The sequence below is a fragment of the Rosa chinensis genome, chromosome 6 (genome assembly GCF_002994745.2).
Source record: "Rosa chinensis cultivar Old Blush chromosome 6, RchiOBHm-V2, whole genome shotgun sequence".
In the NCBI taxonomy this organism is placed as follows: Eukaryota; Viridiplantae; Streptophyta; class Magnoliopsida; order Rosales; family Rosaceae; genus Rosa; species Rosa chinensis.
Window position 1 is genome coordinate 24,947,619 of NC_037093.1, and position 114,110 is coordinate 25,061,728.

At 37.2% G+C, this 114,110-nt stretch overlaps 6 protein-coding genes, 1 long non-coding RNA gene and 1 pseudogene across 12 annotated transcripts; 3 read left to right on the forward strand and 5 right to left on the reverse strand.

Moving 5' to 3' along the window:
• The first annotated feature begins 13,332 nt into the window (after positions 1–13,332).
• LOC112171110 (protein FAR1-RELATED SEQUENCE 5-like) lies at positions 13,333–19,706 on the forward strand. The gene is made up of 4 exons (XM_040508106.1): positions 13,333–13,393; positions 13,538–13,638; positions 14,920–17,637; positions 19,324–19,706. The coding sequence occupies exon 3, from the start codon at positions 14,930–14,932 to the stop codon at positions 17,621–17,623; it is 2,694 nt and encodes an 897-aa protein (XP_040364040.1). The 5' UTR covers positions 13,333–13,393; positions 13,538–13,638; positions 14,920–14,929; the 3' UTR covers positions 17,624–17,637; positions 19,324–19,706.
• Positions 19,707–20,058: 352 nt separating this feature from the next.
• Positions 20,059–30,764, reverse strand: LOC112168724. Of its 4 annotated transcripts, XM_040507691.1 has the most exons (11): positions 30,493–30,764; positions 27,892–28,249; positions 27,655–27,816; positions 27,383–27,567; positions 26,675–26,759; positions 26,518–26,589; positions 26,332–26,442; positions 26,108–26,248; positions 25,960–26,010; positions 20,575–20,766; positions 20,059–20,484 (listed from the first exon to the last, which is right to left on the reverse strand). In XM_040507691.1, exons 2-11 carry the CDS (start codon positions 28,204–28,206, stop codon positions 20,248–20,250), a joined length of 1,551 nt encoding a protein of 516 aa, XP_040363625.1. In that variant the 5' UTR covers positions 28,207–28,249; positions 30,493–30,764; the 3' UTR covers positions 20,059–20,247. The 4 variants fall into 4 exon arrangements, with proteins under 4 accessions (XP_040363625.1, XP_040363623.1, XP_040363622.1 ...); XM_040507689.1 differs by having other exon boundaries at positions 27,655–28,213; positions 30,493–30,762; XM_040507688.1 differs by having other exon boundaries at positions 27,655–28,249; positions 30,493–30,762.
• Positions 30,765–46,736: 15,972 nt separating this feature from the next.
• LOC112171111 lies at positions 46,737–48,425 on the reverse strand (annotated as a pseudogene).
• Positions 48,426–49,458: 1,033 nt separating this feature from the next.
• Positions 49,459–50,067, forward strand: LOC112171112. The gene has a single exon (XM_024308345.1). It carries the CDS (start codon positions 49,459–49,461, stop codon positions 50,065–50,067), a length of 609 nt encoding a protein of 202 aa, XP_024164113.1.
• Positions 50,068–50,732: 665 nt separating this feature from the next.
• LOC112172404 (ubiquitin recognition factor in ER-associated degradation protein 1) lies at positions 50,733–57,858 on the reverse strand. The gene is made up of 10 exons (XM_024309732.2): positions 57,694–57,858; positions 57,274–57,325; positions 56,751–56,828; positions 56,339–56,363; positions 56,200–56,232; positions 55,977–56,098; positions 55,722–55,852; positions 52,069–52,292; positions 51,194–51,447; positions 50,733–51,089 (listed from the first exon to the last, which is right to left on the reverse strand). The coding sequence occupies exons 2-10, from the start codon at positions 57,274–57,276 to the stop codon at positions 50,988–50,990; spliced, it is 972 nt and encodes a 323-aa protein (XP_024165500.1). The 5' UTR covers positions 57,277–57,325; positions 57,694–57,858; the 3' UTR covers positions 50,733–50,987.
• Positions 57,859–67,970: 10,112 nt separating this feature from the next.
• Positions 67,971–71,718, reverse strand: LOC112172350. Its single transcript, XR_002925273.2, has 2 exons — positions 71,585–71,718; positions 67,971–68,495 (listed from the first exon to the last, which is right to left on the reverse strand). It is a non-coding gene; the product is annotated as an uncharacterized LOC112172350 (long non-coding RNA).
• Positions 71,719–71,987: 269 nt separating this feature from the next.
• On the forward strand, positions 71,988–75,447 carry LOC112172349 (RNA-directed DNA methylation 4). Of its 3 annotated transcripts, none has more exons than XM_024309649.2 (11): positions 71,988–72,129; positions 72,251–72,520; positions 72,600–72,680; positions 72,803–72,900; positions 73,013–73,087; positions 73,169–73,210; positions 74,017–74,165; positions 74,251–74,363; positions 74,596–74,683; positions 74,761–74,831; positions 74,913–75,447. In XM_024309649.2, the coding sequence occupies exons 2-11, from the start codon at positions 72,421–72,423 to the stop codon at positions 75,128–75,130; spliced, it is 1,035 nt and encodes a 344-aa protein (XP_024165417.1). In that variant the 5' UTR covers positions 71,988–72,129; positions 72,251–72,420; the 3' UTR covers positions 75,131–75,447. The 3 variants fall into 3 exon arrangements, with proteins under 3 accessions (XP_024165417.1, XP_024165418.1, XP_040364860.1); XM_024309650.2 differs by having other exon boundaries at positions 72,806–72,900; XM_040508926.1 differs by having other exon boundaries at positions 71,993–72,117; positions 72,295–72,520.
• A 17,412-nt stretch (positions 75,448–92,859) lies between these two features.
• On the reverse strand, positions 92,860–95,846 carry LOC112174208 (arginine decarboxylase). Its single transcript, XM_024311944.2, has one exon. The coding sequence runs from the start codon at positions 95,346–95,348 to the stop codon at positions 93,177–93,179; it is 2,172 nt and encodes a 723-aa protein (XP_024167712.1). The 5' UTR covers positions 95,349–95,846; the 3' UTR covers positions 92,860–93,176.
• Positions 95,847–114,110: the final 18,264 nt, after the last annotated feature.

The following is a 114,110-nucleotide window of genomic DNA, read 5'->3' on the forward strand; positions in this document are numbered from 1 at the left end:
TACTTTGAAAAATTCGGCTATAAAATAAAGAAACGGCAAATTATAAAATTCGATACATACATGTGTAAAACGAAATGTAATGAAAAATACAAATGTAAAAAAGCGGATTGATATGTGTTATTTTTAATACTAATACGTAGTTATATATATGACTTCTAAGACATAAATTTTGAAGAAAAATCAAGGTGAATCATAACTTTTTTCTAATATTACCATTTGGATATACAAAACTTCAATAGATCTAAGTTATTTAATATAAGAAAATTGTAAATAATACTAGGGGCCGTGACTAGTTACCTAAATTAGACCCAACAGGAACCCAAACACTCCACCAAGAGATATTTGTGCCCACTTACCCAAACTAACAGTGCAACAACGATTCTGGGCTCTAAAAACAAACAAATTACAAACTGTGCCACTACCCCCTACCGACTAACAGCACGACTCGATTCACTTTACCTTTACAGTTTTCTCTTTCTCTCAAAAGTCAAAACCGTTTCAAACTCTCCCTCCATCTCTCTCTCTCTCTCTCTCTCTCTCTCTCTCTCTCTCTCTCTCTCTCTCTGGGTAAACGACCACGATACTCACTGAATACCGGAGATTAAGATTCAAGGTCTGGCACTGGTTGTATTTTCTCCGACTTTGAAAATATTGAAAGAGCTAAAAATTGAATTTTCAATCCGTTTTTCAAAATTTCAAGTTTTCTGCAAAATTGATTACATAAATCTTCGATTTAAACGTATTAATAGCTTAAATTTGGTTCATATCTGTGAAATAGACTTTGCATGTGTGAAAATCTGTGAAATCTAGGGTTTCTGGTTCATACGTTTGAAATACTGTTGTGAATGTTGTTTTTTTATTATAAACTGTTAATTAGTGAAAATGAAGACTCATTGAAAGCCTATTGTGGAGTCGAAACCCAAAAAAAAAAAAAGGTTATTGCCCCCAATAGACATATTATTGGGGGCAATAATCACTGCACTATTTATTAAAGTACACTAATCTGTTATTGATTGAAAATGGAGTGTATTTTTGATGGTCTATTAGGGGGAAATAGATAGATTATTGCCCCCCAATAATTTCTTAACTGTGGTTCATTAATCACTGAAATTAGGGCTTTGAAATGTCTTATGTTGTTTTGAGTTTACTAAAGTACAATAATCTATGAATGATAGAAAGTGGTGATTTTTTTGCTAGTCTATTAGGGGGCAATAGACAGATTAGCCCCCAATTATGTCTTAACTGTGGTTCATTAATCACTGAAATTAGGGCTTTGAAAAGTCTTTTGTTGCTTTGTATTTATTAAAGTACACTAATCTGTTATTGATTGAAAATGGAGTTTATTTGGTGGTCTATTGGGGGGCAATAGACAGATTATTGCCCCTCAACAATGTCTTTATTGGGGATCAATAATGTTAGAAAATTTGATTTTGAAAGTCTAAGATGGTTTATTGAGGGGAAATATACAGAAATAATCATTTTGGTTTTGTTTGTGGCAGAATGGCAAGACCAAGATTCAACCTGTTGAGTGATTTCAAAGAGGAGCCAAGCAAGGAAGATGGGGATAGCATGAGGAAAAGAATTCTAAAGAAAATCATGACTCTTGATGGAGATTGGAGAAAGTGAAGACTGAAATCCTGAACATGATATCTAACTTCAAATGTACTGTAAAGTAGGATCTTTATTTTTGTACATACATGACATCTGCCGACCATAATCAGCACTCACACCAGACCATATCACTTTGTCGGATTGGTCAAGGTGTGATCTTTGGAAACACATCAAGATAACCTTCACCGACAAACCAGTTTCAGGCCAAAACATGCCTCAACGCGCCAACACGCGCCACCCAAAGTCATCTCGGCAAAAAGAACCAAAACTCATCAGACTGAAACATATAAGTCCCACATCGAAAACAAGTGTGAGGCAACTCACTAAATCACCTTTAAGAGGTCCACTTCTCTATCTTCACTAATTACGCATTTAATAGCTATCAACTGCTACTTTGTCAATATAAATACATTGTCTAACTTTAGCATCGAAAGAGCGAAGACCGCCAACCGCGATCTCCCCTCTTGATGCCATTGTATTTCTCTTAATAGATAGTGGGATTTCACAATAACTCATCATATATCGGAATATAACGGAAACCGACACCTAGTGGCGGTATTTTGAGCATTAACAATTTTGAAAGTAGGAATTTAACTTGAGGATTCCAAAAGTAGAGATTGTACATTCTTGTATTGAACTTATTTTCCAATTATGGTGAAATGACATGATTTGGATGATATGATATACTTATGTTGCCTTCAAATTATTACACGTTCTTTTCAAAAAGTTGCTGATAGATTCATTCCCCAAAATAATCAGGTTTATTGGGGGCTCATAAAAAGTTTATTGGCCCCCAATAATCTTTATAAAGATGGTTAGAAGTAACTCATTTGAGTTTTAAATTAGTTTGCAAAAGTATAGATATTCAAATTCAATATTTGGTGAATTTAAGTCCCCAAACAATCAGGTTTATTTGGGGGGGGGGGGGGGGGGGGGGCAATAGAGATTTTATTGACTCCCAATAAACCTCTTATAAGCAGTCAGTGCAAACTCAATCTTGTTCAAAATTTAATCCATTTCTCAAAAAGTAATAGAAATCAAAGTAAAAGTCAATATCAATCAATCTCAAGAGAAAAATATTTCAATGAGCCTGAATATAAACAATTATTGCCCCCCCCCCCCCCAAAAAAAAACTGTACAATATGATGAATATATAAACTCCACTCATCAAACAAATACGACTTGTGAACTTCAGTCTTAAATGCCTCACCCAAATAATCATCTTCATCAAAGAACCCCCAAACAACTATCCACTGAACACTTTTTGTTGCAACTTCCACCAATCTTTGAAATAGAAATCTCAACACAATCTAACTTCTATACCCTAGCACCACATAACAGTATCTGGAAATCACGATCGAAATGAAGAAAACAAACTTCACAACCAGGAAGTAAATACTGAAGCTCATTAACATCACTTGACAAAAACTGGAACCTATGAAAAATGTCTTCATACAAGTCAGAATAGGTCATACATTGATTCAGAGGAATCAAATAACCTTTGCCAGAATAAATGCACCTAGCAAACCAAAGCATGACCCATATTCCTGCAAAAAATAACAAAACAAAGCTATTATTTCCCCCTATAGAGAGATTATTGCCCCCCCCCCCCCCCCCCAATATACGGATTATTGCGCCCCAATAACATAGTCAGAACTATCAAATCATTAGAAGCAATAACAAATTACTCTTAAACACAAAGGCAAAGATCATTGAACAACAACTAAGAATGTATTCAAAACAATTAAGACACATTATTCCCCCCAATAGATAGATTATTGCCCCCTAATAATGTATTCAAAACAACCAAAACACTTCAGAAACTGTAACAAATTGCTCTGAACACAAAGGAAAAGATCACTAAACAATAATTATAGAGACTGAATTAACAATTAAGACACATTATTCCCCCCAATAGATAGATTATTGCCCCCTAATAATGTATTCAAAACAACCAAAACACTTCAGAAACTGTAACAAATTGCTCTGAACACAAAGGAAAAGATCACTAAACAATAATTATAGAGACTGAATTAACAATTAAGACACATTATTGCCCCCCAATAATATAGTCAGAACTACAAAAACATTTCAAAAATAGTAACAAATTGCTCTGAACAGCAATCATTGACACTCAATATTATTTCTCAGCAATAAAAGAACTAATAGTTCATCAAAACTAGAAAATATGAAATCGAAGTGTTTCAGAACAAACAAAATCAACAAATACATAACTGCACAACGAAACGATTCAAGGATCAAAGCCAAAAAAAATCAGTTCAAACTTAACATGAAGCTTAGAATCACCAAAATCAGTTTGAAATTAAAATAGCAATTCAAAACTAACACAATGTACACAGAAACACCTAGAAATTCAAATCAAATAGATTAAACTGAGCAAAATCAAACAATTAGATATCAATGAAGAAAAGAATCGAACTTCGATGAAGGAGGAACACAAACAAGAGCTCGATCTAGATCCATGGTGATAATCACAGCACGTCTCTTCTCTAGAAATAGCACATCTTCTCTGAGTCAAAATAGCAGAGCGTCTCTCTCTAGAAATCACACAGCTCCTCTCTCTCTCTCTCTCTCTCTCTCTCTCTCTAAAATGGCAGAGCTTCTCTCTCTAAATGAGGTTCTGTTACGATTTGAAGCCTTGATAGTTAAAAAAGGGCAAAGCAGTTCAAAAATTTGAAGAAAACAGGCCCACGGAGAAAGAGTTGAGTAAGTGGGGTTAAAAATGTAGCTTAACTTGTTGTTTAAGTAGTCAATCTCTTAGAGTGTTTGGGTAAGTGAGGTGAATGATCATTTCCCCATAATACTATTGGTTGTATACTTTTTTGGAAAAATGTCCATTTACGCAAATTTGAGCTACACTAACCTCATTTACCCAAACATCTTATAGGATTGCCCACTTACCCAACAAATTACATTTTTTTTTTTTCCATAATACCCAATTAAGTTTTTTTTTTTATTGTTTTTTGTTGATTTTTGGGACAAGTTTTCCCTCGCTCTCTTTATCACAAAGAGAGAGAGAGAGAGAGACTTCGTTGGCCTCCGATCATCGGTCGCGGGACTCCATTCATCAGTCACCAGCTGCCAGAATCTGGTCCTTGGAGTCTGGCGTCCGATTTTATTGCCTCCCAATAATACCCAATAAACTTTTTATTGCCCCACAATAAAAATTTATTGGATTTTATTGAGGGGTAATAAAAGTCTCTGGCGACCTCTTTTGGAACCCCCGGACAGGTGATCGGAGACCGGCGTTCTGTTTTATTACCCCCCCCCCCCCCCAATAATACACGATAATTTTATTTATTTATTAGGGGATACTAAAAGTCTGCGGCAACCTCCGATCGGAGTTCGGCAAAATCTCCAATGACTTTTTAATTATTTGAAGGGCAAACATGTCTTTTTACATTTAAATGGGGTACATGGGCACACAAATTTTTTAGTGAAGTAGGCATTTGTTGGGCCCAAATTGGGGAAATGGTCAAGAGCCCTAATTTTTTAATATAAAAGTTTAAAATTCAAAATTAATTTTAAACTTGACCTTTTTTAATTAAAAATATATATATATATATTTTATTTTTATGTTTGTCGTTTTTTTTCGATTGAAAAATTTGGAAATAATATGTATTCGCGAATAATTTTGTTGAGTTCAAAAAAAGACTAATTTTTCTGAATCTTTGAGAACAATTCGGAAAACACATGTTTATTTTTTTTAAAATTCGTTAGTTCGCGAATTAACTAACTAAGATTGAAAATCACTCCATAATTCATAAGGTAAAATGTAATTAATCTATGGTTTACATCGTTGGTGATGTTTGGTAGTTTTTTTTTTGGGTGATGTTTGGTAGTTGACATTATTAATTATTAATATGTATTGCATACAACGAACTATATCCACGTGCCTCCTCAGTTTGATTTTTGGTGCCATTTGTTAATTAGCTTAGTTCTGCATTAATTCAATTTTTCTTTCTTGTACGTGAAGCAAGCTCCCTGCAAAGTGATAGGCCGATGGCAATATGGATATGTACATGTAAGAGAGAACTTTGATACTCGCTGTTCTGATTTGGCTAAAATAAGTGGTGTATGGATGGACCTGACAGAGTTCAATTGCTATGGAATTAATTACGAGGCGCGAGAGAGAAGTCAGAAATTGCCAAGTACACAGGCTAGCAACAGTGTGTGTGAATGTGAAGTGCATCCCATGTTTGAGAAACTTTGCATGCCTAGAGTTTATAAGAATTTCGACACCTCGAGCTTTGTTGATAGGTTTGTAACAGAGTGGAATTCGAAGGTTCTACTGCAATGACCAGTGACTAGTCACCCAATTGAAACAATTACGAGTTGTATGCTTCTTTCCTATTTGTGTTGGTTATTTTTTTATTTATGAAAATAGGTCAAAGATTAGATAGATTCAGCAAGCAGTACAAAAACGAAACACTCCTAAGGGATGGACGGAAAGAATCGTTCTGTAGAGAACCCTAAAACCTATTCTGAAAATTAGAATAAGACCCAGGATGCCCTTAGTACACCCCACCTTTTAGAAGTTCACGCACTATTATTTCAAACAAAAACCTAAAAACTCCAAACCAAGTAAATTAAAATGATCCTCAGAGCAACTGATTTTTGCAATCTAGGAAAAATTAAGCAATAATGGAAGTAAAGGGTGAGTCCTCACCCTCCACCTCCAATTCTAGAACAACCCAGACCCTAGAAAGTAGAGCCTAGCCCACAATCCCAAGATAATCTCAGATGGCCCAAAAGCTGAGATCTGCTATGGGCACCCCATAGCCCCCTCTACAGGATTCCAGGCCACCACCGTACCACCCCTAGTCCGCATCGTTGTCATTCGGCTTCTCAGGCCACTGACGAGGAAGCCACCACGACCATCCTTGTCCGCCGACTTGTAAGGCCAGACAACTCCTCCAGCAAAAGCGTAGCGACCCGATTACCTTCAACTGCACCCGGAACTCTTGGCTTCGTGACCACACAACCGGGACAGAATGGTGGCGTCAACAGCCTCCCTGCAATCCGATCAAGATTACGATCATCACCAGCAGATCGATCCGCTCGCGACTTAACCAACTGCGGCCAAAGTTCCATGACTTCCTCGGCCCGTGAAACTGCAGCCAGACCAACTCAGTGAAATGCTGATCCGGCAAAGGCTAAGCTGCCTAAACCGGATCCAATGTCTGCCATCCACCGTGAGAAATAGCAGGTGAAGCCCACTCTTCCCCAGCAGCAAAACGAAGGGTCCCCGACCCAACAAACAATGTACACACCGCCTCCATCACCAAGCATGGTACTCACAGAGATTAGGACCAGGCCAACAATGGCGAGATCCATAGGTTTTGAAAGTTTTGTTATGAATAGAACGTCAACGAGAAACCCTAGCAGAGCAGCTAGGTCAAATATGTTGAATTCGTATTTTGTCTTATTGTTTGAGTTGGTGTATGATTCTTACTATAAACTAATTTGTGAAATCTATCATGACATATTTTATTTGACTGATTTTGTGGAGATAGACTTTACATAGGAACCTTTAGAATGAACTAGGTACCAAGCCCGCGTGATGCTGCGGGTATGTTTGTTATATGTTTGAATTTTATCATTCATATGACTGAGCTTAATGAAATAGCAATTACAAACATTAGATACATTATATAACAGAAAATGATATTGTTTTACAGGTTCTAAAAAAAGATATGCTATCCAAAAAAGTTTTTTATGTTCAAATTGCAAAAAATGGTTGGTCTTAGCAAAAATAGTCTATGTTTTCAGTTCAAACCAACTATTTTGCATTAATTCTCGCATATATCCTCAGTTTGTTCGATCATATCTGATGCATCTTTTGTGATAAGCAATAGCTCGTTTGTCATCTCATTTGCATGGCTGCCACAAAAAATTAGAAATAAGCCAAGTCCAATATCATAAGTAGAGTAATAGTGAATAAATGATAACATAGTTGATGCAATGTGTGATTTCTGAAGCTGCAGATAGCATATATATGATTTATAATCAGATCAAACAATAAAAATATAGATTTTATGTTAATTATGCATGCAAAGAACAAAATGACTTGGTTATATAATTAATCATGATTATTGTATTAACTTGATGCAATGTGCGTCAAGAACCTACTTTACTGTATTAGCTTCTAAATTGATATAGAAGCTAGATTGGATTCGGATTTGTACCAATAGATAAAGAAACACTGCTATTAAATTGTATCAACTCACAAATATGAAACTACTGATTCATTTCTCACATATATCAGAATGCAATATACATGTCATCATTCTATTGGAGTGAAGGATCAAATGTATATACAAATAACTGATTTGAAATGCCATATTGACATATAAGAATGAATGTGGTCAAAGATTTGATGAGCTCTGTCTACATTAAGAATTTGATGCAAGGTATTACGAAAATCAAACAGATAAAGTTGTATTATGAATTCAGTCCTTTGGCATATCATTTACCGCATTGTGTTTCTTTGCCATGGCAAACTGATAACTGCAATGCAAAAAAAACAAACTTAGAGAGAGATGCATGGGTGATCATACTTCAAATCTTAGCAGGAGGTACAAAAGTTTTTTTTTTCTTCTCAAAATAAAAAATCCAGTGAAAGATGCATCGCTGATCTTACTTAATAAAAGTGATGATTCCGCGTTTGCAAATTAATATATATGTCAAGCTTGTTTGCTGATTAAATCAAAGCAGATCATCCATGCAAACTTGAAGAGAGGTTTTGAGTCAGGAATAACGAATGTACTTTCCAAAGTGACCCAAAAAGGTGAATAAGAGAAAGTTGAGTAGGCCTTAGGATCAACTAAAGCAAGTCACACATGGTCATATTCTGGAAATACAGAAGTCCAGTTTAGGTGAGTGAGCTACACTAAGTCCAGAGGTTAAGCCAAAAGATTTGACAAATTCTAACATAGTAAACTACTTAACTAATTTAAGAAGCATTGAGAGCAACCAATATTGTAGTTCATATGTGCATATATGGTTATATACATATACATGCATTGAAGTACCAATACATGTACAAAGGTAACACGTGTGTGCTTATGTTTGAAGTTTCTGTTTCAAACTTACTATTTGGATGAAACATTCAAGAAACAAGGCGTACTGTTGGTCTCTTATTTGGTTAGTCCTCAATAAATTGAAGTGTCAACTTGACGTACCTGAGACACAATAATAGCTAATTAAGAGACTAAGCTTATTGGAAAGAAGAACAATCTATCCACAATTCAAGGAAGAGGATTCTATGCACCGTCCGTGCACTTGCACTGACGAATATTTTAATATTAAAAAATAATCTCAGCCATTCATTTATAGGCTCGGTTATTTATGTAATCTGAGTCATCCATGTAAACAAAGTTTTTGTTAACAGATGTTTTTTTTTTTTTTTGAAAGGGTTAACAGATGTTAACTTTGCTGAGATTGAATCAAAAAAAAAAAAAAGGTAAAGAAGGTAAAATTTATCAAAAGGGTTTAAAACCATGGAAAGTTTCAAGCCAAAACCAACAGAGAGGAGAGAGAGAGGGAGTAGAACAGTCGACCGGCGATCTCAAATATGTTTTGGGAATGGACGAATTGCTCTGTTTCTTGTTTCAATTTCAAAACCCCAACACTTCAAATTCACAGAGAGAGTGAATTATGGCAGGATTGCTATCATGGGCCGCAGACTTAGTCGGAGCCGGCGGCGGTCAAGGCGACGATGACAAGAATCCCAATCCAATCCCACTGATATTCAGATCGGAGCAGCTTTTAACTTGTCCCGTGGACCTTCAAGTTGAAGGAAGACGTCGAAGAAGAGAGGAACAATAAACAAACATGAATTCTGGGTTTTCTGGGTATTTCTGGGCGTGGTGGAATCTGATAATGAGAGAGCTGACACTTATATATAGAAAGGAAGCAATATTTCTCGCTAGCAGCAATTGGTACAGCGGTAGAGGCACATAATTATGCACTCTCTGATGCGGGTTCGAACCACCACAACGTCAGAGTGTTTTTTTTCATGTTTTCATTTTATTCTATATTTCTCGCGTTTTCACCTTCTTCTTTCTTCGTCTTATTATTATTATTTTTTCAAAATTACAATATTTTAAAAAGACCTCCAAATACATATATAAACAAACTACATTAAATAGTTTTTCAATTTTCTTAATTGTGTTTTGTGTTCATCTTTTTTTTTTTAATAACTACGATACTTAGACTTCGAATTACATAAATAAACAAACTATATTAATTACAAAAATATGAAGTAAAAATATTTTCATTGGACATTTTATTTAACTTTGAATATCATTTTCCCTTTGTAGGTTCGGGCTGCTTCCACCTTAAACTCTATGTTTGTTGTTTTTTTCCGTTAATAAAGAATTACTGAAATAAAATTTTATTGTTTCAATCATTAAAAAGAAAGAATTATATAACCGCATTACTTGCTCGACCTCTTCTTAACAAAAAAAAAAATTAAAAAAAAATCGTTCTTTAGAAATCTATGTTGCTTCAATAAAATTTTGGTTACGGGCATTTTAGTTTAATTAATATAATATAGTTGACAAATGTGGATCGACATCTAAGCAAATTTTTTTACCTTAGCCATTTTATCCCGTAGTGATCACATCCAACGGTCAAGTCGTGAATGCTGCTCTTGATGACTTGTGTGAAACTGTTAGAACTAGGAATATAGTTGTTACTTCCTAATTGTTTTCTTTGTCTTTGTTCTTTGGGCCTTTTGGCCCCCATATATCCAAAAAAAATTAGCAAATTTCTTTTCTGTTCACGTTGTTTATCTTGGAAGATATACGTTTGTATATAAGTAGTAAAAAAGTCTGACCACACTAGTAGGCATGTAGAGATTTCGTGCGATTTGAAACATCGATAATGACATAAAAGAGATTTGTCATTGTTTATATATTCAGCACATAGTAATATGCACCATGTGAAACAATTAGCCATGTTTGTCATCATTTAGGCCTTGATTGAGATAGTGAACCGTTGATTACGGTTATTTAACCAAAAAAAAAAACTTTTTCTTTCTAAAATATTAACAAAACATTGAGAAAACAATTTTCAAAAAAGTTTGCGACCACAAGTTTTAATGTCGAAGCTTCCACTATTATTGTACAAAATTTCAACCTAGGAGCTCATTTGAATTAAATTGCTTGTTAAAAATTCTAATGAATAAATACAAGGGTATAAATTAATGAATAGTAGGTTCGTTCTAAAAAAAAAAGAGTATAGTAGGTTGGATCGAGTCAAATAGAGAACGAACGTGGCTAAGATTTTTACCATATGCATGTAAAATCCCGATCAATCATCATATCCAACGGTCAATTTGACCAGTCTCTTTCTTGTTCACCATGTTCATTTTGAAAGGCATACATTTCTATTTAACCAATGAAGAAGTTAGACAATCCTACTAGAAATATCAATATTTAGTCGATATGAGAAATGAAAAATGAAAATCGGTGGATTCAACTTTGTCCGTGTATCCTCCATGCAGTAATATCACTACTATGCTTAGTGTGAAAAAGATTGGCCTTGTACATTGTCATTTCGGCCACGATCAAGGCGGTCAACTTTCATTCAAGTTATTATAAAAATATCATTTTTTTTCAAAAATGCTGATAACGGCTGTGTTATGACTCTGATTTTCAAGAGGTACACGACCACACTCTCATACGGATGAGCTCAATCAACCAGCGTAAAAATGTTCAGTCTAGCATCTGCTCTCTTTTAAACTAGTCTTCGAAAAATATAATGAATAAATATAAGTGTATAAATGTAGATTAAATTGGCCATATAGATAAAGATTGAAATGAATATGACAGTAGGTCAGAATTTTACCATGTTCATATAATATCCAAAGCTTGGATCCAATGGTCGGTTTGACCGTATTTATGATCAAAGACCGTTTTGATATTTAACAGTATACAATTATTTATAACCAATGAATAAGTCAGACAAAATAACCAATTATTTTTTATTTTTTTGATGACCTAGCCGTCTCTCTGCTAGGGTTGAGAAACCTCTCCTTTACAGCGGCGGCTTCTTCGACTTTCTTTATTGCTTGCCAATAGAGGCCATGGCCATTCTCTGGCTGATTCTTCTCTTCTTTGTTGCTTTTGGTGACGATGTTCTTGTGGTAGTTTCGAGTTTTGGTGGCGAGGGTGATGTCGATCTTGATGACTTTGCTTTGTGGGTCAACCGGCTGTCTCGATCGAGGCCGAGTGAAGATGGTGAGATCTGGTTTGGTGGTGATGAGGGATCTACCCTTGATCACCATCAAATCTGGTTTGATGGTCCCGTTGACACTGATGATGGATCTGGTCTTGATCCGTCGATTGATGGTAGTGGTAGCGTCCAAAGCGGCGGCCAACTTGATTATGTTGGAGGTGGTAAGGCTTGGTGGCAGGGCTATGTGCATCCAAATGAGGAATCTAGGCGAGCTGCTAGCTTCATCCTCTGCTCCAGTTTCTCGTTGTCTTCCGACGTTGGTAATGGAGTAGTGGGCTGCCTTTGCTTCAAGACGGTGGAGTATCAGGTCTTCGATGGTGGAGGTGGTACTTTGGCTGGAGGCGGCGATGGTTTATGTTCGGAATCTGATCCCTTTAGGGTGGCGATCCACGAGGGTGGCGGCGACAGCTTGGACGGCTGTGACGGAGTGCTTGGGGTTCCCTTAGCAATTTCGCCCTATTGGGCCAGCTAGGCCTGGGGCTGTTTGGAGGGTTTGTGGTATGGCTGGAATTGGGTGGGCTGGGTCCTACAACTTCCGGCTTGGACTCTGTCTGCTAGGGATTGGGGCTGGATTACCCTATTGCTAGGGGATTGGATGTTGTGGGTCTCTATGGCCCATAGTGCCGTTTAATTTTTGTTTAGGTCGCAAAAACCAGTGCCTTAGTTGGAACCATTTTATGTAAGTTTCGAGGTGTCTAGGTTTTTGTTAGAATAAAAGTGCGTGAATTTACCAAAAGGTAGGTGTACTAGGGGTTTCTGGGATTTTATTATGCTAGAATAGGGTTCATGAGGTTCTAAAGAACGATTCTTTCTGTCGACCCCATAGGGGTGTTTCGTTTCTGTACTGCTTGCTCAATATTAATGAAATGGCTGACCTATTACCATAAAAAAAGTTAATAGACACATCTTTATTTTGTGATTTTGCAAAAAATCTAAAATTATAAATAATAAATTCAACCTCATATATATATATATATATATATATATATATATATGAATATATATTAGTCATATAGTGTAGTGTGAAAAAAAGAAGAACAAGAGATTAACCTTATGAGATGTCAATTAAGACGATTATCTTCAAATTAAAATAACTATACAGAATATTCAGAACTTAGAATTAAGACGAAAATTTTCTACTCAAAAGCTTGTCATGAACATGATATGTATTTTTATATTTTATATATATATATATATATATATATATGTGTGTGTGTATTTTATGACCATGAGATGTCAGGTTTAGGGTCGTGCTGTTGGGGTTAGAGTATTAGGCGGGATTGAAAAAAAAAAAAGGCGGGATATTCAAATTTTTCATATACGGACAAGAAAGAGAATATATGCAACGACATCGTTTTGAGGGTGGTCGGAATATTTAACTCTACTCTTGCTGGGTTGTTTGTTGGTCCCGAAATATAGAAATAGAATTCGAGAAGTCCAAAAGTCCCACCGTCTTCACAGGAAAAGGAGCGAAGGAGGAGCTATCACCGGCACCCCTCCTCCTCAGTTCGAGCTGGTAGACTTCTTCTCCTATTTGCGAGAGTTTCACTTGCTCAGATTTGTTGTTTTTGGTGAATTTCATTCCCTTTATTTAATTGGTTTTGTTTGCCTCAAGCACTGAATTTTCACACTGTATGCATCTTATTGTTTGGGTTCACAGGTTCTTTGCATATTACTCAGAGGCTTGACAGAACAATTGAGATTTCAAACCGCTGAGCTTCTCTCTATTTTGCATCAATATCAGAAAGTTACTTTCTTTTGGTAAGAACATCTAGTTTTAGTTAAACTTCTGTTCTTAAATCCTTTCAAGGTTGTTGTGGATACACTTTTGATTATTACTTAGATTTGGTAACTCCATTAGGATGAATAGAACTGGAAAAGATCAAATTTCAAATACTGCACACCATGTGCTTGATGATATGCCTCAAAGACAACAACCAAGCTGAACCAGTGGGCTATTCTATTATTTTCGAAAAACCTATACTTCTTTTTTTAATCTCAGTTTTTGATACCTTAAAGTAGACTCTTCAATGATCATTCTGAACTCGGTTTCATGAAAAACGGAATTAAAATGAGATAATTATGCTATTTTGAAGTTTGTATACTGTTTCCTGATTTCTGCAGAAATCAGCATTTTATGTTACTTTGTATTCTTGTTTGACCATTCTTTAGAACTGCGAATGACATGAACTTTTGCGAAATAATAGATTTACATGTCTACGTCAAATCTGGAGAGTTGTGCTTCAAATCACTGAAAGAATAGTTGTTGGTGAATTTTACTTTCTTCTTACCAGTTTTTTGAAAAATTTGGGGGTACTCTTGCAGCAACCTTGTTACAAAACAATTGATTTGAAAAATTTTCACACTTTTGTCATTCCTTAAACTTTAGTACATTAAGTTAGACATTTAAAGCATGCTTTGAAACTTAATCTTTAGTTCAACAAGCTTGTCCTGATTGAAAAGTAACAGCAAACTGTTTAGCTTTGAATGTACGTATTCTGTGCAAATCTGTTTGAAAGGCTCATTTGGTTTTGGGAAGTTAAACTTAGAAATCTGTTTGAAAGGATCATTTGGTCTCTTATAAACATCTAGAACATCCATCTAATGAGTCACTCTTAGTACTCTTTTTTGAGCCATGTAAACAATATAACCATGTCACTTTAAACTCCTATTGTGTTCAGCTTTGTGTCCTTTTATTTTTTATTTCTGTGTTGTTAGTTAGTCGATCATTTTATCCTTTCTGTTGGACTGATATGTCTTGTTGCTTGGAAAGTGTCCTCAAAGCGTACATGTGATTCTCAGATTTTAGACCATTTAATTGTCAATTATTGTGATATTCTTCAACAGCAGGTTATATTTACTAAATTTGGATTTGAACTTATTTATTATTGTGATATTCTTCAACACCAGGTTATAACTATCTTTTCTTTTGTCATCAACTTCAATATAATTGCTAAGGTTAAAGTGTGGACATGGATATGTGGTTCTGTTGAATAGTTTGTTATTATTTAATTAGACACTAACACATGGTTTGCGTACCAGGTTTTAGTTGATGGAGAGTGGATTGCGATATTCTGAACATAAGTACTACGATTCTCTCATGGATCTGAACAGTGAGGAAGGATCTATCAATGGAAGTTCAGATGCAGATATGGAAAACACAGATTTTACAAAAGAGGAAGATATGCAGGATTTCACATTATTCAGGGGGAAGCCATATCAGGATTTGACATTAGATGATTTGAAGGAAGTTGAGTTTAATACGATTGAGGAGGTCGACAGATTCTACAATTACTATTCATTGGCAAAGGGGTTCAGTATGAGGAAGTATAAGCAGGACAAGAACCGTGCAGGTACACTGATCATTCGAAGGCAGCTTGTGTGTTCGAGGCAAGGACAGAGAAAACAGTCAGGCCCGAATAGTGGTAAGCAGGATAGTTGGAAGGACTCCTTTGTTAAGGATTGTCGACATAGATCAGATGGGAAGAAAGACATCATGGGCCAGCACCCTCATAAAAAACCAAGGACAAAGAATCGCCGAATAACCAGATGTAACTGTCCAGCAAGTTTAACAGTTAGGCTGTGCACCAAAAGAGGGGTCTACTATGCCTCAGAATTCTCCACTGAGCACAACCATGCATTGACTAGACCTGAGCACCGTCATTTTTTAAGATCGCAGCGGCATGTTAGTGACTACAACCTTGCTCAAGTTAATACATTGAGGAAGGTTTCAGTGAGAACTTGCCGTGCATATGAATTCCTCGTACACCAAGCCGGGGGCTATGAGTTTGTTGGATTTCAACCGAGGGACCTGTACAATAAAATGCAGGGTGAACGGAGAGAAATCATGATGGATGGGGATGCACAGTCTTCAATAACGTGGATGAATTTGAAAGCATTGCGGGACCCCCATTTTTATTGCATATTCAGTGTTGATGAAGAGGGGAGGCTTGCAAATATGTTTTGGCGAGATGGGCAGTCTTTAACCGATTACAATGCTTTTGGAGATGTTTTGATTTTCGATAGCACTTACAAGACCAACATATATGGAAGACCCTTGGCTGTATTTGTTGGGTGTAACAACCACAGAGCAACCGTTCTTTTTGGTTGTGCACTATTAGTTGATGAAACTGAGGAAACTTACCATTGGGCCATCACAGCATTTCTCACCTCTATGTACGGCAAAAAACCAGTTTCTGTAATCACTGATAGTGATGAAGCTATGCGTAATGCAGTGACTAATCTCATACCGGAGGCAAGACACCGTCTTTGTGCATGGCATATTGGGAGAAACGTGTGTCAGCATTTGAAAAACCCAAAAACCCAGACAGATTTCTTTCATTTGATATTTGCTGGTCTTACTGTTGAGCAATGGGAATCTGCATGGCAGTATTTTGTGGCGATGAATCGGCTTGAGAACAACACATGGGTGGCTGGTATGTACAACAAACGTCATAGATGGGGGGAAGCCTTTTTTCGAGACCATTTTTTTGCGGGAATTTGCAGCACCCAACGATGTGAGGGGATGCACAAAAATCTGAAAGGAGGTATTGGCCGTTGTATGAGGTTGTACGAGGTGTTACCTAGGATGGAAAAAACAGTTCAGCGGATCAGACAACAGGTTCTATATGATGATTATCGCTCGGAGAACTGTGAACCAGTGTATGTAAGTCACATGCGTGGTTTGCAAGAGGACATTGGGAGAAGATTCACCCATGACATCTTTCTCTTAATCAAGGATCAGATTCGATATGAGTCCAAGTTCATTCTTGACCCAAATAGACTTGTTGATCCACACACTCATTCCGTGTTGATATCATTGAGTCAATATGGAAAGCCTCAGCGGAGATGGACTGTGTTGTACCAGCCTGATGAGAACAATCCTTCTTTTGTTTGTTCTTGCAAACTATTCGAGTCTGATGGAATTCCTTGTTGTCACATTTTTGCTGTCATAAAAAATGAGCAGATTACAACATTACCAGAATCCTTGGTGAACAAGAGGTGGACTAAAGAGGCCATGGTTAGGAAGACCTTGTCAACTTTTAAGGAGGTTCCTGACAAATATGTGCAGATTGCACGGTATGGTGAATTGATGTCCCAATGTGCTAAATTCTGCCATCGTGCATCCTATAGCGATGAGGGCTATGATGAGATGAGGGAAGCTTTGAATCTTCTCACCATCCGCTCAGAAGAGTATAGTGCAGGAATCCTAGACAACCTGGAGGATGAGCACTTTGAGGGTCTGCATCCCAATGTCATCAAGGACCCAGTCGTGTGTAGGACAAAAGGATCAAAACACACTAATGCGGAATGCAGGGAACATTTTAGTTCCAATGATCAACCCAAAGTAGGTGGAAAATGCACAAAATGTCAACAACGGGGACACAACAAGCGAACTTGTGGGAGGGAAAACAAATTGGGTGCTTCTGATGCCAAGAGTCCCACACCAACTAAGGTTGTATCTGTTACATGTAGTGAAGGTTTAGAGGATGATGTTTATGATGATGGCACAAGTGACGTCAATTTTGATGAATTCAAAGACGGCGAATTCACTAAAAGACAGTCCTCGAATTTGATGCGTCACGTGGAAGAAGTTCGCCCATTCGAGTTTTTTGCTGGGTATGATATAAGTGAAAATGAAGGTTCTAATACAAACTGTACCAGAGTTCCCAATTTCTTTCAACATTTCAGGCCCTTCCCCAACGATGAGGGCTACGACGGTGCGTCACACAGTGATGACAATTAATATTTTGACTCCAGGTACCAGTTCAGTTCTAATAAGTAAATGTATGATAATTATTGCTGCAATTATCAAATTTTTTGATACGTAATTGTTATAGTTGCGGTGTTATGACTTTTGTATCAGCTCTGTTTAAACTTGTTCACTAGAGTGGTAGTTTCATTTCAGGTGGTGTGTTGGGTAGCTAGGGTATTTTTGCGTTTTGGTTTGCACTGTATCTATCGTCTTTGTCTGTTTTGCTATAATGCCTTTCTTTTGATGGTTGAGTTAATTTTTTTAGTCTTATTGATTTCTGAATTTAAAATAGAACTCCGGAATTGCTTTTGGTTGCCTTAGTAAATTGATGTATGTTTCTTTACACTTATTGTTTGTGTTTACAGTTCAAATTTGATTTGATATATGTTTCTTTACACTTGTTGTTTGTGTTTACACTAGTTTTTTTTTTTTTGTCTGCGGTAGTTAGTCTACAGATTGTAAACATTGCGTAGCTTTAGCAATTGGCAAATTCCATCAATTACCTGCATCAACGTTGTTTTCTTTTTTATATTACTTTGAGTTTTTAAAAGGCATTGACGTTTGGTTATTCTAAATGAGTATGAAAAGAAAGTTTTTCTAGTCTCAAGTAGCTTTCTTCATTGAAAAAACCGTTAGTTATTCTATCTGTGATTACTTGAGTTTATATGTGATATCTGGAATTGTGCTTTTTATTGATTTAGTACTGTTTCCATCGTTGTTTCTGGAATTAGTCTTGTGAATGTGAGGTTTCCTATCAATATCAATGCTTTATGAGATTATGATTTGGGTGGATAGTTTGATTCCTTCTTCTTCTTTTTTTTTTTCCATCTCTAAGTTTCACATATGTTTATTTGTAGCTAGTAAGAGCAAGCATTTGCTCATTGAACCTGCTTCATTTCTCCAGGCACCTATTCTTGAGATGTTTAGGTTTCTGCTAAATCACATCCATTTTGCAAATGGCAACTTTAGGTGAGCACCAGAGGATAAAAGAAACGTACTTTTCTTTTTAAGCCAGAGCGATTGAATGAACACTCTCTATTTGTTTAAAAGAATTATTTTGGTTCTGCTGGATTCAGTGCTACATGCACTTGAAGGCTTCATGTTTTCAGCTTGGACCCCAAAAATAAGTCTGTTTACTTGCAAAACAGTTTTGAAATTCGTAGATTATAACATTAACATTAAATTGTGTATGAGGTTCGCAATAAGAAACTTTGATGTTTGTTTTTGATCGAAAGCAAATTCATGTTTAAAATGTGTGGTTTACATTCATTCAAGTATTCAACGAAAATTCATTTTTATCAACTATTTCATTATGTGTTGCTGTCATTGAATAGGAAAAATTATGTAATTGTGTTCTTGAAAATTTTCAAGATGTAGTATAAGCCTCTTATTCCTCTTGTTTAAAATTAGCTTTTGATGCTCTTATTGCTTCACTTTATTGCTGCAGCTGAGGCTCACTACTTTCAATTGTTTTCATTCTCTATCTACATTTAGTTGTATCAATTTTCTGAATTCAAGTGTCATCCATATTATCTCTTCATTGGTGTTTGAAATAACTGGCCATATAAATATGAAAATATGGTTTTCTGTTAAATTACATTTTTCTCTTTTTGTGGTCCGATATTTTGAGCAAGTGTGGTGTGAAATTTTGGGACGATTTTTCTCATATGACAGATTATACTTTTCTGCAGGTTGCTTTCCAAAGTACAGGAAATGGTTCGGTCAGGATTGACAAAGTGTTTAGGGATGAGTCTTTGAAAAATCTATAATTGTCAGTTGTTTTGGTGGACATGAAGGAAAATGTTCCAGTAAATGAACAGTATGGATGTGTAGTTCTAGGATACTTTATGTTCAGGACAATGGGTTTTATGGAAATAACAATGACCTTTCGAGTTCAGACTGCTGTTGTTTTTGTATGTTACCTCATGGAGGATTCATTTCAAAACTTCCCACTAATGTTACCTTATGGATAGTAGGTTTAATGTGTTTCCATTCAATACTATTGCTCTTGTGTTTATGATTTATGGTTGTCATATTTTCAGTTCTATATCTATTTAATAGAAAATTTGTTGAACAATAATATGGCAACAGTAGAAACTAGGGAGTAAGGAATAATAAAGCTCTGCAATCAATGAGATACTATGTTGTGTTATTTCTGGTTCTCTGTTTCAATAAAGCTTGTTTCTTTTTTTCTGGTTTTTTTTTTTCCTTTTTTTTTTTCATCAAATCATCACTTCAAAATTGTGCACTATTAGGATAGTAGTTTGCGCTTTCTGATAGTTTGGAGAAGAATGAGGTTATTTCAATTCAAGCAGCTAAGAAAATCCAGGGTGAAGAAGTTCCAAAGTTAGAAAATGCAATACATTCAATTCAGCGTACAGATCAAGTAACTTCCCTCCTATATTGAAACATGCAACCTCCATAATTTGAATATAAGACAGTTTGATAATCCACATTTCACATATAATCAGCCCCCTTACATAGACTAGGCCAAATTTGACCGACGATATGACTAGTTTTAGGCACTAACATCTCCGTGTTAGATTGGTGTCTTGACAAAAATATAATTCCGTGAATTCACAAAATACATGTCGGCAGTGGGCAACACTAACTGATCATTTCATTCGGACTGTCGGAGTGACCATTTTCTCTTGATTAGGCTTGGTACCACTGGGGTTGGAATCCTCAGAGACATCTATGACTGCAGATCCTATATGCCCTGGCTTTCCTTGCACAGTTCCCCTCCAAAGAGCCAATGCATGGTCCACCTTTACATGCAAATCAGGTACATCATTTCTTTGATGAAGAAGACACTCCAACACCAAACTTGCACGCTCACCATCAGAATCATACTGCAAAATATTTTTGGTACATGAGCATGCTAAAAAATGCATAACATGAATTTGCACACAAAGTTCATTTGTGTTAAGTAATTCCATTACCTTGGCAGCCCAATCAGTACCATAATGCTGCATATTTCTTATCACAAACACTCCGCAGTCTGTAGTATTTCGTTGGATTGGACCAAATGAAGACATATCAAAAGGGAGAGTACCTAATGATACATGTGGATTTAAATCCTCCGCTATGTCTCTCACAAATACACGGTCCAACATGTTCATCTGCATGCAAACATTGATAATTAAGTTTTCATCTAAGTTGAGACATCACATAAAGGGTGATAAAGCCAATTTGCGAGAGAAATGGCTAACATACCGCCAGACGTGCAGCTTGTATCCTTGACATTGTCTTTCCATTAGCTGGATAGCTATCCAGGATCTCTGCATGTCTATCACGCACATGTACTACCAACAAATACCAGTGTCCATGTCTCTTATTTGTCCCTTCTTCATGCATAGGTATGAAAATCTGTTTGAGCAGTACCATGTTATTGTCAGCGGCCATAACCCAAATTTCTGTTTCAGTTATTAGATAAATTCTATAATTGAAAACTAATTTTATACAAACAAAATTCCAATACCCTTCTACAGGCAGATAGCCGCCCATCAAATCTCTTCAATGCACAGACAGACCTGATGCGTTCAACATGTTCAGTCACAGACATTTTGACATCCTTCTTAATCAAGTTGCTCTACAATGAAAATTGAAGTTAGCGTTTTTACGTCCACACAAATCACTTATAATCATATTATACTAATATTACAGAGCGAAATAGGTAGAAAATTTTCGTTACTGACCGCAAAAAAAGTGGGAAGATACCAATCCTCCTTTCCTGGTTCATTCATGTACATGGCAAAAATATTTATCACCTGCAATACATGAGTAGATGTTACTACAAGAGAGTTGAAATCATCAAAGCTTCTTACTTCATTAACGACATTATCCATATGTATTCATTCAGCAAAAAGAATATCCATGAACTTTAGGTGCTTCTTATATACCAAATCTCATTGTTGTATAACAAAAGCAGCAATTATTTATCTACAATAAGTTAAACTAGTTATAGTAAATCCCAGGTACACATATTGTGTTACTATTACTTACCATATTGCAAACTAGTTGCCTTGGACCGAGAGATTGTAGGTCAGTTCTTGTAAGGTTCATTCCTCCAATATTCGCCACAACCACACTGAAAAAAAAATGCAAAACATAGTGAAAAGTACTACAAAAAAATTTGTTTATCATTGATTGAATACTCGAGAAGTAATAGGATCCTTCTATCCATATATTCCAAAGTTCCAAACCTTCTTCAAGCAGTGACGTTTTCCTATTATTCATATGAGTATTTGTGCATGCCAATTAAAGATCAAACCATGAAATGCTTCCTTAGTAATAAGCACCATATTACGATGCTTTAGTTATCCCTAAACTTGTTATAGCATTTATTTGGTTGAAGTGAGTTACCTTGAGAACGGATCTGTTGGTGGAGTAGGCCAAAATATAAAACTCAGTAGTTCAACTTCAAATTTGGGCCTACTCTTGTGGACAGAGAATGGGCCTGCATGAATGGTTTCACTCTTTTTGTGCTTGCTGAACTTTCCACGGCATTTATCCACCTTGTTTGAGCCTTTACGTGTGCGAGTTTTGAATAGAGCACGCACAATATGTATTGGCGCCGGAGTTGATCTTTTCTGCTTCTTCTCCTTTCTACTCATACGTGCAACCATAGGTGGTCCTCCAGGGCTAACCGAACAATCAGACACCGCACAATCCTGGTCTATTAGATTTTTCTCCTTCTCGGCCTGCACATTTAGCATGGAATTAACTGAGAAAGTGTCTATCCTAAGTAATTTGCGATTTCATATTTTTGGTAGATGCTTGTAAGGTCTGCTCTATTGTCCTACGTGATTGGTGTTTATTCTTTATATGTACGTACTTGTAAAAGAATCTAGTATACCACAAACCTGATGGTAGGCTGCAACACCCGGGTTAGCATTATTGGAGTGAGGAAACTTCAATGATGATGTGTCATCTGAAATGACATAAACAGATTGCAATTTCTTCCCACTATTGCTTTGTGCGTTATTACTCTTCAACTCAGTGTTTCCCCTTTCTGTCCATGTCGTGTGCAAAGGTCGCCTTTCATTTGTTTCAGGGTTGTACTGTTTAACAACCTCTTTTACAATGGTAGGTACCAGGTCCTTCAAGGACTGTTGTATCCCCTCAATCTGCATTGACATACCTTCTTGCACTCTCACTATCTGACTTACGTTGTCCTTCAAAACATCTACATCTTCCTTAACACAATCCATGTCTGAGCAAACTGCTTTCATCTTATCATAAGCACTTGCATTAGTAGATTTCCACTCTTGATCTTCCTGAGGCACTTTAAAATTGCACCAAGAATCCTTACGTTCAACCTCCCAAACCCTCTTGTTGTCCGTACTAACACCTCCTTGCTGCCCAATCCACTCAACCAACTCAGAAGCCATATCAACTTCCCACCATATAAGTGGAGTTATGCTCTTGTCAACCAAACCCAAACTTGTACCAACAACATCAAAGTAGAATAGTTGGAGAAACAAAAAACACACACTTATTCTCCCATTATCTCCTGGCTTCATGCTAAGCACGGCATCTTGTAGTTTACTGCAGCAATATGTGGCCCAATTAAGTCCCCTAATTGACTCGGCCTTCATGAGCGGCACTAGCAACATGTGGTCAACAATGTTTCCCTCGGTTGGACACAGCAGCCCCGACATTGCATACATGACAAACGCGACTTTGAAAATACCATCTACTTCCCTCCTATTCAACACAATGTCCTTCAATGAGTTCATAGTAATGTTCCCATCATTTCCGTCTAACTCTTTCTTGAGCACGGCAATCACTGATTCGTTAACTCCTCCACTAAAATCTACATCAACTCCTCCATCTTTGACTCCCATGATGCGCTCAAAATCTGATGCCGTAATACAGAAAGTCCTGCCATGTATAACAACTGTTTGATTCAAGGGTTCAAGGTTGTTTAGCATCATGTGGCATACATCTTCATACAAGTTGGGGCAGCCTATTGTTTGAAGTGGACCGAAGCCCATATCCCTTATAGCAGAAATTTTCTCCAATGGCAGACTCACAATTGTTTTGGAGAAGTCAGCAGGTGCATCAAACCATATCCCCCTTTCATTTGATATATGGCCCTTCATATTTTCCAGTACACCTAGATGGCCACCAGCCCTTGCACTCATTGGCGTCTTTTTCTTCTGCATTCCATAAATATAAAAGGTCAATGAATGGTAGATAATAGTATTGGTATTCTACATCTGGTATTCTATACCTTATCGTCTAAAATTTTGATAAATTCATGTCAAGGACAACTAACCCAATTATGACTTCATGAGATGAATAGAACTTGAATAAAGAAAGAATGCACATATATCAACCGAGACTCATATATAAACCCAGACATGTAGCATTGAGCAAATTCCACATACAAAAGAAAAAAAACGTCGATATAGATCAGATTTTCATACCAAGATAAAAGAAAGTTGGAATCTGGATGTCAAACGTTAAGTCATCTCTACAGTTCCAACTTATAGGAGAAGGCTTAATCAAATTCAGATGTATAAAAGGCTGAAGTGCTAAACGACCCAATTCAAATTCCAATATGCCATCTCCATGATAGACCCTGGGAAACTGGAAGAGGCAGCAAACGCTTCGTTTGCCCAACTCAAAAACCCAGACGCCATCTCCTATCAGTTCTCTCCTTTTTCTTTCTTTTTCTCTCGCGTGCTCAACATTAATTGCAGCAAGTGGGTTGCATTACTTGCATGGCTTCCATTACTTGCATGGCTTGCATCTGTGTGAAAAAGTAACAATATTTAATTTTGTATTTTTCTTATTTCAAAAAAAAAAAAAACTCTGTAATTTTCTTTACCTGGTGACTCAAAAGGAAAAGTAACAGTTTTACTATCAAACTGATTGACAGTAATTATATTTTTTTAACAGCCAACCACAATGACCATTTGATTCCATATATCTATCCAACACGCGTCCCAGAAAACTTGTTAATTAACATTTGTTTAATTTAAGAAACAGCCTCACAACAGGCTTCAAAAAGAACTCATGCTGACTATTACAAATGCCTAAACACTTATCATAAACTAGAAGTTTAGAACAATACTACAGACCATACGAAGACTAGAAGAAATCTGGAAATTTAAGAAGATGAGGTGCAAGCCATTTCCCTAATATCCATGTCCATGTCCTTCCAAGTCTCGCTCTCCATCGAACTCAAGCTCCTTTCAGAAGATGAGGTGCAAGCCATTTCCCTACTATATCAAACATAATAATCAATTTATAAATACTCCACGGTTTCATACAATCATAATCATTTTTTACATAACCACAGTTTCACTAGTGTAGTATTGTATAAATGGTTAGATATGGAAGACAATGAAAACTAAGCATTCTGCATCCGCAGATTTTTGTTTCTTTGATTCGTTAATCATTAACAAAACATTATCCCCATTATCCCAAGTGCAGGACCTACTCGACTACTCCACCACAAGATAGAAGCTAATATGAATATTTGATATTACTCATATTAGTGTACATTTATAGTATTACAGCCTAAACCTCAATTGGTATCTTTGAGAAAAGTTACCACACTAATATTATGCTTCAATTATTTAAACCTTCGAATCGAATGAAAACGATATTCAAACAATCATGAATTGAAACTATAACATTTCATTCAATTTGAATCAGATAATCAACAGAAACGGGGAATAATAGTCAGCAGTTCTGTTTGGCATAACATTAGCGTCAACTGCTCCATATCCATTAAGCACATAGATTATACTATTTGGCATAACATTAGTCCCGACAGAGTAATATTTTCAGTTAATGGTTGGAACTGAAGTACCTAGTGATTCAAGCATCGCATGCAGACCTTCTCTTGCGGTGGCTCCGACACTTTCTTCCAGTGGGGGACATGCCATTGTTGTTTGACATAAGTTTGTCACAGCCAATTGTAGGATCATTTGACGAGGAAAGGGGCTTGGTAGATGTAGACAAACCTTGCCCACTATCCTTGCGCCTTTTTAGACCAATGGCTGCTGCACTTACCGATTTAAGTAGTTCATTCTTTGGATGATTGACAATCTCAAGCGCAAGGATAGTCCGCTGATCACAAGAATTAAACTGATCACATGGGCAACTTTAAGATGAGTAAGGCAGAATAACCATACTGCTTATAAATTGGTGATGAATGTATTTATATGAAAGAGACGTACCCCTTCAAACCATTTTTCACCATAACACTGCATGTGTCTTATGATGTAGATGCCACTGTCATAGTTATTGTCATTAGTTGGATTATTCTGGGCAATTTTCACACGAAATGAAGGAAAGTGGTAGTAAACATCATCGGACTTTGTCATTTCATTTTCAAAAATTGTCTGCAGTAGCAACATCTGCACTTGTAACAAACATACTTTTTGTAATAACTGTCTGAATCATATAAAGAACAAACAGAAAATAAAGGGGACAGATTTTCAATGAATGGCATACCGCAACTCTTGCCTTCTCAAATCTTCGAGCTGATGATACAATATCTGGTAGGCTGTCCCACATCTCGGCAGATTTTCTATCGAGTTTCATAACCAACATAAACCAGTGATCCTCGATTTCATCGTGAAGGGGAATGAATATCTGCACATGCAGCTGGGATCATAGATATACAGTGCAGAAACTAAACCAAAAAAAAGACATCTAGAATAGCTTTGTTAGCTTGCCTTAGAGCACCGCTTCAAGCAGCGATGAAACCTCTGTAGCCCACAAAGGTGTATGGTTGACGCCACCAATGCATGTGAATTCGATGAAACATGATTTGAGTAGGCTTGTTCCTATTCAAAATACACAGAAGTCATTAATAGTTGATTTGTATCATGGTATGTCGAAAAGTAAGTGTTTCAATATACCCCAAAACAGGTGGGGAAGAACCATGACTTTGAGTCCTCCTCATACAGGTACGCAGCCGATATGTCTATGACCTGAAAAATTTAAAATCACATGAGTTTACCATATGAATGCTACCGAGAGCACAGCCTAATTGTTACAACAGCATCAATGAAATACCTTGCGCAAAAGTGGAAATGTTGGTCTAAGACATTGCAATTCACCATAAGACACACCAATATCTCCATATCGGGCTACTTCTTCCCTGCATACAAAAATATAGACCAAATCACTATACCTCACACGCAACTTTATATAACATTTGCCATCCACGTCTTACATGCATCTTTTCAATCAAAGTGAAAACCTTGTTCAAAGAGAAATCTATAACAAGTTTGGATTTCAAAATAAGGTTACTTTCCTTTCCATCCATTGTCATTTTGACTCCTATTCCATAAATCGACCAATATAATATCAGGACTTCAAGCACATGTTCGTGACAAAGCTAGCAACTCCAATAAGTGGCTCAGATAACTTTCCTTGCATATATTATCTGTAGGCTGATCACACTTTATTCTAGCACATGATTCCGCTTGAGGCAGCAGTCACTTATTTGGACACGTTACTTTCTCAAGATTAAATATACATGTAAGATGAAACAATAATATGCAGATCTAATCTAAGTCAATGTCAGGACAAAAATACATGTACTTTAAGTAGAGGCAATAGCCAATTTCCATTTCTCCTAAAAAAATAAAAAATAGTATTTCAAAAGAAAAAGAAATAGAGTTGGAAATTGGAGGTTTTTGGGTAAATACATGTTTATTAACAGAATTTTTTGTTGTTGTTTTGTTTAATTTTACTTGTTATAGTTAACATTTACATTACCTGGGATCATCTACTCCGTTGTCTCCCTTGTCAAATAGGAATTTCAATATCTTTGAGTCCTTCTTTGAAAGATTTCTCATTGACGGAAATCTGTCGTTTTTGTTTTTAACCTTCGAGTCGTTGAACCCCATCAAAGTTTTATTGTCGGCCAATTCTGTCACCTTCTCATCTGCCATATGATCAACCTGTGCAGATACAATCAAATGATAACACAAGGTTACTACTTCAAAATTGTTCTGCCAAACAATTAAAATTTGCCTCCTATTAGTTACCTTCTCGTGTGGAGCTTTGTCAGAAATTTTCATCTGCAGAAGGCCATCAGTAGCTATTGGGGTGCATGGACATAACTTTCTCGGTTCTTTCTCCTTAGTGATGTCTGTCCACGAATTATGGCCATCTATGTCCTCCTTGGATTCTAGTACCTTTTCCCCTACCTGAGGCACAGTGTTCGAACTTGTTGTCTTCAGAACTTTAATAACATCGGCAACAATAGATTCCATAGCACCAACCTTCATATCAGATAAGGACTGTTCAATTTCGCAGATTTTCTTTCTCATAGTCTCCATGTTGGGCTCCAAACACCGCAAAATTGAACAAAGCTTCCTAATATCATATTTCACACAAGCTACTTCAGACTTCACCAGCGAAATACCTTCAATCAGTGTACAGTGCAATCCGATCCTACCATCAACCCATTTAGCAGTCTCTACTTTATTGGTATAATACCGTTCTGTCAGATTAGTTGATCTATTCGGGCTTTGTGTGAATTTGCTTCTCTTCTTACAGTTGCCATCATTGTCCATAAAACCCTTGCTCCACCCCATCGGCAAACTGCCCAAATGTCTGTAAATCAGTTCCTCTAAACACCTACGCATGTATCATTATGTGTTAACAAAGCACAATACCGTGCCAAAAACATCGATGACGGTCGGTAAATCCACAAGAAAAAAAATTAAATGATGCACTATGAACAAATTTCATCCACCTTTTTTTATTATTATAACAAAAAAAAAAAATTGTTTCAACAATTGAATGATGTACTAAACATTCGTATTGTTTGAATATATTATGGGTGTTGCCGAACTAGACTCTACTCATCTACCTAGACTCTTGCTTAATAAATACAATTGGCAGCCAACAAGTCATTCCACTAAAGGCAAACTTCAAAGTAAAAACTGTATATATAACAACCAATTTCAGCAGCAACTACTCTAATCAACACATCAAGTATACAAAAAACACAAAAGAGAAAAGTTGCAAGCATCAAAGGACTACTCTAATCAACCCATGCAAGCATCAAAGGACTGCCAATGTACCCTAGCTAGTAAAACTTGCTCAGAATTTATGTTTCTGCCAAATGTGTTTTATTATGACTCTGGCACTTAAAAGCCGTCTTGCCAAGGCAACTCCAGCATTAACAGAGACTCTTTTTTTTTTTTTTTTGAGAATAATACATTAACAGAGAACTTACCAAACTAGCAAACACAAAATTACAAAGTATTTCAAAGGGAAATAGTTATAGTTTAGGCACACCAAAGCTTACTCCAGAAATCAAGCCATGTATAATTTCATTACCTTGGGACCAAATCATGCAAAATACGATTAATCTACATGAGAGGATGGCCATGAAAAACTGAACAAGGAAAAAAAAGAGAGCTTGTTGGTTTTTTCTGTTGTGAGATAATGACCCAGCACCAGCAACCATCACAAAAAGAAAATTCTTGCCCAGTTTTATTAGCACAAATTAGGGCAGCATTTAGACCAATATATATATATATATATATATATATATATATATATATATATATAAACAGAAGACTTGTTCATGGATTTTTGAATAAGTTGAATCAACACGCACACATGTAAATATATATATATATATATATATATATATATATATATATAAACAGAAGACTTGTTCATGGATTTTTGAATAAGTTGAATCAACACGCACACATGTAAAAATCTAACATGGGAAATAAACATCAGAAATCAGAAGCATTGAAATAGATAGAAAGAGACAGACTCCGAGAAATACGCTAACAAAAAATTCAGAAGATTGAGGCAATGAGGCGTCCTCCTACAATCTCTTGGACTCAGGACCACGCCATATTAGACCTATCTACAAGAGAGAATACCAAGCTTCACTCCAAGAATCCAAGAGTGAATTATCATATTATAATTCAAACCGTTGACATGCAATCCTAATACATTTTATTTTTAGGGAGTTATCAACTTCAAATACAAATGATGACCACAGCAAGAAACAAGGGCCAAAGAAATATTACAAAAGGGTTTCATAGTTTAGAAATAAAAGTGCTCTGTGTTCTGAAATATATGCATTCACTCAATCACAATCCAAAAACTCTAGACTCTGAACCCCATAAGATAAAGCATGTGACCAGAGGACCAAGCACAAGCACATACAGATTATGTGACAAGAACCTTCATTCACACAAGAGATGGCGAAATCACTCAAAATATGCACACCTTAGTAATGCAATAGACAATCATTACAAGTGAAACTTGTTGATTTGCACCTTCAGTAAGGTGGAAACTCTCAATGTAATTTGGGCTGAGATTAAACAATACAAGAAAATGATAGAATTGATGAAGATGCTACGCTCATCAATATCAGTTTATGTTTTGCTATCAGTCTGACAAAATGGTGGAGATACTGACTGGAAGGATCAGACTTGAGTGATGCAGGCCTGGCCGCACCGGTTGTCTCACAATATGCAGACCATTCTAATGGGTCAAAGAACCTATTTTTAAGGGTATAAGTTGAGCGCTAAAGAGGAAACTTTATATGATGAAAGGGAAACTATAAGAATCTAATATGTTTGACAGCATAACCTTCCTTTCAGCATGTCGTGAGGGTACAAAATTCTTGCCCAGTTTTATTCGTGGGCGGCAAAGGATGTTGTTTCATTTCAACCAATTTATTTATATATTAGAGAAAAGATCAATCTGAAATAGAGAGAAAGAGAGACGCTCCAAGAAATACGCTACCAAAAAATTCAGAAGATTGATGCATCCTCCCACAATCTCTCCGCCCTTAAGGAATACAAACACAAACATATAACTTCTTTTGGCTAAGCAATCGTTACCTCAAGCTGCTCCGATGAATTGGCGACCAAATCCACTCGCTTAATCACCTTCGCAAGGCTCTCGTGGATACAATTCAAATTCTAATTACAAACAGAATTGAACTTGGGCTGCAGGAACCAGAATGAACCAGCTATAATCGATCAATGGTGCCGACGATTCAAATAAAGGTTGCCACTCAATATCGTCTTCAAATCGATTTTTTTGTCCGCCTTACTGCCACTCAGATTTCAGAGAACAGAAGTCGGCTGCAACTCAAAACCACCTTCGAGGTTCAAGCCTCTTCGTTTACTCCCACGTGCATCGCGTGTGGTTATGTGGTAAAATTTTCTTTTTACTGCCTTTCACATTTTTTTGGACAAAGTTCATTTGCTGATCGAAACATTGACTAACCTTGTTGTCTAACGGAAGAAACCTAGTTTAACAGACACGTGACTAGCATGCTGTCAGTGCCCATGCACTGACAGTGCATCGAATCCACTCCCACAATTCAAATATAAAATTCTTCTTAGATTGTAAGAGAAAGAGAAGAGAAATTCACCTCCATCCCACGATACGTCATCGGGCCTGCAATTCAACTGTACGTCATCGGGCCTGCAATTCAACTCATCAATTGCATAGAGCCATTTATCAAATCATTGCAATTGATGTTCGATCCTGCTGCAACCTCTTGAAATCACTCATCAGTCTCTTCCTTGCAGGAGTCGACATCCTCACCGCCTACATATGTGGCCAGAAAAAATAAAAACTCAGAGACAGTCTAATACAGTTCAGTACATTTGTGCATAAATCAAAACATGCATGCACCTAAATAGAGACGATTGATGACTTCTAGCAACATAATTGAAATAGAAGAGAACCCAGTTTAAGCTTAACCTATAATGAACCAATACATACATATATGAAAAACCTAGAACAATTTTAGTTGCATCAAAGACTTCATGACTGGTAATAGAAAATAAATTTTGTATGAACAGTATATCCCACCCCTTCATACGGGGTCGTCTTGGGTAGCTTGATGTTTGTCATACCCTTATTTTTTTTTTTTTTTTTTTTTACTTTTAGTAAATTAATATAATGGAAACCTACTGAACTGGTCAACAGGTTACCTAATTAAATATCAACATGTGTCATTTTTAAAAATAAAATTTACCATATTAACAACACACTCTTTCTTGATATGTAACATTGTTAAAAATCATGTAACAAGTATTGTCAAAATAATAAATTACACATAGTTGAACTACAATTAAGACTTATCACAATAGTTGTTGTGGTTATTGTAATTGAGTGGTCAAAGATGTAAATATCATATTTGGACAACTTTTATCAAATTTAGAATCTTGATTATCAAATGGAGAAGCTTCTTACAATACTGAGTTGTTACATATCTTTTGGTCTAATTTTAATTTTACCATGTTCACAACACAAACATTGTTGGAATTGTAAAATTGTGGGTAATCTTGTAAATGGTATAGTTTTTGAAGTAATTACTACAATCAGAACAAAAGTTACTGCTTTTACACCAATAGTTGCAAGTTATGGTAAAATATGTAGTCATTGAGTAATTATTCCATTAATGATAAAAATATAAAGATTTACCACTTTGACAACAAATTTGTTGTTGCACTTGTTAAATTGTCCATAAATTAATACATTAGTTTATGTTGAGTAATTACTATAAATAGGACAAAAGTTACCGCTTTTACATCAATTGTTGTGATTGTGGTAAAATGTGTAGTCATTGTAGTAATCATTTCATTAATGATAAAAACATAAAGATTTACCACTCTCTGACAACAAATTTGTTGTCATACTTGTTAAATTGTCTATAAATTAGTACATTAGTTTAGGTGAAGTAATTACTACAAATAGAACAAAAGTTACGCTTTTACATCAAGTGTTGTGGGTTGTGATAAAATGTGTAGTCATTGTAGTAATAATTTCACTAATGATAAAAACATAAAAATTCATACATGTTCTATTTTATATAATATTTACCACTTTGAGGACACATGTGGTAATTAGAAAAAAAAATCCGCATTAAAGTAAATAAGGTTTTCGTTAGAGAAAAATAGGTTCTCATTTGAGTAATTAAGTCCTAAAAGTGGTAATTGTAATATGTTCTCATTAGAGTAAAGTAGATTCTCATTTGAGTAAATAAGTCCTAAAGTAGGTTCTCATTTGACTACATTTAAAACAAATATTATTTATTTTTACACTAATTATTGTCGTTGTCGTAAAATTCATGTAAAAAGAATTATATTTAGTTAAGGAAACTACTAATGATATAATTATATATTGGTAATAAAGATTACTTAACTAATACTAATTTTGCGAACTTAGGTTAGAAGGTTTTTGTTTTTAATAAGGAAAAAACGTAATTTTCAATTGTGTAATTGTCCATTAATAACAAGCATTAATTCACTAATAATAAAATTAATTAGTAATATAGACTATTTAACTAAAAGTAATTCGGTGAACCTAGGATAGAAGGTTCTTTTAATTTTTTTTTGAAAAAGGAAAATTCATAATTGTCAATTGTCAATTGATAATCAAACATTAATTGACTTTATTGTTTTCACCATCTTTATATCTTTATTGTTTTTAATTCAATTAGTAGTTTGTGTTACCAAAAAATTAGAAAGGCTAAGGACTAAACAAGTTACCAATTTGTTAAATATTTTGAACCATTTGATATATTACTAATCCAATGGTCCAAAATATTTAACAAAATGAGGGTATGGCAAACATCAAGGTACCCAAGAATTCTCCCCCTTCATACTGGCTCCCTGGAGGTTTTGAAGTCGACAATAGCCATTTGTATTCATGAATCTTGTCAACCTGAAGTCAAGATTACATGAACCATAAAAAACTCCCACTGAGAATGATCTCTGCAAGAGAAGTGAAGACAATCAATCAAATTAGTAAAGTGGTTTGATCAAATACGTTATGTGAAAACAACAAAGTTTTATGTAAATATGGTCTGATAGAGGGTAGAGAGCACTTGTCTAATTTACTTTGCATTATTCTGTACCAAGGTCCTACATAGATGAAGAAAACGATAATCAAGAAATTAATTATACCCAAATTTAGAGGGAAATCATTTGAAATAATCTCAAATAGCTTAAGCTAATATAAAATCAAGAAAGCAAAAGTACCAGCTGACCAGAAAATAACAGAGATTAAGGTCTAACCCAAAATTTAACACAATTCAAACACCAAAACAAACATCTAGAGAAAAGAAAAACAACAATTCAGCTCAACATTCCTCAATGAGTTTGTTCGGATACTTGATCCTCATTGAAAATATTGAAGGTCCAAAATCAATAACAATCTCAGCAACCCCTGCATCACTCAAATCCCTAATCAAAAACCCAACAAATACCCCTTAAATCGAAGATATAACCGAATTACTATAACATAAGTTGGAAGTCAAAAATAAAAAAACAATAGTATAACAATAATCTAAAAATCTTATTCGATAGAATTCGTAAGTGGTAAGCAAACAATCAAGAAAAAATAAAACACAATTCCTACGAAAAAAATCCAACCCCAAGGATGAATAGAATACAATTAACCATATATCAAAACATAACTCGACGTTCTTGCATGCCTCGAAAGTCATATATTATTGAGTCGATGGTAAATTTTTCTGCAATTTCTTTCTCAATGTACATCAGTAACGAGTCTGTAAGGAAGTCATTCTCCATTCGGTTACGAAACCTTGTTTTGACTATATGCATAACAGAAAATGATCGATCTGTAGTTGTTGTAGACACTGGAAGAGTAAGCACAAGCACAATCACTCTATAAACAAGTGGATACCTTGTTGATCTTTTAGTTCTTACTAACCACTGAAATAAATCAGAAATAGTTGAAATAGTTTTAAACTCTTGATCTTTAACCACATCATACTCAAAAAATTCAAGTTGTTTCTTGAGTTGCAACTTCTCATGCTCTGCAAAGTCATGTGGATAGAATTTTTCTACCAACTGACATATGGCATCAATCTTGAAACAATTGCTTATTTCAGTTGGATCCAAAGGTGAACTAAGAGTAAGTAGCTCTATAGCATGCTCATTAAACCGGTAATTTAATTCTTGCAATTGAGAATCTATGGCAACATAAAATATATCTACCTTGAAATAATGTTGAACTGTCCAGTCATCTTGTTGGTGACGAGCTCGATCTCCTCTTCCAACATAATGAGCATTCATATCTGCGATATCTATGTTACGTGCCTCACAAAAAGAATTTATCTTGGCAAATAAAGTATCCCATCCATCATCTCTCAACTTTTGAATGAATGCTTTAGTAAAGGACACAAGACTCATGGCATTCAAAATATCTTGAGATTGACTATGCAAAGCTAGACAAAGTTCATTAGTATTCTCTATAATTTCTTCCATGAGATGTAAGATGAAGACAAATTGATACGATGTCATTGACTCATAAGCTGAATCTGCATCTTCTGCTTGAGGACTCTTCCCTTCCTCAATTATGTTCATAAGAACCTGACAAGTTGGGCTAAATCTTTGTCTCAAACTAGAAATAGATCTTAAGTGCGAACTCCAATGAGTATCTCCAGCACACTTCAAGGTTCCAATTTGGTTAAGTCCACTTCCGGTCTCGAGTTCATCGATTAAAGTCAAATATGCAATCTCTTCTGCTTAAGCACCTTGAAATTCATCATTACGCTTGCATGAAGCACCGAGAATATTGACAATAAAAGTCAATTTAGTAAAAATAATTTGAATAGGAATAACTTCTCTCGATGTTGCTACTAAAGCCAATTGCAATCTATGTGCTAGACAATGAACATAGTAAGCATACAGACAATCCTTCAAAATCAAAGCTTGTAGCCCATTCCACTCACCTCGCATATTACTTGCACCATCGTATCCTTGGTCTCGAATATTTTGGATATCTAAATTGTGATTTGATAAGACTGAATATATTTCCTTTTGCAATGTCGGTGCCTTGGTGTCTGAGACATGAACAAGTCCGAAAAAACGCTCCTGAATAAAACCATCTTTATCAACAAATCTCAATACTATAGTCATTTGCTCTTTCTTTGACTCATCACGAGCTTCATCAACAATTACACAAAATTTTGAACCATCAATTTCTTCCTGAATGGCCTTTTTACTATTACTGAAAATGCTTGTAACATTTGTTTTTGAATCTTTGGCGACGTGTAAGAAGCATTTCTTGGAGCATTTTGTAATATAACTTCAGCAACTTTTTCATTATATGAAGCCAACAATTCTAAGAGTTTCACAAAATTACCAGGATTGATTGAATCAACGCTTTCATCATGACCTCTAAAAGCACAACCTTGAAATTCAAGCCATCGAACTGCTTCAATTGAAGTTTTGACTCATAGACTGTTGTTTGCAATTTTTTTTTAAGTATAATTTTCAACAGCATTCTATATATGTTGGGGTTGCTTCATCAAGTCGACACAAGCTCTTACAACATTCTTATGAAAAGAGTCAAAATATTTACCCATATGACTCAGAAAAGCACAACCCGGCCTTTCCATCTCTTACTTTCTTCCAACTTTGAAATCCCTGAATAGTGAACGCTTTATGGCCAGAATGACAGGTGGGCTTATTAAAAAGAAAACATGGTAGACAAAAAGCTTTATCTTCAGTCAGAGAATATTCTAACCATGAAGAAAATAGTGCAAACCACGAAGATTGAAAGGTACGGTTGCGCTTTCCTTTTCGTGGATATGATGAAAGTAAAGGCTGGTATGGACCAAATTTAATATAAGCACGTCGGACTTCATCTTGCAGATTAGGATGATATTCCCAAATTTGCGAACGTTTTCCCGAATCACGTTCTAGTGAATCAATTTGAATTTCATTGATTTCAGTTCTTGGAAATTTAGCACGATTTTTAACCTCTTGAGTCTCAACATCAGATTGTGGTAAGGTAACACTACATTCGGAATTTTCGGGCGTTTTTCTTTTAGTAAACCATTTATCAAGTGTCTTTTGTGTGAATGACTTTTTCATCTACAAATAAAAAAATATTGCATATTAACAATGGGTATACAAATAAAATCAATCGAACAGAAGCATAAAAAAATGAAAAAAAAATATAATACAGCGCCAAAAAAAAAAAGTAGAAGAAGGGTGTCACACCTTTCACAATTCAATTGCTGCATATTAGAGAGAGAAAATAGGTGACGGATTAGAAAGAGGGATTTTTTTCGATGACAGTAGAAAGAGGGATTGCAAGCCTCAACTTATAGAGATAGCTATCTAAATCCTAATCATACAAGAATACTTATTTATTACTATATTGACTTTCTTCTCTTATTTTATTAGTGCTTTATAAACTAATATTATTGTTTTTATTTGTTTAAATATAAACCTGACAATTACGTGGGTGGGTTTAGAGAGTGGGAGGGTTAGTAACTTAGTATATTATATATTTATGTATAATTGGAGGAGGTCCAATTGCCGAAACACACACATAAAGCCTTAGTTTAATTAATAATAATACATAGTTATATGTATCTGCTGAAAAACCTTTTTTTTTTTTTTTTTTTTGGGGGGGGGGGGGGGGGGGGAGGGGTTGGGACCCCGTCAGAATGACAGGTCCGCCCCTGGGTGCACCGTTTTTCTCCTCGATGAAGCTCAATCACCACATGCAGAGAACATGAGACCCAGAACCAATTCTCTACAACTCTCTCCCTCCCACTCTTTCTGCGAAGCATATAACCCCTCTCTCTCTCTCTGCAGCAAGGAAACGAAGACAGGCGAAAATCAGGCGGTGCCTCAACAGATCAACAGGTGTCAGTGGCATTTTAGTAAAACACCGGACAGAACGGGGCAAAAACGTCTAGCCACTATTCATTTCCTTTGTCCTCATCCGGTTTGGATTTTAGAGAGCCACTTTAGAAATGAGTTTTTCTATTGGAACCTCCAAATTTACTCACTTGACCTCTATGCTTTTTACACCTCTTACCAAATTTTCAAATACTAAATTTACTCACTAAACCTCACTAAAATTCCTCAAATAACCTCACTCATATAATTTGCAAACAAATTATTATCTTTAAAATAAAAAATTTAGTCATTTCAATGATTTAATCACTCTATAAATCTTAACTAAATATACATTTCTTAATCAAACTTGAGTTTCAAAAATTAATGTCTAATCAATAAGAAAATGCCATGAACTATTATGTTTTTTTTTTTTTAATTTCTATTTTAGCTGTGCAAAAAAAATGAAGAAATCATTTGTTTTTATTCTCAAAAAAAAAAATCATTCGTTTTTTAATGTTTTTTTTTCTGTATGTTTTGTACCACATGATTAATTATTTAAATATTTATATATATATATATATATATTTTTTTTGCATATATAATGGATTGACTTAAATTTAGGTCATAAATCATAAGAGAATTTATTTTGTTTTCCCTCACCAATGCGTTCAACATATACATCTCATACATTTTTATGTCACATGATCTTAATCATATTTTTAATTCTTATTAAATATATATGAATGCTTTAATGAGTATGTAGTGAAATTGAAAAATGAAAATAATAAGGAATACAATCTAATATTATTGAATTGGAAAGTCTACATAAAATAAATATAATATTTTTTTGGTATAATTATTGTCCTTAATAGTCATTTTATAGTAAGTTATATATGTCATTTAATAATTCATAATAGAGTGAGGTCAAGTGAGGAGATTTGGAGGTCCTAATAGAAACTCTCATATATATGTCTGTATCAGTGTTATCTATTTTAGCTAGTTTTGAATTTATATAATTTTTTAAATGAAGATTAAATAGTTTAAATATATTTATAAATTACATAAAATAACTTAAAATGAATGTTTTTAAATATAGAGAGCCTCATCTCGCTCTCTATTTTTAGGAGCGAGATAGCTAAAAGTTATAATGGAAAGCCCTTTAGAGCATCTTTAGCAGACTCTCTATTTTGGCTCCTTAGCTATTTTAGAGAGCATGTTTAGCTTTTTATTTATTTTAGCAGCTGCACCAGACTCCTAAGTGACTCTTTATTATAACTTTTAGCTATGTCGCTCCTAAATACAGAGAGAGCAAGATGAGGCTCTCTATAATTTAAATATTCCGTTTGAGTAACTTTATGTAATTTATAAACACATTTAAACTATTTAATATTCTTTAAAAAAAAAATATATAAATTCAAAATTAGCTAAACTAGAGAGCACTGATACAGACATCTTTCTAAAATGGCTAGCCAAAATGACTTTTTAGTTTTTTTAGCTAAAATTTGACTCAAAAATAGCTAGTATTGCTAAAGATGCTCTTAGGAGTCTGGTGTAGCTGCTAAAATAGAAGAAAAAAAACTAAATTAACATGCTCTCCAAAATAGCTAAGAAGCCAAAATAGAGAGTCTGCTAAAGATGCTCTTGGCTACGTTGGCTAAAATTTGACTCAAAAATTGCTAGCATTGCTAAAAATGCTCTTAGTATAGTTAGAATGACATTAATCATACATAGAATTAAATTTTGAGGTAACCAAGAATTAAGTTTTTCTTTCTCAAAACATTCATAATGGCCTATACACAAACAAACACATGCGCGTATTTTAAAAACCCGCCTAGCCCCCCCCCCCCCCCCCCCCCCAAAAAAAAAATACACACACACTATATCGGTGGAGAATGAGCAAAGTAGTTAACTAGTTATTATTTATTTTATTTTATTTTTGAATCAAGGCAGAAGCCAATATATTGATCACAATCCAGAATGATCATTACATACCTTCCTACTAACAATTAGGTGTAGGCAAGAAGGGCACTCATTTGACATTTAAATACATCGAAATAGCATGAATCTTCTTTCAATACTACTCCAGAAGATTTGCTAGAAGCACGAAAAGTGCATAGCTCCCTAAGAACTTAGGGAATTTATTGAAAGTAATCAAAGCTACTAACATAATATAAGCCCAAAACAACTAGGCCCAATTAACAAGCCCAAAAGAGAGCAGCCCAAGGTCAGTTGCATCCAAACCCTAGCAAGATGGTCCAAACCCGGCTAGGACGCCATCTCCTTCGCACAATGGTACCTCCATCAAGCGCAGCCGCACCGCCGCACCCAATTTGACAAAAGCAACGACCCATCAAGAGCAACCATCATCGGAAAACCAAAGCAAAATCAAGCAAAACTACTTGAAATCACCCAGATTACCCGATTGATGTAGCCGGAAGCCCCGTCACCCCGTTGCCTAGCCTACTCCGTCATAAACAGCCGTAGACCCGACAGCCACCACCATGCTTCAAAGATGTCGCAGCCAAAACCGCTGCCGAAACCAACCGCCCAAACATCAAGAAGAAACCTTCCAAGAAAATTGCCCCCCGAGCAATAGCATCACCCAAGAAAACTAGTTATATAACTATCAAAGAATCAACTAAAATTAAGTTGCTAAAAATATAATTTTTTACTATATATGTGTACCAAACATGCATCCATTACATATAATATATTAGGAGAAAAACTTTGGCATGCGCAGCAACTCTTCCTCATAATGCATCGTCCACTAGCTAAGCTTCAAGATTCCTACTCCTAGTCAGAAAGAAGACTTAATGTGAGAAAAATAAGAGGTTTGTATTACTTAAATAAGATTATCAATGTACTACCTCAAGCCTCATTTGGCATTACATGCAAAAAAAGCCTTCCAATTAATCAGCTCGATCTTGACCATGGTCTTGCAACGCTGCAATAATTTCCTTTTCGTTTTAGATATTATATTTTTAATGTGTCTTTCGTCAAACTGGAAAGAATCGCATCTTTTCGGAATATGAGAGTTTATCATTATTGAGTGAAAAGCAATCGGAAAGTTAGTTCAAATTCAGATTTTTCATGGACTTGATGATCGAGAGAAATTATTACATGGTCCTTAATCATAGTACACGTGATGGTCCGAGGTGATATTATTAGATCATGTGACTCATAGTGATTTCTGATTTGTCTCTTAAATTAATTTTTTTTCTTTTTTTTACTCCCTGCATGGTCTCCACCACATTCAAATGATATTATTAGTTGAGATCACCACATGGTACTCCGGAACCTCCTAATAATTCTCCGATGATCGAACTAAAGGTTCACATTTTTTCCAGTTTACTTTTTCTAAGTTCAAATCAATCTATGATATTTGAAGCAAAAGGTACGTGGTTATCGACGTAGTGGAAAGGGGAGGTGATCGATTACCAGTGGGTTTATATTAAGTCTATAATGTAGAGATTAGTGCGAGTAGAAAAGAAGTAGTATCTACTTGTAATAAAGGCACTATTGGAGATTGATTTAAACTGCATTTTACATTCGTTCGATCACAAATCTATATATAGTTGCACTGCTTTCAATGATAGCTAAGATACAAGTACCTTTTGAAGTTCGGACTGTTAGATATGGAATCCAAAATATCGAATACGTACGTGTACGTTGTGCACAACGAGAGATATTTCCCGCACAATTTTCAGAATTAATATAATGGATGTTTTTACAGTAGAGGTCTCAAGTCAAATTGTTTATTTCTGCACATATAGCAAAGGGATTAGGGGCTATAGGTTTTATATTTTGCTCTAAAAGGTTTAACTTAACTCTCAAGGCAAAGTAGCTAGCATGCACATTTGTTTTGGTTTAAAAATTTATGTCGCATGCCTACGTGTGAGCCTATATATTACCTTAATTTATGGCATAAAATGAAAGCTTATCTATTGGTGATTATAAAATCCCTATGTATGCTGTCATGCAATATTGCCAATATATAATGAATTTCAATGGCAAGGTCTCAAGGAGGTTATATATATGAATGAATCTAGCTGGTCCAGAATATATCAACTATATAAAGTGGCAGGTTTGTGCTGTGCAGTGATATATATGAACATAATATTTGTACAAAAAGTGAGATTTAATATTCGCTAGGAGAATGAATAGTAATCAACCTCCCATTTATTAGGTGGCTAGAGCTTGCAAACCTTAACGGGCTTAACCTATAGCTACAATTGCTAAAACGATTTCGTTGGAACATTGGTTTTTTGTATAGCGTAACAGTTCGCTTGGAAATCATGAGTAACCTCCAATACATATTATAGTAACAGTGCTTTCAATGATTGCTAAGGTAACCCAAAATACAGATCGATTTTCAATCCAAAACATGTTGAGAATATATACATCCCACATGGAAAAAATGAGACTTTGCCTATAGATTTATAAGGGTTTGGACCACTCCATCTATTGCCAATTGGTTTTGGATGTGAACCTCAGACTACTTTATCATGGTATCAGAGCAGGGGCGTGTTGAGAATATATACATCCCACATGGGAAAAATGAGACCTTGCCCGACTACTTTATCATGGTATCAACGCAGGGGCGTGTTGAGAATATATACATCCCATATGGGAAAAATGGGACCTTGCCTATGGGTTTATAATTACTTAAGTTCGAATGTAAAGCTTCATTGTGTAATATTCTGTTTAATATATAATTTTTTACTATTGGTTCATATATTCTGCAGATTACACAGTACATATTATGCATTTCTCATTTCATTTTAAAAGTTCATTGCATATAGTTTATTTTCAAGAATATGTTTAAAAGTATGCGTACGTACGCCACCAAATGTCAGGTACTAAAATATGTTTAGATTATGGCATAAGCCTAAGCTGTCCAAGCCGCAAATTATGAAACCCTATATGATTATAATGGAATTAATAATAATTAACCAAAGGTATATAAAAGGCTCTTTTTAGCTTGATTATTAGGTCTGTTGAATCATGATTTAAAAAACATAGAACATTAATTATTCCACTATCCAGAAGAACTGGAAAAGTAAAGATTAGCTGATGATCAGTAGGAGGAGATCTGGGCGTCTAACATTCTGTAAAGCGTATATTTTTTTGCACTACCTTTTTTCTTCATAGGGTTTCACCAAATCACTAACCGGAAAATTAATGATGCTTGGGTACAGCTAATTAACAGCGGGTATATACTATGGTAAAAGATTTGATCAACCGTAGAATATATATATATATATATATATATATATATATATAAATATAGAGGGCTTCCACTAAGGGATTTCTTTTTTTAGTCTTTTATAGGGATAGGCATTATACCAACTTTTAGATCATATTTTCACATCTTAACCGTTCAGTTTTTAGGTCTTAATGTATAGATCACTTCTGCAAATTTTCAGCCAAATTGGTGATCGTTAAGGTATCCAAAACTGAAATTTACACGAACGGACCGAATCTGTCGAACCGGAACCGTTCGTGTTTATAATAGTAAATTGCAGTTTTGGATGCCTTAACGATCATTAAATTGGCTGAAAATTTTCATAAGTGATCTATACATTAGGACCTAAAAACTGAACAATTAAGATGTGAAAATATGATCTAAAAGTTTGTATAATACATATCTCTATAAAACACCAAAAATAGGAATCCCTCACTAGAAGGGCCCTATATATATATATACACATACACTCAGAAATAAAAACTTTTTATATTGGGTATTATCATGCATATATTACAAAAGAATAATTTTAATAATCAATGATGTATAATCATGTAGAACATCATCGAACTTTAGAACTGAGATATATGTTTTTTTTTTTTTTTTTGTCAAACGACGATAACTTTTATTACAAAGAAACAATTACAAGGAGATCCCAACAAGGCCTCTCATGGAAAACGATAACATACAACAAAGACCCAAGAAACCCAAACAAATAGAAGAGAGACAGACACAATGGGCCCAGACTCATGGCTAACCCAAACTCGTGGTCAGCTAAACTGCAACCAGCAACCATCAACGAGATGAACAGAGAAACCGCGCGCAACCAGCAACAAAATCCACCCCCATGATCAATGAAGAGACCCAAGACGATTCTGATGTACCCAGCCACCAAATTTTCAGATGACAACACTCACATCAGCTCCAACACGTCGAACAACTTCTGCTAAAAAGCAACTGTAGAGACCGGTTGAAATGAAAAGGTGAGATCCCTCGAGGGACCAAAGAGACAGGCATCGAAAGGGTACACAATCTCTTGTTGCATCACCAAGTGCACTTGTGGGCAGACTCCACTTTGAACAAAGCTGCTTCCAGGAGCAAATTAAGAAACACTCAAGGTTTCTAGAGAGAAAACCCACACGTACTGAAGATCGATTCTTAACGTACTAAAATTTAACTTCATAAGATTCCAAAAACAGCAAATGAATCAGATATATATATAGTTAGCTAGGCACACAGATAAGACATATTTGTTTATGTAGATATCTATATTCGCATGCATGCAGCTACAGTCGTTGCAGAAGTAGATTGAAGCTGCTCGCTAGTATTCTGCACTGTTTATTTATGAATCTCGCAGGGGCCGCTGTGGCCACCCACTGGGTTGTTAGTGCATGAAGAGGACGAGGAAGGCGGAGCTGGTCCTTTTTGCAGCGGAACTTTGGATTTCACACTCTTCTCCGCCTCCTTTAAGGCCCTATAAGCTAAGACAGGTTTTGTGTTGGCACTCATCAGAATCAACAACAAAATAAGGACCATGCTCATGCAAGAAATCTTGGAGAAACTTGTTGCTCTGATAGTTGCCATTGATGAATAGGAAATAGGGATTGGATGGTAAAGAAGGCTAGGGTAGTAACTGGGAATTAGGTATTTTAATCAAGTCGTATAGACGTTTTGAAGCTTAGAGAGATCGAACCAAGCGAGTTAGTTCAAAGCAAGAGTACTGGTTAATTAACCCAACTCTAGTGATGCTATTTATAGATGGAAAAACTCATATAAAAATTTATTTCTTAAAATTAACTAGCTAGGACTATGTGGAAAACCACTATATGCTAACTAGGAACTTTCCTGTGTCTAAGTAAGTGCCCTATATGAATATTCATCAAAAACCCATCATGAGATTAGGGTTTGCGCCATTTTTGATGAAGGGGGATATATTTGAGTATTTGACCCTCCTAATGTATTGGAGATGCTTACATCTACGAATAATGACTGGCAGCAAGTGAGTAACTCATCTCTTATTTCCGTTCCTCATTACTTTTTTATCGTTATCTCGTACAATTATTTACATATTTATTTATTGTAATATCCAAATAGACAATTGTGATTATAAGTTGGATGAACTCTATATGGTTTAAGATTCTTTTGTTCACATTATATAGAAAACCCGTAGTTCTAAGCATGCCCATTTCATTTCTATTACTTAATGCGGAAAATCGATGTGTTTATGCTTTTGGTTGTTCATCACCACAAAATTTTCATATAGGGTTTAAACAAATTATATATATAGGGATTACCTCGATTTTAGTCAATAATTTTAATCAATAATTTTTTTTGTACAGACGCTCAATGCTTCTCTCTCTGTCTTTGCTTCTACATGTTAGATCTGTGGAACAATATCTCCGGTCTCCACCACACATTGTCGCAATTTGGCTCTTATCGATGATAAACAAATTAAGAAAATCTGGGACAGCAGCATGGAAAGTAAGTTTCTAAGAGATTTCTTTTCAATCTCTTACAGCAGCACGGAAAGTAAGTTTCTAAGAGATTTCTTTTCAATCACTTACAGCAGCATGGAAAGTTTCTAAGAGATTTCTTTTCAATCTCTTAAAGAAAAGAAATGAAGCAACAAGCGACAAAGTCACAAAACAGACTATTGTGTTACCACTTAACTAGCCACGCGCACTTTTCCTCTTCGCCGGGAAATTACCAAAAATTAAGCATGATATGGAAAGGATAAAAGCATGGTTCAAGTTACCGAAGTTTATGAAGTCAAGATATAATGGAGAAGAGTCACTTTTCTACTTTTTCTTTCCATACTTGTTCAAAGGTTCTCTTAACCCAATCTGTGAATTGATATGATGGCTACAATTTTTGATTTCTATCCTTTGGCTATGAATGCCAATCAGTAAGTCACGGTATAAAAAATTACATAAACTTAAAGAGCAAAAAAAAAGGAAATGACCACGTGCCATCTCTTTTTATCTTCTTCTTCTTCTCTGTCTCTATCTCTCTCTCTGCTCTTTCCGGCCTTCTCTTCGATGGCCACGACGACCACAACTACCTTGCGTATTTCCTCTCTTAATTACTCTATAATCATTTCGTCCTTTGCTTGTCACCCAAATTTAAAAAGCTAGTTCTCACTTTCTGTCTTGAAGCTATTTCCCTCACACATGAACTTCCTCCTTTTATCTAAATTTATTTGCAGGTTGCCATTTTTCAACCTAAGGGCTCTGAATTTGGGGCTTATGCTGCAACATATCAAATTTGTTGCCCTCGTTACAAAATGGGATTTTATCTCGACATGCAGACTGATTTTCCATGCCGAGTTCAGTCACTGTGATTTCAATTCAGATCAGTATAGATCTGATATCCACTTGATTTATTTCTTTTGCTGGTTTGTTATTTGGCTGTTTCTTTATCTTTTGATTTTATTTTTCTGGGCATGAAAGACGCATATTGGTGAGATACCATCTTTACCTTTTGTTTTGCATACTAGTGATTAGTTGTCCTAGCATATATATAAAGATATGAAACTTCAATTTTATAGGTGGCGGTTCACTATATATAAGAAACAGCTATTGAAAATATGGGAACTAGCACGAGGTAATCCCTATATATATAATTTGTTTATGCTCGAAAACACACTCAAAGCCCGCCGGAAAAGCAAGCCTCCTCTGGTTGAATCAGCTTAGTTGCCGATCAAAACAACGCTCGCCGCCTCTTGTCGAGCCTTCGCTCGTTGCTCACTGCCGCACACCAGCGTCCAATACGGCAATACCCGGCCGCTGCCCAAGATACGAATGCAGAAACCAAAACAGGAGTTCCAAACTTAGCACGAGGACCGATCTCACTTGAGACTGAGATCCTTGCTACCGGTAAACCTCACCGCAATGCCGGAAACGCACCCAAGCAGACAATGAACCAGAGTTCGCAGCTGCCCTGCTACCAAAACTCTAGGGTTTCGGTATGCTTAGCTCCGAAAGGTCAGGAGCGACTTTTTCATGTTGGTGATAGTAATCACCTTGTGTGTTCCAACAAAAGAAAAAAAAAACGAAGGGTGCAAGTACTCATGAACAATGATATATTATCACAACGAAATTACAATAGGTGAAAAGCCTAAATGCAGACAAATTTAAAATACAAATTAAATGTAAAAATATAAAAACAATACCAAATTAAAACCGCGGGAAACCGTATAGTCTTTAACAGATATACATTACACACTATAAATAGTCGAATACTCAAGCAACTCCGGAAACCCATCATTCATTTTTACGGTTAGGAAGGCAAGCAACTCCGGCTCCTTCCCATTCTCCCTCTTCTCCGGCCGGCACAACCTTAAACCTCTTCAAAACCTCAGCCACCACCCTTTTCATCTGCAAAAACGACATCTCCTTCCCCAAACAGATCCTCGGCCCCGCCTGAAACATTGGGTAGCTAAACGAGTCCCTCGCCATGAACCTCCGCTTCTCCGTCGCCACATCACGCTCAACCACCTCTTGGGTCGGACCTCGGCCCAATCCCTGCCCCATATCTACTCCATCCGCCCCATCGCGTACATGTGGTATATCACTGTCATCCTCTTCTTCACTTTAGTCCCGTCCGGCAAAATGTCGTCGTTGATCGCCTCCTTTCTCTCCATCGAAACCAGCGGGTACAGCCTCATGCTCTCGCAGAGCGCCGCTTGTGTGTACACCATGTCCTTATCTGGTTATCTTCGTCATATCCGGCTCCGCTCTCCATTTTCTGATCTCCTTGAGAATTTCGCTTTCGACGTTTGGGTGGTTTGAGATTAGTCAGAAGAACAGGTTAGAGCAGCCGAGGTCGTATCCTATCCGGCGAGGATGAAGCTGATGATGATGTCGGTGACAAATTTCTCGTCGGAGTAGCCGGAGTTCAAGAACCGAGACAGCAGATCGTGAGATCTAGAGTCTTCTTCTCGTCCAGTTCGCGCTTCTTTTGCCTGACGATGGTGTTCTCAAACTCTCGGACGTTGGAGACCACACGGCGGAGATGGCTTTCCGACCCGATTCTGAAAGATCGCTTGATCTTCCACATCGAGCGCATGGAACTGAACCTGTCGCCGCTGATCTGGACCTCATCGTCGAACGCCATCGCGAATTTAGCTTGAGGCAGAGAAGGAAGGAGATACTCCGAGTCATACCCGAACCCTACCTGGCAAATGTTGTCGAAGGCGAACCGCAGGAGAATGTCTTGGAAATCGAGAACGGTTCGATCGCTGGAAGATTTGGATAGAATGGGGATCATCTGATTGTATAGCTCAATGTCCACCACCTCTTCCACGAATTTCCTGAGCGACTTTGTGTTGAATTCGCGGCTGGAAAGCTGCCGCTGGAATTTCCAGTTGTCACCTTCGGCGTTGAAAATGCCGTCACCGAGGAGGTCTTGGAGAGTTGTACGGAAGGATTCGCCCTTTTGGTAGATGTGGAACTTTGTCTTGAGGATATGCTGGACCACGGCCGGGTTGGCAGTGACGACGAAGTGGCGGCCCAGAGAATGGTGGCAAGAAACCAAACCTCCTCTTCTCGCTTAACGTTTCTTGGTCCATTTTTATGTCATTAAGGAGGAGGATTCCATAAATGTGAACCGCCTACACTGGCAGCCTAGTGAGTGGCACCGCCATTACATCGTCAACACCATCCTATTTGTCGTCAAAGTACCAAAAATTGTACTAAAGAAGAGGAACTTGATGTAACTACTCGTTGAGATATATATATACTGAATTGGAGCCAATGAAATCTTTTCTTTTCTTCACCCTTTGTAACACTAATGATGTACAGCTTTCAGATATGAAATCCCCGCTCGTTCCCTAAGTTTGTTCATTTTCAACGTATATTATCTTGAAGTCATTTTCTGAAAAACCAAAGGGCCTTTGCCCACCCATAGCCTTAATATCTTAATTAACAACTTTCCTATTGCTCTTAGGTAACCCGAAGTAACTTTATCTCCTTTTTTCTCTTTTCTTCTGCTCAATGGGATTAATCAGGCCTTTCCCCGTGTTACTATAGTTCAGTCCCTTCTTCTTCTACATAAATAAAAAGAAACAATGTCCAGTCGATCACTTCATTGATACTTGAAAGCTAGCTAGTATGCAGCTCTCTGTCATGACTTCAATAATTTCTGATTCTCTTCATATAAACTATCCTGTAACTGTATTTCTCATTCTTATAGTCCTCTCGCAAAACCTGGACTCGCCTCTGCCATAGATATCCTCGTGATTATGCTCATATACTCTGCACCATTTTGCTTGATGCCATTGATGATCCCCTTGACTCAATTGTAACATTCACACGCATTTATTTTGGTACCCAATACTACTCTGTGTATATGATTTAATAGTCATCATTGATCCGTATTGTTCAAGGAAGCTGATTACACTGATCACTGATGCAAGAGCTACACACCAAAGCAACATTTCCCCTGGTAAGAATTAGTGCCATGAGGCCGAAAAGCTATGTGATTCAGTTCTCGGTTGAACAAAGAAATGGGGTTTTGCAGCGGGGACTGTGCTATTTGCCTGATGGAGTTCGAGAAAGAAGACAGGTGCACTTTGCTAGATAAATGTGGACACACATTTCACCATGTATGCCTCCAAAAGTGCACAGCTATCTCAGCCCAATGTCCACTTTGTCGCCAAAGTATCAAAGATTGTACAAAAGAATAAGGAACTCGATGTAGGCAGGCATGTATTGAATGATTTTCAATAAATTTGTCTTTTACTTATCTATAGTGGAACTGGATTTCTTCAACGGATTAGAATTCATGTTCTTGTATATAATTTAGGGAATTTACAAACAAAACATACGGTTTTTTCTTTTCCTTACCTCAATGGGATTGCTCCTCTATATAAAGGAAACAAGGCTACTCCATATAACTTATTTAAAACTTTAAAGCTAGCCACTAAGCAACTCTGTATCATGAATCCTGTGGTTTCTGCACTGATTTTATTGGTTCCCACCGGCGTAGTCCTCTGGGTCATAGTTGGCGTACTCGAAGAGAAAATCAGAGACGCCAGACCTGGATTCGCCCCCGCCATAGATATCGCCGTGAGTATACTCACGATACTAGTTATTTTTCTTTTCCGCACCATTGCGCTTGGTACCATTTCCATTGTTGAACCCTCCCTCGATTACAGGGTCGTAACAGGCCTCGGCTATGGATTTTATATCCCAATGTTACCCTGGGTATATGACATAATAACCACCGTTGGCTCATGTTGTTCAAGAACAATGGTTAAACTGATGCACAATGCTACTTTTCTTATGGTGACAATCGGTGCCAAGAGCCCTGAAGGCTATGCGATTTTCAATTATCAAGTGGACCAAGAAAAGGGGTTTTGCAGAGGCGAGTGTGCCATTTGCTTGATGGAGTACGAGACAAAAGACAAGTGTGCATTGTTAGATAAATGTGGACATACGTTTCACCACAAATGTCTATATGAGAATTTGGCTATGTCTACCCGATGTCCGCTTTGTCGTCAAAGTATCAAAGATAGTAAGGAAGTCCATGCAGCTGCCAGTCAATAACTTTAGGGTTCTTGAAGCGAGAAACCAACATAACATCCTCCTACTCATAAAGGTCGTCACCTGGAAGCAGATCCACTGGTGACAACACACCCTTATCATGAATTGCAAGGGAGGTAGGAAGAAAAGGAAGTGAAGGGTGGGATAAGTGACGAGGAAGATAACGGAATTATTAGCCACTTTCATGGCAGGGGATTGGCAGCGGTCGAAAAAGGCTTAAGCCTTAAACTCTACTATGTATTTGTTCCGTTCTTGGAATTTTGTCTAGCCACTTTCAATAGTGTTTAGATCTTCACATGCGACCTACAAAGATGAATAAGTATACCACATAGATGTTAATTAATAACTTTAGGGTTCTTGAAGCCACATCTAGATCGGTTATTAAATTTCGACATCATTTAATGAAAGTTTATGATTTGTTTGATTAATAAAATGGTTATGATAGTTTAGCTAGATCGGTTATTAAATTTCGACACCAAAAATACGATTCGCCTAACACTACAAAACTAGAAGGACGGTTGCAAAATAAAACGTCAATGAGAAACCGTCACTCGGAAGGACATAGTTTATGGCCACATCAATTTTTCTTATTCTCATCAAATACCAAGTTCAACCAAGTTAAATTGCTGGAACTCTATCAGATGCAGTTATGACGGAGCTCAGTATTACGGTACACCAGAATGAGCTCAAACAGCTCAAGTTCAACACTGTAATAATGACATAGGCAAAGGATCCAGGGTGCCAAAAGGAAAACAGATGCTTCACAAACATAAGTTGTATTTCTATCCTCAGTTTCAGCAAGTGTAGTGTTTCATTCAATATTACAACATTTGAGATCAGTTTAGAATCTTCTACTATCTGCACCAGAGGTCAGATAGCAGGAGCAACATAAGTTAAAAAGAGACGGTGATTTCAGAGTTCAATCAACCCCTAAGCGAGTACTTTTTCCCGGTAAATGGCTGGAACTTGGGATCTTCTTTCTTTTCAGGTTGCTGCTCTTGTTTAGCGTCTTTTGTAGCTTCCTTCTGAACAGAAGAAAAAAGAAAGTACAATTAATATTATGGTCAACCTTAGAACAATTTGGTAATGTATTCCAAACTTGTAGGAAACCATGAAACAAAGAGTGTACCTTTGGTGTCTCCTTTGGAATACGGCTGGCATTTGCTCCAAAAACAAGCTTTCCCTGAGCCTGACGATTGGCAGTTTGTGAACTAGATCCTGCAGAAGGTGGTGCAGTTCCATTGGTGGCCACAGGTTTCTTGTCTTTGGACCCTGATGAGGAAGCTGATGCTGGCTCATACTTCAAAGGCTTACCATCCAAGCGCCTTCCAGCTCCAGTAAAAGGGTTGAATTTTGGTTCAGTCGCAGCAGGGTCCTCTTCAACTGCAAGAAAACAGAAACTCATATAACTTCCTAGATTTCTTTTTCTTTTTTTTTCTTTTTTTTTTTGGAAAATGGGACCTGACTGTTAAAATAGTATTGACTATTAGAATTCAACATTAGTCATATACCAGTGTGATTTGAAAAAACATTAGTCATATATCTGAGCATTTTACACCAACTAAAATCTACGGTGAAATTAATTGTGCCGAGATTTTTATTTTCAGTAATTACACTGTAACAGTTGCCAACAGTAAGAAAATTGGATTCCCAGGAATCTGAATAGACTTTATACATCACATTATAGCAAATTCAAAGATCAGAAAGCCAAGATCAACGAATTCCTGTTAAGATATTCCAATCAACACCTGTGTGTGGCCTCTAGAGGTATATGCGTCAACAAATTTGCATAATGAAAAATGTTAGAGCACCCTTTTCAATTATGCAGCTCGCATACTAAAACAAACTATATATGACCACACTCTGAAAGAGAACACAAAGAAAAATGGAAGGAAAAAGCCACGCAGAGAAAACAAGGAAATCCATTGAACTGTAAGTCACTAAGTGAAGAAAGAAAACGGCAAACAGGACCAGCGATGGCAATGAGGATAGAGAAATCTGTACCTTGAGCTGTTGCCTTGTTAAGAGGAACAGGTGCCACAGGCCTTTCAGGTTCCTTGTAATCAAGAGGAGGTGCAAAGTCCACCTCACAGTCTGTCTCAATTATACTTATTGCATTAGAAGGCTTTGATTCAATGATATCTATATAATACTTCTTGTTGTTGTATGCTACCATAATACTATCCCCAATGGTCAAGCAGGAAAAATTCCTTAGTGTCGTCTCCAAGCTGTTCGACAAAAAATAAATCGATATGTCAAATCACAGACATAGCAGGATATTCAAAAGATGCAAATAATTAACATGTAAAAATTAAAAAATAAAAACAGACGCATGCATAGCCCGTGCTGATGAAAAAAAAAATTATATATTTTGGTTTGGCTGAGATGTGGAAGATAATTTCTGCAACAATAGAAGGTATAATTGGATAGGAAGAAAAGGTGGCTCAGTTTTTAAAGAGCAAGTAACTGAAACACCTACCAAAAAGAGGGCAGAAAAGAAGAAAAACAAACAATACCAGCACTTTTCTCTTCTTTAGTTCTTTTTCATTTTCTGTTAGAAAACAAACTTTCATGGCTAGAGGACTCTCTATCGTCCCCATCGTCCTAACAGCCGATCACACAATTAGAGCTACGAACATTTTGATTCTTGGGCAACAGAATCCCAGGGTGGCAAGGACTTCGACTGCCTTGTATCGGGTGAAGAGAAGGGGGTGGTAGGCTTAGTAGGGCTCGAACCTACAATATAACAGTTATGAGCGGTACGTTTCAACCAATTAAACTATAAGCCCCTACGGATCTATACATGCAATTCGCTCACTTCGGGAAGAGCGGGCGGAAATAAAGAGGAGGCCTTTGCTCTACAAAAAGTCCCTAGAAAAACAAGAGAACTCTACAGAAGATACCAAGGCACAACAGCATTCCAATCATAAGATATTGCATGACACAATGATCCCTAAACTCAGAAGATACTTGTGCCCAAGGCAGCCTCAAAAACTAACTCGTCCCACTAAAGATCTACCTTTTTCATACCTTGCTCCCTCAAAAATTCTTGTATTCCCCTCCACCCACGCTAACCATCAGATTAACAACACAGCACGTCTCCCTAGCACCACAACCCTCTTATTTCTACCAAAGAACATATAGGTTTTATTCAATACTAGGCAAGACAAGAACTGGATTGTACCAGCTCACTTGGATCTCACAAAACAATATTCTCTGAACTTTCAGCATCCAGTTTGCACATGGCTCACCAAAGATGAGTGACAGCAAGAAGGTCGTCTCCTCAGAACCATATTACAACTTGCCAAATTAAAATAGGGAGACTGAAAAGGGAAAAAGTCCATTAGCTTTTTGAATAAGATGTTATGAGAAAGCTCCTGAAGACTCCCTCAATAATTTTCCATCCTGCCTATTAGGAACCAATTTAAACTTTTGCAAAGCAGCCAATACTCTGCGAATTCCCCCACCTCCTGATCATTTAGTTTCTACGAAACCCAAAGTTCCAACTGAAGATAGAAAAAGGATATGCACGCAACCTTGCAGTAGAGATATCATGTCTGTATAAACAGGGAAATACTGTACAAAAAGCTCTCTCACTCACTCCATTTCCCCCTCTAACTGATAATAAGCAAAAGAAAAAATACCTTGGGACGTACATATTGACATGCAACCCATATTCACTTCTCACAACAGCACTAGAAAGCGCCTCACTTTCCTGATGAATCCTCCCACATTGTCCTAGTAAAAGCTTCAATTCTCCTTGACCAATTTCAGACACCATATTCCCCATTTTCCTTCACTCATGAAACCAATTCCCATCTGACCAAGTAACTCTTCTTCCTTCCAACAGCCTTCCACCGAAAATTCCTCGTCAAATATTAACTTACCAATTCCCATCTGACCAAGTAACTCTTCTTCCTTCCAACAGCCTACCATTGAAAATTCCTCGTCAAATATTAACTTCTGGCCACACTAATACGGATCCCAAAGAGTGAAATAGTAAATATGCATGTTGCATACAAGTTATTGGATAAGAGTTACTCTTCCCACTATAGATATAAAGGCTTTGCTTCAGCTGCATAATAGTTTCTCCGCATTTTCTAAAACCGGATCTCAAAAACTGATCGCCTCAAACTAACCACCAATAGGCAGCCCCAAATACACCATAGGCCAATGGGAACAACCTCACAGTTGGATTAAGAAACGATCATAGAAACAAAAAGACTAAAAGGGGGACCGATCTGAAAGATCTATTTATTTTTTTTAACAAGATACATTTTACTGAAAAAAAAATAGAAAAAAAAATAAAAGGAGAACAATTACAAACAAGCGGACAGAAAATCCACCAAAAGAAGCTCCAAAAATACCAACACCAACTAGAGAAGAACAAAACATGTAATTAACTAACAGGGGCAGACCAATCTAAGTACCAAAAAAATAAACAAACAATTTTTAAACACTGAAGAAATAGATATTCATGGGGAAGACCAAAAACAAAGTCCACCCCACAAACTGTCAAAATCTTCCCCTCCCAAATTCTCAATTCTTGTTCTTCTTCTCCATCCAGAGAACCTAAATTACCGCCATAGTAGCACACCTACCCAGAAGGCCAGAACCAAACCCTTCTTTCTTCCTCCAAACAAACTGAACCTTTCACCCAGCCGGGTTAAATGATTAGCTGGATTAACCCAGGTCACATTACTATCCTTAAACACCCTTTTCCAGACAGCTGAAGCAATCAGATGATGTAAAAACATATGGTTTGCGCTCTCTGCATCTCTGTGCATAATACACCAGTGAGGGGAGCAACTAGCAAAGGGTCTTCTCCATTGAACCAAATCACAAGTATTTACCTTCCCATTTGCAATAATCGAATCTGGGGATAGAGAAAGTATCTGTAACAAATTCAAATCTGGAATTGGAGAATGAGGGTCAAGAGAAGCTGAGAAGAAACTCGGAAGACAGAGGGACATTTGATGTAAACCTCTCTTCAGAATGCTAAGCTTAGACTAGGTTCACAGGAGGTTCAATTTAAACTACATTTAATCAGTTCTTATATCGAAGCTCTTAATTGTGTTATGCCTTCCATTTCCTTAATTTCTGAATTTCAAGCATGGCATTCTCCATCTATAAAAGACTTGGATTGGTGGGTTGTGATACATTTGTTGACTTGTGATTCCCCATAAATGAAAAATAAATAGACGTGATAATATTAAAACTATAAAAGATAAAGACCTAGTTCCTGGACATAACCAAGGAGGAGGAACCATCAGTATTATTTAGAGAGACCAATAACACACCATGATGACAAAGAAGCACATAAAATCGATAAGTATACAACATTTGAGTCAAAATGTATCACCTCCTAGGTTACTGTCCTCAAAGTAACGGCTCATATCAATTCATTCCTATACTACTCCTTTATGGACATAATAAAAATAACAACCCATGGTAGTTAACCTAATTAAAGAAAGGCAAAATTAATCCCAAGTTCTATACATGTCTGTTGTCTAGGATCTCCCTAAATAGTTAAGTTGTCACAAGTACAAGCACAGTGTGGGCATTTACCTTTCACAAGAACCACTTTTTTTCAAGACACAATTATTAACAAATAAGTAAAAACATTTAAAAAAAAAAAAAAAAACATGTTTACTTACATAGCTTTTGGATTTGAGATGTCTAAAAAGTCCTTTGTATGGGGTTGAAGTTTAACATATGTTCCCTTTGGAAGAGTCACATTTTTCAGTCGCACAATGTCCCCCTCTTGCAAGAGCATATTCTCCATCATCTAAGTGAAAATAATTAAGAAGGAAACAACATGAATTGAAGATCATAATACAATTTTGGCTGCCAGAAAAATTCACAGTAACTTGCCCAAATTATACGAGTCATCTCACACACTGAAGTCTTACCCAATAAGGCATGTAGATCATGCCTTCTTCTGCGATGAACTCCAACACCCCACAATGAGAGACCCGCTCAGCAGCGTCATTACGAAGCTCAAACAACATTGGATAATCAATGTGTAGCGATGCTGCATGATTTTGATCGATATAAGTAATTCCAGATCAGAATGATAGGTAATACAAATTAATCAATAAGTAAAACACCATAATAAAGGAGTAAGCGACTAACCAAGGCGGTCAAGGGCTGAGGGAGGCATTATAACTGGAAAAAAGAAAAACACAACAATAAAGCAAATCAGGACTACATATTGTCAGATACTAGTAAGAACTATCTAACCGAAAATAGTGATAAGAAGTTAAAGACTTACTTTTATCACCACTTTCAAGTTGTGGCTGCAAAATTGATTACGGAAATAAACATCAGAACAAAGGAACAATTGAAAAGAAAAACTCTAGATTTCAAATGCTGTTACATGAATGGGATTCAGCTTCCTAAAGAAGTGGGAGGGGATTACCCAAAAAAAAAAAAAACAAAAGTGGGAGGGGGGAAGTTTCTCCTCTTTTCAAATCCAGAATAAAAGTTTGCCAAGTATTTCTCTACACAATCAAAAAAGGGAAAGCATTATGGAGAGGGGAGTGTGCCTGAGGTTTTTTAGAAGACAATAGAAACCCAAAAATGAAGGACATAAACATTATTCTCAAAGTGCTCAATCACACATATAATCTGGGAAAAATATGAAGGAAAAAAAAAAAGTAATCAAATACGAAAGCATTTCCAACCTTTTCAATAAATGATGCAGGATAACATCGATATGTCTGCTCGAATGACGTCCCATGATACCCATATCCATCAAAATACTGCAACATGACAAACTTTTATTAAACTTCAAGTTAATCAAAAAATTTCATGGGATTCAAAGGAAGACAGATGAATAAAAAGCTGTCCTCACAAAGACCAAGCAATATGAATGGTAGCAGTTATCATCCTGTTTTGACAAATTAAAGCTAAAGCTTGTATAAAGACAAGTGAATAGAAACACCGTCCTCAGGTGATAAACACAAGCACCAAACACCTAAATGGTAGCAGCTTACTTTGACAAACAAAAATTCAAAAGCAAACTTGTATAGCACATATTTTCATCTGCCAATAACACGCATCATCAATAACTAGTAACATCTCCAATTGCATGGAAAATGCAGAGTAGATTGTAAGCTAGAAGAGCTATTTGTCAAAACTAGTATCTGGAATCAGTAAAGTAGAAAAAGTAAAACCTTTTACATTTCGATTGAAATGAATTCATACCATTTTCACTGCTGATAGATTTGCACACCAGTAAATAACCTCCAAAGGCTCCCTACAAAAAAATGCAAAGATAGCACAATAATGAAATACTTATCACTCTAAAAAGCAACTACTGCCCAAACTGAAATAAGAAATAGTAAAAAGTTTTCAACTTTTTATTGAATTTTCACTTGTTCTTGTCATTGTAGTCTGAGTAAATCAAAAAAGAACAATCACATTCATAAAATTAACAGAAGAATACAGAAAATTAATCAATGGCATAACCCTAAAGAAAAGAATAACCTTGACTTCAATTTCAAAACTGACCCAATACAATTTCAAAAAGCAAAGAGGAAATATTGATCGCAAGGCAATGGGCAAAAGAGCCCAAATTGGATGGATCTAAGAAAGCGTAGAAACTGAGAGTCGGAATTGCAATACCTTTAGGGCAGAGAGAGAGAGAGAGAGAGAGAATGTTTGATCAGAGCTCTGAGAAGAGGGAAAGGATGTTGGTATTTGGTATTTGTATGTGATTATTAGAGAACCTATTGCGCACGAAATGGCTAAGATGCGCCTCTGCGTTCTGTGCACGCCATATAGGAACAATTTACAAATATGCACCAAACCTTCTTTTCTTTTCTTTTCTTTTTTGCTTTTGTCTCTCTCTATCTCTCACTCTCCAACGTCTTGTCTTGCCAGCCTCGGATGTAAATCCAACGGTGAAATTATCTTAAGTTGAGTTGTTTTATTTTTCACCATTACATCTATATCTACCGGCAATTGAGCATAATTTTCATAGTCAGTTATTAATCAGGTAACCACCACTGTATTATTATTATTACATATCGGATTTTGTAAGAGTGGCGCTATTAACACTCTATAGTGATATAGTCTCTACTTTTGTTCATCCTACAAATACTTTTTGGTTCTAAAGTATCTTACTTTCATCCTTATTGTATTAATTGATTCTAGGATGGTGGTACTCTTTTTTACTTGCTCTGATTGAGCAGGATTTTTAACGAGGCCACCTTAAGTTCCCAAGGCTGTATTGACCATGGAAGCCATTGTAATGAGGACCACTAAAATGAGGACTAGTTGAGGACTTTTGTGTTAAACCCACTTTTCGATCACATTTCCACAAATTAACCGTTAGATGTTTAGATATTTATGTGCAGATCATTTATGCAATTTTCAACCAAATTGAAAATTGTTAAGACATTCATAACTGTGATTTAATAGTTATGAACATGAACGGTTCATATTTGACAGATTTGGTTCGTCCATTATTTGATTTAGTTTGGTACCTTAATGATTAGCAATTTAGAAGAAAATTTTAAGAAGTGATCTACTCATGCATCCATAAACATCTAACAGTTGATTTGTCATAATGCAACCAAAAAGTGGGTCTCTTAAACCGTTGATTAGAAAGTCTTCAACTAGTCCTCATTTTAGTGGCTCTCGTATTAACCATGTGCTATTTTTCAACCAAATTGAAAATTGTTAAGACATTCATAACTGTGGTTTAACAATTATAAACATGAACGGTTCATATTTGACAGATTCGGTTCGTCCATTGATTTGGGCCCAGTTTTGGATTGATTTTGGAGCTGCTTTTGGGGTTGCTTCTGCTTTTGGGCTTACGGTATGGTGTTTGGTAAATTCTCTAGAAGTTGCTTTTGGTCCAAATAGCTTCTCCTGGAAGCTAAAATGAGAAGCAACTAAGGCCCCGTTTGGGATTGCTTCGCTTTTAAAAAAATCAGTTTTTGTTCAAAATTATAGATTTTATTGTGTTTGGTAAATAAATAAAAAGCAGCTTTAATTGAAACTTGAAAGTTATAGGTCGCTGGCAGTAGATTTTAGAAGCAGCCTAAAGGTTGCTTTTAGAAGCTATTGTGGATCAAAACACATTCTGCAGTTGTTTTATGTACTTACAGCACTTTTTAAAATATTATTTACCAAACACGAAACTATTTAAATTCACAGCTGATTCTTCTCACAACACAACAGCAGCAATTTTTTTTAAAAGTCACAGCAATCTCAAACTAGCCCTATGGAAAACACGGAGTGAACAGTGCATCTTTAATGAAATTTACCAAATTACCTATTCTATCCTCATCATTTTCTAACAATTACGTTGAGCTAGATAGGGTTACTTAGGCTATGTTTGGTATGGCTAGGCTTTTCAGAAAAGCTAGCTTCTGCTTATTTCTGAGAATAAGTGGCTGAAAAGCAAAGTAGCTTAATGTTTGGTAAACTGTCTTTTTATAAGAGCTGTCAGTGGCAAAAGCAGTGGCAAAGTGTTTGGTAAACTCAAACTGGCTTGTGCTTTTTGTTTGTGGAATTACCAAATTGGACATGAGAGATTATTTGGTAATACAATGTTGTTCAAATGCTCTTTTTATTATTTTTTATCTTTATTATGTCCTTATTAATTTTTGTTAACTTTAAATTTTTATAAATCATGGTGACCATATGATTAATATTGGACAATTTTAAAAATAACTTATACAAATATAGTAGTAATATTAATAACAATTGGTTTCTGGTTTGCATCAAGTAACCACAAAAAATATCATAACATATTCAAATGTCCACGTTATTACGCGCACTCATCAAACTTTGAGTAATGCTATTTCTTATTGTTTCTATTTCTTGTGCACCATGAGCATGATATTCTTCTTCTACATCATCATCCATCTCTATCTCACCACTTGACCCATCACCTTCTCTTTCTTGACTGCGGACAAAATGTCTATCACAATGTGCATGTCTTCGTATATAGCAATGATAATCTTCATTTGCTTCTTAAATGAATAACCTTGCATATCCTTTAAAATCTTCCACTTTTTTTTTCAAACTCCAAATGTGCGAAACTAAAAAACATTTTATGGAATAAGTAGTCTCGTGAACATTAAGAAATGATATTCAAGCTTGGGGACAATGAGCGTGATTAAAAACGGTTCCTCCCTAAACCCTAGTTCTTCTCGCAAGATCCAATAAGCTGAATCATAGACTTTGAACTGAGTATATCCAGAATTCATCTCTTTGAATGTTTTATCTTTTTTTTTTAGGGGAAAGGAAGATATATTCCTGTGATCGAAAAGATCATACGACCGTACAAGGTCATTCTAGGAGATCTGAAGATCACCCATTACATTTGTTTGGACCCAAAATGAGCATTTTGGCCTGACAAGGCACGTCTTGGAGAAATTGAGTCAATGTCAGTGGCTCAAGCTATATATTGTCGACAAATTTGAAATATATATTTAGAGGCTAAATAGAGCCTACTATGGAAGCATGGAAATGAAAAGTCAACTTTAGCACATTTTCCTACTTCGGCTAGGAGAAACCGAGCTAAACAAGGAAGGAGGGGCGGCAGACTAACCAAACGAAATCTAAATGAGCTAAAACTTTCTAGATTAAATTTAGACAGCCCAAGGATCATTTCTTATGAAGAGTGCTAGAGCTATTTTTGAGTGGAAGGTTTTCAAACAATCAGTCCAATTTTCTACAGAAGCAAAACTGGAAAACTGGACCTGTAAGAGGTCCAGCAGCATTTCCGACCCAACCACTATACGAAAAGCTCTGAAATTTTACCAGGATGATCTACACTCATAGTGGAACATTTGTTATGAAGAAGTCACGGTCAAAATCTGAATTCTTGATGGAGATATAATTGAAGGAATAAAGGAGCCAAAAGTGCTTCCTTATCTCCAAAATTCATCATTCCTTATGTCCAATTATGCTTCCTTATCTCCTTATCTCCGAAATTCATCATTCCTTATCTCCAATTATGCTTTCTTATCTCCAAAACTCATCATTCCTTATCTCTACTATCATTTGTTTAAGAATAAACACTTTGGCATGGTAGCCTATAAATAGAGGTTATAATGAAACACTTAGACACACAATTCACAACAACAATCTCTAAGATTATCCAAGCCTCTCTAGAGCAACCCTCTCCTTCTCTTACCGGTAGTCACGCTCCAGTCATAGTCTCCTCAAGAGCCGACTGTTAGTGCCACCAAACCTTCCAGCCAAGCTAAAGTCACGCTTTAGCAAGTTCTCCTCACTTCCTAGTAGTTCTCGCTCTGCTCGATCTACAACATCAAGTATCGATTGTGATTTTGAAGAACCTCAGCAAAAGTCCTCGCCACGAGGCACAAAGAATCCCACGACGAGGTTGGTGCTCTCTTCGTCTACAATCGCTTGAAAGAAGTCAGGTCAAGGGACACCCCCGACAACCGCACCCGAACGGTGCTGGCACACCCTCTCAAGAAAAGAGACTGTTGACCAGCTCAAGGAAAACTGGAGCCAAACAACATTCACTGCTCCACTAACCGTAGTCAGGCACACTTCCTAAAGGAAGATGCAAAAACTAAAATCCTAAAAAGGAAAATGCGAAACACTAAAAACCAAAAGGAAAATACAAAAAAACAACTAACAACTAACAGACCCTAGTTCTCCGCAACTAACCAAAAGGAAAATTTATTCCTACATAACCCTAGTTCTCCGCATCTGCCTTGACTGGCTTGGGCCCTAAGACCTCTTGGTGTACCCTTCCACCAGACCCTGCAGTGAATAGCTTCAAAATAGGATTGTGTTAAGTCCAGCCCCAAACGAGCTCACCAAGGCCCAACTGCGAATCCAGCCCAAGTCAGAGAGAAGAGGAAAAGTGGGCTTGACCCAACAGGCCCAACCCACTCCCACTGCCCTCATCCCTACACCTAAACCAGTTCACGCCGGAACCCTAGCAAGACTGTCAGAACTGTTTCCGCCACTGGTTCAGTCCGGCGGCCTCCCCAGATACTGACCCACGACATCCATCCCGTCCGCCCAAAGCTTGCCTCTGTCGACGCTACAGCCGCCTGATCCACTCACGATCCAATTGTCTCCTTCGGTTACCCAATCAGCCCACGTCAAGCCTCACCGCTCAATCAGCAGAGAACTGGAGACCTCGGCCGCCCTGCAACTCGAAGCCCAAATCCACAACTGGCGCCGCAGATCCAGACCCGACCCACCGTGCCTTCAAACCCGACACTGGAAGAACCCATGTCGCTCCACACGCCTGACGTACACTAGACAAGATCGACGTCGAAAGACGTCCTCTAGCAGGCAATGATCGAAACCGACGCCGCCGCTCTACTACACGAAACCCTAGGTTTCAGTATGCGGAGCTCCGAGTTTTCGGGAGTTAGCTTATCTGGCTCGAACTCTTTGGTAAGGCAAAGATTCTTTGAATGTTTCATCTTAAGCTGTCTTCTAAGAGTAAAATTATGTCTAATGCCAAGTAACAAAATTAATCCAATCAAATTTCAATAGTGGTTGCCTCAAAGATTTCTTCTTAATCACCTGTGGATGACTAGATTGTGATCTGACCCATTGTTAGAAATCTAGCTTAACGAAACCTTAAGGTCAGGGTTGATATATGAAAGATTGAGATTGTGCGGAAGAATGTTAACAGTATCACGAAAGAATGTTAACAATATCATTAATAGTTTCCGTAACAATGTTACAACAAAATTTCTTGGAGAAAAAGCATTTATCAACAGATTTTCTGGCAATAATTTACAAATTCATCTAGGCGTTCCATGTGAAATAGATTACAACAGGAGCATCAAACACTGCTTACAGAACATACTTGGTCTTTTGGTCAATAGTTTTACATGCTCAGTTTTGTCACCAGTGAACTATATCTAACAAAAGCTCCTACTTCTCGTAGCATCTCGGTCTTCAAGGCCTCTCAAGAATGATCTAGTTGCAAGGTGCTCTGACACGCTAAAAGTAGCACGCAATTTATGTAAGACCTCGGAAATTTGTTATTAATTCCTAAATGTTTCCTGGGATTAATAAAGTGTTCGTTGGTACGATTTCGTGGTTCGAGGGTGGAGTGAGATTATTTTCGGACGAACAATTATTCGAAGTGCACGTTTTAGGGGGGTTATGAAGTTTGACTTTTTATAACACGAATATTGTAGAGCGCGTCGATACGAGTTCGTGGACATGTGGAACGCAAGAATCGGAGTTCTATGAGAAAGTTATGAGCGATTGAAATTTGGGGAAATTTCTATAAATATAAGAAAATTCCGGATTTTTTCATAAATCCCAAAAGTTTCGAAAATCCCATTTTCCTCCCCAAATTCTCTCCGTTCTCTCTCCTCAGACCTGAGGGGTCGCGCTCTACCTGACCCGACGCCAGCGGTGCCGTCGTGCGTCCTCCGGCCACGACCCGACGCTTCCCTCGTTTGCCGCGAGCCTCCCAGACGCCCCATGGCATCGCCTTGTTCAGTCGCAGCCTCCAGGGCTGGATCGAAGCCCTCCACCGAGCCCCAAACCTGACCCGGTCGGAACTCCTCCACGCCGGCGTTGCACGGGCCGATCCTCCCCAGTTTTGAGTAGTTCTCTTCCTCCTGATCATCCCCATATAAGGCTTGCATCACGATTTGGGGTGTAGAGTGCTAGATCAAGGTTTGACTTTTTTGATGGCCCTGATTCAATCTGGAATCTGATCAGACACACGAGATTAATCTAACTTCCAAGCTTGATCTAGGACGATCTAAACCGAATCTTGCTTAGCTCCAGGTATGAAAGTTGATCACTCCTTCATTTTGAACAAGTTTGTAGTTGGTCACTTTGCCATCGGAGGTGGTTGACTCGGCGTTGACCGCCGCCGTTGACCGCCTACTGACCCGTCGTTTGTGGCAGCGCGTGGTGGAGCGTCGGTCATCCAAAATGTGTTCTGTTTTCAGTTTATGCATCTACGCATCGATACGGTCGTTTTGATATATTATAAGGTTATTTTGGAAAAAGTTGATGCATGCTAGATTTACGGTTTTACGCGTTATCTTCGGTTTGCGATCCGTGAGGATCCGACCGTCAGATTTACTTCAAATTGTGATATGTTGATCGTAGAGCTATTCTGATAACTTTGTGTGGTCACGGATGAGGATTCGACCGTGGGATCATTGTTTAAGTGCGTTTTATGAATTGTACGCTAAGTTATTTATCGTATTTGATTAGGTGCTTGACGGATTGAGTTGGTGAATGTTGTGATTTGGTGATTATTGGGCTGTTAGAGAAGATGCAGCGGGACTTTAGAGGTGAGTAAATCTCACGGTGTTTCGGTTAATAAAGTAGTTATGTTTTAATTTAATATATTTAATTGTTAGCATGAAAAATAGTATTTATCAAAATAAATTATTTGTTTTAAAATATATGAACTTGATCGATAACGGTTCATGGGTAAGTTAAAACAATGTTTTGATATAAAATGATTTTCGAGAAGTATAATTTATAAAACTATAGTTGGTATTAGTGGTCATTCCTGCATGAATGACTACGTATATATATATATTTACGTGAAATATATATATATGGATGGCGTGACATTGTGATGTGCGTATGAACTGTGAATTATTCAGAATGTGGTTTGTGCGTTTACTCTTTGTGGAAATACGTTATATCATGGGATTGTGATTTGTCGTGTTGAATGAGAAAACGAGTCGGGGTAACATTTTGAGTCATGTGAGATTCTTTGTAAATGTTTTCTGATATTTGGATCTGGAGTCACTGTGGGTGACCGTTTTCTGATCTTCGGATCTGGTGTTTATTGGGAGTTGATGGGTGATCATCTACTCTAGTTGAAGTTGATGGGTGATCATCGACTATCGACTTTAGTTTGGTGTTGATGGGTGATCATCGACTCTAGTGTGAGTTGTTGACCTGTGTGGTGACCAAAGTGGCAATAGTTTATATAGTAGTACCAAAGTGGCGACCAAAGTAGCGATACATTATATAGTAGTACCAAAGTGGTGACCAAAGTGGCGATGATTGATGTTTGAGATTGTTGATGTGGTGTTTGGTGTTATTAATAGATGAATGGTATTGGCTTTTAGTTTATTTCTATTATGGACTTGCTTGTCTTCTTTCGTAATCTCCTGAACTAAATTATATGCAGGGATTACTGTTTTCAAAATTGATTGTTTTTAATGTAATCTCCTGAACTAAACAATATGCAGGGATTACTATAACTTGTATTGATTGTTTTTAATGTAATCTCCTGAACTAATCTATACGCAGGGATTACTATGAATTGTTTGATGTGCTTTTGATGTGATCTCCTGAACTAATTCACATGCAGGGATTACTTTCTGTTTGATTTTGAATTATACTTGCTTTACATTTTCGAGAAGTAGTTGTTGGGATTTCAATGTTTTTGGAAGGTCACTGAGGTGATAATGATTCGGTTGAGATAAAAGGAGCATGATTTTGGATTACTGGAGTATTGATTGTCAGTTGGATAGTTATGAAATTAAATACATGAGTCGAGAGTCAGAGCATGTTGATATGATATGATATAAACTTCATGTTTGGTTGTGTTTGTGGAGTTAAATGTTATTGCTTTAATTCAACTCACGAATTGAGAAATTATAAGCATGCGTGACATGAGTCACTTTATTTGAGTTTACTCATACGGGCTTAAAAGCTTACCGGGTTTGTTTTGTTCATTCCCGGTGCACTATTCTATGGTGTAGGGGGTTTTTGTGCAGGTTAGAATATCGATTAATCGTCGTCGAAGCTGAGGTTTTGTTGCTGTTGTAGCTTGGACATAGTATGGTATCTTGGTTATAGTCTTCCGCTGTGTTGTAAGTGTAGAGGGTGCGTTTACTTATTGAATTATTATTCGGTTTAATTTGTAAACTATCTGTAATGTAATATATGACTCTAAAGAACGAGTCGGTATTGACATTGTGAGTTCAGTTTGTTTTGTTGCTTAATTTAAATGAAAAATTTTCTATGTGTGTTTTCTTGTGTTTGTTCTCGCGTTTCGGATTTAAATTTATTTATTAAAAATTCAGGGCGTGACAATTTAACCCTGTAAAATGTCATCGTTAGTATATGGTAAATAGGGATCGTTCTATCCAGGGATTGATGGTACACCTGTAATTGTGTAAACAAATAAAGAAATTAAACAATAAGAAGTATTATTTACAAAAATAAAACAAAGAAAAGAAATATATACAAGTAAACACAAATAAAGGGGTTTTATTATTATAAGATTGAAAATTAAAATAAAGAAAATGTAAAAACATATATACAAGGGTGGAACGTAAGAAACAAAGATCAAAACTACATCCATATGCAAGAAATCTAGTTACAATTCTAATAATTGGTTATCTATGATACGAGAATATATCAACCAAGAAACAAAGATCAAAGCAACCAATGTCCCTTATTTTACTTCCCTTTACACAATTGATCAAGCAAAGCACCTAACCAATATATTTCGAAAACAGGTTTCACCCAATCAAAGCAACCATGCACACTCAAGTTTCAAATCATTAAGAGCAAGTGAAAGTTTGGTCAATAATTATATTAATCCTAGTACACAAAGCATGTCTATTCAATAACACAAACCAATTGATTTCGACTTTTGTCCAAAGCCTTTACTACTTATTCGAATTAGGATCACAAAGCATGAACCTAATTACTAGCTCCAATTATATGCAATCATTCTAGGTTGCGCACCAAAGAACAAAAACATATAAAAGTTTTCCATAAAACAAAATCAATCGATCATCTCACATAAGCAACATAGAAACCAACCAAAGAAATTACAACTTTATTTCAAAACATAGAGATGAGGCTTTAAACTTTGCCCTTAATATTATTTGTTTAACTATAATTCATAGTTCTACAAATCCAAACAAAGAAAACCAAAAGAGGTTACAAGGAAAAAGATTGAATTACACCGTGAATGGAGTGGATGATGAAGAACTTGAGACGTTGATCTTGAATGTAAGGTTTCACTATCACGGCACAAGGTGGAACGATGGCGGCTAGGATTGCTCATGGCTTCTTCTCCTCTTTGCTTGAAAATGCAGAACTAGAAGACTAGAGAATAAAAAGGAAAATGGAGAGACAAAGAAGATGAAAATTGGATGAAGGAAGAGATGGCAAGGGAAACCGAATTGGACACAAGTTGTTCTTTAAAAATCAAATCCATTACAGATTCGGAAAACTGCCAGTGCAGATCAGTCAACTTCAACGGAGTGTCAAAAATCGCTCAGAGAATTATGATCTTTATATGGTTGGAAAGCCACGGATGTCTAGTTTCCAGAACTTTTTACAGCTCGTCGATATCTATTTTCTAGAAGAAGTTATGACCGTTTTAGTGCACTGAGGTCAAGTCTGCCGGAAATCTGTTTTTTTTCTTCAAAGTAACTCAATTTGGTTTCTACATCATCTATCTTAGTTTGTTTTCAAACTTGGGTACCATTTGGAAAGAACATTCAGACTGTTATAGTATAAATATATTATAGTATAATGGCTATATCATGTAATAGTACTTGAGTGTATAGACATAGTACTTGAGTGTATAAACATAGGTATGAAGACTTGTGTGGCATAAAGCTTGTAAGGAGGCAACAAGCATGACAATTATCACCATTGCAGCAGCCATTTGATGATCATGGTTACCAAATTGGTTTTCTCTTAGAGCATTCACACTACAATGTATTCCTATAAATACTAAATACCCTCTTTTTGGTATTTATAGGAATACATTGTAGTGTGAATGCTCTAAGAGAAAACCAATTTGGTAACCATGATCATCAAATGGCTGCTGCAATGGTGATAATTGTCATGCTTGTTGCCTCCTTACAAGCTTTATGCCACACAAGTCTTCATACCTATGTTTATACACTCAAGTACTATGTCTATACACTCAAGTACTATTACATGATATAGCCATTATACTATAATATATTTATACTATAACAGTCTGAATGTTCTTTCCAAATGGTACCCAAGTTTGAAAACAAACTAAGATAGATGATGTAGAAACCAAATTGAGTTACTTTGAAAAAAAAAAACAGATTTCCGGCAGACTTGACCTCAGTGCACTAAAACGGTCATAATTTCTTCTAGAAAATAGATATCGACGAGCTGTAAAAAGTTCTGGAAACTAGACATCCGTGGCTTTCCAACCATATAAAGATCATAATTCTCTGAGCGATTTTTGACACTCCGTTGAAGTTGACTGATCTGCACTGGCAATTTTCCGAATCTGTAATGGATTTGATTTTTATAGAACAACTTGTGTCCAATTCGGTTTCCCTTGCCATCACATGCCTCCACATGTCTTCCACGCCTTGTTTTAAGTAGAAACGTCAAGAATCTTCATTTCTTTCCATTTTCTTGCTTCCTACAACTCATTTTCTTCGTTTGTAGCTCAAATGTACCTAAAGACATTAAACTAAGTTAATATGATTAAGTTAAAGGAAATAACATAGCAAAATGTGAGTAGAAAACCACATAAAACGTCGCATATAATGCTCCTATCATGCTCCAACACATATGTCATGAAAGATGCCAAGATTAGGCCTCCACAACCATTAAACCTAACCTGTCAAAGATTATATAAATCTGTCAGTTCTTGCTCCTTAAAGTGTATATGAGCCCACAAAACTGGATAATGCACTTCAGGTCTTTACATCAGAGGATGGAACATGAGTACAAAATTGGCTCATGAATGAAGACTGTTAAAGACTACAATGATAGATACAACTTTAAGAGCTGGTACCATGAGTGATAAGGTTACGCTATTAAGTCACATGAATTTAATGTATCAATCCCATTGACATATGCTTAAAATCATTTCAAAAGGATCAATATTGCAACTGCAACTCAAATTTTCCGTAGGGTAAACCAACAATATTCTTAGCACCGACATCAATAATTTGGTCGAGCAAATTACCTTAAAAATAGAGCAGTGATACCAAAAAGACATGGCAAAGATGGAACAAACCCACCAAACTCAACTATGGAAACTAGTTTCAGCATCCAACAAATATAGACAAGATGACCAACTCCAAGTATAATCAACAAAGAATTAACAGAGTAAAAGAAATGGTCTTGCATAATACAACAATTCAAAATAAATACAAACACTTCAGTAAGGATGTAATCAGAAACCAAGAGTTCCAAGAGTATTAACATAGAAAGCATGCAGCTATGTGGATTTGAAGAAAGCAATGTTACCTGCTACCAGCTTTAGAAAACCCCAATTAAACCCATGATAAAGTGAAAAACCATCAATCTAACAAATGTTAGTTACAATGTTTGTCACTAACCAATTTAGAAATGTTCCTACACTACCCAACTCTTTCCCAAAAACTTGTTCTATTCTAAGCAAATGGCAGCTGTTACATACAATACATACATCTCCTAAATCTTTCCTCAGAACCTGTATGAAACAGCAAATAGGTAAATTACAAAAAGCCTAAGCCTTCAATTGGGCAATCTAAGATAGTGATCCAACCTAATTTGTGCACAAGTTGACATACTAAACCAGAAAAATGCTCAAATTGATGGAAACAAAGATACACAAAACTAGAGTCCAAAAACGTGAATTAAGAAAGTGAAGCAATGAACCCCTAGTATCATCATTGCTAACCTGCATTTATGGCTTTCTGCATCGAACATGTATATATCACAACAAATGAAGCAAGAACACACGAACAAAAGACAAAACAAAACTGCTCAGAAACAAATGATCAGTATAGAATCCCTATGTTACTCCTTCATTTTGATAGTTACAGCTTTGTTTAAAAGTATATAAAAAAAACTTTCATTTTGTTGGAAAGTTAAGAATCCCTATGTTCAGTTTGTGAACAAGTTTGAATAAAGGAAACTATTGAAATCAAATGAAACAAACAGAAACATAGTGACAATTGAAGAATTTCCTGATGCAGACCCTCAAATTCGAAAAATCATAACTTACTCTACAAAACTCCTTTTTTATGATATTTTAATTCTGAATAGATCTTTAAGATGTCTACTGAAACTTTCATGAAGACACCAACTTCAAATACCCAGCCAAAATGTACAGTTTTTAGTAAAAAAGCAACTGGGTCAAAAACAACAGATTGCAGACCTCTGTTTTTGGCCTCAAAATTAACCACTGCCTCTTAAATGAAATAGTACGAAACTAAACAGATATCAAGCTTACATTATAAGCTTTCAACACATGCAAATGGTTTCTGTAATGAGGGTCTAGATCAAAGGATATGGTTGCTCGAAGTTAACTAAACGATTATAATGCAGAAACTTGTTCTAGCTTTCTCCAATGCCTACAAACTAATGTTTGAGGTTACTGCTCAGTCTAAGGTTGTTAAACTGATGCATATAGGTTCTTTGATCAATGAAATCTCTTGTGGTGAAGTCAAAATAAGAATTCCAACCCAAATAGCAACCTAACAATTTGCTCAGGACACCCACTTTTAGAAAGCTAAGTTTCTTATCATCTTAATTTGTTTCTATGCTTGCATTATGTTTGAAAATCATTTAGGTTACTAACTGTGCAGAAGCTTAAACCAATTTAGACAAGCCATACATTTATGGCTTTCTGCATCGAACATGTATATATCACAACAAATGAAGCAAGAACACACAAACAAAATAGTTAGAAGATATCTCATAAACTTAATCTGAACAAAATAGTCTCTGTAAATTCTGTTGTACTTTTCAACAAACCAAAACAAAGCCCTCCACTTCAGAAACTTTCTCCCCTTTTGCCTTTCCACAAATCTGATCAAAACCAGCAAAACCAAACTCTCAAATGTTCACTTTTGCTTCTGAAATCAATCTAGCATAGATCAGTGGCTCATATAACAAGTTTCCATTTCTATGAACATCTCAGAGCATAATGTCCACCAATAAATATAGTTACTCAATACTTCTTGGTCCTTAAGAATCTGATATCATTTAGACATAACCATGTGATCCTTCAAAACTCAAATGCCTATGTCTACAGCCAAACCCCACAGAACTTCCTCCTTACGTACAACTGTTTTGATATTCTAGTACATAATAACTTACGAAGCAACTTTCCACCTATATATAATTATATACTAGTAAATATACATATTATCCCAAGTAGAAATCAAGCCATGATCAGAATGTTCATTAAATATTTCCTTCCGAGTCATTTTGGAATTTCAACCTCAGAACACAACCGAATTCAAACATTACTCTTTACTTGCCCAGAACACAACATAATTCAATCTGAAAGTTCCATTGCTGACACATGTTCAACTTCTACTGATTCAAAAGGGGATCAACAACAATCAACACAAGTACATATATATATGCTACAAATCACCAAAACAAAATCAATCAAAACAAAATCAATTTCAATTGCACATCACAACACCCAGTACATATATATATGCTACAAATCACAATCTCTACCACTCATATTCAAAACCCATCACGAAATTGATCTCAAGTATTCATCAAACTTTGAAACTGAAATAGATTAAAAACGAACCTGAATCAAATTGCCAAGCAGCCTTGCTTGCTTGCTTGAGGCTTCGATTTCCAACCCGAAATCTTGATGAGAAGCTACGTGAGGTGGCGTCAGAGGGATCGAGATCGATGCGGCGTCTGTGATGAGGGAGAGAGAGAGAGAGAGAGATGCAGCAGCGCAGGGATATCAAAAGGGTCTGAGGGCAACGAGTAATAGCTTCAACCAAGAAAGGGTAAAGACCGGTATTATACAAGTTTCATTAATCTACAGTCAATAAGTTTTAAGTTATACGTTATAAGCCTTAGCGTATCCATTCTCTCTTCCCAGCCTCCTCTGCCGTTAAAAACATAGCCCCGACTCCCGAGAGCTTTCTGGGTTTTCCGGCCGACTTCTCGGCGACCGACGGTAGCGGCGACTTCCTCTCAACGTCAGAAACGTATCTGTGGTTTCAGATAGGCCCAACAACCAAGCATGAGAGAGAATCGAAGGTTTGAAGTTCTTTGGGGTTTCCGGTGAGTTGCCATGTTTTCCGGCGACCTTTGGTTTCAACTCAGGTTTCAAAGTTGGTCAGTTCGTCGAGCTCTACCTCTCTGTATAATTAAATTTGAGTTTTGATTAAGGTTTGAAGAATTGGGATATTTTGAAGTTTTTGTTATATGTGATGATTTTGGGTTTCGATCAACTTAGAGAGAGCGAGAGATGAAGGCTAGGACCTCCTTTCAATTCTTCAGCTCAATTTAGGCGGGTCTGGTCCTGGGCCTGCTTAAAACAAATTTCAACCCGACCCGGCCCTTTTCATAGCGGCATAAAAGCGTTGAGAAAGCCCCTCGATCACGCGCCACATATTCTGGATTGGAATGGCGGTGGTGGGCGAAAGCTCTTCGGCTCCGCCAGAACAGAAGCCGGTGATCGTTAGGGTCAAGCGCAAAGCCAACCAGTCTCCAATCGACGCTTTCTGTGAGTAGAAGAAAGAAACTTGCTCCAATTTTGAACACAAATATGACTCAACTTAGCTGACACTGGTTGTGAAATGCAGGGCTTGAAATCAATGAGAGGCCACCCAAGCGTCCACTTTTGGATTTGGCCAACCTTTCACTCTCTGATTCATCTCCAAAAGGTACTAATTATTGCTCCTACTCCCAATCTTTATTAGCATTTTGAGCTCTACCAAAGTTTTTTCTATGATTATCTTCTTTGAATTGGTTTACAGCTTGTAATCTAAAGCTTGTATTTTCACAGCAGCAGCAGAAGAATTGAAGGCGAAGAAGATTTTCGTGCAGCATGTAGAGACTATAAGCCGCTTTGACACCACTTTTGACATTGTCAAATCATTTGTGGTGAGTCCATCTGTTAATTCTTTACCGGAATTATTCTTGCTTTGGTAAACTGTTCGACTTAAGCATGTATTTACCAACTAGGATTAAGAGGTTGGTTAAAATGTCCATTTAGGAACCTACTACGGATCAAGTGTCTGAAAGTAAAACAAAGAGTGAAGAACGGAGACACTCTTTAAAAAAGGACAATGTAAGCTCTCTCTCTTTTCTTCTCTTCATCTTAATCGCTTCTAGTTTCCATTTACTGCCCTAATTATATTTATATTCTCAGAAACAAGAGCAGATTTTGTCTAAAGCCAGACAGACGCAACAGGTACGCCACATAGTATATATTTTTTTGTTGTATTGATTAACCTACAAAGTCTAGGATGTGTTATCTCTTTTACATGTGCATTCAGTTGTATCCTTTGTTCTTCCATCTCTTGGAGTGAAAACAATGCTTTGAATTTTTATTACTCTGACTTTATTTATTCAGTTTTCACATATCAATGCTACATGTTCTTTTTGTTTTGTTCCTTGTTAATTTGCTCCTCTCAGTCTTATGCTTATGATAGGTATCATTGTCGTTTCAAGTCAAGAACATGAAACACTAAATTGTAAATTCTATGCTAGTTTCCTTGTTTTTTTGGTTTTTTTTTTATTTGATCTTCTCCATAATCATGGATTGCTTTTGGAAGTGTATTTTATTTCTAAACAATTATTTATGGCAGATTTAAATCCCAAACCCTCTTTGAAGTTATATGCATCATATCACATTATGTTGATGTTAGGTTAGCTACCAAATTTCTAAGGATTGCTCCGAGTGATAGATTCTTTGTCACTTATACTAAGTTACTAACTTATTAGTCAGTTACATTCAGAAGATCTAAATTCCTCATGCAGCCCTCTATCATTTTAAGTCATCTAATAATGGATAATTACATAATGCCAGATTAGTAAAAATCACATAATCCGATCTCTTTGACAAACATAATTCGACAGGAAGCTTCTGAGAGTGATTATTATTTAAAATTAAACTGCATCTGTTTGATGATCTTGGTTTTTTTTTTATTAATATGCACTTGGTCGATTCCGTAATTCCCTCTTGGACGCGGTCTCATTGCGGTTCCTTTCTGCTAGGTTGTAGCAAAAAATGCCCGTTTTGAACAAATATGGAGGAGCCGAAAGGGAAAGACAGAAGAATCCGATAAATTACAGGAAATGTGTCATTTCTATGATGTTCTTCGTGTTGATGCCGATGAAAGATCTAATGAACTGAAACAACAAGAGTAAGTTCCGTAATCATGATTTCTCTTGCCCAATTGTATTTCGTACAGTATTGTTGAAAATAATACTCTCAATGGTCTAATGCAGAGAGTTATCTTTGGAGGACCAGAGGATTTTGCAGAGTTACTTGCCTCTACTCAGAGAATTCATCCCTAGTGCGGCTTTAGAGGTTGAATCAGATTTGCATGCTCAAAAACAAGGTTGGTATATTTAAATGGATAAAAGTGGTCATCCTTTATTCGATGGTTAAATTAATTAGAGCCATCAGTAAAAGAAATGGGATCTAGACTTGCATTTGCTGCTTGTGGAGATAGCATATTTATCCTCTTTTTTTTTTTTGGTTAGTCTATGGTGTATAAATTTTTTTTTTATACTGGGATTTCCTTGTTTTCTGAAGTACTGTTTGATGGGTTCCTCTTATGTGTTGTGTAGAATCTGAAGATGAGTATGTATATGATGTCTATGCTGTGAATGATGAAATGGATATAGCGGATGAAGATTCTTCCCACCCATTTCCTTTGTAAGTATCTTGTGTATTGAACTTGTGAAGTTTCCACCTTAATATCTTGCTGATACTGATCAATAACTTTGGCTCAGAGTGCAAGTTGATGATGAGGATTTCTATGATGTGCCTGATGAATCAGAACATGACACTGAGGATTCAAATGGTGATGGCAAATGATCTTTTCATTTATCTCCCTGTTACTAATCTTTGTATTGAAATCTTAACTGTTTTTTGTGGTTCTCAGATGAAAACAATCCAAATTTTGATTACCCGGATGAGGAATCTGAAGATGAAGAAGAGGAATCGGACGGTGAAGCATCTGATAATGAATCAAAAGATGAGAGTGCCAGTGACAGATCCTTAGAATCCAAGGATTTAGAGGAACATGTCATTTCAGGAGATGATCTTTCTTTGGATTATGATGATGGTGATGATGGGGATGATGGTGAAAACTGGATGTGAACGTCAGCTTTTATGTACACGATGACTTGGATCATTCTACTCTGGATATTGCTTTTGCACAAGTACATCAATTCTCAGATGTTAAGTATGAATTAGTTGTTAGTTGTGTGATGATGTGAAATACGAACTCCTTCAACTTATTATGCTGTTAACACCCCTGATAGATCTAGTAGTAGTAGGTTAGGGCACGGAAAACCTTTCTTCTCATTATAGGAGGTTCATCTTTTCAGTGATTAACCTAGTTAGAAAATGGGAGATTTATGTGGACTTATCTTGTTTCCAAGATGAATTTGCAGTAATATTTTTGCACACCCAAATGCTCATGTTTTACACTAGAGTAACGAGTTTCTTCTTTTGTTGTTTTGGAGAAATTTCTGTAGCTTGTTCATGTTTCCTTTAACTTAATCAGTTTGGCAATTCTACCTGTGTGGATTGCTAAATGCTGCAATTTGGTCTGAATAGTTAACTCCACTAAAATATATGAAATTGGAATATGCTTATCTTGTTGCATTGACTGAATGGATTGAAATAAATATATGGTGATTTTCCTCCGTCGTCGAACCTTAGACCTTTACTAAAAGTGTTTAAATTTATTCGAAACTATTGAACCTTTTCATGTTTGCAGCGGCTTTAAGTTATCGTCTCAAAGTTTGAAATTTTGTTTGGGTGATGGTGACAAATTGTGGAATTATTCGTTTCTCATCCAAACATCTTTTGATCCTTAATTTGCCGGAGAAAATCCATAATTGTGTCTTAATCAAGTTCATTCCCCTAGATAAGGTTGTTCTCCGGTGTTAACACGTGTCACAGTTCACAGTATCATGTTAGAAACAAGAGATAAACGCTTACAGTAATGGCTCACTTCATTAAAATTTTAAAAGTTTTGCATGACATTAGAGAATCATCCTGTAGTCTCCAACCCCCCTCAGCCTTGTAGAACTGGTATTTTAGCTTTTGCCTGGAGAGCCTGTCCATTTCAGCATACTTATCTTGGCAGCAGAACCAGTGGCGTAACCAAGTGAAGGGGTACTTGGGCTATAGCCTAACCCAAAATTCTTGGAATATTTTATGTAGTATAAGTGTGCAAACCCTCCATGGATCTAGCTTTGGTAAGTGATGGGTTGTTTTGCTCTTTCTCAAGCACCAACCTAGGTTCGAGTCCCCTCAATCCCCATTCTTGTTTTCTTTGCTGTTTCCCCATTCCTTCTCCCTTTTCGCATCATTTTTCTTCTTCTGTTTTTTTTTCCCTTTCTTTTTTGGTTTTTTTCCCATTTTATCCGCTTTTTTGTTTACTTCTTTGTTCTTTTGTGACAACATTTTCTATTAGGTTTTCCTATTAGTATTTCTTATTTTGTTAAAAACTTCCTCTCTTAAAAGCAAATCTTGCCCCCCTTTTTTTTACTTTTTCCCCATTCTGTTCTCCTTTTTTTTTTAACTTTTTAGTTACAACATTCTCCATTTCGTATTTCTTCTAAAAATTTAGTCCCTTCTTGGAATCATTATTGACAAAATAAATTTATAAGCAGTATCAGCCCACCCCAAATTTTCATCATGGATTCGCCACTGAGCAGAACATTCAATAGCAACAATAGTAGCATGGTCTAATGAGTGTCAAGATCAGTAAGTGTCTGACTGTTTCGATTTATTTGGCAAATTATGTGAATGCAGAATTTACATGTCTCGATACTCCATTCGACTCACTACAGGAATCAGAGGCGTTTGGCTTTTTATATTGTTTCAAGGGTCCTTTGGCTGTATACCAAGAGCAAGTTTGATCTCACCACTGGTGACCACCAGTTTAACTGATGGAGATCTACTATAACTGCAGCATGACCTCTTACACATGGAGTGAATGTGTAGCCTAAATAAACTATGTGAGGAGGCATAGAGATAAAGTCTAACACAAAGAAAGTACAACAAGTACCATATTTTCACGACACTTCTCCAACTGAATAGCTTTGTGAAGATGAGTACTAACTGAGTCTTCTTCACCGGATCCAATAATGTCACCAATATTATTGTATGGTAGAGGACAAAGAAACGAATTGCCAGGGATGATGTAAAAATAATTATTTTAGATGACTAAATTCTGCTTACTACCCTGTACTTTCAAGGGTTTATTAGTTCATTTTCTGCACTTCTAATTTAATCAGAAAAGTCTTTGCACTCTCCAATTTCATCAAATCAATCCAATCTGTCACTATTCCGTCAATTTTCGAGGAAAATTTCCAAACTACCCATTTGCATTCACAACACTAATGTGTTGGCGGGCTACCTAGCGATGGGTAGTTTGAAAATTTTCCCTGTGAGAAGGTCCCACATCAGCATTTTAACAGCGAAAATTGACGGAATAGTGACTGATTGGATTGATTTGATGAAATTAGAGAGTGCAAGGACTTTTCTGATTAAATTCGAAGTGTAGGGATTGAACTGATGAACCCTTGAAAGTACAAAATAGTAAGCAGAATTTAATCCTAATTTAGACGCAGAATTAGCCCTCATAAAAGAAAGAAGAGACAGCCGCACTGAAAGGACCTTATGACCATCCAAAATAATATTCAACCAACAAACAATGTCATATTAGCTTAACTTCCTGTACATAAAACTGTCGAGCAACAGTTCAAGTACATAGTAGTGAAACACCCTGCCATAAATACATTAACTATAGGAGTGTAACCTAACATTCTAGTAACTACAACATGCAACTGTTCTGTCATTTATGATCACAAAATTCAATGATGACTTTTAATTTTCACTGAGATATCTCTCACCTCCTCATCACCCTAATCCTATAAAGGAGAATACTAAAGATTTTTGTGGCAATTAAAGGAATGAAAGAAAAGTCTTTCCCCCGACCCATTTCTCTTCCCAAAACCTTACTCTTTCTAGGGGTGGGTTCGGGAAACCGAAAACTGAAAAAACCCAAGCCGAAAGCCAAACCAAGTAAAAAAAACAGCACCGAAACAACAAAACCGAACTGAACCGAAGCTTTTTCGATTTTAGTATGTCAAAAACATAACCAAACCGGTCAAACCAAAACGACGTTGTTTTGTTATTAAGTTAGAAACCATAAGTGCCGCCATATAAATAGTTCATTTCACGCAGACCAACCCTTTTCTCACTAAACGAGTCTTCATTTTCTCTCTGGCTCTTGCATACTTCAACCTCTCTCTCCCGCAATCTTGACACCAATCATTCTTTGATACCACCGGATCGGTGCCGATCAAGGAACCCACATCAATATACTCTTCCAGCATCCATGGGTGAGTGTTCTTTACATTTTTTGCGCCAGTTTTCCGTTGCTTTGGTTCTCTTGCTGGGTACACCCACTTTTCAATTTTTATGTCTCTTATTCTCGTCAACTAGTAGTTTATGTTGTAGTTCATTCATTATTTTGGTTTTTATGGTTTGGTTGTAGGATTAATTGATTGGAGCAAAGATTGGTTATTTGCAGTTCAGATAAAACGAAACCCACTACATCATCACCTCTAGATCTCTCTATTTCGTTTTCTGGTGGATTCTTATATGGGCTGTACTAAAATCAACAAAAGATCATGACCAATTCCAATAATTTCCTCAACAATCTCATCAAAACCTTCGGGTTCAGCTCAAGCAAAGGTAAAGAGCCAGACCCAAATTCAAGTTTCTTCAATTTCAGCTTCAAGATATGATCTTTTAAGCTTTTGCTCTATATTTTTGATTGATTAGATGGCCATAACGAAGAGGACTTTGAGAGAATTGCTCAACAGGAAGAGAAGGTTTTAATCAACAATTGCAACTGATGATTTTATTTTGTGGGTTCTTGATAATGGCAGAGATGTTTATTTATGGACTAAATAGTTATTTAGTCCTTGAACTTTTACTCAAAAAACATTTCAGTCCCTGTCCTTCTTATTTCACACATTTAGTCCTTGTACTCCAAAATTTCGAACCAATAGGTCCTTGCTGTTACTCTCTGTCCAAAAATTCCGTTAAAGCGCTGACATGGCAGTCTTTCCGCGATAAAATGACTATTATAGCCTCACTTCATTTTTTAAAATTAATTAATTAATTATTTTCTCTGTTTTTTGTTTTTTTTTTTTTTTTAGGGTTGACATTGGAGCTTTCTGATAGTACCTTCTTCCTTCTCTTCCTCCTCTCTCTCTTGTTCCATCACTTGTCACCATGCTACTACACCAGAATCTCTTACCCAAACCCTTCTCTCCTCTACTCAATCACCACAGTCCCCTTCTCCACTCCTACTCCTCCGTCGTTGGGATCTTAACTTTGAATTGCTCTGCATTTCCAAGCCCATATCCAAATTGCCCATGGCTTTGGAGGCAAAGTCATCGTCTCGGTCATCAATGCCTTAAAGCCTTGATGCTGGATTCATCACCGCCATCACTCCAGCCAATGAGGTGGTGTTGGTGTCCAAGCCGGACATTACCAGCTTGTGAGACATCGACTGAGTCATTGGGCTGCATGACGTTACCTTCACCTTCTTCCATCACATTGTTGCAATTAGAGTGAGTATAAAATGGTGGAGATCGAATGAAATGATCCGATCATTCCAGAAATTCCAGAACGCGTGACCTGGTTCTTAGACCTGGAAACCTGCGATGGCAACCTGACTGCAACTTTTCCATCCGGAAACGCATAGGTGCCGTTCGAATCCTCTCTTCATCGTCGATCTTCTGGTGGCCTTGGATCATCCGTACATCAAACGAGGAAGAAGAATTGAAGTACGTCAGGTCTGCCACACTCTCTTTGCTTCTCTCTCTTACATTCATATCACTCTACTCCATTTTTGTATTGATTTCTTGTGGTTTTGTTACAGAATGATCGGGTCGATGAGGCGATTGGAGATATGATGAAGAAGATCGATATGAGTTTTTGATTCTCTGTTTCTAAAACTCTCTCATTTGGAGCAATGGTGTTTGGGGATTTGAGTTTGGGTAATGGTGTTGATGTTTCAATTACTGGTTTTGGGGTTTTGCGCTTTTTGGGTTTTGATTTTGGGGGCATGGTGGTGGTGGAAGAGAGGGTTTGGAGAAGATGGTTGAGGTTTTGGTTTAAGGTTCTTGTGATGAAGCTGAGAAAAGCAAAATGGTGTTGTTTCTGATAAAGCTGAGAGAAGCCCAGTTGGAAGTAGGAAACCAAGGATTAAATTGTAGAAAAGTGGTAGTGATTTGCGTAAGGATGAAGGAATTGAGAAGAATTTGGGTCAGTTGAGAAAAGTGAAATGAGAGTCAATTAGGGGAAGTGATTCTTCTGGCAATGCAATTCAATTGAGGAAGGTGAAATCTGAATTGAATAGATGAAGAGAGAAACAGAAAAACGAAAAAGGAGGAAAAAAAAAAAACAGAGAGAAAAAAATCATCTCCAAAAAAAAAATTTAATTAGTTAAAAAATAAATAAAGTGAGGGTACAATAGTCATTTTATCGCTGAAAGACTGTCACGTCAAGGCTTTAACAGAATTTTTGGAGGAAAGTAACGGCAATGACCTATTGGTTCGAAATTTTGGATTACAGAGACTAAACGTGTGAAATTAGAATGACATTAATTGAAGTGTTTTTTAAGTAAAAGTTCAAGGACTAAACAGTATTTAGTCCTTTATTTATTTTTCTTTTCTCATGTGTGGTATGCGTATGATATTAGTAGCATTCACAACTTGTTTATAGATTCGTTATCAAAATGATATTCTGGTTTTGTTATGAAACTTACCTTAGTGGTATCTGGAGTTCTGGACCATGTACACAATGCAACATCCAACAGCATTTTAGATCAAGCCATTGATTCAGAAGAATCTCAACACAAAGACTTCCTCAAGCTGGTAAGAGAGCTTACAGAAAACTTTGTATCCATGGAACTATTATACCATAAATCTATTCTGAGTCTTGTTTTGTGCTAAGGGAACACATTGAAGGTTATCATGAGTTGTCTGCCAAAAGGAACACATTGAAGGTTATCATGAGTTGTCTGCCAAAACAAAAATTCTCTTCACCACTGCTGTTGCAAAGTGGGATGTTGATTTTTATTTCAAGGTGGATGATGATGTACATGTCACTTTGGGTCTGGCCTATTGCTACATTGCTCCTATTTACTTTTTTTTAGTAGTAAAAAGATATGAATATCATTACTAAGGATGAGTTTCTTACCTTTCTTGCTTGGACATGCATGCTAGCTTCAACTCTTGCCCATAACCATTCAAAGCCTAGAGTATACATTGGCTGCATGAAATCTGGACATGTTCTTGCTCAAAAGTAATTGTTCTGAGCATTTACATTGATGATAGATAATACTACTTTGTGATTCTCACCAAGCCTTATTGGGAGGAACTTTTAATTCTAATGTTTCTTTATCTCTAGGAGTGTTAAGTACCATGAACCAGAGCATTGGAAGTTTGGTGAGCCGGGCAACAAATACTTCCAACATGCAGCTGGACAGATTTATGCAATCTTCCAATAACTGATTGGTTGACAATGCACTTTGGTCTACATGCAAAATAGTATTAGTTACATTTATACAAAATGTAGTCCTAGTTGTTATTTAGTATCTTGTAGTGAAAAAAAGTTTGAAATCTATTTTACAAAATTATGCTTGGTTCATATACTAGCTTTTTTTTTGCAGACTTTGTGCCACTGCAAAATAATCTTGAATTGGAGGAAGCCTATTGCAAAGCTTTGTTATTCCGCTTATGTTTCGTAAGGTCTTACCCGGTGTTTTATTTTATTTTATACATATATGCATCATCTGTAAGCATGTGTGTGCATACTGGAAGATATATGTCATTCTGCAACAAATAATAAGCTGGACTTTCTGAATGCAAGAAATTTTGAAATCTCATGAGAAATCCAAACCTCACATCTACACTTTTCGAACCCCAGAAGAAGCATAAAGTAAAATTGGACAGAAGAGGGATCAACTTTTTTTTGTTTTTATTTTTTGGGTTTTTCAATTATGTGGTGGTGAATGGTTTGCTGTTTAATTTTTTGATTTTTTTTATATCAAAAAGGCTCCAATGGCCTTAATTCCTAATCTTCTAGTTTTCAAAGTAATTTTGTAAGTAGAAAATTGGGTGAAGAAGGGCCTAAAAGACCAACAAAAAAAAGAAAAAGAACTAAACTATCGAACAACGTAGAAAAATCACCATTATTAAATAATTTTTATTTTCAAAAAATAAAACCGAACTGAACCGGTTCGGGAGTTTCGGTTTTAAACTATCAAAAACGTAAAACAGAACCGAATCAAACCGAAGTTCAAATTCGATTCGGTTTCAATTTTGACTCAAAACCGAACTGAACTAAACCGAACCCACCCTCAACTCTTTCCCCATTCCCCACCAAAAAAACTACAACAAGCAGTAAACAAATTGATTTCATGCGTTAGTTCTTTCCAAGGATAAGGCTTGAACCTTAAAGAATAATATTGGAATCCCAGCTATTTGCTTTTTGCCCACAATTACCTCCTGGAATCTCCATAGCCATTTCCCCAAGTAGATCCTCATTTTTCTTTTTCCGTATTTTGTTTTTTGTTCACCCCCAGTGACCCAGTCTACCTGTTTCTTTTACTTGTATCACCAAATCTGAATTTATTAGATGATCTGTTTTTCCTTCATCCACCCCTCCCACGAGAAGTTTTTCATCAATTTCTCAATCATCTTACACTAGCAGGGATTCGAAACAGGGTGAGGTAATGAGTTAGTAAACTGCTCAACACCGACTGAACGAAAGTTGGTCTGCCACCTCTTGACAAAAATGACGTTCTCCACCCTTCTAGCCTCCTCTCCACTTTCTCCACTACCAGATCCCAGAACTCACGGCCTTAGGATTCCCTCCTAAAGGCAGCCCCAATTATTCATTGGCCATCTTCCTACACCGCATCCCATGATGGATTTCCGCCGACTCCTCCACTTCCAACTTGGAGTGTTAATCCAGCTATAGAACAAATTAAAATGATTTTATTCAATTTTGATATATTAAAGAAAATAAAAAAGTTGTAATTCATGAACTACATAATCCACCAACTTTTTGTCATCTTCCACCATACTTCCCCCAAAGCAATCACCTTTCTCATCAACAGACTAGGAATACTTGACCTAAATAATACCTTCAAGAAGAGAAAACTGAGAAAAAGGCAAACAGCTATTCAGGTTTAGAACATTTGCATGCATGAAGCATGAAAAAGAAAGATGAGGGTTGAAAAGTTGCAAACAGCTAATGGTCTTTTCTTTGCTCACTGTGCATCTAAAGAAACCAAAAGAGAACAAAGAAGGTTAGTTAACTATTCAAACAACCCATCATCAACGTAAACTGACAAGAGGCATAACTTCCACAAGAGAAAAAAAGAGTGTTAACTTAATCTTGTTCATCTAACTTAAAGTGTAACTATGTAGTTAAGGTCTTCATGCTTAATATCTAAAAGTATCATCCAATGCAAGTAAGATTTTAACTATTAGAACAGTACAATAGTGGTCTATAATGTCTGAGATAACAAAAAACTATAAAAGTGAAAAAAATAAGAAAACTCTTTGTGTCTTCAACTTGCTTGCTTTCTGTGCTTTACATTAATTGCAAAAACAGCACTAATTAAACAAGATTGGTCAATAATCAAGATTAAAATAGAAAAAGACCCACTTTTATGATAAAAGTACTCAACTTGTAGGAATGGATGACCATTTCTAGAATAAGATGATAGATAACTGAGTTCTTCCCTCTCAAGTATATCGTATTCTTGAAATACCCCAAAGATCATATTGTAAGAGCAATGTGGTGTCAGTGTAAGGAGAATATATTGTCTTGGCATAAATAGCAACTCTTCCCTGAAAACCCCAAATCAGTGGAATATCAAGCAATGCATCCAAGCAAGAGGAGGAAATATGCGAAGTTGGTAAATAAATCCTACTGATATGCTAAAAATAACAAGAGCTTCATATCTCATACTGTGATGCTGATGATTCTTTTGGTTTTCTAGACGTGCTTCAGATCAAACTGAGGTTAAGTAAGATAGAAGGCCCGAGGCCCCTGGATAGAGAGGTAGAGTCATCTTTGACTAATGACAGTACAATGAGGCAAATCAGCATGCCCACAATAAGCAGTCTGTTACGTTCAACCGAATGTACTAACTATGATTTTCCTTGTTGGTTACACATCAACATCTCGAATTCAATAGCAATCAACCCTTATGAGTTGGTCAAGATCACAAGCTAAGGTAGCATTTTCCTCAATCCACTAAATGTTATGAGATCATTGGGAATTAATAGAACCACAGAAATAAACACCATCAATGAAGGAAAAAAAAAGCTATAATCTTATATATCGTATTAACAATCCAAAGATGGTCAAGAGAAAATATCTCTATTTGACAGGGCTTATTCATTGGACCCAATAAGTTGCATGAGCCTATGAGTGGAAAGACTAAAAAGAACCTGTCTCTCTTCAGTGCCTACTCCGGCTAGGTTGGACACTCATGGAGGATAAGTAATCTTGATCCGAAGCATAGTGAAATATTTTATGCATAGTAGCTACATCATGATCATAACAACGAGAGGAATTGAATTTTAAAGAGATTTGAGAATATGACACGTACTGACCTCAATGAACAAATTTTTTCTGGACCCGCTTCATGTGCCTTTGATTTTCCAGCTGCACTATTTTGGTATGACGCCTAAAGGATGAATTTTTTTTTTCCCATCAATTTTAAAGAGAAATATTATGTTGTAGACTTGAAATAATGACTTGAACCACACCTTTAGGTGTTCCAACATCTTATTGGTTCATATGGCATGAGTTGTACTTCTTTCCCTATGAGAGTATATTTGTTCATTTGGCTGCAAAATGTTGTTCATGCATACCGTAAAAGTACCACATACAATGTTCAGTGACTTCAGTCTATGTTTAAAAGTGACATATTGATGTAGAACAGATGGCGGTCCAATTTCAAGAACAATTGGATCGTGCCAAAGGTGGAAACCGAAAAGTGACTAGTAGACGTGAACTGGGCCTCCGGAGTCCGATTGGGACGCACTTTAGCTTTTCGGAAAGGGAATCGCGCCAGAAACCAAACTCGTGGCTTTGCCACGATGTGTGACCTTTTTCGGGCTTTCGGGGTCGTTTAGAGCCTCAAAACTGCATTTTTCTATTTTACCCGTTTTTGGTTTTCTTAGTTAATTTTGGATTGTTTTCGTTTTTATCCATGGGCCTTAGGGTTTCGTTGTTAGTCGCCCTAGGGTACTTTTCTCTTATTTATGCAGCCGCAAGCGGCTGCAGAACGTATCTTTCATCTTTTATCAATTAAATTGAGATTATTCTCTTTTATCTCTGGTGGACTCCAGAATCTTTTGCTTAGGTTTATTGCTGGTAAACCTAGTTATCAATCCGACTGCGTCAGGTGGTATCAAAGCAGGTCTTCCCTGTCTCTTTTATTTACCTTCGTAGCAATGGGTGAAGTCACGAAATCAGATATTGAAGCCCTTACGGCAGCGTTTACCGCTGCCATCAATTCCATGAATAATCAGATCGGAGAAATTCGTGGATTGTTGGGTGAGAGGAACAACAACAACCACAACAACAATAATCAGCGTAGAGATGGGGAAGGAGGCCAGCGAGTTAGGGCTCCACGTGAAGTTGTTGATAATACATCAGAATCTGAACCTGAAGAAGAAATTTTACAACATGAACAACATGGACAAGCTGACCAGGATTACAAAGTCAAGGCCGAAATTCCTTTCTTTTCGGGCAATTTGGGTGTAGAAGATTATTTAGATTGGCAGCTTCAGGTGGACAGGTTCTTTGAGATTATGGAAGTGCCTGAACACAAGCAAGTTAAGCATGTAGCCTGGAGATTGAAGAGTACTGCAGCAGTATGGTGGGATAAGTTGCAGAACACTCGAAGGAAGCAGAGGAAGCAGGGTGTTAGAACATGGCGAAGAATGAAGCAGTTGATGATGGAAAGGTTCTTGCCTGATGATTATGAGCAGATTCTATATAGGCTGTATATTGAATGTGTCCAGGGAACTAGGACGGTGGCTGATTATACGGCTGAGTTCTTACGCTATTCAGAGCGTAACGAGTTAGGAGAAACTGAAGGCCAGAAGGTGGCTCGCTATATCAGTGGGTTGAAGCCTTCCATTCAGGAGAGAATTGGGTTACAAACTGTTCATACTATGGCCGAAGTTACAAACCTAGCATTGAAAGCAGAGTTGTTGGAGAAACCTTCACGAGCTTCTTCTTTCCAAAGGTATAACTACCAAAGGAGTGCAGATTTGGTTAATGCCTCAACTGCCAAGGGTACAACTACGCTGCAGAGAGCAGAAAACGCCTTTAAAGCTTCTAATCCCCCTTTTAGAGGCGCGGGCAGTTCTAACAATTCTAGTGGTGCTCAAAATAGAGCCCCGAATCAGAGGTTTAATAATCCTTATGCTAGACCTACAGGAGATGTCTGTTATCGATGCAACAAGCCTGGGCATAGATCTAATGTGTGTCCTGAGAGGAGACAAACTGCCCTTATAGATGATTATGATGAGGATGAAGAAGAAGTTGGAAGAGATGGCGATTATGATGGGGCTGAGTTTGCGGAGGAGGAATCTCCTGAGAAGATTAATATTGTGTTGCAGCGGGTTCTACTATGTCCTAAAGATGAAGGGCAGCGGCGCAATATTTTCAGGTCACTTTGTTCCATTAATAACAAAGTGTGCAATTTAATTGTGGATAATGGAAGCTGCGAAAATTTTGTGGCCAAGAAACTGGTGGATTATTTGCAGTTACCTACGCAACCTCATGAGACACCTTATTCCCTCGGGTGGGTCAAGAAAGGTCCACAAGTTCGAGTTGTTGAATCCTGCAAAGTACCGGTAACCATTGGTAAGCATTATAAAGATGAAGTTTTATGCGACATTATTGATATGGATGCTTGTCATATTTTGTTTGGACGACCTTGGCAATTTGATGTGGATGTGACTTATAAAGGCAAGGACAATGTGATGTTGTTTATGTGGAATAACCATAAAATTGCTATGGCTCCTGTGTGTCAATTTGAGAAGTCTGGTGTGAAGAAAGTGGAGAGTTTCCTGACCTTGTCTAGCAGTGAACTTGAGATGGAGAGGGCCTTTAAAGAATCTGAGGTTTTCTGTCCAGTGGTGATAAAAGGATTGTTGTCTGCAGAAAAGGAAGAAGTGGTGATTCCCAAGGAAGTGCAGAACATATTGGGGGCATTTAAAGAGCTGATCTCGGATGAGTTACCCAATGAGCTGCCACCTATGAGAGACATTCAACATCAGATTGATTTGGTGCCTGGAGCTAGCTTGCCCAATCTGCCACATTACCGAATGAGTCCCAAGGAGAATGAGATTTTGAGAGAGCAGATTGAAGATTTGTTGAAAAAGGGGTTCATTCGAGAAAGTATGAGTCCTTGTGCAGTTCCAGTCCTCCTTGTTCCTAAGAAGGGCAATCAATGGCGGATGTGTGTTGATAGCAGGGCCATTAATAAGATAACTGTGAAGTACAGGTTCCCTATTCCTCGTTTGGAAGACATGCTTGATGAGCTAGAGGGTTCCAAAGTGTTTACCAAGATAGACCTTCGAAGTGGATATCACCAGATTCGAATCAAGCCAGGAGATGAATGGAAGACAGCTTTTAAGAGCAAGGATGGCTTGTACGAGTGGATGGTTATGCCATTCGGATTGTCTAATGCACCCAGCACTTTTATGAGGCTTATGAACCAGGTTCTTCGCCCTTTTATAGGTTCCTTTGTAGTAGTGTATTTTGATGATATACTGATATATAGCAGGACCAAAGAAGAACATTTGGTGCACTTGAAGCAGGTGTTGGTAGCTTTACAGGAGAATAAACTGTACATCAACCTAAAAAAATGTACATTCTGCACCAGCAAGTTATTATTTCTGGGATTTGTGGTTGGAGAAGAAGGCATTCAGGTTGATGAAGAGAAGGTACGGGCTATAAGAGAATGGCCAGCTCCAAAGACAGCTTCTGAGGTGCGGAGCTTTCATGGTTTAGCTACCTTCTACAGGAGGTTTGTGAAGAATTTCAGTACCATTACTGCCCCTATTACTGAATGTTTGAAGAAAGGCAAATTCCAGTGGGGAGAGGAACAAGAGAAGAGTTTTGCCTTGATCAAAGAAAAGCTTTGTACTGCACCCGTTCTCGCTCTTCCTAATTTTGATAAGGTTTTTGAGGTTGAATGTGATGCTAGTGGCGTGGGAGTAGGTGCTGTGTTGTCACAAGAGAAGAAACCAGTAGCATTCTTTAGTGAAAAGCTGAGTGACTCTCGCCAGAAGTGGAGTACTTATGATCAAGAATTTTATGCAGTGTTCCGAGCATTGAAACAATGGGAGCACTACCTGATTCAGAGAGAATTTGTACTGTTCACGGATCATCAAGCCTTGAAGTACCTTAATAGTCAGAACACTGTGAATAAGATGCATGCCAGGTGGGTGAGTTTTCTGCAGAAATTTCCTTTTGTGATTCAACATAAATCTGGTACTCTTAATAGGGTGGCAGATGCTTTGAGTAGGAGGGCTTCCTTGCTGGTCACCTTAGCTCAGGAGATTGTGGGGTTTGAGCTCTTGAAGGAGTTGTATGAGGAAGATACTGATTTTAAGGAGATCTGGACCAAATGCAGTAGCAATAATGCAGTTGCAGATTTTTATGTGAATGAAGGGTATTTATTCAAAGGCAATCGGTTATGTATCCCTAGTTCTTCATTGCGAGAAAAACTGATTCGAGATCTGCATGGAGGGGGTTTGAGTGGGCACTTGGGCCGAGACAAAACTATTGCTAGCCTTGAGGAGAGGTATTTCTGGCCACAGTTGAAGAAGGACGCAGGAACTATCGTAAGGAAGTGCTACACCTGCCAGGTTTCTAAGGGTCAGTCTCAAAACACAGGTCTTTATCTACCTTTACCTGTTCCTGATGATATTTGGCAGGACCTTGCTATGGATTTTGTGTTGGGACTACCCCGTACCCAAAGGGGAGTGGATTCAGTGTTTGTGGTAGTTGACAGGTTCTCTAAGATGGTGCATTTCATCGCATGTAAGAAGACTGCTGATGCCTCTAATATAGCTAAACTGTTCTTCAGAGAAGTGGTTCGTTTGCATGGAGTACCCAAGTCCATTACATCTGACCGAGACACCAAGTTCCTTAGCCATTTCTGGATTACCTTGTGGAGGATGTTTGGAACAACTTTGAACCGTAGCAGTACAGCTCATCCTCAAACTGATGGACAGACAGAGGTTACTAATAGAACCTTGGGTAACATGGTTCGGAGTGTTTGTGGAGATAGGCCCAAACAATGGGATTATGCTTTACCACAGGTGGAGTTTGCTTATAACAGTGCTGTACATAGTGCAACAGGGAAGTCCCCATTCTCCTTAGTTTATACGGCTGTTCCTCAACATGTGGTGGATTTGGTAAAGCTTCCTAAAGTTCCTGGTGTTAGTGTTGCTGCTGAAAGCCTGGCCAAGGATGTGCAGTTTGTTCGAGAATCAACTAAGGCCAAATTGGAACAAACTAATGCCAAATATAAAGCTGCAGCTGACAAGCATCGGCGAGTTAAGGTGTTCCAGGAAGGTGATGACGTGATGGTGTTCCTGAGGAAGGAGAGATTCCCTGTTGGTACCTATAACAAGTTGAAGCCCAGAAAGTATGGTCCTTTTAAGGTGGTGAAGAAGATCAATGATAATGCATATGTTGTTGCACTTCCAGATTCAATGGGCATCTCTAACACTTTCAATGTTGCTGATCTGCATGAGTTTCGTGAAGATGAGGCTCTTTATCCTGAAGAGAACTCGGGGTCGAGTTCTTCGGAGGTGGAGGAGACTGATGTAGAACAGATGGCGGTCCAATTTCAAGAACAATTGGATCGTGCCAAAGGTGGAAACCGAAAAGTGACTAGTAGACGTGAACTGGGCCTCCGGAGTCCGATTGGGACGCACTTTAGCTTTTCGGAAAGGGAATCGCGCCAGAAACCAAACTCGTGGCTTTGCCACGACGTATGACCTTTTTCGGGCTTTCGGGGTCGTTTAGAGCCTCAAAACTGCATTTTTCTATTTTACCCGTTTTTGGTTTTCTTAGTTAATTTTGGATTGTTTTCGTTTTTATCCATGGGCCTTAGGGTTTCGTTGTTAGTCGCCCTAGGGTACTTTTCTCTTATTTATGCAGCCGCAAGCGGCTGCAGAACGTATCTTTCATCTTTTATCAATTAAATTGAGATTATTCTCTTTTATCTCTGGTGGACTCCAGAATCTTTTGCTTAGGTTTATTGCTGGTAAACCTAGTTATCAATCCGACTGCGTCACATATATACTTACATGACAAAGTTTCTAACTTCGGAATCAACAGAGCCATATTCCTCACACATCAAAGTAATGGAGCTAAGTAAACATTATGGCAATCTACTAGGAATGATGGTGGAACAAAATTCAATTATTGTCAAGCCTCTCGAGTAGCCATGAGAACTATTGCCCCTTGAAAAGACATTCAAATCCAGTCAGAAAGATTATGCTAAAATCTTTGTTGATATCATGACACCAGTGTTTCACCATGGTAATCCATAGTCCTATCCAAGATGTAAGGCTCCCAAAGCACAATCTGATTTGCATAAAGAAACATGAGAAGAAACACCAACACCCACTTGACACAATCAGTTAAGGCAACTCCAACCATGGGGATTTTATCCCATATTCATTTTAGGGGGAGTTGGTCTCAAATATTTTTGACTTGGTCTCAAACCAAGTCTTAAATTTGTGACTTTTCTAGAACCAGGACCATGAACAGTAGCTTAGGGCCACACTTTTTCAATTAAATCAATTAACATGTTTTTGATATAATATTGATAAACATTATACTCATATTATATTTTAATCAAGAATAGTGAAAATAGCACTCTCATATAGTACTTTATGGTTAGAGATGAAAATTTGGTGTTATATGAATAATATAAGAAGGATGATGAATAATATAAGAAGGGATGTGCTAAACCGTTATATGAATAATATAAGAAGGATGATGAATAATATAAGAAGGGATGTGCTAAACCCCCCCCCAAGAGACTTTATGGTTAGAGTTGCCCTTAGAATTTTAGAATCCTAGAACATAATTAGTTTAATGAATATAGAAGTTGACAAGGAAATTCTGCATAAAGCAAAGCAAAAGAAATCATTTGTGATGTCTATAACAGTATAAAGCCTAATATTCTCTGAGCCTTTTAACAGTATATCATATGTATACGAGAAAGTAAAAAGCAAGGCATCTTCAGAATGGGTTCAGTCCAGCTCAGAAAACTTAAAATCTATCAGTGAATCTTCACAGTTGAAAATGCTCGTTCTATGCTAAAGACACGTACGTATAAAAGCTCTGACACTGTTGTATCTTTCTGTTTAGATTCCCATATATCCATTAAAAACAAAACTAATTTGGTGGATAATACTCCTTTTTTTTTTTTTTTTGTTGGAGAATTGGTGGATAATACGCTGGAGAAAATTATTGATAAAGAATAGGGAGAAGGCGAGGGAACCAACAGACAGTAATCTGTAGAAGATTGCGTTAATTTTGCGTTCAAATTTGAATTGGAGGATACAAATATCATGAAGGATCTTTACTTTTGTTCCCCAAAGCCTGAATTATGCATATTACATGGTACACGAATAATAGTCCACCTGCAAACCACAACCACCAGAGAATATCAACCCCAATATTATACAAAATATGAGACGCATCAATAGTTTTCAACAAAAAGTTGTTCATTATTCTCCAAGCATCTCCAATCCTTCATCCAACTTCCAGAAGCTAAAGCAAACAAGTAAATTTATGTCTTTTTGTTCCCTTTCATGAGGCACTAGCTCATTTCTCTAACTATGCTAATTACAATGGGTTGCCCGGGACTCAAACCTGAAACTAGCCGAATGGAGTAGATGTCCTTGTTAGAAACTAAAACATGGGAAAAGAAATCCCTCTCCAAACATGCTTGCATTTTCATTGCACACGGACTTTCCTAATACACAACTCTTAAAAAAGTCGAATACTCATTTGATCAATCCCAGGCATGAACATTTCATAATACATGATATACCACATCAACTGAAGTACTTGGTCAATAATCTCATCTTTTACTCGATTGCGCAAGTTACTCTTGTCTCTTCAAGTTTCAAGCCATAACAGCACATGAACTTATGACTTCTGTGCATCACAACTCACAGAGACTCACAACCACCAGTTTCTAAAAGTATTCACATACATTACTACAGCCAATCTTGACCACAACAAGTCTTGAGGCTACTACACAAGCCCACAAAATTGTGGTCATGGTCAATAATCAACCAAGCCAAACATAAATTGCGGTCATGGTCAATAATCAACCAAGCCAAACATTACCATCTCATCCAATTATTATGATGTAGTTTCTAAATGGCTCCAGTATATTAAATTGTGTCACAGTACAATATAGAATTCATACCTCAACGACAAATCTGAAAGATGCAAGGATTGGCAGGCAAAAACCAAAACAATCACGAAATATAAACAAAAGCCAGAGACCCTACAAGCCATGATTTCAGACTCTCCTTATCTAACCCTTTTGAAAAGACAGAGACCCAATTTCCGCTTGATTATAATCATCAAAGCAAACCAACCAACCGCCCACAAAGGCCCTACACAGGATCACGAATTGAATGAAAGCAAAAGGGAATCAAAACACATGCAATAGACTAATGAAGAAGAAAGAAGTAACAGAGAAATTAGGTTAAAGCTAATATAACATCTGAATAATAATTTAAAAAAAAAAAAAAAAAAAGTAACATAGGAGAGGGAAATAAGGCCCCGAATTTACAAAAGGGTGGATTCGGCTCCAATTCCCTCTTTTCCACAAACTGCAAAGGACTCTCACTCTTGACCAGATTTTCTTACATCCCTTGCCTTTCATGAAAATTAAACAGCAAAAAGAGAGAAATTAAAATTCAAAAATTAAAGTAGACGTTCCCAGCAGAACAAACCACCAACAACAGCAGCACTAATAAGGGAATGCTAAGACTGACTGACTGACTAAATCGGCTCCTCAAGCACAGCAATATGACCAGTCCTCCTCACCAGCATTAGGAGCACCAGAATCAGCAACAATGTCATAATCATCCTCACTGCAATAGTACAAACCATGGTTGTTCATTGCAGTCAGGCAACAAGACGAAGCTACAGACAGATACGGCATGTTGTGGAAGGAGCGTGCTAGGCTGGTGGCCAAAGCCGAATTCGCCATTCCATCTTTGTCGACCTCACCACACTCCTCTGCACGGTGTTTGAGCGTCTCGAACATGAGCTCGGGCTCGTGCTGCATCAAACGGAGGACGTCTGCGCAAGACGGCCCAGGCACAGCCCGCGTAACCGCAAAGCTGTATGGACCGTCGCTCTGGGAGACCCGAACAACGCTCGGGCCTCCAAACAGGTTGTGCACTCCTCCGAGTGCCTCCTCATAGGCCCCGCCCAAGAACATTCCCAAATAGTACCGCCCACCAGAGCCATTGCCTTCCATTTCATGAAGCGGCAGGCTGGACTCGCCGCCAATGAACTTATTGATCTTCCCATCACTATCACAGGTCAAGTCCGATAACACACCTCTCACCGCCGGCCGTTGATCGAGCCGGTGAATTGGGACAATAGGGAAAAGCTGCCCAATGCCCCAGAAGTCGGGAATGGAAGTGAAAACCGAGAGGTTGACATTGTATGTACGAACTGGATCGGACGCTCCAATTGCTTTCGAGACCAAATCACAAAGCCCATCCACAGTGGCTAATTGTTCAATACCCAGAGACCCTTCTTTGAATTGATCAACACAGCGCTGCTTCAGCAGATCAGCATATGTCAAACAAGCTTCATACTCGCCCCTGATTGCCGCAGCCGAAAGGTTCCGGTAATCAGCACGAGCTTCTTCTGTAAGTCCCTCAATGAAATACTGAAGCGCATAGGCAGACATGGAAGGAGCAACATCACAAGCACTAGCAGAAACAGCCTCAAAAATCAGAACTGAGTGATGAGACACAATGGCTCTGCCGCTCTCGCTGCAAATCACAGGGTGCTTCACCGACCTCCGGTCACAAACACACCGGACTGCTCGAACAACAGCCATTGCATACTCCTCAATCCCATAGCCAACAGAAATCTCAGAGTCGCTGGATTTGGATCCATCATAGTCTATCCCCAAACCACCTCCAATGTCTATGACCTTCATATGGGCACCGAGGCGGACCAATTCGCAATAGATCTGCGCCGCCTCGCATACACCATCAGCGAGCAGAGCAGTCGTAGGGATCTGAGACCCAATATGAAAATGCAGCAACTGAAAGCAATCAAGCATACCTACTTGCTCAAGCTTCTTCACCACCCGCAAAATCTGAGTGGTGGTTAACCCGAACTTCCCTTTCTCGCCGGAAGTCGACCCGAAATGGCCGGAATGCTTGGTTCTGAGCTTCGCACGCGCGCCAATCACGGGACGGACGCCGAGCTTCTTGCTCAATTGAATCACCAAATCCAGCTCTTCCTCTTGCTCGAGAACAATCACGGTGTTCAAATCCAGCTTCCTCGCCATCAGAGCCAGCGAGATGTACTCAAAGTCCTTGAATCCATTGCAGACCAGGAGGGATTCTGGGTTACCTTTGCACAGGCAGCTCATGGCCATGAGGAGCTCGGGCTTCGACCCGGCTTCGAGTCCGAACCGGAACGGCTTCCCGAACCGGACAATGTCCTCCACGACGAACCGGTCCTGGTTGCATTTCACCGGGTACACGCCCTGGTAGTGGGACCCGTAGTCCTGGGACTGGATCGCGAAATCGAAGGCTCCCTGGAGAGATTCGAGCCGGTTCTTAAGGACGTCGGGAAAGCGAACAATGAGAGGGAGCTGCAACCCGAGCCCGGATTCGGATTTCGGATCCGAAACCTTCTTTACTATTTTCAGCAAATCTATCTCCTGGTGGGGCATGGTCCCGGAGCCGTAAGGCCGGACGGAGACGTTGCCGGAGGAATTGACCGTGAAGTACGGCCCTCCCCAGGCATCGATTCGGTAGAGCTCGTTGGATAGGGAGGGAGACCAAGCAGCGGCGGCTGCGGAGGCGGTGGTGTTGGCGGTGGTCGGAAATACGCCGGAAAATGGGACCGGCGCAGGAAGAGAGCTATCCCCGGCAAAGGCGTAGCCGGGAGGAGCCACTGCAGCGTCCACGCAACAAGCCAGGGCCGGCATCTCTTCCGCGACGATCTAATCAAAGAATGAAAGAATAGAAATTGAAAGGGGGTTAGGGTTTGATTTTGTATCAGAGTTTGTGAAGAATGGGGGCTTTAGAACCCGCCGAGGCCGGAGCCCCGGCTACCCCCTCAAAAGAAGCAGTAAAGGGCTCTATCGAAACGCGTCACAACCCCAGCGTCACCCTCAAACAGCTCCGAAATCCCCACACCGAAACCTCAGGAGAAAATCTTCCCAATAGAACACTCGGAATTTCTGTGGTCCTCAACGACCGGTCAAGCTTTTTAAGCACCGAAATCGGACCCAACCATGCAGTTCATGCAGATCTGAGAAGGGCTCTGGTTTTGGGAGAAGAAAAGAGAAAACAGGAAACCCACAAATTTTCACTGGAATTTTTTTTGGGGGAATGGAATTGGAATTGGAATTGGAATGGAGTCTCAGAGTTTGAGTTGGCTTCAAATTGTGAAGAAGAAGAAGATGGGTGACGAAGGTGGAACTGGCGAGAATTGCATGAAAGCCCGGGCACCTTTATATAGGGGGATTCCGTGGGACCCTTGGCTAGTTGGGCCTGGAGTGGGTCCTAATTTTGATTTGGGCTCAACGAACAAATATCTCTCTTTTTAATTTTCTTCTTTTGTACTCTTTTTATTTCTCGTGAGATTCCCTTCAATCGGCCGCAGCGTCGAGTTGCCGCGTGGCACTGTTCCGGGTGGGACCCCCTTCTGGTCGCACCTCCCAAGGGCTTCTCTCCTCATTCCAACTTCCATGGCGAGAAATTGGGGGGGTTAGGTTAGGTTTCAAAATATCGCGAGCGGCGATATTTTTGGGAGGAAGCTAGCTGGAAGTTTCGCGCCGTGAAGACATGGGATTGGGGGACGGTGGGGATGTGGACACGTGGGGCATGGGTTTGTGGCCGCTGCCGTGTGAGGCTAGAGATGCTAAGCTTGACTGGCGCTTCCTGAAACGCAAGGACAAATTTAGTAAAAGTTTAAAGAAGGTCACGTGCCAGTCACGGACTCGATAGGCTGGATTGCACGGCCACGACGTCGGGGATGAATCATTCTTTCCGAGAAAAGAGGGCAGCAAAATCATGCATTTGTTGCCGCTTCAATTTCTTAGGGAAATGGATTTTATTTTATAGAAACTTTCTATTTATGAATTTTGTTTAAAAATAGAAATAATTACAAACAGTTTTTTTTTTTTTGGTACAAGTTATAAAGTTATTAATTTATTCTATTTATAAATTTTACTTTATAGAGACTACATATTAGGGTGCTGGACCTGGAGCTTGAGGCGATTGCGTTGCCGACGTTGACGACTTTATGTCGTAGTGGAAGTGATGATGCCGGTGATTACGCAAGTGACGACGGTGAAGTCAAGTTGTGGTTGTCAAGAGTAACATAGGGGTGTTGGTAGTGGCAATGGCGAGGTTGTGATTATAGTAGGGGATGTTCTTCTCCTTTTGTTTCGTTGGCTGTAATTCTATAAACAACAACCATTTTAAGATAATTCATATTCAAAATATATGCTAATTTCATATTCATATCAAGATTAATTTTTACTTTACGGATAAAAGTCATAAAATTGATTATATTGTATTAACGAAAGTATGAAATCAACCAAATAGTCGGAATAACATAGACTACTCAATACAAAATCAGAGGTGTGGGGGTGGTCAATTATTTTTGACCCGTAATTAGGACAGTTAATTCAGTAATTAATACGGCAGTAAATTTCGGTCATGAAAGCGTTACAGTCATAAGTACGGTAATAATTATGCGCAATGATTATAATTATAAGTGTGCAATGATTAATCGTCATAAGTGCAGCAATAATTGTCATCATAAGTGCATGAGTAAATACAGTCATAAAAACAGTGGTAATGACGATTTGTCGCCTAAGTATGTCATCACATGTATAAAAAAGGCTCGACATCCAGATAATGCATCCCATTCCGACTTTTTCTACTTCACTCAACTAAGAAACATACTGACTTAGGTATCAGAGGGTTTTCTGCATTTAACCCCCTTCTCTTCGAGCCGATGGTCAAACTCCAATGAAGCTTATCGATCCTTCTTGGTCAGCTCCTGCTCCAGTCCACATTCATTGGTGAGTCAAAATCCTCTACGAAATTTTTTATCACCAAAAAGTGGCGTTGTTTATGGGAATCGAGTCCTAACCACACTGTCAATTATTTTAGACCTGTAATTAGGAAAATTAACTCATTCATCAATACGACGGTAAATGTCGGTCATAAAAGTAACAACGATTACGGTCATAAATAGGATAATAACTGTGCGCAATGATTACAATTATAAGTGTGTAATGATTAACCGTCATAAGTGCAGCAATGATTGTCATCATAAGTGCATGAGTAAATATAGCCATAAAAGCAGTGGTAATGACTACTTGTTGCCCAAGTATGTCATCGCCTATAGGTAATCCATCCCATTCCAACTTGTCTACTTCACTCAACTAAGAAACGTACTGATTTAGACATCGGAGGGTTTTCTGCAAGTACCTTGCTCCTCTTTGAGCCGACGGTCAAACTCTAAGTCAACGCTCCAAAAAAGCTTCTCGATCCTTTCTGGTAAGCTTCCGCTTCAGTCCGGATTCATTGGCGAGTCAAAATCCTTTACAAAATTTTTCATCACCAACAAGAAGCAACTCTAAGTCTATAGCTAAGCAAAAACACTTCGCCTTTGAAGGAAATCTTGACTATTAACTACCCATGCCAAGCACTCAATTGTGGTATGAAAGTAATTAACACTTTTAAGAAAACTCAGAGAATAGCTCATGCTAGCAACAGACTAGACAACTGCAAGAAAACTAAGCAATGACAATCTCTTTCCCCTTGGGAGTGGAGATTCTTGACTTCCCAGATAAGAGAAAGGAGGGAATCCATTTTCATCCACTGCCATTCTTCTTGAACCTTTGACTTTGTGCTTCTTCAGAGAGACCTTCATTGACTTAGTAACCCCATTAATCTCTTTACCCTTATTCTTGCTACGTACCTCATTACCTCCCACATATCTTGCAGGCAGCTTGACCAGAAGGAACTACATTAATCCCCATATTAACCGCATCTAAGTTCGAACATCCCACCGCAATACTAAGTCATGTTTTTTGCAATGATGACTCAAGCACCTTCTCTCCTGGCCTGCGTTGCCTAACCTGAGTAGTACTAGTGGCTGGACTTGATGATTCAAGTTCCTGGATCACGGATCACCACCCACTAACACGGTTTTGGAGTAGAAAAGTTATACCTTCCCAAAGAAGTCAACACCCATTATGGTCGAACACTAGAGGAATTTGCACTTTGAAAATAATTTTCAGGCCAGAAGATGGAGTTTAAATGTGATAGCCGTAACCCTAGCCAGAGATTGTTCTAGATTGTGCCACACCGCATTAGGTCTGACCTGCAACTCATGTGGCAATAGTGGTTCGGAGCAAGACATCCCAACATGGGTAAGTAGGCCACACAACTGACATCGAAAAACCAAATTGTCATAGAAAAATTCAAGGTCTAAGGTAACTCCGTCGTCAAGAGTGTAGCTTTTCTTGAAAATGAGGTTGTGAAAAGTTTGTTTCCAACTTAATCTTAACCCTACTAGCATACCGCTCACCCTCATTCTTGTCCAAATATTTACACTGAGCATTTTGAAAAGCTAACATAATGCTGGAGACTTTCACCTAGAAATCCAAATACAAAAATGATAAATCGATAAAAAAAAAATACATTCAAAAATGATAAATCGATAAAAAATACATTTAACTTTCAAAGAAAGAAAAAAATTATATAAGAGGAATAATATCGTTCATTTTGTCTACAAAAAAAAAGAATATCAAATTATTACACTTACATACCTAATACATACCGCTACATATATATCAAATGAAACCATATATATGAATAATACATGCTTAGAAGGAAGCTAAAGTTTGGTGAGAAACTAGTTTGGAAATCCTAGCCTTCTGCTAGGGTTTAAGAACGGAAGCACTAGCCTCCTGAGTCTCACATAGGATTAGGGTTTCCCTCATCTCTTCTGTACCTCTACCTTCCATGGCTGAGGAAATGGCGGCACGTTTGTCAGTAGCGCTAGCACTAACAGAAGCAGTAGTGGTGGATTTTGGATTGCTGGGTTCAGTAGCGATGGCGAAAGATGGATTCTATCTGGTGGGACGCATGTTATCGTAGAAACCTGGTGATGAGAAGAGCTTACCGAGGTTGATGGCGACTTTCTGGGGGCTCCAAAACAGATTGGTGATTACGGCTCAAGAAGGAGATAGGTTTGTGTTCCATTTCAAGATCCGCGAGGAATGCAATCGTGTTCTTCATGGTCAGCCATGGCATTTTGGTGGCAAGATGCTAGTGCTTGGTGAATATGATGGAGTGAGTGCGGTGGAGGTTGTACCACTGCATATGGTGGAGACTTGGGTTGGGATCAAAGGGTTACCTCCCCGTCTGAGAACGGAGAAAATCCTAATTCTCATAGGGTTTTCAATGGGCCAGTTTTTGAAGGCTAACACACTACCTCTGTAGCATAGAGAGGTGGAACAAAAATTCCAAGGCCAGGTTGATGTCCGGCGGCATATGTGGACTACACGGGGATTCACCTTCAAGGTAGGGATCTCGGCAGAGGTGCAGATCCGGTATGAGAAATTCAAAGGTTTATGCAGGGATTGCGGTTTCTTTTCTCATGAAGCGGAGTGCTGTGACAAGTTTCTGATGATCCAGAGGGAGAAGCAAACTCCACTGGCAGATCTGGCGGTGGTAGGGCTGTGCATGGGGGAGTCATCCTCTGCAAGGAGAAACAAGATTCAGAGCTGGGTCATGGATCGTCTAAAGCAAAGGGTCCGAACCCTCGTAGAGAGAAGATGAAAGGGTTGGGCAGGCCAGTGGTGGGTGGTCCGATGTTGAGCTAGTTGTTCAAGGTAACTGATTTGGAAGCCATTCTAAGTTAGAATTCTATGGTTGCTTCTAGGGGAGCGGTGGAGCCTCCACCGACAGTGTTACTGGTCTCACCTCCCAAACTGTCTGATAGTCGCCATGAAGCCCAATTGGAGTTGACTAGAGCTGGCAAGAAGGCCAAGTTGGTGGATGGGGTCATTTCGGGCCCATTAAACTTTGAACCGAGCTTCGATCTCCCAAATACTAACGGAGTGATCTACTTATCCCCAAAGAAACGAGGCCGGCCTAAAGGAAGTGGAAATGAAGCAAAGCCTGGGTTAAGGATGCCAAAGCCCAAGAAGAAGAGGTTCCCTAAGAAGATCGAGGATTCCAAGTAGATGGAGGTTGCGGTGAGCTCATCTTCCTCAAAGGCAGTGCAAGAGAAGGCCATAGGGCTCAAGGTAGGAGGAACAATGGATTGTGCCACCAACTTAGAGATGGCACCAGGTGCAAATAAGGTTTGAGAAAAGTCGCCGGTTACCCTTGTAGTGTCTTTGGTTTTGATATTCTCTTAGATAGTGCAGGGTGTTTCTGGATATGTTTTAAGCTTTTTTAGCCTAAAAATGTCAAATTATCTGACAGCTCTACTGAGCAGGTCATTATGTGTAATTTCACTGAACTTCAATATTAGTTGACTATTTCTCTAATATATATATATATATATATATATATATGTATGAATAATACCATGTTAAGTTGGTAATAATTATTATGAAAGTGTATAATTCTATTGGGTGATATATATAAATTCAAACACTCAGTTTAGCAAGCAAAATTGATATAGCAAAGAATTTAAGGAAAATGAAATTCGTAACCACTAGTGTCAACGCATTTCTCCAAGTTTGTATGGGATTTGGTCGTTTTTTGCACTGAGAAAGTATTTAGTGCACCGACATGCACTTGTACCAACAGCAATAGATAGTTAGATAAGATCAAGTATTATTTTTTGTTATTAAAAAAAAAAAAGGTTGTCTATAAATATCAACAGCTCAGATCTGCTGGAATTGCTAGTTCACTTGCACCGCTGGTGTATAGAAGAATTTTTGCTTTTCATTCTAGATCTTAAGCTTGTTGAGTTGTTGTCGAGCCATGATGGTTAGATAATAATCGTTATGCTTGTCGCGGCAGCAATGACATTGCAATCCATCGTCTGTTTCAAAGTTTTATTGTTGAAGTTTGAATCAGAAATTTTGAAGTTAAAAGAAAATAAAAAGTAAGTCTATTTCTAGAAAGGTCAACTGTAAACATAATAAAAATAAATAAAAAACAGAGACTTTGAGACTAAAAGAAAATGTAAAGTGTAGGACTCATCACTTGAGTGTAAAAAAAAAAAATTACTACTACACCACATAAATACAATAGTTTTGATACTATGATTTATTTTATTCTCATGTTTATATTAAAAAATTAGGCATATCTACATCTCAAAATAATATTTGACGCATCTTGCTAGTCTTATTTTAAGTTTGGCCATGTTTTGTTAGACCAACCAAGAATTGAGTCCTCCTTATCATTTATGATCGAAAGATTTAGGAATTTAGTAGTAATTAGATTTGGAGTACCATCCATGGCTAATTATCTCCAAAACCTTTCTAGTTTAGTTTGAATTATAAGTTGTAACTAGTTTTCTCCTTTCCTCTATCAAAGTAATTAAGTATCATTTAAATAAACAATTATCATTAGAGACCACAATTATTGCACCCACCAAAAGATTACAAGGGCATGACAAACATCAAAATTAAAGCTAAACATCTTCATTCAAAAGTAGTTGGTCATTGATTTTAGAGTTGCGTTTAGTCTCGACAATTTGTTGTTGTCTCGAGGTGGTTTACACTCCGTCGTTGTTTGTATTTGCTTTTGTAAGCTTTGTTAGGTCTGATGACCTGACTTTAGTTAGAAGTGTGTGGTTTTTGACTCTTACTTTGTATCGCAATCCTACTCTTAAATTTTCCTTACCATAAAACATATTGAATTTGATGCATTTGGTGTTTTGATTATGTCTTTGAATGCATGTTATTTATTTCAAAGAAAGAAATGATGAAAAACGAAAAAAGGAAAAAGATAACGAAGTAGGAGTATTAAATGGGGAAGGCATTGATTTGAAAGTATGGGATTTGGTCGTTTTTCACTAAAAGTATTTAGTGCACCGACGTGCACTTGTACCAATAGCAATAGACAGTTGGATAAGATCAAGTATTATTTTTTATTATTAAAAACAATGTTGTCTATAAATATCAATGGCTCAGATCTGCTGGATTTGTTGGTTCATTTGCACTACTGGTGTATAGAAGAATTTTCGCTTTTCATTCTAGATCTTAAGCTTGTTGAGTTGTTGTCGAGATAATAATCGTGATGCTAGTCGTGGCAGCAATGACACTGCAATCCATCATCTATTTCAAAGTCTTATTATTTAAGTTTGAATCAGAAATTTTGAAGTTAAAAGAAAATATAAAGTAAGTCTATTTCTAGAAAGGTCAACTATAAACATAATAAAAAGGGTTATTATCACAAATGGTACCTGAACTATAACTCAATCTTATCGATGGTACCTGAACTTCAATTTTGATCACAACCAGTACCCGAACTTTTCGATTTCATTTTAAATGGTACCTAGAGCCACCTCCGGTCACTATTCCGACTAAAAACGACATGGGAGGTGATAGTGATGATTTTTGTTGATTTCGAGGGTTGCGATCATATATAGTGATGATTTTTTGGTAATAGACTTGCCTTGAACTTGTTTTTTTTATTTTTTGTTTTCTTAGATTTGATTTTTTTGGCCGGAATAGTCACCGAAGGTGGCCTTAGGTACCATTTAAAATGAAATCGAAAAGTTCAGGTACCGGTTGTGATCAAAATTGAAGTTCAGGTACCATCGATAAAATAGAGGATAAGTTCAGGTATCATTTGTGATAATAACCCTAATAAAAATAAATAAAAAAACAGAGACTTTGAGACTAAAAGAAAATGTAAAGTGTAGGACTCATCACTTGAGTGTAAAAAAAAAAAAAACTACTACTACACCACATAAATACAATAGTTTTGATACTATGATTTATTTTATTTCTCACGTTTATATAGAAAATTAGGCATATCTTCATCTCACAAAATAATATTTGATGCATCTTGCTAACCTCACTCTAAGTTTGGCCATGTTGTTAAACCAACCAAGAATTGAGTCCTCCTTCTCATTTATGATCGAAATTTAGGAATTTAGTAGTGATTAGATTTGGAGTACTATCCATGGCTAATTATCACCAAAACCTTTCTAGTTTAGTTTGAATTGTAAGCTGTAACTAGTTTTCTCCTTCTCTCTATCAAAGTAATTAAGTTTCATTCAAATAAACAATTATCATTAGAGACCACAATTATTGCACCCACAAAAGATTACAATGGGCATGACAAACATCAAAACTAACGCTAAACATCTTCATTCAAAAGTAGTTGGTCATTGATTTTAGAGTTGCGTTTAGTCTCGACAATTTGTTGTTGTCTCGAGGTGGTTTACACTCCGTTATTGTTTGTATTTGTTTTGTAAGTTTTGTTAGGTCTGATGACCTGACTTTAGTTAAAAGTGTGTGGTTTTTGACTCTTACTTTGTATTGCAATCCTACTCGTAACTTTTCCTTACCGTAAAACAGATTGAATTTGATGCATTTGGTGTTTTTGATTATGTCTTTGAACGCATGTTATTTAATTCAAAGAAAGAAATGATGAAAACGAAAAAAAAAAAAAGATAACAAAGTAGGAGTATTAAATGGGGAAGGCACTGATTTGATGATTGTTGCCTTAATAATTGGGACCATAAGTGTAGGACTCTGGAAAGAGATTTCGCAAGTTATTGAGATTAGGTTAACAAATGTGGCAAGGTAGCCAGCCAGCCAGCCTAACCTTATCTGCGACTCTCTCCATATTTTTTAAATGGTTACGGCTCTATCTTTGCTCCTATTTTCCTTACGCGCATCCGACGCGTAAATAAAAAATTAAAAAGAGAAGAGGAGTGCTACATACACCCGCAGCTGAGTGTGTGTTAGTCACACTCAGCCATCTGTCACTTTTTCATTTGATAAAGAAATAAAGAAGTAATAGATTTCTCTCTCCTCATGTGCATTTTTTCTGAGTCAATTTTGCCCTTTGTGTCTCAAAGCAAACTCTGCCTCCACCACCACTCCCTTCGACTTCATCAAACCTTCATGCAACGCCACCACCTACCCCGCCCCAGTACTCCTTGTCGTTCGTCAACAAGCCTTCTCCCCTTTAAATTATTCTGATTTTTTCTTCAAAAAGAAAACAAAAATATATGAAAAGGAAAACCCAGCACTCGTGTCGATCTCATTCAAAGAACTCCACCATGAATTCCGATCTGGGTCTCGGATCCAAGAACCCCAGATCACTCAATGACCAAAAGAACAAAACCTCGGAGCCCCGAAAGGACGGAGTTCAGGTACTTTGAGGACAACGCTGGCGTGATTGTGAACCACAAGGGAGAGACGAAGGGATCTGTTATTACTGGGCTGATCGGGAAGGAGTGTGCAGATCAATCTCTGACCCAGAATTGCAGGTGCTACCAATGTTATCATCTGAGAGTAATAGTAGTGGTCTTTGATTTTAGTTATATGTTTCCAGTGTTGCTTTGTTATCTAGGAAGACCTTATCTTTTGATATTATATTGTGATGGATCATCTCAGTTGTGCTTAAATTTTGATTTTCGGCATTTTGAAAATTTTGTCTTATTCCAGTTTTGTCAATTTTTAAAACTTGAGCTCTGTTTCATACTTGCGTGGTTGGTTCAGGCTTGTTAGCCTTATGATGGAGATTTAATCTTGCTTAAAGAGAAGGCACAAAATTAAAAGAGAGAAGGCAAGGAAAGATGAAAATTTGCTGATGATTTTGGTCTGGCCGTCTGGGTAGGAAGAGAGAGAGAGGAGAGAATTAGGCCAAAGAAATTTCAGCATATGAGGGAGACAAAGGGTAAAACAGACTGAAAGAATATGGCACATGAGGAGAGAGAAATCTGTTGCTGCTTTATTTCTTTATCAAATGAAAAAGTGACAGATGGCTGAGCATGACTAACACACACTCAGCTGCGTGTGTATGTAGCACTCCTCAAAGAGAAAGCTTGGAAAAGCAAGTGTTCAATAGTATCTAGGTCAGGCTCAACGCATGGCGTGGCCCATCAAATTAGCAACGACGCCATGGCTTGCGTGTAATTTGCGGATAGTGGTTTTACCAAACTGCCCTTTATCTCTTTCAGGCCTCCCAGTACGCTTGAGATTTTCTAGGATAATGGGGGCTCTACAAATCAATCTTTGCCATTGCCTCAATGGACCACCACCTTCACCTTCACCTTCCCAGATAAAGCCTCCTCCACCTCGTTACATGTTTGTTAGAGTTGACTTGTGAGCGACACCAATTTTCAAACATGTAACTCCAAAATAGAACTCAACAAAAGAAATTCCTAACTTTCAATAAGGGCAGATCAAGTTGGAATTCACCACTTGTCCAATATATAGAGTGCAGCTCCTACGTCGTCTTTTTAGACAAAAGAAGATAGGTTAAGCATGTTAATCTTGCGTTATATTATGAGTTGGCCCGTTAGTGAGTCATATTTGTTCATATAGTTAATGTTTTATTTTATAAAAATGAAGAAGGTAAAATACAATATTTTGGCCTACAATTGTTTTCTAATTTTATCTATAATGTTTTAGCTCTAATGACCTTAGTTGTTCAATTGTACTGATTATATATTTTTATCCAACACTGCTTGTAGAGTATGTTTTTTTTTTTTTTGACCCCTCTACTTCTTCCCATTTCTATTGTTCTCCATGATTTCTTCTTTTCGATCTCTTGAGCAAAACTTCCATCGATTTAAAAGCCATACCAGCATTCCCACACCCGTATGGAAAATTCTTGCTTAATTTATATTTTTATCTTATTGAATAAGATAAAATAATAAAATATGTACTTCTGACTGTTGGTATAACTTTTGGCTCCACTACATAGGTCATTGGTCCAAAATGATGCAAGTGATTACTTTTTACAATGACTAAGGATAGATAACTCGTTTCAGTCGGTTTTTAGGCAAACTCATGGTTTGAGACTTTGAGGGAAGCCAATTTCATTGCAAAATATTTATTTAACTAGGACTAACACGTGTTTTTGGATGTCTACTCTTCTCCATATCTTCTTGTTCCATGTTTCATCTAGAACAATAAGCAATTGTCTTAAAAGATGGTCACGGTATTATTTGTAATTATTATAAAACAATGACATTAAATCATCTAATATTGTGATTGATCTTGACTCCGTATCTTCATGTTCCACGTTTCGTCTAGAACAAATAAGCAATTGTTTTAAAGGATGTTCACGGTATTATTTGGGTTTTTTATATTATAAATTATAAAACAATGACATTAAATCGTCTAATATTGTGATTGGTCTTGACTCTTGAACAAAGATATTAAAATTGAACTTCCTAGAAAAAGTGAGACAGAAACGAAGACCAAGTAGTAGAGCTTTGCTAATTGAGTCCATAGGTAGAAGCCAAAGACTAGTCATTGGATAAGGACAAGAGCATAATATTCTTCTTTTACCTGCAACTCATTTGCTATTTGACTATTTGACTTTGAGGATTTTTCTTTCTTCATGTCACATGGAATTTAATCAATCGTTGATTTTCGGTGACCTATTAAGATCCTTAATTAGACCATCTAATGATTGGTCCCAACTAATTCCATCTTCTCCCCATTTTAATATGATATAGATTTTCATGTCGTCTAAACTTCTCCCGCCGAATATTCGCCAAATTACTCAATCTGCCCCTTTGGGTTTTGTTATGGGCTTCTTGGTCAATTCATCTATCACTAGATTCCAAATTTTGCAACAGCTATGAAAACAATAGCTCCTGGAATCTTGGAAGTGTTCAGAGGATGGTCACTGCTTTTATGTTTTTTTTTAGCAATTTATAACGTGTTGAGGGCATAAATATCTCATTTTCAATATTTTAAGTTTCGCATTATGAGACGAGAACTACTTTGGATCCAAATATTTTGGTCAAACTACAAGAACTCATATGACCTAATCACCGGAGTGATAGGCGCCCCTAGCTAGGGTTTCTTGTGTGCCTATATATATGTGGCTCCCGTTTAATGGGGCGACTCTGCCTCCCTCGACCTCCTTTGGCTCTCGAGTCTTGTGAGAAGGATGTCGTTACCTTTGTGTGACTAGCTGGTCTAAGTGATCTTACCTAATTTTTGGAAGCTAAACTAGGTTATATTTTGGAGGGGGATCATTTAGTTGGAAACGACCCTAGGAAGGATTTTAGAAGCTAAAAGGTTCATGTAATCTAACTCATTATTCATAGTTCAACATTGAAAGTGCGTGATTGTCCTCAATCGGCCACCACTTTTCACCGGTTACAAGAGGCACTCTTTAATACATTAAGAAAAGATATTCACAAAAGTAAAAAAAACTCAGTTATAGGATGTTCGACCACCGAAGCGGTGGTAAACGAAAACCATCTCAACTAGTGAATATTCATTTTAATTTTTGGAAGCTAAACTAGGTTATATTTTGGAGGGGGATTATTTAGTTGGAAACGAACCCCAGGAAGGATTTTAGAAGCTAAAAGGTTCATGTAATCTAACTCATTATTCATAGTTCAACATTGAAAGTGCGTGATTGTCCTCAATCAGCCACCACTTTTCACCGGTTGCAAGAGGCAGTCTTTAATACATAAGAAAAGATATTCACAAAAGTAAAAAAAAAAACTCAGTTATAGGATGTTCGACCTCTGAAGCGGTGGTAAACGAAAACTATCTCAACTGGTGAATATTCATTTTAATTTTTGGAAGCTAAACTAGGTTATATTTTGGAGGGAGATTATTTAGTTGGAAACGACCCCATGAAGGATTTTAGAAGCTACAAGTTCATGTAATCTAACTCATTATTCATAGTTCAACATTGAAAGTGCGTGATTGTCCTCAATCGGCCACCATTTTTCACCGGTTAAAAGAGACACTCTTTAATACATTAAGAAAAGATATTCACAAAAGTAAAAAAAAACTTAGTTTTAGGATGTTCGACCTCTGAAGCGGTGGTAAATGAAAACCATCTCAACTGGTGAATATTCATTTTAATTTGTGGCTCCTCATTAAAGATTCTCTACTGGATAGAATTGAAAATGTTATTAATTACATAAACAAATAAGTTGATAGTGTTACATAAAATGTTATTGATTACATAAACAAATAAGTTGATATATGTCATTTTGTTTTAGATTCTTTTGTTATGTTAGTTATATTCTATTTTCAATAAAGATAACATAAAGAGAAACAATCAGAGAATTCGACATAAAGAGCGTATGAAGTATGACAAATATTTTTATTTATTCTTTTAACAATGGAGGTGAGTCATGCATATTTGGTTTTTCACATAAATTTTTTCACATAAATTTCTTTCTTTTATGCAGAAAAGAAGGAGATACATGATTGTTGTGACTTATTGCCACACACAATTAAGCATTATCATGAATTAAGACAAGGACATGTGTTTGTGACATAGACCAAAGTTGTATTATCTTTTTCTTAGTTTATGAGGATTGATTGGACCATATTATATAACTTTTTATCCAGCAACAAAAATTGGACCATCTAGAATGTAGATGAGGTTTCTTCAAAAATGGTGACCACATTCTTAATGCAAAACCAATAATTATAAAGGAACACACACACAATGAGTTTGGAGCTAGTGTTGGCACTTGGCAATGGCACCCAAAAGATGCGTCTTTGCTTCTTTTGGCACACATGTGCACCCACTCAATCAAGCTAACCAACTCTCCCCATACCATACGTTCAAGTTAACATATTTATGTTGCTATTAAGATTGATTATATCCACACTAAAATTTTTAACTATTTTTTCATTAGTGGATTAAAACTCTAATGGAAAAGAAAAAAATACCACGAGTTAGGCTGGCAAAGGATCAAGGTTTACATGCCATTTCATCGCCTTTTACTTTTTCCTTTTGAAGTCTTAAATTGTCAATTTCATTACGAACATGTTTTATTGCAAATTTTTGGCTAGAAAAGTTTTAAAGACTATTCGTTTTGATAGGCTACAGAAGGAGGTAATTTATTTTCATAAGTTAGTTAAGTTCATTCTTTTTTTCTGCTAAGAACTTTACTCATGATTTAAATAGAGAATATTTTATTAAATTATCTAATTTTATTTGTTTATGTTTATATCGTTAACTTCTTTTTTGCAATGAATCGATAATAACACTCTTGTCCAAATCAATTTGGCTAAGAATCTCTTTTATAGTTTATTTATTTTGGTTACAGTATCTCTTTTATAGTTGTATGCAACATTTTCATCATCCATGGATCATATATATAATTCAAAATTTTGAGTACCATAAGCATTTAAAAAGCTTATCATGCCATGCTTTTCCGGCTTCTGGCACCAACCTACAACCTATAGTTGAAGACTTGCATGAATCATTTGATCAACTATTCTATGGAAGCCTTGACGTATTTTCTCCCAAGAGCTTAATTAGGTCATATTTAATTAGGTTTTTTGTCACTGTGTACAGTGAGTGTATGGGAATGTGGCTCCTGTCATGACTCATGATAATCTAATAATTGAAAGCAAAAAGTTCGAATCCCCAGTATCGCCTTATTGGACTTGCTTTGATTCTTGCTCAACCTTTTCATTTCACTTTCCAATATCATATTACCTACACTGACTTTTGCCCCAAAGAAACACAAAATATATATATCAGCACAAACTCAGAGGAGAGGCTCTTGAATATCATTTCAATTTCCTTTTCTTTATCAATCATAGATGATTAGATTTAGGTGCATGTGAACATGAATTAGGTATGGTTTAAATGAGTCAAAGTCGAGATGAATATGTACTAAGCTGATAAAACTTGACTTATATGTTTCATAATGAGTTTGAGTTCGAACTTGGCTCGAGTTTGAACTATTTAATCCAAACATTGAAAATCTCAAGATTATTACAAGACTGGCTGGTCATGATGTTTTCGCCGTGTGCTATTTTGAGACGGGTCTAGCTACCAAGGCAAGAACTGGTCATAGACATATGCCAGAAGAAAACAATGTCCACACTGGTCAAACCCTAATTTGACCGATCACGACACTACTCTTGTTTTTGTTGAGGCATGAATCTTTAAAGATGATTTCAGCTAGTTCACATGAAAGATATCGTAGAATCTAAAGATTAGCAACTTATCGATCAATCAAAATCAAGCTAAGTCAATGATAGTCACTTTTTACTTTACACATCATGGTAAATATTAACCATAAATATTACTTATAAGTTATAACCTTAAGACGTTAGGACAGATAATCGAAATTATAACAAACATGTCTGTATGTCATTATCTCAGCAGATTTTTTTTTTTTTTTGTTGAAAAAACGTTTAGAACTTTGTCAAGCTAGGATGATCATCCTACGCCCATAACTCAACAGATTTTATATATTTTCAGATTTATATTTCGTTTCAGATATAGAAATATAGAATTTAGATTTATTTATGGCTTGCATTCCACAGTCGAAAAGGAACCAATATAAAATGCAAGTATACTCTCCAATATATGTGTGGTTGCCCCATTCTTAATTCAGAAATAAATAATTAAGACAACTAGAGGCTGTGGCTGTGTTAGCTTCATGCATGGTTCTAGACTTCCAGTTAATACTTATGCCAACTTTATTTAATATTGTATCTTTTTCATATACAAAAGCTTATACCCAAAAAAAAAAAAAAAGTGGTATGGCTTATGAATGAGCGAAAACCAAACAATGTTGCTTATTGATATCTAGGCTCCTTCCCCCTCCCCCTTTAGAGTGTACAGTTTTTAGAAATTATATTATCTTCTAGGAAGTTATGTGGGTGGCAAACTCATGTACGTCATAGAACAATATAAAAGGTAGATTTAATTATCATTGCTTTGAGTTGGTTTATCATTAATTTGTCGTTTACGAGTTGATTAAATATTATAACATTTTTTTTTTATCAAGATCACACAGTGTTCTCAAAATCTGTTTAGGCGTAGAGACTAATCCATGCCGATGGGTCAGACTAGTCCGTGCCGATGGGTCATGTTAGATCACTTCCTTTTTCCTGACCACAAGAATACATTGAGATTTAACTCCAATCAGAGAGTACCAAACCTAGACATTCTAATTACTAACTCGACCGCCTATGATGGTTTATAACAACTTATCACTATTCCTTATTTATCATTAATGGATTACAAAGACGCTAGAAGTACCTTACCGATTAGATGATTAGAAACTAAGATTCGTGTTAGATAAAGTGCATGAATCTTTGGATAAACAAAATGTAGAGTAATTAAAAGGTACTATTAAATTAAGATATAGGAAAGGTTTCTCACGTAAGACCTAGGATCAGAATGCACATACATGCATATACATTATTATCTTAGCAGCTAGAAATTAAGTAACACGTACATTAATGCAACATTGCGTAGGGTTATCTCCATTAATTAGTTTGATCCACCATATTACTCATTGATCTTGTCACTTATGTTGTCGTATATATGCAACTAATTAAGTTTATTGATTTGTTTACCTTAATTAACTAGCAAGTGTGTCTGATCGCCTTTGCTAAACAATTGAAAAGAAGCAAGCCAAGGCTACGTGATTGGTTTCGAAAGAAGAAGAAGAAGAAAGCAGAAAATTAAAAATAGTCGTCCAAATTCAGAAATGGACTCATGCATTGTGACATGTAAAATTTTAGGTAAAGAGATTGATGTGGCATAATTAGTGGTGGAACTAAATGCCGATCAACTTGAGTGTTGGATCATTTGATGACCTAATTATATATTTTAAGGCGATTCAAAGAGGAAGATGTAGCATGTGACAAATTGATTGTATTTTAAGCAATTTAAACTTGATACTCAATAATACACGAATTAAATTATGGTTTATATGTTGAACTTTATTATCGCGCTATTATACACGTGTTATACGGTTACAATATTTAAATACAGACATATTTGAATACAAACACCCTAACAAGGTTTACTTCATTGTAATTGGCAAATGTACGTGTTTAGCCCAACAATTGTTATTAAACTATATATTAGCTTTCCTTCCAAGAAAATGTAGTACACGTTTCATTCTCATTGCTGCATATCATTCATACATGGCATCTCTCTCTCTCTCTCTCTCTCTAAAAAATGACCTAATTTTTTCAGGTCATCATGAATATTATTCCCCAGGAGATTGGATATGACGCCATTAAAATGCTTATCTCAAAGTCCTCTTTAATTACGTTTATTGCATGAATCACATCTCACGTTGAAATACTTTCCAATCTATCAATCACGACAAAACTATAGTTTGGTGCATGGACTGTCTAGTACATCAGTGGTCGCGTATGAACAAGTAGTCATATATAATTGGTCTTCTAGATTCATTTAAAGAGGAGTCTGGTACTCCATCATATCAAATGGCCTAAACCCTAAATCGGGTATACTTCACAAAAAATTGTTCACTCCATCTATGCTGCATTTTTAATTCCCCACCCACACGTACGTTTCAGCTTCGCCGCATCGCATCCATTTACTGTAGTTATGCCATACTTGTCCTACCGTTTATTCATTTGTTAACATTTTCATTGGTACATAACCGAGTGCAAAGGGTGTGGGAGGCAGAGTAAAACCTCATTCATATTCGGCCTATAGCCAAAAATCAAGATAAAATCGACGACTACTACTCAGAGCCAGAAATTGCATTGAAATATACAAGTAACATGGTTTTCTAGGAAATAAACCTATATTGATAGGTTTGAGTACGTTGCAGGGAGTTCTATGTGCACCTTTTGAACTTTCAACATTCCTTAAATGAGAAGCGTTGAAAATTCAAGGATGATTGTCGAATTAGCCCTAACCAATTTCTAGCATTAACAGGACGAACATAATTCCATAGTCCATAGTTGCATTTAGCAAAAACTCCTTTGAAAATTCTCATATCATATGCCTTCTCTGACAACTGCCCAGCTTAGCAAATTGTGGCGAAGACTAGGTACTGAATACATACACATCATATATGATATTGTTCAACCTTTCCTTCAACTTGATAGAAATTTTGCCATTCTCTTTCACTGGCATCTTTGATGCAATGCCAAATGTGATCTCCAATTTCATGGACTCATTTAATTCAACAAACAAGTCCTTATGGCTACATAAATGGTTGGTACAACATCACTATAAGAGAAAATAGTAAAAACAAGGAATTTCATTGTGACAACCCAAAATTAGTCGCAAAAGCTTGGCAAACATGAGGAAATTTCAGTTGTCGCATATGATCCCATCGACGACAACCAATTTGTCGCATAAAGTAGGAATTTGCAAGAAATTGACAGTTGTCACCCATATGACATTATGCGACACCCAATTCCTCGCAAAATGTTAATTAGGCTGGTAGATTGTCGGTTAATGTTTCTGTGACAACTTTAACTTCCTCGAAAAACATTAATTAGGCGACGACTTCTGTGAATTGTTGCTTAATGTTTATGTGACAACTAAATTTTTGTCACTGAAGACTGATTTAGTGACCACTTATGTGAGTTGTCGGTTAATAATTATGTGACAACTTTATCTTCCTCGCTGAAAATCAATTTGGCGACAACTTTATCGCCTTTTTTGCTTAATGTTTATGTGACAATTTGAATTTTCTCGCTGAAAATCAATTTGGCGACAACTTTATCTAGTTGTCGTTTAATGTTTATGTGACAATTTCAATTTCCTCATTGAAAACTAAT

Coding starts and splice junctions, on each gene's coding strand:
- LOC112171110 (XM_040508106.1), top strand. CDS start 14,930: ATGGAGAGTGGATTGCGATATTCTGAACATAAGTACTACGATTCTCTC.
- LOC112168724 (XM_040507689.1), bottom strand. CDS start 28,206: ATGGGGTGGAGCAAGGGTTTTATGGACAATGATGGCAACTGTAAGAAG. Junction 26,760..27,382: donor AACGGAGTAGATGATCCCAG/GTAATGTAAATG, acceptor TTTTGTATGCAG/GGAAGAAGTAGCCCGATATG. Junction 26,590..26,674: donor CATTTCCACTTTTGCGCAAG/GTATTTCATTGA, acceptor TAAATTTTTCAG/GTCATAGACATATCGGCTGC.
- LOC112171112 (XM_024308345.1), top strand. CDS start 49,459: ATGAATCCTGTGGTTTCTGCACTGATTTTATTGGTTCCCACCGGCGTA.
- LOC112172404 (XM_024309732.2), bottom strand. Junction 56,099..56,199: donor CTCAGCCCTTGACCGCCTTG/GTTAGTCGCTTA, acceptor AAAATCATGCAG/CATCGCTACACATTGATTAT. Junction 52,293..55,721: donor ATCTCAAATCCAAAAGCTAT/GTAAGTAAACAT, acceptor TTTGTCGAACAG/CTTGGAGACGACACTAAGGA.
- LOC112172349 (XM_024309649.2), top strand. CDS start 72,421: ATGGCGGTGGTGGGCGAAAGCTCTTCGGCTCCGCCAGAACAGAAGCCG. Junction 74,166..74,250: donor AATGAACTGAAACAACAAGA/GTAAGTTCCGTA, acceptor GGTCTAATGCAG/AGAGTTATCTTTGGAGGACC. Junction 74,832..74,912: donor TGACACTGAGGATTCAAATG/GTGATGGCAAAT, acceptor TGTGGTTCTCAG/ATGAAAACAATCCAAATTTT.
- LOC112174208 (XM_024311944.2), bottom strand. CDS start 95,348: ATGCCGGCCCTGGCTTGTTGCGTGGACGCTGCAGTGGCTCCTCCCGGC.